We start from the raw sequence: 142,369 nt of genomic DNA on the forward strand, positions 1-142,369 counted from the left end.
CTTTACCTTCCAGCTCAGCTCCATCTTCACCACGACAGTCAGTTACAACGCCCGCATTACTGCTGACCCCGCACCAATCCACCTGCCGATCTCACACTCCATTTTACCCCCACTCGCGAGCAAGACCATGAGATATTGTCACATTTCACAGAAAGCCACCAACAGAACCACATCATCTGCGAAGAGTAAAGAAGCAAAACGGGCACTCTCCTCCCCCCAGCTGTGCCTTGAGATCCTGTCCATAAAATAACTGAATCTGTCACAAGGGACAACCCCAGTCAATAGGGGCCCTTAAGAGTTAATCCAGTCCTGCTAGGCTATTATACATTAAAATACACTACAGTTAAATCTTAGCCAATCACTTAGATCACTACACTTTTCTACAGACACGTCCTGACTGAAATATTTGAGTGATTTGCTCTCAGAGAAACCACTCACTTTCATCAGTAACATAGTAGCATTATAGTGAAGTAAGCTATTGGAAATAAATTGTATATTTTGACCACTCAGACATACAGGGTGCAACGCCTGACACTGTGGCTTTTAGCCCAAAGAAATACTGACCTTGACACACTTAAAATGAAAATGTCCTTGTTTGTCTCGGACATGTTAACTGGCAGGGGAAAAGCAGCAAGTGAGCCACACAAACATTTTAAATCTTGTCATCTGTGTTCTACTGTTAGTATTTCGATTCTGATATTTCCTCTGACTCACAGACGGTGAAACTAGTCATAATCTCCTCAGTACAGACGAGGAAGTCCCTGAACAGGTTAGAGTCAGTAAAGAGATTGATGTTGTTGTTGATGTTGGGCGCCTCCTGTTTGAGCAGCACAACTCGCTAGTTCCTTCATGCTGTTCACATGTGTCACTCCTCTGTTGATAAAACTTGATATGAACTGTTACTACTGTGTTAAATATTCTATTAATCATCAACGGATTACTTTAGAATTCTGGACAGGAAAAAGATTGAGAAGAAAAACACCACTGAGCAGTTACCTGTAAGAGCTGGCTCAGCTTGTTTGCTCACTTCACATATTTTCATACATAATCACCAGATTCTTAACTCTGCTGTAGCAAAATGGGGAAAAAGTGATTTAGATGTTCAGTGTATAATTGCAATAAGCAAGCATTTGCAATAAGGGAGAGGCAACTTATTGATTGTCACATACTGAGAGGATTTCATGCATACAGTAACTGTTATCACATCAGCAGCTTATCTCTATCTCTGCCAATGTCTCCAAGTTTATGTAAAACCTGTCTGAGCTGTGAGACTGCTCTGATTTTCAGGCAATCCTCATGAGAAGCTCCAGAAGTTCTCCTCAGCAGTGAGTCAGGTGAGTGTATACTGGTGTGAAATACATGATGCATGCACAAGAAAGCTGTCAAGTGACAGGCAGCTGGCTGGTCTGGTTTGAGGAGGAGAAAGGGGGGCAAAAGGCGACTGACACAGACAGGGAGAGCACAGAATAAGTCAGATGATAATACTTACACGTTTCCCCTGCGAGGAAGACTCAGTTCTTTCTAGAAAAGAAGAGATGGGAAATATTGAAATAAGAGGATTTTCTTAAAAATTTTATTTTTCAAGGTAGTGCTTTGAACTGCAGATATCAGCTATTGCTGCTTGAGCAGAGTTGGATATTTATTGTTTGGCGAGAAGGCTTCTTCACAAACCCCATATCTTTTCATTATCAGGGGACAGTTCTCATTTTGAATGTGTTTCTGCTGTCATGGAAACACGTTGACTCTTCAGAGCAAACGGTGAGGAATGTGAAGATTTGTAGCTGTCTTAACAGGCACTTACATTCATAACATGGTTTTAAAAAATAAGGCCACAGCTGTATTTAAGATGGATTTCCCGCTTCTCTGCCACTCCCATGTATCTTCCTTTCAGTGTACTGTAAATATCATTAGCTGCAGTGTGGCCTAGTTTCTTGCATGACAAGTGGGTCTGCAAGTTATTTACTGGCAAGGATGCGAATCCTCACTAGCCCATGGCAACTGTGTTTGAGCTCAGGCAACAGCAAAACTACCCTTGTCAATCAGGATTTAAAGGACAGGGGTGTGCGGCACTCTGTCAGACTGAGAGAGCCATTGCACAAAATTATTTTGAGGCAACCTGCACTGATTTCATCCTCTCTGGTTCTTTAAAGATAGTCCATCTCAGACAGTGACTTAAGATTAATGTCACAGTCACATTTAACAACAAGGTAGGTGAAACCCAAACAAGCAGAGAAAAAATATATATATACTTTAAGCTTCATTATCAATCAGAACATAGTACTAGTACAGTACTTAATGAAGAATAACATTATGTTTATCACAACATAATGGATTTAAACCTGAATAGTTTCATTTAATTATTAGTGTAATGATGGGGCTGCACTTCTAATCTAAAGTACAGATAAATGAAAAGTGGAAAAGACACCAATTACAATAACTGAATGGGAACACCCAGTTTGGACTGAGTCTTTCATCACAAACCCAACATCACCTCCTCCATAATAAACCCTGAGTAGAAACAATGCAGCTTCCACTACTTCACTTATGCAGAAAATATACACATGAATGAACACGGGGAAGGGAATAAATCACTTCATTATCCCCATTCTGGACACTCCTGAGTAATAAACATGGCACCCAGGAGAAGATTAAAAGGATGTTTCTGCCAATCACCCAGGAACCCTTGGGTCTTATGCTCCTATCTCCAAGGCAACCAGATTCACTAAAGCACCAATGGGGAGCTCCAAGATAAACACATAAGATCGGTTCTGCTGTACAGACCTACATTCATTAACTGCATTATGTTCACTAATTACAACAATTCATGGGCTCGTGATGGCGCCTGTTTTAATGAATGGGAGAAAGCATCACTGGCTACAGATAATACACAATTCTAAGCGATGTCACATAATTATCAGGAGCAACAAAGAACCGGTATCTTTGCGGATCAACAGCTAAACCCAAAGCAAATGCTGGAGAAATCCCTCGCATCGTCGCCAATGGCTGATCATCAACACCATCATATCACCCTGTTTGTCTGGAAAGGACCACATCCGAGTGCTGTCATGTCACTCTTACCTGTAGACCGCGGCGTCTCAGGATGTTCGGCTCGTCCATCATTGAAGACAATGAAAAAACCCCAAAGCGGATCTCCGGTCAGTCAGCCCATACTGCGCTCCGTCCTCTCCCCGGGAGCATGGATAGAGTCCTCCTCGCTGATGCTGCTGATGCTGCTGCTGCACCACCACCACCACCACCTCCTCCTCCTCCTCCTGCTCGTGGCGAGCCGCACGACCTGTCCCCGAAACGGTGGGCACTCCAGCCAGCTGATCACCTGATCGGGAGTGGAAGAAGGAGGTGGGCGTTGTGGGTGGTTAACCTAGACCTTAGTAATGAAGTGAGAAGGCGTGTTGACCCCACCCTCTTATTGATGTTCTGTGATCAGCTTTCAAATGCAAAAATACTGGTTTTGCTCAGTGCAATGAGTACTTTCAGGTCAATGAGTATCAGAAACACAAATACTCGAAATGTCCTGTCAAATCCCCGGGGATCCCTGGTCCCCATTTTAGCCTCCAGTCTCCATGATCTTCTTCACTAACCTGTGCTCACCATTATATCGCATTATTTAGCAATAACATGCAACTGTAGATGCAGAAACCTCAGAGACATCAATCCACTTGTTCCCATATGGTCCACAGTTCATCTACTATTCACCCATCGTGTAAAATAACACAGGGTCTGCCTGGTGGTGTTCGACCCAGAGAGGATGCGGAACAATTGAGCTTTGATGCCGGGCTGAATGGCAGTGGTTGATCTGTGCCTGTCACCCAGTGGCACCATGATGAGTTATTTCCATATACAACAATGGCGAGTCTCTTGTCCTGTGATGTCACATGTCCATTTATGTAAGCCGGGGGGACTTGAATCCGCCATTGTTCTCTTGTGAAGTTTGCTGTTTATTTGAAGCAGCTTAAAGTGAAAACTGAGAGTCTGCAGAGTTAAGTGCATCTAACCGAGCATCCCAGTTAGATACCCTCACGGTGGGGTGTCAAGGTTTGTTTCAAGTGACTGCTTTGTATGAAATGTGACTAGAAAACTATGGTGACATGGATTCTTTAATTCTTCACAAAGTAAAATGTATTCTGAATTTGAACAGTGTGTTTTAAAATTGCATTGTGTATTTTGAAAGATTGAAGCTGAATATTTTAATCACACATTGACATTTGGGTTTTTAAAAATGTAGTCTTGATAGCAATAAAGAAAAGTCAAACTTGCAAACAAGCGTGTGTTGTGTTGTGCAACGCATGTTTTGATTTCAAATCAAAACTTTCCATTCGTGGAAACAACCAGCCACTTAAAAATGGAAAGTGCTTTTTACACAAACATCAGTGTTTTTGTATCCAAATCCACAATAAGTTTGTCAGATCACTGTTAATGTGTATCTGTATTGTGTGTTATCACGTTGTATTTCCCTTGTCCTTTTATCTTATCTCTAAGGTTACAGCCCAAGACAAGAGTTATAATCAGCTTCTTACAAGGAAGTGTTCAGCCCATGTGACGAGGAACATGGTTGACTTCTACTGTAACTTACTCATTTTGCTTGTTTTAGATGAACATGATGACAAATGGAGAGACAATTCTTTGAATGAAATGTCCACGTGTACAAGTATCTAGATTGTATTCTTCACCAGGCTGATGGCGGAGTTTGGAGCCACAAAAGGACAGACTGTGAGAAGACTGTATGTGTCCTTTCTCGCTCTCCATCTGATCCAGGGCAGGTCATCTTCAAATAGTCCCTGCTCATTAGTGGAACCGGTCAGGCATGAAAGTCGGCTCTTCCTTTTTTACTGCCCTCATTTGTGTTCCTCACTTACCTGTTTCATTCCATTGCAAAGCTGAAAGGTAAAAGAAAGAGTCTACTCCTAGTTCTCTGACAGTCCAGCCACTCCGGGGATTTTTTATTCTGTGAACTGGAAATAAAGAATACAATGATACAAATACAATGTAACATAAATGAAACAAATTCTGGTGACTAATATCTCAAGGTTACAAGTGTTTACCTTTAAAACTATTCATGATCTACGATGGTTTGGCACAGACTGTTTCTTAGGTGAGGGGTTACATCACAAACTGCTTGAACGAGATGGGAATCATCAACCAACCAGAAGCAAAATTGAGTTTCTGGAAAACAATACATTGCCGCTTATCTACCACCAGGAGACTTTCTCATCTCAGCTCCATATGAGGTTCATATTGATATTAAGTGTTCTATGATCCTTGTAACACAAATTAAGCTGCACTTCACTAATCAATGTGTGTATTGTAGCTTTAGGACCACCAGAGGGCGCTATGGAGCTATATGTCTATTTATGTCAACCCCGTAGATGACAAGTTATTCCCTCCTCTGCCAAGTGCATTCTGGGAATGGTTCAGTCCCTTGCCACTCTGAATGCAGTATGACTAAATCTAAAGGTAAGAGAAAATGGTGAAAAAATAAGTAATTGAGTGGATGACTAAATCAAAGAATGAATGAATGAACGGAAGTGAAACGTAAAGCTCACTTTCTCCATCTGTTTATATGTTTATTTTCCATGAACACATTCATCTATATTGGCAAAAGTCAAAGCAGAAGCAATATAAGTAATGCTGCAAGTGATATGAACTTTTATTTTTACTTGTGACCATTTAATACAAAAATGAGTTTTCAATTCTTAGATTGTTTCATTTTCATTGTTTCAAGTAGATAAACAAGATTTGACGTGACAATTTTTTTTGTCATCGGGTGACCACTTAGATTCATCTTGCGACCCCTTGTAGGGGTCCTGACCCCCAGCTGGGACACCACTGTACTATGCCATGTGAATAGTGCAGTGTGCTGTCATTTTCCTCTTTATCTCATTTGAAGTTGATATCAGCCACCATCTCTGTCTGTTACCAGTGTATATGATGAAATTCACTCCCATTATGCAGAAATCTCTCTTTCTCATGATGACGCATAAGTCTCACGCAACAAACTACATGAAAAAGAGAAGGAGAACTAGCCAGAAAAGAGAGTGAGTTCTTACATGACAGTTAAAACAACAGTGCCTGTTTGCATGAATCACTTTACACCTTTCACACACTTTCAACTTAGCAAAGTAGGCTCACCTAGCACAGCACATGATTGTTTCATCACCTCAGTGACTCACTGCTCAGAAATCCACACACTCCACACTCGAAGAAGCTACATCTCTGGCACTTTCTGATATTTGGACAGTAACTTCTTCACATGATCAAATATATTTTGTAATTCTTTACAGCCTCGCAATGGCTACTTCCAACCCCTCATCACATGCATGTGTCTAAGAGCCGTGAGAAGTTCAACTAGACAGTGATGTTCCCTTCTCACTTTGTTTCTCTTTCATAGTTATTTTTCACAAAGAGGAAGTCTTCAGCATTTAACATATAGATAGTGAAAATGTGAGAAAAGTCAGTGAAAATAACCATAATTTTGTGCAGCAGAGATGCTTTTTGCTTCTTTCCTTTTTTTGTTAGTCGTCTCGCAAATCCTCACATTTATATTATCCTTCACAATTTATTGCACAGGCGTTGAGGCGTTGTGACATTTAATGTGACTAGCCATTCAAATGTAATTATCATTCACATTAATTATATGGTCAAATGGCACTCATTTTTATTTTTTTATTAGCTTATTATATTGACATGACATTGAGTGTGACATCAGCATTTCATATAATTTTTACGAAACCTCTCATGACTTAACATTTAAAATCTGGTTGCTGAAAAGGTAATGTTATACTTCCAAGCTCACGGTTTGGCCATAAATGCACTTTTATGGACATTTTCCATAAAGCAAATCTTTATCAGTCAGTAATGGCTGCAGTCGGGAATGCCCTCAGGTGGAAAGAATAGGGTCAATGACACAGACGGCCACGTAATAGGGTGGGGAAACTACTTTATAATCAAGCAGTGCACTGACCCTACACTTACTGATAGAAGTGGGTATTTTCACATAATATGCTGGCAACTGCTCGGCAACACTTCACAGTACAGATGCAGTTGTACTCCTGCGTTTAACCCTTTAGTGTGTCCCCACAATTACTGCTGAAAGAGCAGGAATGCTGCTCTTCTATCCAACTGTAGAGTACAGTTGAGGCCGAGATCAGATATGTTTTCAGTCTATTTTAATCATCATAACAATAGAGCACTGCTCTGTTTGATCTTTGACGAGCTCCTTACATCAGATATGTGATGATCTGATTACTGTAATAATAGACAGATAATTGTCACAAGACAGTCCCTCTTTCAACAGACAGGTGAAATAACTTCTTTGTTTGTTTAGCTGTTTTTTTTTCTAACCTTGAGCAATTTCCTCTTTGAGCTGGTTTAAGGAGGGAGGGGTGACATACAGATAATTAACACTCTCCGCCCTTTTCTGTCTTTGTTGACTGTATATTGTCACTAAAAAGAATAGAAAATATTCTATACAGACATAGCGAGGCTGGACTGTACATATTGTGGCTCGCAGTCTTTGGCAGGAAGGTAGTCCTATAGCTTTTGGAGATGGGGCTTCCCAGGTTTTAGCATCTTGTAAGCGAGTGAACAAGACTCTAAGCCCTTCTTTGGTCTGTATCTGACGCTGACCTCTGACCATACATGGCAGAGTTGCAAGGGAACAGAGAGACACAGTGTTATAGGGATCAATAAACTATCACATTATCATTATTAACCCTGGAGAAGATAATGTAATTGCCCATTGTAACCCTCCTTAGAACTGGTCACTGTAAGACATATGGTCATTTATTTGATTAAGTGACGCATAACTGGACAATTCTGGTGACGTAGCATGCTGAGGTGAACACCATGTACTCATGACGTAACCAAATCTCATCCAGAAATACCTTTATTTTATGTCTCTCCCATCTCTGCGTCCACGTCCCACTGTGTGCTAATAAAACTGAGGGGGGGGGAAAACTGTTCAAATAAATATCACAGATTTCTAATTTCATAGGTCACATGTTGTTAACACCTAACACAATGCTGCAAAATGTTGCCACATAGTGACATATGGCCCAAGCTGAGCCCATCACAGGCTCACCTGACTAACCAGGGGTGTGGCAACACAGACGCTCTATAAATAAAAGCATGTCAAGAATTTCATTCATGACATGGACAAACCCCATCCACTGAGCTGCTCTCAAACCAAACCTACCTGGCAGGCTCACCATGCTCAGATCACTCGCACTCCGCCGACTCATCTCCTGCACGCTGCTGCTCCTCGTCTCCTTCTCCAGCTCGGGTGAGAGCCGACCTCACGTGGCCCAAGAAGGCGCACCTGATATTGACAGAACGGACAGCCAGAGGGTCCAGCTTCTGGAGGCTATGAAGATGGGGATCCTCAGCTCGTTGGGTATGGACAGGGAGCCCCGGCCAACGCAAAAGGCCTCGGAGGAAGAGCTGAGGAAGATGCATCAGCTCTACGGGGAAAAACTGACAGAGATGAGAAGCAATTCCAGCCAAGTGATGAGGGAAATGTCTACTGTGCTCTTTCCAGCTACAGGTGAGATATTTGTTAGACAGGAAGACCCTTGGGCCTAATTCAGCCATTGTCACACTTAAATGATTGAGGTGAAAGTTGGAAAGTGTGAGTGGCAGTAGGAAAGAAATCTTGCAGTGTGAGTTTACCTCTGCAGACAAAAGCTATTGTGTCGGTGTGGTTGTGAGTACTATAAATAACTTCTGTCCCTATAGTTCAAGCTCCAGGTAAAAAAGTCTCTGGAATTCGTCTGTGCAGAGTTTAAACATGTCCGAATGGTTTAAAATAGAATCTTTAGCCTTCAAACAGTCGCTGTAAACAAAGCAAACACATTCCTACAAGCTTTTAGAAATCATGAGCGCGACAGCCACACCTTGAACATGACATTACACTTTGAACACCTGTTTTTGTCATCAAAATAAGTCAACCAATTTCTTTGTTTTTGTGTTTTCCTTTAGTGAAGCCAGTGAAAGTGCTTGGGAGGGGAGAACACCTTCAGTCAGGTCAACGCATGCAGTGGTATAGAGCTGTTTTCCAGAAGAACCCCAACATCCAGACTGAACTGACGCTAGCTCGGGCTGAGCTGAAGATTTCCAGGAGGGTTTTAAACAAACCCACTTCAGTTCAGCCTGAGGTTAACCAAGAGGTTGAAGTTAAAGTCGACCGAATGAAGCCGATGAACTCTGCTGCGTGGACACACATAGACTCACCAGTCCACGCCAATGTGTCAAGCACTCAAGATTTGATGCTGGACATCAGCCCTGAGGTGGACAAGTGGATGAGGACTGATGGTGGCCAGGCACTGGTCGTGGATGTAGGGGTAGTTGTGGGTGGAAAAGACGCCCTCAAGGCAAATCCATCCATTTCTCTTGAATTAGACCTCACAAAGCCCAAAGCAGCCCGCAGAACGAGGCAGCCTCGCTCCAACAAGGAAGACGAGTGCGATGAACGAGGATGGTGCTGCCGGAAGTCCCTCACCGTGTCCTTCAAAGACATCGGCTGGACGGACTGGGTGGTGGCCCCAACCGAGTACACCATGCATTTCTGTGATGGCACCTGCCCCCACAACTACAAGCCCGCGAGCATGCACACGCAGGTGAAGTCTCGGATGCACCAGATTACCAAAGGAGGGACGCCTCGCCCCTGCTGCGTGCCGGCCACCTACGAGCCCATGGTCCTCATGCACTATGACAGTAGGGGAAAGTTGAAGCTGACTCCTTTCAACGACTTGATTGTCAGTAAATGTCACTGTGCCTGAGGAAAAAAAGGACTTTTTACTTTAAACCCTTCGGGAGAGCATTGCCACTAGAAAAATATGTTACATGGTGAAAAATAAACCTGATGTGTTCTAAAATTTACATTTTATCACTATTTATAGTGTTTTTCACTGGTTAACTAAATTGAAATTGCAATTATCCACTATTACTTTACTTTGAAGAAGAAAAAACATGTTACTGCTGCACAGATCCACTGTTTTGTTTTACATTGTGGTTCAAGCAGTAGATCTGTCCATTCATAACTACCATTGACAATTATTTATTTTAAGCTCTATTTATGGTTCTAAACTTATATTTGTGTTGTGTTATTGTTTTGTGTTACAGCATCTTTTAGTTCTACTTACTATTTAATTTGATCGCCATTTATTATTTAAAGTGTTGTATTGTTTTACGAGGCACGTGGTTTAGATGTTTTGTTTGTTGTCTTATACATTTCAATAATTACACCAAAGACCAAAATAAATGTTCTGATTTGTTCACACTGAACTGTTGCACTTAAGTGTATCAACATGTACATTTCCCAATAAACCCATGAGCATGATATTTTTTCATATTTGTCATTTATCCACAGAAATACTATCAACCACTGTAGATTACGAAGGTCAGGGTGTGCCAGAGAAATCAGCATGTCAAGATATGATAACTTCTATCTCCCATTAATGACCTTGAAGCTGTGCTCGCTGCGGCCTTGACCAGCCAGTTAAAGAACAAAACTAACAGAATCGTTCCTTTCACTGGATAGGCAAAATGGGAGTTTGCAAAAAGGAAAAAAAAGCTGCTTACTGTGTAAACTCCAGACTGTTCAGATTACATATCTATATGACGATACTCTAAATGCATTTTCATTACAGATTATCACGACTTGTTGTTGTAATGTTTGCTTTTAAGTGCTGTTGAGATAAGTTATTAGAAAAAGAACAAATAATAACGTTAGATATCCTACGATAAGTGTGATCGCCAAGACAAGAAAACATAATTCACAGTAGAAAAGGAGCTCATAAGATGCCTAAGTGCAGCTCGAGGGTTTTGGAGTTTAACAGTAATAAACAGAGCACCGTAATGAGAGTGATATTTAGTGAGCAAACTGAAGTGAACTGAAGTTGGCAGCAAGCTCTTCTGAAATGTTTATAATTGAATTATTCCAAGAAGTGACACCACCACCCCTAATGAGAATTTAATTGTTTTTATCTTTGAATGGGTAAAGGTCACTTAAATATGAGCATGTGTTGTTTTACAATTAATAAAGTCTATGTATTAAAGGGTGGGGCATATTGAGTGACCCTGGTGGCCTGAATAAATAGGCAGGTGAATGAAGAAGTGATTAATCTGAGCTGCAGACACAAATGCTAACCATAATTACACTTTTCCATTGGTAGATTTACGCCTGTGCCCAGTAATTGCTCATTCATTTCTTTGCTTTTTATCCTGTTACTCTTTGTTTTAGAGGATGACATCCTCAGTTATTACACAACTGTGGATGTGGACGGTGGATGGAAAGGTCTTCAATCTTAGATTCTGAAAGGTCCCCAGTTGCAGTACCACCCAAAGTATACAAGTATGAAAGAATTAGGGACAGTATTTATCAAGCCCTTCTGTGTGCAATCTAAGATAGACAGCGTGAACTCATTAGCCTCTGGTATTTGGCTTTCTCCTGGTTTTAATCCTCACGCAGCCTTCCTGGAAAACAATTACTGAAATGAATTCCAGGACGACAGGAAACAAAATCTAAAATAAAAGCATCATCTCTTTGTCGTTACCTGTCCAGAGAAGCACAAATCACACCTCTGTAACCTTTGGACGAAGCTTTATCTTTTTCTCTCTCTCCAACTAAGGTCTTTTAAGTAAATCTGGATTTCAGCTATGCTACATGGTCAGAAAGATTTTCACATCCTCTTTGTGCGTCTCTTCTGAAAAATTGATGGACCACAAAACATATAAAGTGGTGTTGACCTTTGCATGTCTGGCAAGTCTTGATGGTGTATTTTTTATTAATGTTTTCATGTGCAAGTAGCATGTTTTGCAGTGTTTTTTGGCCCATACAATACATATATATATAAAAAATGTGACTTTTTGTCTGCATTTAAAGTATCTTATGGATAGTGCGCAAGTAATGTATTTTTTTCAAAAACCTAATAAGACACACAGAACAGCTGGTTATTGGCTAAAGAGTTTAAAAGGAACAACATTGTTTAGATTAAAATGCAACTGCAAAATGTTCTGCTCAGTTGTTGTTCAGTTGTTCTTACTTAATATTGTGTTCTTTGCGTTTCATCTTCAACTTATATGTACATTTTCTGTCATTTTAACAAATTTACGTTTTATAAGTTGTGGCTGGTAATAACAATTTATAGATTTATAAAAATGTATGGTGACCATAGAGAGCAGGATTAGTTTGAATGTTCAGTTTGTTGAATGTGCATATTTTCATACTCACAAACCCCTTGGTTTTTCAATGTAGTCAAAAAAATGTCATTTGTATTTGTAAATTTATTTCAAAACTGTTAACTATATGAAGAAAATAACAACACCTAATTATTCTTTCCTCTGCTGCTGAAATGTTTCTAAATCTAATGGAGGGCCAAACGCAAAATTGCTGATACAAAAAAGGACAGCAGAATAGATGCATGACTTAACCAAGTGTGAACCACTCGCTCTCACTTCTCTTCTAAAGGTCAAAATAAAAGGTGATTCATGGCTAATTCCAGACGCAAGTGAACTGTGCCAAAAAGCAAAATATAACAACATACACAAGAATTTATACATGTAATTCCATCCCTAACTTTACAGATGATGTACAATAATGAAATATATCTATGAAATAAACTGAATATCCACACATGAAAGACACTGTATTGTACTGTACTGTATCAAAAAGCAGCAGCATATCGTTGCCTTGTTAAAATGTACATTTCTACCATGGTCAATATAGGAAATTGAGTAAATATGTGAAAACAAGAATAGAGATGTGTTCTATTATGAATCTGGCATAATATACACGTCCTCTTCCTGGGAGTCTGGGAGGATGGAGAGGTTGCACGCCGGATCGTTGCTGTATATTGCATCATCTGGTAAATCACACTGCAAGTACAAACCCTCTTCAGGTTGAGCGGACGACCTGCGGAGAAACAATGAGTGTGTAGCGGATAATGTTCCTATTAGAAAGCACTTCTCTGATGTAAAACCATTGTGACACAAAACAAATATTTTGTAAACTGTGTGGATTTCCTTCTCCCAGTTTCTATTCTTGCTCAGGGAAAAAAACTCCAGCACTGAGTCATCAGCTGGCATGTTTGATTAATAGACTTTAAATCGTAGGAAACAAAAGAGGAAGAGATCGCCTCCAGATGCCTGCCAAATTGTGTGCATATAATAAAACAGGATTGTGCAAAATGGGGAAATTCACACCGCTCACACAGTGTTGCTTCATCTGTTTCCGTTCTGATCTCTTTTTGGACTGCTCCACCTTCATAAATGGTATTTCGGCCTCAACATTTTCAAGTGGCCTAAAAAAGGTGAAACTGGTCCTGTCAGTTAAGAAACTTTGACTAAAAACTGAAAGTATGAAAATACTTCAAGTATAGCTTACCTGCTCTGTTTGACTGAGCGCCTGTTGTATCCAGCAGTTTGAGTTGTCAGGTTTTCATAAATAGGGATCTGTCCAATTGACTGTTCTCTTATCCTACTAATATACTCGTGGGAATCAGCCTGTGCTGTCTCTGTAAAGTCCTCTTTCTTCTGCCTTCTTCTCTGTCCAAACTGCAACATACTCCGGATTTTACTGTGGTATTTGTATATGATCACGCCAGCTACCATCACAAGCAGGAGGACGAAGAGCGTCAGCCCCCAGGCCAGGCCTGCAGAGGAGCAGGGGCTCAAACATGTGTCATTTCCCGGGACAGAAGTGTTGTTGATGTACATGATCTGCAAGTATGAAAGTTACACAGTTAAACTGAGTGACTGGATGAAATTGCTCAAACTACTGTACAGAGTTATTTGCAACAATTTACATTCCTTGATTATTTATTAAAAATATGTCACTTATTATTGCTTAATCTTATTCAAACCGTCTCTGCATAAATAACATACCCTGTTCACTTCATGATGACGGCCATCAATGTGTCGTAAAGTCTTACAAGAAAAGATTTTTTTTGAATAACTCAATAAAAATGATTAAAATTCACAACACAATCCAGGATCTGCTGTATGACAAAGCATGTAAGCCAAGTCAAACAGTTTTCTGTCAAAGTGTAGGTCAATAAAAACAGTGATCATACCAAACAAGGCTCCAACGTTGTGGGTCAAGGTCTGAGTCGTGAGTGAAGTCATGTAGTTCGTCTTTAACACCTCATACTTGCAACGGTGAAGTTCCCTTTTTACTGAAATCATGGAACTGTGCAATGAAAGGGCTGAAACCAGAAGATTTCCTGTAAAAGTTCTCTCTGAAAATAGACAGCTGCTGACAGGAGCTCAATTACTGATATATTAAACTTCATGACTCACTGGACACGTTTCCAATCTGAGCACTTGATTGGGCATTGTTTATAATTCAACAATTGACTGTTAAGAGTCGAAAAACTTGAAAATTGAAAAGTCTCAAATTTGCCCAAACGAGAATGAATTGTTTTAAGGGTTGTGTTAGTTATACTCATCCTCATGTGTGTCAAAGTGTGTTGCTGAAAGAGTGAAAGTGTGTTTAGAGGAGGAGATCAGAGGCTGATAACACACACACAGATAAAAACAAGCTCAAGTTCATCCAAAGTTAACATAGTGTTATCTCTCATGTCCCTAAAGCTACATTAATAAATGATATGAGATACTATCGTGACAAACTGTGAAAACTGTGCCACCAACACAGACCTGAACAGGAGCAGAAATAGACTTGCTGGTGATCTAGTTCACCAGGGCCTTTACCTCCCCCTGCTGCTAGTTTCACTCCCCACATGCAGAATACACCAAACCACATTGTTGCATTACCTTTGGACTATAATTCCCACCATAAATATTCTGCAGAGTTTGAGGAACAGCGCTTGACTTCACTTACTGGTATTAATGTAGCGTGATAGACATGATACATGACTTGAGAGGCGTCCTGTGGTGGGTCTATCTGTCACCTTAACTCCTCACTGACCCTTCACATCATGCTACGTCATGCTCTACATACAGAACCTATTGCATGCCTGCCAGTCGCAGAAGAGAGATCTCTATTGCTTCTGCTGAGGTTTTCCACATGTATTTACTTTTTTGATTTCATCATTATTTTTTGTGGGGGTTTTCCTTGTGAAGCCCTCTGAGACAAATGTTTGATTTTGGAAAATATAAATAAACTTAACTGGATCCTTGGGTGTGCAAATGCCTGTTGATTAAATTATTTAATCAGAACGTAATTAATGCGTGTAATATGTGTTATTAGTGGACTCAACTCGGTTAACATCTTGATTTGGGAGAGAGATCAAGGTCAGCTGTTGTTGGTGACACAAATATGCTGCTATGTTCAGGAGAAAACCATGCACCTTTGTTTTCTGAACCAAGAAAATGTGTAAAATACCGTTGTCCGTTAAAATGGAAATGGTAACATTATGGGCTCATACTGATCAGAAAACAGTCTGCATGTCAAAGGCCTCAACAATTAACTTTCTACATTTGGCCTTTGGCGTTCGCATGCTTTCACTCTATACCACATACATCCAGTTTTTGTTCCAACAACCTTCTGTGCACCACAAATAATATTTTGGAAAACCAAAGTGGTTGAAACTTGTGGTTTAGCGGTGCAAAAAGAAAATAAAGAACCAAAAGGGGGGGTTCCAGACTTTCAGGTTTAACTGATAAAGTGAAGTGAAACGTTCCCTCTCTGCTGCTTGCTACCTCAAACCTCTGAGATGTTGCTGCTCGCTGTGCTGCTGATGTTAGTGCAGTGTGTTTGCATATAAGATAAACATTAACAATATCTGGCGGAGCACAGCTGGACTCAAGAATCCTCAACTTCAAGGCTTTCCCCCCTCTGTTAGCTTATTCAGCACTAACAGAATAATCCTGTGCACAGACTCCTTCCCTCCACCTGCCCTGGAGTCGCTTCCTTTTCTATGTTACCATGGTTACTTTACAACCAAATTACACTCTCCTAAATGGCAGGTGAAACAGCTCCACTGTGCCTTCAGTGCCTGTGCAAACAAAAAAAGAAACAATTATTGTAGGTGTTTGGACTCTCAGCAAAACACATGCTTGCAATGTTTTATGTCTATATGTTCTTATGAATTTGAATTTGCATGTGGTGTTTTTACTGAGCCTGATATTTTATCAAGAGGCTCACAGGCCTCTTGGTGTTGCACATGCAGCTGTTTTCGTGACGGTCTGCTGCTGCAGTAACCGTGAAAGTGAAACTCCCACTGCAGTCAAGAAACAAGAATGGACACGCAAAGGCCTTTTTCTCCTGACTGATGCTTTAATAATTTAATTCACTGGGGGAAAGGTTTAACAAATATGTGACAGAAATACCACCTCTTTCTCTCTCACCTAAGAGCTCATTTGTCTCCACATGAGTAACATCTCTAACAGGGGTGTGCCGTCCATTCACCTTTTGAATCTACTCAGCTGGAAAGCAGGGAGAGACACTGTTGTGACAGTATTTGTCCTCAGTCAGCAGGGGAGCAAATACAACTCCAGAGGAGGCACACACTGCCACTTCACTGGCCCAAGATTTCATGTCATAAACCTTTAGACCAACGCAGACAAGGAAGCTAAACCCTTTCCACAAATAAAAAGGCAAGTATGCTGAATTTAGATTCACACTCAAACACACCCCTGATTTCCTCACAACCCCCCATTTAGGTGTAAAAAAACTCGACACAATCCACCACCTGCTGCCACAAACAATCCTGTCATTGTCACACTGAGAGCTTCACCTCAGTGTCTAAACATGCCTTGTATTGAAATACTACTACTTATACTTCTACAACTACTATACGACTAATAATAATTATAGTGATAGGCTACTAATAACCATAATCATAATAATATTCTGCCGTGGTGTGTGAAATCATTTCTTATATAAAAGAGACACGCACAAACTGTATTTTCTTAAAAATTTGAATTTGCGGTTGTTCCGCAGTCCAGATGTGCGGTGCGCCTCCACTACACCCCCGCGCAGCGACGTGAGCACGCAAAACCTCAACCGCTGCGTCAAGTCGGCCGGAGACAACCGTGCAGATACCGGAAACCAGGCGATTTTGGCTTCAAAATAAAATGATGCCTTGCCGCAACAAAAGCAAAGCAAATCAAAAGACAGCTGAACCAAAAGAAAGAAAATTACATCTAAAGACATTTACACAATGAGCAAGCTAAAGATACTGATACATGTGTCAGGAGTTGGTGAAGACCAAAACAGAGCTAAAAGGTGTTCATAAACCCAGCAGGATGGGGATCTATCTGCTGAGTGCATGAGTGGGATAGGAAACGTTAATTTAACGTTTGCTAACATGTTAGCAACTGGTGTATCAGGGCAGATTATGTGAGCCTTTTGTTTTGTCCCCTGGTGGTCAAAAACCCCTATAAAATAGAACTTTAAATTGCACTTATCCTGTGGTGTTTTACGTATTTCAACCTCTCTAACCGGAAGTTGCGTGTCTTCATTCCGTGTCGCTTGACACTGGCCATTGAAGGAAAACGGAGCAGAAGAGCGAAACATGGCGACTTCGAACAATCCGCGGAAATTCAGCGAGAAAATCGCTTTACATAACCAGAAGCAGGCAGAGGAGACAGCGGCGTTTGAAGAAGTGATGAAGGACCTCAGCATTACCCGGGCAGCGAGGGTAACGACACCGCTTCTTGTTTCCCCCCCACCTCTTCCCCGTTTGTTTTCAGCGAGCTGTCAAATATGCATTTGTAGCGCGGCGGCTGCACGCAGCCAGGCAGAATAGGTAAACAATAACAAACGACGTTTCCTGTCAGCTCGAGGCGTTTTTCTCCCACGTCTGACAACGAGCAGAGCTGGCAGCAGGTAACAGTCCTGTAATGTAGGTATGGACGACAGGGACCCTCGTCCGAAAAAGTTATTACAATTTTTGTCCCACGCAAGTGGAAAGCAAAGGGGCGTGCATGCGTATTTGACAGCGCGCGTCCAACTGCAGCGACGATTTATCTCCTCTCGTGCTCTCAGAGAAGAGGCGATTAGACAAAACGATGAAACCCACCACAATAGAAATATACATATATTTTCTAATATTAAATAATTGTATGTAGTATGAATGGGAGTAATATATGGTGAGGTGTGTTTGCACGGTGGCTTTGTAAACTTGTCTGACAGGTCTTCAGGCCTGTGTGCACTGCAACATGAATGACATTTACACCAAAGATGAATGCTAGCAGATTATGTGGAATTTAAGCCACATACAACACAGGCCTCCAAAATAAATCCTATGGAGGCAGGGCTTCAGTAGTGACTGCTGCTGACTGACATGGGGCTACTGCAATGCTTGTGTGCTTTACCTGTCAATACAGAGAAGATGTGCATGTGGATAAAATATCAGAATACATCACTGTTGTCCTCCTATGATGTCGAGCTGCTGCTGGATCATTTTCACTTCAGCTATCTAAGCTATTTTTAAAATGCATATTTGGTCTGACCAAGAGGCGAACAACTCTTCCAATAGGCCTTTTCCACAGAAGACATTTTGACATGTCACGGCAGGAAAAAGCACAGGTGTAAATAAGAAAATAAGGATGGCTGAATTCCATTTAGCTGCTTCAGTTTCAGGGTCCTCTTATTGTGCATGCTGACTCACTGTCATGACTTACTGGGACACTTGAACACCACGGAGGCATCCTTAATGTTATTAGCAACACCTGTGCATTTCCTACTATGTCAAGTCAAAATGTCTGCTGTGAAACGGGCCTGTTTCTGAAGCTTTTGCAGATGTTTGCCTCATAAACAAATACAATGACTAAACAATCACAACAATTTTTACTCATTTGTTTATTTTTCTAGAAACTAATAGGTGAATCAGTTGTGTATATTAAAGTAGATTTTATTTTCATTAGTGTATAATAGGCAAATGGTAGGAAGCTCTTGTCTGAGCCAAAGTTAGACGTATGGGAAGTAGGCCTCAGGTTTAGAGTTTCAACCTTTTCACCCTGTCCCCTCCCTCTCCCCTTCAGCCTCTCTCTGTCTCTCTTCTCTCCGTCTTACTGTGGTTGAAAAGCTTTGGATTGGCCTCTTCCTGATCTGGAGATGTTACAATACGTAATCCTTTGTCAACAGAGTAGGTATAAATGTAGTTAAAGGAATAAACTCTGAGCTTGGAGGCTTATCAAAATACACCAGTGATGCAGGCATACTAGTAATTGTTATTATTAGATTTTCCGCTCTGCCAACACACAACACTGAGCAGTGGGCTCGCATGAAAAAATGTAATTGACCGGTTATGGGTTCTCTAATGGGAAATGGAACTGGAGGTTGTTTTGAAATAAACACTGTTGTAAGGCTTTAGGGAGTTTGCCTTTCTGAAAGTCAACCGTGTGCAAGTTCAGCCGATGTTGAATTCTCTCTGAGGTGCTTTACTTGACTCACTCTTGTGTTGATCTCAGCTACGTACATGTAGCATCCCTCTCATTTTGTTGAAGTTTAGTTAAGAGTCTTAATTTTGGCTCCTTAAACAGGTGATTAATAAAGAAAACATCAATAAGCATGGTGCTGTCAGTGTCACCGTTTATATATCACAATACTTGTAGTACTTACTTACATGAGATTAAGGTTGGATTACTATAAAGATGTATAAATGTCACCTTTGCAGTATTTTTTGTCCCTGCAGGAAATGACATTAAGCTGATGTTATTAATAATATTATTGATTACATGTTGTTGTTCTAGGCCTGTGGTGTGTTTATAGCCAATTTACAGTTTGCTGTCACCAGAGCATGAACTTGCTATGACCACCAAAACAGCCATATTTATTTATTTTGTAAAGAACGAAATGATTACCTCTTGTCTTACCTGGTGTTGTTTTGCTTCCAGTTACAGTTGCAGAAGACGCAGTATTTGCAGCTGGGACCAAACCGCGGGCAGTACTATGGAGGATCTTTGCCAAACGTCAATCAGATTGGAAACAGCACTGTCGATGTGTCTTTTCAGGTGAGGGGTTATTTACTGTATAGATGAAGAGTGAATGTTGGCAAATGGACATTTCATTTGTACCAGAATTTGTTTTACAGCAATTGTCCACTGCTTTTCATATAAACAAATATCCATTGTGCCCATCTCTGCAGCTGAGTAATAACCTGCAATATTGATTCAACCTGTGGCCGCTCTATAAAAATGTTTACATTTGCTTTTTCAAACACCATGAGATCTGTGTTTCCTGGGATAAATACTCTGCTACACAGGACGTGACATACCTTATGTTTACGTAAGCAACAAGAGCACTTTGTTTAGAATAAAGGCAGAGTCAATATACCAACCCACAGTCTACATTAGGTGTCTGTCTTACTATAGTATTGTGGAACACACTCTCCTCCACAGAGCGCTATGTCCCAAAATAACACATTTCTAAAAACTGTGTCCAAAGACAATTCAACCATACCTTTGAACTTTATATATTGCTGACATAACATATCAACATGCATGATGCTGGTGTGAATATTTACTGTATTAGACAAAGCATTGATGAGTAGTATTACACCAAAAGTAAATAGGCACATTTTCTGTGGACGGATCCACAGTTTTGTGTTTGTGTTCATTGTCTGTAAAACATATTCGATGAACAAACATGGGAGTGACGTTAACAGAAACACAATGTTTTTGCTTTGAATTATGTTCAGTAGTAGTAGAGAGAAGGAACTGTTAACAAAATCCTTTTTTATTAACACTTTATAATGTAATGTCCAAACCCAAATTGTGGAAAAAGTGGCAGTGCTCCCTTTCTAACAAAATAAGAGATGATTTTGCAGGGTTTCCGATGCTGGCAACCATACCAATTAACTTTTATTTTTCACTGTTTTTATTGTTCTGCTGAGTGATGGCAATGCTGTCAACTATGTCAGTCTGTATATATTTTTACCTTTTTTTTTTACCCAAAATGCACTGGGAACAATCTCTTGCTCTTGGCACCCAGATGTATTCAAGCTCAACTAGGATTTTCTGAAACTTTGCTTCTAGCAGAAATGTTCATCTATCTATACAGCGCACTAGGGTAGAAAACTTCTCTCCTATATGTCTTTGTTTCCATTTCCATCCTTAAAAAAAACAAATGTACACAGTATATTGTCATGACATGACCCTCCCATTGACAACCATGCGAAACTCAAGTGGGGGAAGTACTTATCTGGATTTGGAGGATTGTGGGAGTTAGTACTATTGTTTCCCCGTCGAGGCTCAGTTCCCCCGTGAATCAGCTGATGAACGATGGCCCCAGCAAATATTACTCAAGACAACTTAATGGGAACTTTGCAGTTCCTCATTTTTATCATTTATATGATTCTTGCCCTCTGCTCCATTAACTTTCATCCCTACTCTGCATGCAGCACATGCATCTCATTTAATGCAACACAGGTTTATTCTCTGTGGGCCAAGGGCAGTGTAACTGGGGCTAGTGCTAGAGCTAGTCCAATGCTTTCTTCATTAGTGACTTCAACGTTCAAAAAAAGGATTTAGTTTTGTTTACGGACTGATTAGCGAAACCCCCACCCAAAAAAAAATCTTCACAATTTGCTAATAGTTCATTCTAATGTTTTCTGTCTTCGTTTGTCAGAATTCAGGGCTGGACACGAACAGATCGACGCGACACCACGGCTTGGTGGACAGAGTCTACCGGGACCGGAACCGCATCACATCACCCCACCAAAAACCACTGTCTATTGACAAACATGGACGCCAGATATCCTTTAATATGCTACTTCTGTAAATACTGAGGTTAGATACAGTATTTTAGGAGACCAGGTGCCGTTTCATCTCTCATATGTGGCTATTTTCTAGGTCTGAATCTTGTATAAAAACATAGCACAAGACATGGCTTTGTGGAAGGTCTGTTTTATACCCACACCATTTGTTTATGGTAATATTGTGATAGTAATTACATTAGTGTATTCCTGTTCTTAAAGGCTGCATTGTAGTTAAGTGACACAGGTTTTTGAAATTGCCTGTTCTTTCTGAATGAAATGGACAAAGAATTCCTCAATTTGCCTGATTTGCCCACCTCAATGCTTCTGAAAGCGCCACTGTAGTTTGTGGCGCCATTGAATTGTATATCCTTAAATTGAAATATTTCACACACAGTCTTAACAAAAACTACAAATCTTAAGTCTTAAACAAGTCACATTTATTACATGCAATTGTATTGTATTGCATTATGTTTAGCTTGGTCTACCTAATGGTGTGGCAACTCAGTGTAGTTGCATTACATTGAAAAACACTGATATAGAGGTAATATTTAGATTTTGTCAGTAACACTATGTCAGTGTTATGACAGATTTGTCAGATTATGTGACATTTAATTAAGTTGATCAGCTGGAATTTTGCACCCAAACAGCTCCTTGTTGCTGCATAGGATCACTCGGCACTCACTTAATTTATACAGAAATCACAAAACTTTAGAAGCAGGTGTTTTAGTAGATTTCTTTACAGTGGTTGCCTAAATGTAGCTCATGGTTGTTACAGATGTTTCTTATGGCTGCAGAATCACTTCACTTGTTTTTTGCTGGCTTGTAAATGACTCCACCCTGTAATTAATTCAAGACAAATTATGATTGTGTTTGGTAGGAATGTCTGTAATAAGCAACATGTACAATGAGTCAGTAAGTATTGCAGATTAAGCCTTGACAAATATCAGACCGTGATGTGAAGCTCGCTGTTCATTACTCCTTACTTTTATCACATGCTGGTTTATTTGAGATACCAACCGGCACTGTGCTTTTTATCATGTACCTTGTTGTATTTAAAGAATTCACAGGAATTAATGCGTTTGAATCTGCCAAGACTTTCAGTCTCCAGCTGTATTTTCTTAACCTGCAATCTCACATTGACAGCTGTCCATATGGCTCAGTATATCTGTCACCACCACCTGATACCAGCTGGAGAAGGTAAGACAGCCTCTGAGGAAGAAACACACTTTCTGCATGATTGTGTATCTTAGTGTTTACTCTTTTTATAATGATCATAATAAAGCCTTCACGCCCTTAATCACTCTGACGTGTACCACACTGCTTTGCATTATGTTCTGTTCACGAAGAGGCAGACTTTTAAAACCCTAACTGATGATGAAAACATATCACATAATCACACATTTAGTGACTTACTTTCACAGATTACCGTCATGGACAAAATGCTGCACTTTCATCATAAGCCGTTATTAAAATACAGGATCACATTCAGATTAATCCAAACATGTTTGATAAAGTTGTGACTGCTGCACATTACAGTGTGATATCCTGTTTTTGTAGACCAGTGCAGGCTCCAAAAATCAGTCAGCATGTCTAAATATTGTGGTTCATGCCCAAATTAAAGTTTGAATTTGTACAAAATATAATTGTTTTTATGTGCTTTTAAACAAACAGTATTTGTTTGTTAGATTCTTCTATACAATGCACTGTGTGACTTTTTTAACATTCTTGTGCTGCAGGACAAACTCTGACTCAGCACTGCACCAGAGCACATTAACTCCTGCCCAGCAGGCCTCTTTCACTGGAGGATCACAGGAGCTCCAGCCAAAACGAGGTACGCATTATCTCTCAAGAGTTTTCATTGTAATATTGGTGATGTTGAGACTTTATTTTCATTAAGTCAGGATACATAAGAACATGCCCAGGAACATGACATTCATTAAATATTGCCCAGTAGGTTGAGATAAGTGTAAAACTGTATTACAATAAGCTCATGTAGTATTGTATGAACTGAGCTGTTAATCAGGTTTGCTTCTAATGAGTCAGGCTGTTCAGGTGTTTTTCCTCTTGTTATCTGCACTAGGTGGTGATGGTTGGGACTGTTTTTGTTGTAAGCCTGTTTATTTTTTGTGGTATTTCACTGCCTTCTCTTGGCGGTTCAGTGGAGGGCCCTCCAGTGTACGATGAAAGGGTTTTGAATGTGGCTTTGAAGGCAGAGGAGGAAAGTGACTGCTGAGAAGACGGGGTGCATCCGAGTGTCCAACAAATTTTTACTACTAATAGCCTTGTGAGGCGGATTATTTTAATTTCAGGAGCACTTGGATTGAATTAGTATAAATCTCCTTGGAGACATTTTTTGGTTTTGCCATTACTGTCATTCAGTATTTAAGTTTTTTATCGTTTCGCTCTCTTAATGTCACTCTTCTTGTCTCCTTTCTTTTTTTCTTCCTTCCTTTCTCCTTCTTCTTGATCATATTAAACGAGGACATGTGGGCTGTGATTATTATAAACTCAAACAGGCAGGACATCTGTAGACCCAAGAGACTGAGGAGATTTTTATTTATTTATTTTCTTTGCTATTTCTCCGTCTCTCCAGTTCTCCTGCTCACTGTACCGGGGGCTGAAGCAATTAAACAAGAGGCTGATGAAGACGGACAAAACCAGAACTGGGAGTGCAAAAAGGTGAAACTTCTACAATCACATAAATGTTTTATTTTCTATCAGCTTTTCTCTGTGGTCTTCACAACACTATAGCTATAAATAATTTTCTTCCCCTTTAGAACATTTCAAGGTCCAAGCCCTGCAAAGTTCCAGGGATCCAGTGAGTATTTTACTGGTTTTCCTTTGAACTGGTCAGAGAAAATGTTTTGAATTAATGAATTAACTGTGCCTGCGCTGTTATAATCCTGGATGTTGAAGTGAAAATGGTATTTAAGTGCACACAGGCAGTTTTAAATTAAGTGCGTATTTATGCACATTAGATGAACAAGCATGAATAAAACAACTTTAAATTGAAGCCACCCGACTGTAATTAAACATCATTTTCATTTAGTCACTCAACTGCCAAAGTAATAAGAGTGTGGAGTCAAAGCTTTTGCAAAAGTATCTCTGGCCAAATGCATGAAGTCCAAATCTCTCTGGAGTTGTTTGTATTGGAAAACAAGTGTTGCTCAGTAATTTGCATAAAGACATCCAGTGTTTATGTTCTCTTCATTTCACCATTGACATCAGCCAGCCGATCTCACGTTTCAGAGCGAGTTAAGCTTGTCAACCCTGTCGAGTTCACTGCATCCGTTTGTGTTCTGTAGCATATTCCCGTCTCCCGACCAGCAGTTGACCACTTCACTGAAACCAGCAGCCCACAACACTGGCGGTTCTCTTCCTGACCTGACCAACATCCAGTTTCCTCCTCCGCTGCCCACCCCGCTCGACTCAGATGATGCCGCCTCATTCAGCTCCTCCAACAGCATACAGACCCTGGCTAACACGCAAGGTAACGTGGCCGACAGTGGTCTGCTCACATTTAGCATGAAACATTTCATCATGTTCAGGATAATGACTTTTCATTTCAACATTTAGCACTCTCTGCTGCCAATTTCTCTAGTGTGCTTTTAAAAGACTCTTTCCTTAAGGCCGTTTTTGTGTGCTGGGTAGGAGTGAACACATCTCAGCCCACAGTAACCATGGAAATACAGCCCGGGCAGGACAACATGGTTCCTCTCATCCTGAACGCAGGAGACTCCCACCAGCACCAGAACCTGCAGCTCTCCCCGACGTCTCCACCTCTCAGTCTCTCTCAGGTGCAGCCCCGCTCTCTGCTCTGACCTCAGCTATTCCAAGAAAATCAATCACGCAAGCTCAGTTTATTATTGAATGTTTGATTTCATTCATTCAATTCCCAGTGGTTCAGATTGACCTTTTGTTGTGTTAAGGTTGAGGTTATGTTTGTGGAGTGAACAATTTTTCATTAGGTAGGTATACAATAATCCATTTTAATGATTGTTTTATAGGTTATAAAGGGGAAATGAGCAGGCTATAAATATTGGAACAAATGCATTTCCCATAAAACATCACAACCTTGTGTCTTATCTGTTGCTGTGCCCCCCCCCAGGCGGCCATCAACGCTATGAACCTTGAGCAGCAGCTGTCCCAGTATGCCTTCTTCAACCAGCAGCCGTCGCCCCAGAACCACCAGAGCCAGCAAGTGAGTTTCTCCTCCAGCTCCACAAAACCTTCAACAGCTGACTTACATTCATACAGTTTTCTTTTTGTGGACTGATTTTATTTTAGTGAGAGGAGAACAAAATTTAATCTGCAGCATGTAATTAGGACTTACACACCAAGTCAGTGAAGTCTGAAGCACAGGTTAGGGTTAGTACATTAAAACACATCAAACTGCACTGAAAGTATTAACAGGATTAGTTACTTCTTTTCCTTTACAGATTTGTTGCTTCATTGTCAAGTTCGTTTTTCAGCTTTTGCAGCAGGAGTTCAAAGGTCTGCTTTCCTATATATATCAGTCCATCACTTCCTTAATTCTTGCAATACTGCGATCACAGTTATTAATGCAAGTTCAACTCGTCCGTGAATTACATGCAGGAATTTTTTTATTTGTCCAGTCATTGCAATATTTATTTAAAAACTAAATGGTTGAATTGGAAGAACCACTGTCTTAAGTCCATGTCATGTCAAAAATCGGCTTCTTTGCAAATAAATTCATTCCTTTTTTGAACTCCAATGTAAGCAGAAATTATTCCAAGACTGTACATTGCATATTTTCAGTAAAGCTGCTTCATTTCAGTCATTATGGTTAAGATCTCAGTCAAATCTGAACGTCTGTCTACAGCCAGCAAGTTCTTTTCAAGAGTTAGAGCGACAACATCCAGATGTGATGATGGCAGATTATGAATAAATGAGTGAAATAAACTGTCTGAGATAAAAACCAGACTCCCTGCTGTTAATGAAGATGATGTGTCCCGACCTGTTGGAATCAGTCTTCTAAATGTCTGTTGTTTAAATAAATTGACAGAACTAATTTAGTCTCAAATTACCAGCAGGGACAGGACAGACCTCTGTCATTTGACTTGTTGAGGCGTTTATTGTTGAGCTGTGGTTGAACCTGAGCAGACTTTACGACTCCCTTGTAGATGATACTACCCGCAGGGTTACCACCAGAGAATGGAAAATTCTTTTTTTTTGTAAAAATCAAAGGTAAATCTGCTTATTTAGATGTAGCACTCGAATCCATCATTGTGCCTCAGCACTGTGGAGACTCTCCTCTGTACTTGGACCAACTCTTCAAAGAAAACCCCTTTGATGGAGATTTGCTCTGATGTACAGCAGCAGCAGCTCATAAATGAAAGATTCAAACTTAATTTGTTGACTTGGTTATGAGTAAAAAATGAGGCCTCTATGATGTCTTATCCTGATTAATGTTATGTTTTCTTAATAGTTATCGATATTTGAACATAAAAAAAAGTCTAATAATTTGATATTTATTTTGACATAAACATATAATGTAAACAAAATATGTAGACAGGATTCATCAAATCTAGTTATTAAAGAAGCAAATGTGTACAAGATCTGTAGCATATTTGACAGTTTAGCGATAAACATTATTGTCAACAATGACGAGAATAAATATAAGATAACAGTAAAGTTTTAACTGTAAACCACTGGAAATTAAATTACTATTAATAATATACATAATAATGCAGCTTGTAGCCGTTAACGTACTGCTAATTCTTTTTACATATCTGCTGATACACTATAAAAGCAGATACTGATATACTTTTATCTGTGATGAGCCAATGTTAGAACTATAAAGTGTTACCTTATGACGACATGCTGTCTGTATCTATTTATGACTCCACTCTTGATTTTCCAGCAGACAGGTCTGGTCCAGCTGTCGTCCTCCGTGAACTCCTGCTCCACGTCAGACAACCAGACGTCCTCACAAACCAACATGACCGTGGACATGAACACGGTGAGCAGTGGACACATCTGTCTGCGTCACATCAGTGTATCACAGTCATGGCTGGTTCTTCCCTGCCTGGTTCTCGTTTCTTTCCTAAAAATGTGTTTTCAGACGGCATCGATATGGTGGTCTCGAGGATAAACGCTGCCATGTCAAAGGATTCAGACGCCTTGACATTGTGCACTTTGTGACATGAAGTTTTTCTAGGGTATTTTTATTGTGGAAATAGTATAGTGATCACTAAAGTGTGTGTGACAGTGCAGTTGTGCTCTCTCTTTATTTATTATCTCTATTTATATTTCAACACAGATCTTTACAGTTTTGTTTGCTTTACTCTGCATTTTCTGAACAGAACTAAGACAAAAAAAACAAATCAATGCATGAAATAAAAGCACAACAAAATGTGCAAAACATCAAGGAATCTAAATGCTTTTGCAAGGCACTGCGGGTCCTTCAGATCTTGGCTCTCACTGCTCTACTTCTGTTGCAGTGGGAATGTGTTTGGATAACTGCAGAAGTGAAGTGGCCTACATTCTCTTGGTCTCAGTTATAGACTTTGCATTGCGGGGTCAAGTCAAACACTGTGAGGAAACACAGCAAGACCACAGCTAACTTTCTGTTTATTTAATCTATATGTTATCTACAGTTCTCTAGCATATAGTATGTACTACTTTGTCTTCAGAGATGGTTTTAGATGTCAGATGTTAGGTCTGAAGCAAATACATCTGCAGTACGTTAATGGAAAATACTATCTTCTTTCAGTTCCTTGAGAGTTCAAACAGGTCTACTTCAGAATTTATCATTGCACTAGTTTATATATCTGTACCTAGTTACCTTGAACTGCTTTATCACTTCTCTATCTCATGCTACCAATATTTTGATAGCTTATCTATCAACAGATTAGGGATGTGGAGGTTTGAACTCCTGTTGACTTGTGAGTGATAAGAGATTATCAGTCTCATTTGATCCGCTTCTGAATCTGAATTACTTGATAGTTCATCTGTTATTTACTATGATAGTAACTTATTTTTCTCCCCACCGTTACAGTCGTGTATTGCTTAAGTTAAATTGATTTTGTGATCAGAATAGAACAGAATTGTTTTTTAGTCTGTGCAAAACATCTCTTGATTTTGTTGGACGAATACATTGAAAAGAGCAGATATGACAGAAGAGAACAAAAGAGAGCAGATTTGGTTCCCTCTGATCCTCCAGTTTTACAGTATTCAGTCGTTTAGCTCAGATTCCTGGCAACATTTTTCCTCTCTTAATTAATCCCCTGTAGTTTTCTCTGTTTCTCCCAGATCTTTTTCAGTATTATTAATGCATTGATGTGACATGTAGCACATGGTGTTCCCTACTGTAATTATTTTAATTATATTTCAACATTAGATACTAGTATGCTGGGCTACAACCATTAAAAACAGTGAATCAATATTTTAGTGAGTCCTCAGTGAGGATTCCTGCTGAACTGATGTCTTCGAAAGTGGATAACCTACAGTAAGACGAGCAGCAGAGATGCATATGATGCATATGATGCATATAATGCATATAGCAAAGCTCCATATCCACTATGAGCACATTTACACACACAGACGCCAATAAAGGACATCCTCCAATGTGAATAACTCAAACGTATCCTCTTGTATCAGGCCTCCTCCCTCCAACAGTACCGCAGTAGGGTCGGATCCTCTGCCAATCAGTCTCCAACCTCCCCCGTCTCCAATCAAGGCTTCTCACCTGGAGGCTCGCCTCAAGTAAGGGCGTGTGAACCAGTGAGCTCTGGCTCGCTCTGTATAAACGTCACCGTCCCCTGCATCGTAGTACTGTGGTTATTGTTGCCGAGTAGGACTCTGTGGCTGCCCCCCTACGGCTGCTTGTATTGTGTTGACGCTAGCAGATCTGGGCAAAAAAAAGAAAGCAAAGTATGTCTGTTTATTTAAAGCACTCGAGCAAGACAAATCAGGCTGTTTTATTCCTTAAAGTTATTTAAATAAATAAGTTATGTAATTACTTTGCTTCTTTAAATATGTAAGGGGGGAAAAGGAGAGAGATCATGGTAATAATCGATATGTGATACAGTAGACCTTTTTCACAGCCGACATTTTAACGTGTCATAACAGGAAATTCACAGGTGTTTTCTTCCAGTGGAAGTTTCCCAACATACACAACACCATAATTAATGTTGTTAATTACAACTGTGGTTTTCATGCTGTGACACGATAAAAGGAAGTCAAAACCGAACATTGTCAAGTATTTCAGGGGACAAACTTTGTAATACTTAGCATGTTAATTCACACCATTTACAATTTTAAAAACCCAATAATATGATTACAGTGATAGGTGATAACTGTTTTGCCCAGATCTGACCACCAGTCTCTGGAAACACTCTGTGTCATTGATGTGTTGTTATGTAGCTGTGTCCCTGACCTTCCTTCTCTGCTGCTTTTGTGGTATTTGCGTTGCATCTCCCCAGTCTTGCTATATAAGACTCTGTACTGGAGTTAGTTTTTTTTATGTTCATCAGATCTTTGTGTTTATTGTGGTTTTGCGACAGCATGGGGATTTGAGGTAGCATGGACGGGGAGATGGTAATCCCCCCCCGTGGAAGCATTTTTGAGGAGACGCTGCTGATCATTCCCATGGTTGAATCTCAACAAACTGAACCTTGCTTGCAGGGTGGTGCTTTAAGATAAACTAAACACACCCAAGGTAAACATGGATCAGGGTTGTTAATCTATGTCAGACTCAGTATAAGCATTTGAGATTTGAAACCCTGGTGAGGAAGTGGTTCTGTAAATTGTTTAACCTCCCTAAATAAAACCTTAAATAGCATGTTTAAATGTATATTGATATTAGATTCAGTACTGAAAATATATGAAGCCTTTACTCAACCAAAGAGGTAGCATTTTCAGAGGTAGCGAGTGTGACTTTGTGTGTTCGAGATGCAGAGAAAGAGCAATGCGGCAGGTGACAGTGTATGCATTTCTACATGTTTGCTCACCCAACTCCGTCCTCTCCCGAGCTGAAGTGGCTCACTCGTAGTCCCGAGGTTATCCACTGGCTAAACCGCAACTGACAAGCCGTGTGCTCTATTATCCTGCTCTGCCCTGTGGGGACATCTGCAGCACACACAGATAATTTGGTTTTGAACGAGGAGGAGGAGCACGGGCTGAGAATATGATCCAATTACTTATACATTAAGAGGCCACGATGAAACAGGAGAATCTCTGTTGCTGGTTCAACGAGGACTTTAAAATGAGAAACTTCAAGAGAATTAGCTTGCGCTGGATGAGTCAGCGGAGGAGGAATAAAGTCACAAAGGGGATTATATTTTCAATGATTCCCTTTATTTCGTGTGAATTTCATTCCATTTGGTTTGTGTTAATTAAAAACACCAAGGCCAGAAGGCAGCAGAGGGGGCTCATATGGATGGAGCTGCCTTTTGAAAGCAAGGTGTCCCCGTCCTTGTCTTTAGCTGACAGAGTTTTGACATTTGGTGGGTTTCCATCAATCAGTATTTAGTTGTATACTGACCTTTGGGATAATGTAATGGATTATGAAATGGTTCTTATTCATGCATTTAATCAAGTCCCTTATTTATTTATTTGTTTGCTCATTCGTTCATTTAGTCAGTCAGTTTATTTAGTCACTTATTACGCACCAAAAAATCTTTTCAATAATTTCCATGAACTTCCATGAAGTGTTCTGGAGAATTTTGGAGAAATATTCATAATTTCTTGTGATATTGGATATACAGTATCCATGTTACATCTGTACATTGCAACAAATACTCTAAATAATGCAGATTTTGTAAATATTGCAGGGTTTCATTTACATTTATTATTGAAACAGCGGGCCACAAATTCCCTGGTGTACTGTCACATGTTTTGTGTCTGTGTCTTGCTTTAAACATCCATTGAGAATAAAGAAGTTGCTTCTGAATTATGTGTTTATTACACGATTGTTTACTGCTTCTTCTGTGTGTGTGCCATCCCCTTTGAACTGCACTTTTAAGCTGTGTTAATGTTTGCATTAGAGAATCATTAATGAGTACACAGCAATCTTTCTCCCCTCTGCAATATACGCAAAAATATTGTGTCATACACAAACAGAACGCTTCATGCATTAGCATACACAAACTGGCTGAATTAGCAAACTACATTTCCAGATGTTGAGAGGGGATATGAAGCACTTTGATGTTCCAGTGTTATTGCTGCTTTGTGTCCTTTTCATACTCTGCATTTTATGTTAAATGTATAACTTCTACAGCCTGGATGAAGAATATTCATAGTTGATGGTCCGCACTACAAGTTTTTTTTACCAGAGTCTAAATACTCAGATTTGGCGTGTTTGTTGTTGCAGCATAACTCCATACTGGGCAGCGTGTTTGCAGACTTCTATGACCAGCAGCTGCCGTCCATTCAGGCCAGTGCTCTGTCACAACAGGTCAGACAAAAGCCCACATGTCCACATTTAGTTCTGCTCTCCGCCAGCTCTCGCTTTAGAGCGATTATATGTTGGATGCAGCAGCAACAGTTGTGATGTCTCTCTCTGTTGTGTTGTCGCCAGTTGGAGCAGTTCAACATGATTGAAACCCCCATCAGCTCCGACAGCCTGTATAACCAGACCTCCACCCTCAACTACTCCCAGGCACTCATGATGGGTTTGACTGGTGGCCATTGCAACCTTCAGGACTCACAGCAGCTGGGCTACAGTAGCCATGGCAACATCCCCAACATCATTCTCACAGGTGCTGCTTTCGACATATCACTTATGTCTTATAGCAAGGGGCTTGGAGAGAACTGTGGCAGGCTGCTGCTGCTTGTGTTTAAAACCTTTTGCAGGGCTTTCCAAAATCCCAAACCAGAGTAAAGCTTGAGCTTCATATTTGCTTGTATGTCTTGATATAGAATATACAATACAAAAACTGAACACTATACGCCTCACAAAGATATGATTCATTGCAGGGCTGCTATGATGCATTCGATTGTACCAGTAAATTGCCTGCCATTGTTGTTAATCTGCCACTCATGCAAAGGGCGAATAACATATTTGAAGGCAATCTCTAAATGACTGTGATAGTGTGAGCTCTGAGTGACTAGAAAGCGGCGACATATCCCACACTTGAGAGTTGGCTGCAAAACAGCGCCGCATTCATGAGCTTTCCTCCAAGTCGGAAAGTTATTCTCCAAATCTATAGAACCACACGTGCACCATCCTGACCGAGCTTTCAGTCCATTTCAAATGACTAACCCAAGAAGACTGAAAAGAAGAAATCTAGTAAAGAAATTTTGGCGGGGAACATCTGTATGGGTGGAACTGTCAAATGTATCATGAGTGACAGTTACAGCAACAAAAAATGCTGCTCAACTTAACTTAAATCTAACTTAAACCCTTCCATATCTAGCGATAAACCTATTGAAATTTTATTTAAGGGGATTTTTCATCCCAACTGGGTTTTCCCTTCAGTTGTCTGTTGTTAACTGCCTCTTTACTGAAATGTGTAATTAAGATGTCAAGATGTCAAGCCTCTTAGAGCAACTTATTATCAAATCATAGCTCTTCTTCTTGCTGCCATTGATTTCTTTTCTAAGTTTAACAAGGGAGCGTTCGCTCTCCCCCTTAAAAACCTCACAGAGATGAATATCTGCCTACTAATGCCTTTAACTGCTAATCCTCATTTTTTATTTGCTGTCTTGCTTCTGCTCAGTGAGCGGAGAGTCTCCCCCCAGCCTGCCCAAGGAGCTGACTGGCTCGCTGTCCACAGATGTCAGCTTCGATATCGACTCCCAGTTCCCACTGGATGACCTGAAAATCGACCCACTGACGCTTGATGGCCTGCACATGCTCAATGACCCGGACATGGTCCTTGCTGACCCCGCCACAGAGGACGCGTTTCGCCTCGACCGGCTCTAACCACCGGCCGTGCACAGGTGTGTGAATGCTGCTGCCCCTGGTGAGGTGGAGTGGGGGGGTTCAGATCTGAGAGGATAACACCATGAGGAGCAGATTTCAGGAGTGTGCAGGTGGAGACCTCGTCCGGGCAGAGCATTGATTCCGACCCAATCAAAATCCCACAAGAGAGCTTTTAAAAGAAATTGCAGGAAGATGCATTGAAATGTTTTTGAAGACTGCTGCCAGCCTCCCTTCTCTTCAGAACCGGAAAGATGGCTTACGACTGATGACATTCAAGTGATGGTATGAATGATATTCATGGTTCTGTCACTACTTTTTGCAAATGACACATCCAATTTTGACTTATTTTAGATGCGTAGTTTTCATTTGAGGGAGCTTGATCATGAGGGCAGAAGGAGCCTGGTCTCTTATTCTCCGTCAATGACTGACTAAACCATGTCAGCAGAGCAAATCTACAGTATACCTATTGATTTGTTAACATAGAGTAGCTTGATGACTCAGAGGAAACACCTTTAAACTCCCTCTGTGCCAAGCTGGTGGTTCTCAGTAGTACATTCAGTTTGGATATTAATGTAGTGCTAATCCCTGTGTAGTTTGTCATAGAAGCCAAAGTCAGGCCTGGTTTGATTTTTTTTCCCCCAAATTTCCTGGCAAAGTTACTTTCAGGAAATGCTGAATTTTGATTTTACCATAGTAAATAGCAGTCATCAGTTATGCATGAAATCACAGATCACTGTGCATACTTGTTTTGCCTTAATAGCTTGATATTTTGGTTTTCATGCAAAGATGACTATTATGTAAATGAGAAGAAAAAACATTTTTAATTGTCAAGTAATTTGTACTGTTTTACAGGTGGTTTGGCCTACATGATTCACAGTTGCATTACTGTCGCATTTCTGAGGTGTGCTGATCTTTATCCGTTACGTCATCCATTGTCACTACCATGTCATTTCTCACATTCATTTATCAGTCAAATCTAAATGGATAAATGAGTTTGCTGTTATGAAATAGATGTTTACAGGTTTTGTTTTATATTTTACATGTACAGAATGTGATTAGATTTTGCGTAATGGTATCTATGCAAAACTACAGCGATCGATTTAGGACTGTACATTGAAACGGATAAAATGAACCCTTATAAAAGGAAGCCAACGTGCAAGATTCTTATAGAATGCACAGCAACGGTGCCATGTTATATTTCTTTTGATATGTTTGAAACTCTTTACATTTTTCTTTCAGACTAGTGTGGTGTAGAGTTAAAAAACAAAGGCTCAGTGTGGCACACAGTAGAAACTCTCCTGGATTAACTCCCAAAGATGTGACCTCAGCGTAGTTGAAATATATATATTTTTCCAGACAATTGAACTGCCTCTATACTAGAACAGCATTGTTGATGCAATGAGAATGTATTTAGGTCACATCTGTACAGTTGTGTTGTTGCCATCTTGTCATCCTCATTGCCTCTCATGTCTAGCCTTTACGTATTGTAGGACCAAATATATTTCACCTGCTCATTTTTCTCCCTGCAAAGGAGACGTGGCATACCGTTTTTATATATATATATATACCGTTTATATATATGACGTTTTTGTTTCCTTGGCACTACAGTGACACTGCATATCCGTGTCCTCGTCATGCTCGTCTGGTCAGTTTGTTCCATGTCTCTTCAATCTTTGGTTCTGCATTTATACAGCTTCATGCATTTGCTCTTAAAAACAATCCTCTGTGAAGTCAGTGTGTTTCTCAGTGAGTGGATCCTTTGGATAACTGTGTCCCTTATCTCATAGTGCACTTTATGCATTTATTTAAACACTGATTTATGAGAGTTTATATACCAAACCCCCCCTGTGACTGTTATGTGCACTGGACCTGTTGCCCTGTCTTTGATTAAACTTGCCTTCTTGTAAAAAAAAAAAAAAAAAAATACGACAAAAAGCTAAATTGAATTATAGTTATTTTTGAAAAGTCATATAACGATAGTCTATTTAAAAGAGCTGTTTTTACTTAATCAGTGAGTATTCTGTTCGCTGTCTACTGTTACACCGTTTTGTTCCTAAATTTTGGAAAACATTTGAATTTTGGGACAGTGGTGATCAGAGTTGTGTCGGCCATCAGGTTTGAGAAAAAATAAATAAATAAAATGGACTTTATATTGTAATTCAGTCCCAGGTATAATTACTATTAAAATGCTCATAAAATGAATATAAGTTCATTTCTAAGACACTATATAGCCGTTTCCCATCAATATTCCACACTATGAAAAAAGGCTTTTCTGTAGCTGCAACATTATGTCTGTCTATGTGTGTCAAGGTCCTCCTGTGCCAGCGTATTTCATTAAATTATTCTCACATAATGTAAATCAAAAATGTTCCGTTAAAAAATGTTATCGAATCAGTTGAAATGAAGTTATTGATTTTTTTCCCCCATTTTATAAAAATACTAATGTTTTGGATGCATCATGATTCTGAATTTTTGATGCAGTTTTTGTTTTTGCAAATTTTTTTTCTATTTTAATAATGTTGTGACTGCATGAATCTCTGGACTTGTTTTCCCGTTTGTGGCTTGGGTTTTTATTTCCTTTTGAAGGCTGGGGGTCAGCTTTGTTTGTCTTAAGTGTTTTGTTTTTCTTGTTTGGTAATATTGTCCTTTGTCTCTCTTTAATTCAGCGTCATGTGTAGGCTACGTATCTGCTAAGTGAAGCCCAAAAGCATCAGAAATATGGTAATCAGCCTTTTATGCACACGTAGAAGCTGTCGTTTGGTACTCTGTTTTACACTGCAATATACAGTATGTGCTTATTTTCTGTGCAACCCCCACACAGGTTAATTATGTCGCGGTAAATCTAGACTAGCTTTGTATATTGCTGTATGGTAGGATCAATGTTTTTTGTGCTTTGTGTGATATGATGTCAAAGTGAGAAAATGCACTGAGAAATACTGTGCTGCAATATGTCATTGTGGCTCTATATTTTCTGCTGGACCTCAGACTTTATGGTGAGCCTGACATCTTTGTAGGTCCATTTTCTGTTTTTGGTATTTCTTTGGACTTTTTTTGTGCTCATGTAGATAGCTCTGACTGACGTGCCGCCTGTTACTGCCACCTTTTTATGCATCAACGTTCAGGTATCCATTGGTATTACACCAGTGTTTACAGAGACAAGAGTTTACAGCGGAGCAATGTTTGTTTTTCTCTCCTTAAAAATGTTTCAGCTTTGTTAAATACTGTATCTGGAATAACAGACTGCATATGAACCACTTGGGGTGTAGAATACCAAAATTATTTTCAGTGAATCAGTAATGTAATTTGAATTGTATGACAATAATTTCAACATTATGACCATAATGATCTATTTCGTTAGGTTATATGAACTAATTATATTTCCTTTGGATTTCACTCGAATGCATTTCGAGGCCCTGAAAGCACTTTTTATTTAATTTACAGACTTTTATTCTGCAGAAATTCCCTTCCCTATGTACTTGCTACGAGCAGCTACATGCCATCAGAAGTTTATTTTGACAGAATAGGTACTATTTAGATTTTATTGACTTTAGTTTTATAGTAAACCGTCATCAGCATTGTATCTTCCTCTCTTTCTTTTAGTGTTAAATCAACAGTTGAACCAAAAAGCCAAAGCTTCAAAACAGCCATAAATGAGAGAATACTTCTAACTGTTGAAACACATCCTCTCCCTTTGTTTTTCAAAATATTTTATTGGGGTACAAATTACTTCATATATAAACTATGAACTTATCAATGCATTGTTTACATTGAACATGATTACTGAAATTCTTGCAGCAAAGAGATGTGACTCCTATATTTATCTCTTTTTCCGCATGATGCTGAATTTCAAAATGTCTCAGAAAATACCTTGACATATTGTATTTTGCTTTAAATTAAGTATTTGGTTTTCCTCTGTTTTATAGATCTGCTGTCAAACACTATTTTGTAGTGAATATTACTATATACATCTTGTCTGAGAAATAACATAGACATACAGTAAGAAATAACATAAGAAATAGCAGATACAAATACTGTACAGTCAGGCTATATATATAGAGAGAGATATATATATATATGTAGATTGACTTTATGACGCAACATGTTAAAAACACAAACTGAATCAGGAAGATGATACGGAGTCAAAGTCGTGTATAGTCACTCAGTGGGTTACCCACATCTATGAATCCTTTGTGTGCATTTTGAGGACAGCCCACTGCTGGTTCAAGCCTCATACAATGGCAGCTAAATTGTTATATAATGTATTTTGTTTCTGAGTACAGTGATACTACAAACACTGCACGTGCATTTTACTGCCGTGAAGGGGTGCGCTATGCTCCTATAGTACACTCACAGCAACAGGAAACATGCTCATAGAATATGCAAAATCTAGCATTCTGCAGCACAGCTTGGCAAGTTGGTACTTTTTTGAGCTAACCCTTTAAAAATTACTGGTTCAAACCGTGTTCTTCAAATTGTGTTTTCTATTCTAACTGTCAAATCGGACCAAAATAATCCAAGTTGGCTGTAAATGTGTGCTATATTAAAGATGAAATACGCTTTTGTTTGAACTGTACCTGATGTATTTTTCTTGTGTGAAGGCTTCTGTCTTTGTATCTTTGCATTATTATTTGTAAATGAAATGAAAATAAATATATCTGAATAACCAAAGACATTTCTTTAATCTCTTGTCATTAGGTGGACTACAAAAAGCACCAGAAAACAATGATCTAAAACAGTAGCTACATGATGATCACAGCCCCCATAACTGGCATAACTTGGACAGACTTTCTCACCCACTCCACAGCTTCACGCCCAGCATTTGCCCTGCTCTGCTCCCACTCTGTCCACGCTGACAATTTTAATGAGTTGACAGTGGACATTTTGCATATAGGATGGGTATGACAAAAGTAGACGGCTCGTGGTAAGATTTCTGTCTATTCTATATGAGGTAATGGTCCTGATTATGTTGGGAGGGTTATTATTTATTATAAAAAATATGAAAAATGTATTTCTCTTTAGATATTTAGCCAAACTCCCATCAGTTTGGTGGCTCAAATTTAAAGTCTGAGTTCCTGAGCCACACCATCACTGACGTCCTCAAATGGCTCAAGAGTGTCTGCTTCAGTGATGCTGCATCCTGACTTGCTCAGTGTTTGACCTCCTGGCTCTGCTCTTTTAGAAACAGCAGGACTCCATCTGCTGGTGAAATGCTGCAATATAAAGTCATCAATAGTAAGAATTTATAATAACTTCCATATTGCTGTACACACATCCATATCGAACATTTATTTGAATGTCTCCCTCACAAGTGACCACTGTTAATTTTGTAAATGTAATAGGGATGTGTGATTGTTGAGAGATTCTGCAGGCTACGTGTTGGAGTGTGTGTAAATTTGGTCTAAGAACTGACAATAACATATTTTGATATGATTCTCTCCTCAAGGGAGCTGGAAAGATGTTTTGTCTTGAGTTTGGCATGTGGCTTAAGTGTTTTCTATTCCTTTTGATGGTGGTTCAATTGAAACCATTAGTCAATTAATCGATTAGTTGATCAACAGAAAATTAATCAACAACAATTTATTGTTTATTATTGAATAATTGTTTAAGTCGTGTATCAAGCAAAATCAAGCAAAGAATTTGCTGCTTTTCTCAGCTTTATGTCACTGTAAATTGATTACCTTTGGGTTTTGGACTCTTTTGGTCAGACAAAACAAATAATTAGAAAATATCACCTTGGGCCCTAGGAGACTATGATGGACCTTTTCCATCACATATTACATTTTATAGAATAAATAATGATTGGGTTATTTAAAAACAAAACAAAAACGATGAATGAATTGGTAATGACAATAATTGTTAGTTGCAGCCAGTGCTCATTTCACAGCCTCGGTTACATACCACTCATTTACTGTATATAATAACAGAGCAGGAGGAAAAAGAAGCAGTGGGGTACACCCTTAATACATCCATGGGTATACCCAGGAGTGTAGGCGGACGGCAGGGATGTTTACTTGGCTACGTGCAGACGTCAAAGCGCACACATCGTATCCCAGCATGCAGCAGGAGGCCGTTGAGAGATCCAGCAGCTGGTAGTGAGTTGCTAGAGCGCCGAGCAGGCAGCAGCCAACGGTCAACACAGCACACACATTTCCTACTCCATGTGAGAAAAACTGAGCCGTCTACCTTACGGGCGACAGAAAAATATGCTGTTCGGACGCCTGACGTGTTACCGCAGCGGCTTTTGAGTCATCATTGTCACCCGGTTTTCATTTTGGAGGATTCCTCCCTCCATCCTCCGGATCGCACCGAACAGGCAATGACAACGGTCTCAGCAACCCCGCAGCAGATGAGGGACCGGCTGCTGCAGGCCATCGACAGTCAGAGCAATGTGAGTAAAGCTAGCAGGCTAGGTAGCTAACGTTAGCTTGTTTACCTGCACTCACGCAAACTCGACAAGGCAGTTCACCCAACAGCTGTCAATTAACTATTGTATTGTTTTTTAAAATGCGTGATTTCCGATCTGGGTTGGCACCGATGTGTCGAATGACTGCGAAAGATGAAGAGACGCCGAGTTCTTGGTTTGACAGCTTGCAAGCTAACTTAGCAGAAACGTTACCTTGGTTAGACACCAGTCTGGCGTTAGCTGGTTTATGTAGCATGCTAGCCGCTAGCCTAGCCGTAACACCAAAGCGGGTTTTGAGTATTGAACGACATGAAGGAAAATAATGCATACATGTGCCCTCGAAATAAGTAGTTTACTATGACGTTATCTGTATGTTCTACTAATTGGCAAGAATTTCGTTGTTGACCGTTTCACGCTAATAATTCCTTGTTGGCGAAGTGTGGGAGGTAGCTAGCTAACTCTTAGCTTAATAGCTACGTTTTAGGAAATAGTCGGACCCTTCCTTCTCAAGTTAGTTAAATGCTAGCGGTAGCCAAATCAGCTAACACAGGTAAGTCTGCCGACACTGGTTGACTTTCTCGACAGGATAAGACACTCGCTCAAATTAAAGTTGGTCAGTTTTTGCCTCTAGTTTTTGCGTAACTGCTACACTTTAGTTTAAACGTTTGCAATGGTGGAGTTTTTTTGAGTTGACACTTTGCCATCTTTACTTTTCAACGTCGTTCTGTCGATCAGAAGCAGACAGACAAGCTAATGTTTCCTAAGCTAACTTGTAAGCTAACTTACCCCCATACTCGCACACGTTGCAGGCACGATTCAGTAGCTTTGAGTTTTTCTAAATGCTGGTGTGTTTCTATCCATCACATTAGTAAAGGTTAGGAGACTTGGTTAATCATGTGAGTATCAGTCATTTGCATTGTCATCTAATATACCAGGACTTTGGTTAAAGTCATAATTTAACAGTGACTTCCACTGTCAATTTCTCTGTAAGTGGTGATTTTAGACAAATACTAAATATTTGCCTTGTGCTAGCAACAGTGCAGGTGAAGTAATACAAAATGTTTGTTTGTCCTCCCTGCAGATATGCAATATGGTGGCTGTATTGGAGGTAATTTCCGGTCTTGAAAAATATCCTATAACCAAAGAAGCACTTGAGGTAAGACGGTTGACTATGCGTGAATTACTAATTCATGTAGAAATTGTGTTGTTTAATTTGTTTCTAACTTTCACCCACATTCATTATGTAGGAAACTCGCCTAGGAAAATTGATCAATGATGTGAGGAAGAAGACCAAGGATGAAGATCTTGCCAAGCGTGCTAAGAAACTCTTACGGAACTGGCAAAAGCTGATTGAACCTGGGCAAGTTGTGGCTGCGAGTGCCCCTGGGTCTACAAATGGCAGTTCTCATCCCTGCAGGACGGATGCCTCTCCTCCTGATATTTCTGTGTCAGGGAAGGGTGTCCCTGAAGTCAAAATCAGAAACGATGTCCACAACACATACTCACCAAAAGCTGAGAAATCAAGCAGCCGCAAACGCAGAGCAGAGCAGAGAGACAGTGGAGTGCACTTACCAGAAAAGATCTCTAAGATGTCTTCGTATGACAACTCTGTTTCACCACCACCCACCAATGGCATTGCAGCCAGTCCTGATGCCCCGCCTGACCAGCAAGTTGTGCCATCTCCTGACAGATCTCGGATAGAGCACCTTGATAATGATAAAATCAACAGAATTCCGGTTAATGCTGTCAAGCCTCGTCCCAGCTCCCCTGGAGTAGCCAAACTACCGAGCACTTCCTCTATGATCAAGGTTGCGGTGATGCAGCAACAGGCCAGATTGGATGAAGGAGGAGGGGGGTATTATCAAGCCAAAAGTCCCCGTGCCCTCACTACCAGTCCAAGGAGCATGAAGCAAGACACAGTGACCAAGCGCTCTTCAGCATATGCACCGAAAGGAACACCTATCCCAAGTCCTTCCTCCAGGGACTCTCCCTTGTCTTTGTCCCAGCCTGTGTCCTCCCCAGCCCAAGCATCCTACGCTGACAAGCTGCCACATTCTTCTCATAGGTCTTCAATGCACTGGGTCAGTTCGTCAGAAGTCCCCTCTCATTGCCCACCACAAGACATCTCTGCAACACTGGAATCCCCATTAGTCCCCCCCTCACCCTCTCACCCCCAACACAACTCAGAACTACACAGACCGACATCTGAGGGAGCCATGTCTGTGTCTGATGACACAGACGGTTCAACGGTCCCCAACTCGGAGCATAAAAGGAGGAAGTACAGGTCAAGGGACTACTCTGTCAACTTAGATGGCCAGAAAATAGAGGACACGACGAAGCCTGTACGGTTAAAAGAACGCAGACTAACATTTGACCCTGTCACGGGTCAGATCAAATCTCTGGTACATAAAGAACCTTCTCAAACAGAGGAAGCCGCCACTCCTGACCCTGCTGAGTCTAGGCAGAGAACTGAAAGCACTGTACAACAGCCCGCTGCACCTGCCCCGACCCCTGCCCCGACCCCTGCCCCGACTCCTGCCCCGGCCCTGGCCCTGGCCCTGGCCCCGGCCCATGCCCTGGCCCCGGCCCCAGTCCCAGCCCCAGCCCCAGCCCCAGCCCCAGCCCCAGCCCCAGGTCCTAGTCCCAACCCTTTCCATCAAACAAACTGGAAGGAGCTGTCCAGAAATGAAATCATCCAGTCGTACTTGAACCTTCAGAGCAATGTGCTCACCTCCTCAGGGGTCCAGGCCCCTAGCGCACACTTTTTCATGTCAGAGTATCTGAAAAGGGAAGAACAGGAGATCAAGGAGTCACGGAAGATACATGTTCTGCAGACGGACAGCTCAGTAGGGGCTTTATCGGGCGTGAGCCGGGAGGTGACGGACGAGGACTTGGACAGGGTACACACACAGCACTGGCCGGGGGTGAACGGTTGTTATGACACCAAGGGCACCTGGTATGATTGGACAGAGTGCATATCATTGGACCCTCATGGGGATGAAAGCAAATTGAACATCCTGCCATATGTCTGCCTAGACTGAGGGGTTTGGGAAGGTTGCTGTCCTTTTCCACTCATTTCTTTGTCTCCCCACAGAGACGAGATACTTTGTGATTTTGTTTGTTCACTGTGAGTTCGGCAAAAGCCAGGTCCGCTAAACTCCCCGCCACCCCCCTTGCCTCTTCCTCTTTCTGTGATAATCTATTGAGATTTTGATATAAAAAGAGTAAATATTAAAAGGATAGTTGAGTTTGTAATACCAAGGGCTGTTTCTGTTTTATTTTTCAAACTGAAAGCCACAGGAATGATGAGGCCCTAGTTGCAGAGTGCTGCTACTAACACTAAAGGCAAGAAAAAGAGGACAGAATTATCCCACACAACTGGAAATGGTGTTACGATGTGATTTTTTGATGTTCTCAATCCTACCTCTATTTCAAGCTCACTGGGATGATACTGCTTTCTTTTTTAACCTTCTAGTTTCTAATGAGGAATTACTATCTCGGGTTAAATTTGAGGGAAGGCTGGGGTTTAGCCGTCCTGTCCAGACCGCCATGTTGGTGCCCAGGAAGGTGTCGATAGAGTTCATCTAGCACAGGTAGAGCTGAACATGTCCAGAGTATGAAATACTGGAGCATATTTGGCAGTTACAAGAAGCTTTATGTGAGATATAAAGAGTAAATTATAAATTTCTTATCATGTATACATCTATTTATTTTGACCATTTCATTTATGGGACGTTCATCCAAGCAGACGTTCAGAAACCTATAGATCTGTTTATCTTTTTCTTCCACTGTTTGCATCACAATGTTGTCAGCCTAATCTTCAATGTCAAAGGGGCATACCGATGTTTTTGCATGGTCTCTCTTTAAGATTGGCCAGTGCTTTTGGTCTTAAACATTCCACCCTTCACCCACTTTCGCTCTCTGTCTCATCACACAGCTCCTGTATGTCTCTCGCTCTCAAGAGATTTATTCTGAAAAATCACTCTGTTCCAAATGGTTTCATTAAAATTGTGTGGTGCTAATTTAAAATGAATTCAGCTTAAGTGAAAAACTCTCGCCACGCGTAATTCTCTCCCAAGTCTAAAATATTAAAGAATGTCACATTTGGATGGTGCTGATCAATAATTGCATTTTAGAGATAAAGACAAGAAAACGTTAAAAGCTGGGACTCACTTTGTTTCCATTCCTTTAGTTATCGTTTGCCTTCTGGATTTCCTTCACAATGTTCTTCTCAGTTAAACAGCCTTAGTGAATGTACAAGATTGAGGCCTCTTATGCACTTGCACAGAAGTTGTGACAACTTGTTGGTCATTTCATCACTGACTTAATTCAAGTGTGAATAGTGACTGATGCTCCCACAATTAGTGCGCCCGTAGTTTAGGAAACATTTAGGATGCCGTTTAAGGTAGCATTTCTTTTGCTTCCATGTTTCTTTACAGGGAATGTAGAAGGGAGAGAGACAGAAAGCTGTGTGCATCAGATGTTCTTGGCACTCTCCATGTGACAAGTAATACTTCATTTTGATTTCCCTCATCAGTCACTACCACTTGTTTCTCACATGACTTAAATTAAGATTGGCTTCTGTGCAGCCTCTCTGTCCATACATTCTTTCAGTCATTCATCCCTACCAATGTGCCTTGGTAAATGGTAAATCTGGATTTGCTTCTGCACAAAACGCGCCTGTCCGTGGAGCCGGGTTTACGTGCGAGAATTCCAAATCCCATCGCTGGTATATGCACCATTTCTGTTACTTTTTTGTACACACTGATCTAGCGAGGGTGGAGCTGCAGACAATGAGAAACTGCACAACAACACAGCTGGCAATAAAGGAAAAGTGCTACAACTGGTTGATAAAGAATTTGTTTTCTGGAGTTTTGACTGGGGCATCTTTATTTGTTCAGTGTTTAACATCTCTCAATTGTTTGAAAAATAAAATGATCTAAATCTTCAGCGCAGTCGACTGACTCGTGGGTCTTTTACAGTGCCATTGTGTTCAGCAATAGCCATCATCCTTGAATAGTTTGCCCTGTTGAAACTGAGCTCTGTGTACTTCTGCCTTTTGTTTTGAGCTTTGCTGTAAAAGATGCATTATGCTGTAATTTGTTGTACTTACCCAGTTCATCCATGCGGGGGTGCACATTGTCCATTTGTCCTTTGTCTGCATCAGTATGTGATGTAAGGGTGGGATGATACCAGTAATTTCAGTTCAGTGGGAAATAATTGATCAGACTTGTCATTTTTCTAGCCCCACAAAGAATGTATGACCCTCTATTTTTAAATAAAAGAATCATACTTAAGATTTAGATCCTCGTCCCTCAGTGGAAGCCTGGGATTGTCGGCACACCCAGTAAAGAAGTGGCCATTTTTATTAGCTTCAACATATGGGTCCCTACATGTTTCATGGATTCTGGTATCATAACTTCGTCACTCCCTGTCATGACTCCGTGAGCTGACGTAATCTCATTACAGATATCAGGATGAGTAACCCCCCCCCCCTTCCCCGGGTGTATGACTCTGAATCAGTCCTCTACACACCTGTATGATGTAATCACCTGCTACATGTAGCCTCAGAAACACAGCTGTATTCAGAGACTGAGGTGAGACACCTGGCCTCATTTCGTCATTAGTTTCCAGGATTTTACATCTCCTCATGTCTCGTTAGAGTCTGTTGAGTAGGATAGACAAACATGTAGCATAGAGGGTTGTAACTCAGCCATAACACAGGCTGAAGTTGTGCAATTCACTGACATCTGCTGATGTTGTGATTGGTTGATATTATGGCTTATTTTCATTGTCGATAAATCTGCTTATGATTTTCTTGATAAATCGATTCATTGTTTTGTCAGAAAATAGCTCTACATGATGTCTTCAGCTTGCTGTTTTTTCATCCGACCAACAATACACAACACAAAGATGTTCAGTTTACTGTCATATGACAAAGAAAATCAACATCTCACGTTTGAGAAGCTAGTACCAGGCTGAAGGGATTGAGTATCCAAATAGTTGCTTATTCATTTTTTTGTCAATCAACTAATAAATCTATCGACTGCTATTTCAGCTTTAGTAATATGAAACAGCACACTTCTTGTTCTTGTTGACAGATGGTTGAAAACCCTTTCAGTGTTTAATTCTAGGTTTATTTCCAGCATGAAACCTCTCAATCAGAAGCTCCCAAACCTCAAACATGAAAAAAACTCAAAAATCTTTATTTCCAGCACAAATCACTTTAACTTTAAAGTGATTAAATGCACCGTGGAGCCAGACTAGCTGAAGCAAATGTCGGAAGCTGCATCTTTGTCCAATTACCTATAGTCAATAGCTCTATATTTACCAATAGCCCTATTGTCCATAACTAGATTATAGCTGGTCTGGAAAACAACTGCTGTATCACAGTGAGTAGGCTGCCTTTTAGAGAATATGTGTTGGTGTGGCTGTAAGGGCACCCTTTCTTTATTATCTGATGATTTCTATGTTAATCAGTAATGTTACAATGTCTGAATAATGGTGGTGTAACTGGCAACATTTTAACACTGAAGTTACTTTTTTACAGATGTTTCCCTGGCCCCCATTTAAGTTTAAAAGCCTGTTATTTTAAGAGAAATACATTTTTCAAGTGCTGTTGTATTTGAAAATGATCGCTTTTCATTCCCCGAAGACGCAACATGGTGTATAGATCAGACTTTTCTGAGTTTCTGTGTGGAGCTGACTTGACTGAAATAAGAGAAAGAAAAAGCCCCTGTGACCCGAAAACAAATCCCCTGGCCTTCCCAAAGCACGGTCAGGTTAAATTACACACAGAGTCATTAATATGTAACTGTCCTGCCGAGAAAACTGTTGTGAATTGTGTGAGATGTGTCTGGAGCAGATGTACAAATCCCGGCATGTGAAGGGCAGTCGTATCTGTTATCTAAAAGCCCATAGCACTGACATTACGTCACCTCAGTAGCTCTCTCTACTTTAGTTTAGTTCCTCAAAACTTTTTTTTTTCCGGCAGTTAGTGACTCAAAAAAGTGCGACAACATGTCTGGTCCACTGCACGTCTGGTATGCAGGGTGGGACCGGTGGATCACTCCCACCATTCAGGAATTTGGGAAGTTTCCTTCCATATAAGGACTTTTTGATTTCAATCGCGACCTAAGGAAGAGAAGGGGAAAGGTGGAGCCTAGGATCGATTAACGAAGCGTACGACCAAAGAGTATACAGGGGAAATAAGAGGACTCCTGTCTGCGCACTTCCGCAATTGCTGAAACTTTTCGGCACACTTTTAAACTGGGATGAATAGGTAGTTTTACCTAAATTGTTTTGCGTGTAGGCTTATAGAGCCTGTAATATATGCTTGCACTTTTTTTTAATAATTTGATTTACTTTATGTATAGGGTCAATTATAGTCTCTACGAATTTAATTTCCCAGCATGTAGGTCTAAATACTGTACATAATCATTTTCTAACTACACTGCCAGGAATAAAATTATGACAGGAGAAATGCTGAAGACTTTTTCTGATATTATCTTATATTTCTTGGGCAGAAAAAAAGCCCACTGTAAACATATTGTGTCTAAAATACTGAAAATACCTATCACGTGTATGTTTTTAATTGTAGAAGGTTGCTAAAATCCCCAAATTGACACGGAACCAAATAGATAAGAACACTGTTGTTGCTCATATTGAAATCATGAGCCAACATGTTGATGTCTCGTGCTGAATATTAATTGAGCATATTGATTTTTTCCCCCCACACAAAGACCTACTATAAAAGCTGCATTTTCAAGCTCTCGCGCCACTGTACTGCTCCGGTGAACTATCAGCAGGGAACTATCTTGACTCTTGAATCGACGCTTTTTGGTAGAAACCGTGGGAGCGCTCTAATTGGCGGCGGCAAAAGAGAAAGGAAGTATTTAGTTCACTCTGTTTTCATTGGAAGAGAAAGTCGAAGATAATTTAGCGCAGATTGCTTCTTCAAGTCGGTATCTTGTTTTACCCAAACAGAAAAATCACAACTCTTTTGACAATGGCATTTGTCAAGGGTCCTTCCTACGGACTATCAGCGGAAGTCAGAAACAAGGTAGGTGTACATATTTTTATATATCACATAAAGTAAATTGTATTCAACTTTTCTTCCCACGTCTACTCATTGTGCTTTTCTCGGAGCGCGAGTGAGAGAGTCACCTGGCCTCCATTTTGATATGCGTGCCCAGGTTAAAAGGTAGGCAGAGCTGGATGGAGGAAAAAAAAAACGCAGATTTAAAAGCGTTTTTTTTTTTAACGGTTAAACTGACTTCTTAATTTTCATTAGACCTCATTTGAGTGTGAATACTTTTCAAAGTATATATTCATCTTTGAGTTTTACACCTTGAAAAGCAGAATATTGATTTTCCCACGCGGGAGACAAACTTAAAAACAGACTATGGGCGTTGTCCCTCTTGGCAAAGAAGTGTGTCGTTGTGGCAAAATTGTTTTCCCCGTTTCCAGCATTTTCTATTCCCTGTGCAGCTTGTTGCCCGGCATTGTGACCCTCATTAGCAGATAATGCAATTCATCTATCAGTCACCGCAGTACATGCCACCCATCCTCGTTATTGCCCTTCACGGTGTTTTTAAAAAAAAAAAAATGTATTTTGTTTTTTTTTTGTTCTTTTTTTAATGGCAAGAATAGTTTCCTACTTCCCCTCTATGTGGTAAAGTGTCGTACTGCTTCTCTCCATTAAACTTTTCTTCGCTCAAATCATGTCGGATCAGTGCAGGAAAGTTTTCACTCCGCAAAATAAGTCTTTGTTTGGACTGAAGTCAAAACAAACCAGCAGTCTCCAAAGTGAACCCACTCTTTGGTAATGTGTAACTTTTTGAGTGCGGCCTTGATGAGGAAAGCACCTTGTTTATTTGGACCTGCCTGCGCAGATCTCTGCACACCCGGATCCACTTAAAATACCAGAGCTGATGCTGGTGATTACTTCTCTGACCACGTTACTGTGTTTCACACAGAGCTGCATAACCATATGACATTAATGTGCTGTTACTGTGTAACACTGTTCCTTCCTGTTACTACTAGTAAGGCTTTTAATCGTGGCCTTCATTGTATTGCCTGCTTTCGTAGTTGCAGCTAATCTGCCATAGAGATCTAGGTTTTGCTTACTCTGCTCTCTGACACATACCTACCAGTCTTACTTTAACTCATCTTAAGCTGTTCTCTTTTCATCTGCATTCCTTGGCTGTGCCCTTGTGTAGAAGAGAAAGGGTCTTGTCCCTTCCCCAAATCTCTACAGAACATCATGTGCCGGACGTAAAGAAAACATGTAGATTTCCTCTGTCTCTTACTTAGTGATGTCCTTGACGGTTGGGGGGTGGTGGGGGTGCTGACTTGAGTGGTATTTCCTGCCATCAGTGACGTAGCCTCCTCCGTGAAATGTGAGGCATTTTAAGGATTTCTCCTCCTTGTCTCCTTTTTTTTTTTTAATTTTTTTTTACTTCTGCTTAAAACTCAGATGTAGAAAGTTTAGACAGTGAGCTCAAAGTTAATCAGCTGCAATGAGCAGCATTTGTGAGTGTCATCACGGTCTGCATTCATTCATTGGATCAACACACAGTTCTGCTCCCTCGCTGCCTCATTCAGCTCTTTTATCCGAGCACTGTGGGGTAAATTCCTTGCGTTCAGCTTGTCTCTGTAAATTACATCTGTCGAATTCTTTTGTGGGCAATTAAAATGGCCAGTGTTGTTTTTTAATCTGGGGATAACTGAATGAAGGAAATGTAATTAGAAGACAGACATTCCTTAAGAGTACAACCAGCTGCGAGTGCGGCCAACTTCTATGTATATGGTAGGTTAAACTCTGCGGTTCAGCTCCTCGTTGTTGAGAGAGATTGTTAGCTGGTGGTGAGTTTGCACTGGAGCTCAGTCAACACCGTATCTTTTACTGGATGAGAACAAATCTATACCTGTTTCAGCCAATGACTTTTTTTTTTTATTTTCTTTTTCCATTTCTGCTTTCCAGTTTGTCACACAACAGACGTAACTGTTATTTACGTGACCATAATGCTCTTCCTGAATGGCCTCTTTCAGAGCCAGCTAGCATGTTTCTTACACTTCTGTCGTCAATCAAAAGAAAGCTTGTAAATCAAAGTAACACCTCGAGAGTGACACCCTCACTAGAAAGTCAATCTTTGTGCCATGTTAAGCCCCTTTAAAACCCTCCCCCTTTTCAGCGACTACCTTCCTGTGTTTGAGGGAGAATTTAGCAGTTTAACAAACAGGATATCCTTGTGTGGGGGGTCATGTCAGTGTCGCCTTTCTTTATGAAGGCTAAAAAAGACAAAACCCCCTCTGTAGACATAGCACACTACACTGAGGCAAATTGAAATTCAGGGGTGACCATGAAACACGATTACATGCAGTCATAATAAACTTTTATGTGATGTTTGGTCACTATTATAGATGCAGCTCAGTTAAATGGCATGATTGGGAGGTCACTGGGGACAGGAAGATAATTGTTCAAACAAAAAAAAGAAGTCTGTGACAAACTCCATGAATGCATTTGCTGTTTAACAAATGGCCTACTGGTCTGTCATTGCTGCTCGTGGAACACGTGTGACCTTTTGACCCCTCTGCCCGACCAGATCGCACAGAAGTACGACGCTCAGAAAGAAGAGGAGCTGAGGATCTGGATCGAGGACATCACCGGCGCTTCCATCGGCCCTGACTTCCAGAAAGGCCTGAAGAATGGAGTCATTCTGTGCGAGTAAGCAGAGATCACAGATTGTCTGTTGCAGTGCACCACGAGGCCCTCATAATCCGGTTTTATTATGTGTGGTTTTGGAAAACTTAAATGTTTTCCTCTTTTCTCTCCTTTTTTTTTTTTCTTCTTCTCCTTACAGACTTATCAACAAACTTGCCCCAAACTCTGTGAAAAAGATCAACCACTCAGCGCTGAACTGGCATCAGGTGAGTTAGTTGATGAAACCAATTAAGGGTGCGGCAAAGTGAGTGTCTTTTTGTAGCACAGGTTCATTGACACTAGTGTTGATGTTACATGCGGTTAGCTACTTGAATCTGCACATAGTTAACAAATAGTTCCTGTGCTGTTGTGTTGTATTGTTGTACTGTCGGTGCACTGAATCGTGCTAGGTCACGGCAGTGTTGTGCGCTTTTTGCTCCTTTACAGACGCTGCTTTTGAAACTGGTTTCTTTACTGAGGTGTAACTGTCACAGCAAACCTACTCCCTCATTTGCGACTGGCTGAATGTTGCAAAGACAAACTGTTTTTACAGCTATAGGACGGCATCTTATTGATAAGAAAATTTAAGATGGTGTGCAAACAGCGAAATGATTCCACCACTGTCATTGGAAATCCTGCACACGCATTGTTAATCTTGTTTTCAATTTGTGTGGTTTTAGCTGGAGAACCTGACAAACTTCACCAAGGCCACCACAATGTATGGCCTGAAGCCTCATGATATCTTCGAAGCCAACGACCTGTTTGAGAACGGCAACATGACGCAGGTCCAGACGACGCTGCTCGCACTCGCTAGCATGGTGAGTGTAAAAATCTGACACTGGTGCTGGGAGTGATGTTTTCCTATCACCTTTGTCTTAGACGGTTTAATTAGCAGTATGGTGTATGATTGGATTTTAGTATATCCACCATGACAACCATCTATTTTTTTTCCCTCTCAGGCCAAGACCAAGGGCTGCCAGTCACGGGTGGACATCGGGGTGAAGTACGCCGACAAGCAGGAGAGGATGTTTGATGAGGAGAAGATGAAGGCAGGACAGTGCGTCATTGGCCTACAGGTATGGTTTTAATTTGGAAACTCCTGGGTGAAGACAGTCGGCAGCCGTTTAGTTTTAGATCTGAAACTCTGTAATCAGACCAGCAAAATGTGAACGCTGTGTACAATTAATCTCTCCACACCTCACATTCCTTCATTTGAACCACTTCTCATTCATTTGTAATTTCAAATTAGACAATTGCCCTTTAATTTACAGTCATAATATCACATACCTGAAGGTTGTGTTGGTACAGGTCTGACAGTGATACTGAAGGCTGTGGTGGACAAAATAATCAAATGGGACAGAATTTATCAGGAAAGGAAAAAACACACTTACTCTTATAGCTTATTGAGTCTGTATTTGTGATCGGATCTGACGGAGGTGAGGCGCTTCACATGCTTGGAGGGCTGAGCTCGATACTGCGTGTGGCGAAACCAGACTGTCATGATCTCATGTCGAGCGTAGCATACTTCAGTAGAAGAGCTGCTCATTGTTCTCACTGCCTCTGAAGCCTCACTGCTTTGTTATTGTTTCCGCCACTAAGAAGTATGTCAAGTAGATATGAGGGCTACCTAAACAGTGAGGAAAACGTACAATACGACTCACTGTTTACAACGTAGTCATAGTTGACCACGGACTGAAACTTTAAAGTATATGTTTGCCTGGTGTCATGATTATATGAACATCACTCACATTCTTGTTCAAATATGACCAATGCAGTGGCGTTATGCAACATTTTACCACTGTCAGTTATTGTATGAGTGCAGCAAGTGGGTTTAAATGATTTATTGATGTTTCTGTATTTTTAGATGGGGACCAACAAGTGTGCCAGTCAGGCAGGTATGAATGCATATGGCACCAGGAGGCACTTATATGACCCCAAAGTTCAAATCCAGCCCCCCATGGACAACACAACCATCAGTCTGCAAATGGGAACCAACAAGGGGGCGAGTCAGGTACTGCAACACCTTCTTAACTTCTCATAAATCCAATATTATAGGGCTCCAGTGGAAATAAGCCTCAGGGCATCACCTATTCCCGGTTCTTCCACAGCAGTAAATTAGTGTCATGTTTAGTCTTGTAGAAAGCGGTACAACTCCTGGATTGTCTCCACCAAAGGAAAACTGACACTTCATCTGTTTGACCAATCATCAGCTCAGTGAAATCAGCACTTTGTTTAGAACTTTTATTGCCTAAACAGGAATAATAACTGTTGCAGAAATGTTACAGCATCATAAAATGCTCTGGGGGAAAAAAAGTACATTCAATGTGATTCTTATTTTCCTTTCCCTCTCTCTCTACTACAGGCTGGGATGACGGCTCCAGGGACAAGGCGTGCCATCTACGACCAGAAGCTGGGCACAGACAAGTGTGACAACAGCACCATGTCCCTACAGATGGGCTTCAGCCAGGGAGCCAACCAGAGCGGCCAGAACTTCGGCCTGGGGCGGCAGATCTATGACGCCAAGTACTGTCCTAAAGCTGGGGAGGTTCCAGACGAACAAAACGGGGCAGGCGTCGCCCGCGAATTCATCCCAGATTACCAAGATGAGGGTTACCAAGGTTACCAGGAGGAAGAGCAGGTGTACCAAGAAGATGGGACAGATTACTAGAAGGAAGGGAAAGGGAGGTTGTATAAAGGAGACTTCTTCTGCAAGAAAACCTCGAGGCAGGCGCTCTGTTTTGTATCCGTAGGATGTTGCACCTTGTTTTTTGGTCAAATCCTTTTTTAGTGTTTTATGAAATTGTTTTCTTACCCCTATTTGTGCAAATCTAATGTTACACATATCATGAACTGTATTCCTGTCATTCAGTGACCACAAAAGCCAATCTTTTTGGCTTAGCTAGTTTTCTATCGCAGGGATTTTTTTTTTTTATGTGCCAAAGCCCAACTATTCTATTTTTTTTTTTTTTTTTTTTTTGCTGACTCATTAGTTGCATTAGGGGAGATCCCTAGGTTTTTGTAAGGGCAACGTGAAACCAAAAGTGAAACTTTAGGGAGTTTTTATAAAAAAACGTTTTTAAAATAGTGCATGTTTTGAACAAAACACCCATGCTTGTGTTTATCTGTAATAGCTGTGTAAACAACATTCCTGTGAGTGAGAATGTTTTTGTTACTACTTCAGTATCTTCGTTCATTCAGTATTGGTCATTGATGTATACAGTAGTAAACCGTTTTGGTTGTTCAGGCAGTTGAGGAAACAAAATGGATTTTGTTTTTTAGAACAAACTAGTCATACACTTTTTTTTTATATTCTGTCTTTTCTGTTGTCTTTTCTCATTTCAGGTGTTTTTTTTTTTGTTTTTTTTAATGGAGGAAATATTTCCCTTGTTTGCATAACCAGTCCAACTGGAGTTAAGCTTGTTTTCTTAGGATTAAAGACGGTGGGGGAGCATAAAATAATACTCAAGTGAAGTTTTGAACATTCCAAGCAAGAATACTGGATTCTTTTATGTTGGTGAGAAAATGTTTAAGTAATCATTCTTAAATATTGGTTGATATGCAAACCAATCATACAATCATATTTGATCCTTATTATTTATGCATATTTGTGATTGGAATAGGGGTTATTTTATACCTTGACTCTGAATAATGTTTTGTATTGGACTATACTTTTTTTTCCTCTGGGATAATCTTTATGCCAATGGAAAAAGAAATGTTTGAATTGAGAAGTTTTTGTGAATACGGTGTAATAAAGATGTGTATTCATTATTTTGTGTTTCGTTTTGTAAATGGCACACAAAGGACGGGTGGTGATTTATTTACTTAATCTTCAGCAGTGTAGCATTGTTTAGGTGTCAACTAATGAAGGTACAAACATCAGTTAGTAGGTGCATGGAAGCACATTTATCAGATTTAAAAAAAAAAAAAAAAAAACAACAAACAAACAGGAAGTGTTATGAAACACAAGCTCTTAGTGAAGTCCACAAATTGCAGTATTATACAGTAGTTTGCACTAATATAACAGTGCAAGCCTTCCTTACAAAACAGACATGGTGTGCTTGTAAAGGGTTGGTTAAAACATTTTCTCACTTACCCTCTGGTGGTAAGTTGATTGTCCAGGTTTTGAGATATGTATCTCAGAGAAAAACAAACTGATTTCAATACTGGATAAATTCAAGCTTTATTTTAGGGTGGGGGCAGGTAGGACATCTCAAAACCTAGGTGAATAAATCAAAACAATTTGAATGGCCAGATACCGATAAAGGGAGTAAGAACATACAGTTTGTGTTTCTGTGATTGGGTGAACCATCCCTTTAAGTTCCTATAGGACCCAACAGGTGGAAAAGATGTTCTGCTTTATTCTGGTTCATATACCAAGCTCAAGGTTCAGAGGATCAATACTTTAAAGCAGAGGGTAAAATATCAAAAGCCTTTAGTTAAGTAATGGTAGCATTAATGGAAAAATACTTCATAACAAATAAAAGTCCAACTTTCAAATGTTAACCACATGTTCCAAATGACCTAGATATCCCAAAATGTTCTTGAATTAAATGAGGATCAAACAGAGGTCCTTAACAGCGTTCGTAAAGAATCTGGGACCTTTGACCCTAACGCCCGAATTCAAGTATCACATTTATTCCTGTTTCCTGTTTCATTATTATAATCAACTCGACCAAGGATCAGTACCAGTACATGTGTTTTAAGAGCTTTAAAGTCAAAAAGTAATCTGCACTGCAAGTATTGAAATGGGTATTAGATAAATGTGTTAAAAGTACAATGCTTATCTGAAATGTGGCGGTGTGTCTCAAAGGAAATATTCAAGTAACATCCCACTACTTCAGTAAATGTATATTTAGTTACAGTGGTGGAAGAAGTATTTACACCAACACAACAATGTACAATTACTCCATTACAAGTAAATGTACTGCATTTAAAAGAAAATTAGTATTATCTGCAAAATGTAATTAAAGTAATGTCATGCGCAGTGTAAGTCGCAGTTTACTGTTGTAGCTGAACAAAGTGGAGCTAGTTTTATCTACTCTATATACAGGTATATAGAGTACTCTATATCTACTCTATATACCTGTATATAGAGTAGTTTGTTTAGTTTACTAGTTTAATGTAAGGCCCCCACGAGATAATTCTTGGGGTTCATGAGGCGACTGATGGGGTGGGGAAAGCTAAGTTCTACAACACAAATCTTTATTATTTGTTTTTATATTCTTTATGTCTCTTTAGTGGAATAGCTAACGAGAACTGTCTTTTTATTCCACCTGGTATGTAGAACTCACACTGTGGTACATTAAGATTCATCGAAACGATAATAAAAAAGGGACACGTTGGTAAGAAACTTGACACTGTACAGAAAATGGAGTTATTGTACAACAGCACCACCTGCTGTTCACGGTGGGGACTACTACCGGAAAACACCACCGGATGTTTGTCTTAAATCGCGCGATATCGGGTAGAACGAGACTTTTGGCCGTTCTTTTCCTCCGGAACATCAGGCAAGATGGTAGGTGTCCAACCGACTGTGAAGCTTGTCAAAATGTAATCTGTATGCATCTGCCCTCTATAATAACTGATTAGGATGGCTGACTATATCATCCGACAGTTACACACGTTCGCTGACCACTCAGTAGAAAATTGTTGCTCACAATGCCAGATAAATGTATGTTTATAGGCTATATATTAGCCTGAGCTATGGCCGCCTTTGGCTAAGCTAACCCGGTGGTTCAACGTAGTCTGTAGCAAAAACTAAATATGAACTGCCTATTTAATGTTATTGTTGGTCCGAGCGAGGGATCATACGCGGTTGTGTAAATATTTACTAGTGACATTGAAATACGTTATTGTTAAAACATTTGCGCTACAATGTACATGCTAGCTGCACAAGCTACATACTGACGAGATGATGCCTCTCATTCAGGCGGATACCGAGATCAAGAAGAAGCGTACCTTCAGGAAGTTCACCTACAGAGGTGTGGACCTGGACCAGCTTCTGGACATGTCCTAGTAAGTGAAACACTACTGAGGTTGAGGAGCTGATGTTGCATGGTGGTCAGCTGGAGCTACCGTACAACATTTTCTTAGTTTCATTGGCTTGCATGCTGACATCTTGCTTACCAAATATGATTTAAATTTTAGCTGTCCATCCAACGATATCCCCCTTACAGGAAGTTCTGTTGTGGCTGTAATATGGGTATTAAATATTAATATACAAATGTTATTTACAAACAGTCCATTATATTGGCTGATGTGCGAATTTGGAGGTCAAAGTTTAACAAAGGTAGAGCTGACTGGGTATTGCACTAAAACAGGAAACATATCCTTGACTGTCAGTTCACTTCAATATGAGCCTATATGGTTCATTGAAGTGAATGTGAGATGACGGTCATTCCCAGTGTGACTGCGCTGTACTGTTCTGCATTTTACCAAAAGTGTAACTTATTTTAAAGATGACATGGGGCTTTTTTGACATTGCTGTCTCTTTCCCTGTGTAGTGAGCAGCTGATGCAGCTGTACTGCGCCCGCCAGAGGAGGAGGCTCAACCGTGGCCTGCGCCGCAAGCAGCAGTCCCTCCTGAAGCGCCTGCGCAAGGCAAAGAAAGAGGCTCCCCCCATGGAGAAACCAGAGGTGGTGAAGACCCATCTGAGAGACATGGTCATCCTGCCTGAGATGGTTGGGTCTATGGTTGGAGTGTACAACGGCAAGACTTTCAACCAGGTTGAAATCAAGGTGAGTTGCTATAGCTCAGGTGGAAGTGGAAGCGTGTGTGTGAAGCTCCAGCTTTCTTGGACCTCATTTCAGTTATTTCGGTCCCATTTCTGAGTGTATGGGAGTTGCAATGCACAATCATTTTTTTTTGTTTTTGTTGTTGCTTAAACTAAAAAGCCAGTTGGTCTCATTTTGAAGCAGTTTGTCATGAGTCTGTGCCCTGTCAAAAAAGCCATTATCTCCCATTAATTAATGTCAGGGCAGTAAACACAAAGCTGTGGAAATCTTATCTTGATGTTCAAGACTGCTGGACTGAGCAGCAGAATGATGAAGGTGGAGACTTGAGACATTTGGTAGGCCAAATAACATTTCATGATAGTTCCATTGTACATAGAGAACCATAGTTTGAGTTGCTGCAAATGACAGCTTGTAAAAATAAACCAACGTATTGGAAAATTGATGTATAGCACCATCGATGTGCAACTACAAATTCCAAGTTACTCCTATGTGCTCCTATGCTTCTAGCAAACCTGTGTATGACTCATTGTTCTGCATTTATACCCACTAAAATATCCAAGTGTTAGAAAATGTGAAACTCTGTGTACAAGATGGCCTGAAAAAGACTTGCAGTATGCAAAATGTATAGGGCCTTTTTTAAAATACACCCGTGGCAACATGGAATTTATTAAGAAGGCAGGATGTTACAGAATAATGGTGCTAACAAAAGCTTCTCCTGCAGGACTGACTATCTAATGGCATGGTAGTGTTGGAAACTGACACTACTACCAGAGTACACTGACCCCTAGCTCTTCTGTCACAAGCACTAATTAAAGCTTCTAGCTCTAGATATTCACCATTTAAGGGCTGCCTTAAGTGTACAGTTTGCAGTGAATCTTGTTCAGGATGATTAGCAGCTACTACATTACTGTATATGCAGCTCTAAGTGTTGCCTTACTGACATGTTCTCCTCTCCACAGCCTGAGATGTGCGGTCACTACTTGGGCGAGTTCTCCATCACCTACAAGCCAGTCAAGCACGGTCGCCCTGGTATTGGAGCCACACATTCTTCTCGTTTCATCCCTCTGAAGTAGAATGGCTGTGTTCTTTGTATAAATAAAAAAAACTGGTTGCTCCACAGAACTTGTCTGCTTTGATTTTTTTGTTTTGTTTTTAGCATAATGTTGCAAAATGAAGATGAATTGCACATGTACATAATCTTCAAGCTTGAGCTTTTTAGGTGTCTTGATAAACAGTTTGGGTGGCTTTGAGATAACTGAAAATACACAATTAATTTTACTGTTATGTTAGAGTTGTGAAGAACCTGAATCATGTTCAGTAAATGTTTTTGTTTCATCTTAGTATGAGACATCAGCAGAGACTCAGAAAACGAATGTTCTCCGTATGTATGAATGTAAAAAGTGAGGCGTGGTACAGATGCACGCCAGTAGACTGAACACTGGTTTGATTTGATTGAAAAATACTGTCAATCTGTAGTGACTGGCTGAGCTATTGGTACCCTACGAGTGACTCAAGTCAAACATATTTGCCAGGAGACGGCACAAGTTGATGTGTATAATGCATGGAAAATGATTAAAATAAATGGGTGAAGAACAGGAGTCAATCTCCGGATAATAAGCCGTTCTGCTGCACGCTGCGCATCACTGACAGTACTGACGCCTCCTCTGAGCGGCAGTGCGGCCCTGTAAAAGTACCGATGTGTACTCCACCAGAGCTAAGGTTCCTCCTCTTTCCGATCTGAAAGCCAGCTACATTTTGTGTGTGGCCACTCTCGGCCATGGATACAACGATTAGCAGTTGCACAATCTGTTTATTGACACTAAGCTAATAAAGTCTATAACTTGGTTAAAGAAACAGTGGCCAGATTGGTAAGTATTCCATTTAATTTCAGCGAGTTTCTTAGGGACGGTGGTCTAAGCGTCTGTTTTTACAGAAATACCAGCAGCCGCTAGCTAAAGGCTAGCTTCCTTCTAGCTAGGTAGCTAGCTACCGTTAGTTAGCTTCAGAGCGAAAATGACAGTAGAGAGCTGTCATGTCAAAATGTAGCAAAGCAAGATTTTATAAACATAGACACGGTTTGGTAACAGTCATTTCCCAACAGTTTGGAGTTTCGTCATTCACTGCCAAAGGTAACTAACGCTAGTGCCGTTTAAAATGTTAACACAAATTAATTTGCCGGTGTTTTCCCCAGTGTGACTGAGTAGTTGAAATCCGAGAACAAAGATCTATTGTAGGCTAGCTAACTGTTAACGTTAACGGTACCGGTATTTTGCTATTTCACCCGACTTGTTCGCCACTCTTAAAATTAACTTCCATTAAGTAACCCGCTGAGCCAAATAGGGCCTTTTCATGTATGTTATAACGTTACAAGTTGCAGTGGAAATCTTTCCATTTTAACATGTTTTACATAATAATACCGAGGCTCCGTTAAGTTAAAGTTTACGGTTCAGGGGAGGTTTTTAGGAGAATAGTTACCAGTAGTGTAGACGCACTTCCTCTTGTACAGGCACATAAATAGTCAGATCTACATTTTGGTCAATATCCTCTCTTAAATACACTTCAATCAGTCCACTCCTAATACAGATCTCCCCAGTAGATACCAGGTGACCGTGTTGAATTTACTCTTTAGGGCAGTAGTGACTCAAGCTGAAATATTATGGTGGTTGGTGTATTTGTTGTGGGCTCAGTGTTTATACAGATTTAAAAAGTGCCTCACCACAGTATCAGACCAGCCTGCCTCAACTTCCTAACAGTAATATAAGAAAGGCACTTAAGTATAGGATTTTTTTTCCCACTGCTGTCATAATAATCTCTAACCCAACACAGAAGGATAAAGGAAGGAATGTGGGGTATTCACTATACCCTGTACTTGACCTTCAGCAGAGACTTATCAGTTGTTTTTATCCTGCCTAAGATTGACACATGTGAGACTGAACAGGAATTATTGTCACTCTGGTCTGTAGCTTTAAAATATATGGCTCCATTTTTCTGAGTCAATATACTTAAATGTCTTCACGAATGATGTATATTTTTCCTCTTCTCCACATTTCAATCATTGTGTTGTAGTCTGAGGACTGATACAAGACAAATGCTGTAAAACTATCCCGAGTCATGAATGTCTTATCAGTCAAGAAAGGAGACTGGTGCAGACAAAAGTATGTTCATACCTAGCTGTCATAATGAGGCATTGCTGTCCCCCTAGTGTCACCACGGTTAACTATTTGTTATTTTCTATTTAGATATTTTAAATGATCTTCGCCCTGTACATTGTTCATAGGTTACAGAATCGGAGTGTGGCGTGTTGACCGGTGAATGCATAGAGTCAAGAAGGTAAAACTTTGTGACAATAAAGAAGGTATCTGGAAAAGGTACAGTACAATGTTCATGTTATATCTCCTTTAACTGCTATAATGCTCAGGAAAAGGGTTGAATAAATGTTTCAACCAGTTCCATTATAGGAATGCACAAGTGCAGGTGTGTCTAGGTTTCTGCACCTCTTATCAGTTCTTTCTATTGTCAACATCCAGCTGTGTGACAGTGAGCATGACGGCTGTGGACGGCCTTTCGGACAGCACAGAGGTGGTGGAGATGGAGGATGTCCCATCTCAGTTCTTTGTGGACAAACACTCTTGGGAGGGCCTCCGTGACATTATCCACTGTAGCAGGAAGTACTCGGGCATGATTGCCAACAAGGCTCCCCATGACTTCCAGTTTGTGCAGAAGAAGGATGAGAATGGACCCCACTCCCACCGGTTGTACTACCTCGGTAAGTGGATTGATGCTTGATGATGGCACACAAAATCCCCTGCATCAGCCTATGATGTGTATTTTCTGTATGCTACTCCTTTTCTCCTTTCACTAGACCTCAGTCATGTTTTCCTGCTCTAGGCAGCAGAATATGATTGCCTCATGATATTAAAACAATCACTGTGTTGAATTTCTCCTTTCCCAGTTACCCCAACCCTTTTTATTTGTTGTTGTTCTTGAAGTTGCCTTTGTTTCTTTTCTATGTGCTTACCAGGAATGCCTTATGGAAGCAGAGAGAACTCATTACTCTACTCTGAAATCCCTAAGAAGATCCGGAAAGAGGCCCTCTTAGTGTTGTCATGGAAACAGATGCTGGATCACTTCCAGGTGAATTCCCCCTCTCTTCCTGTTCGTGCAGTGCCTATATACCAAACAGCACAGGCTGATGTGTCTCACTATAGTAATAATAAATAATAATATATCTAATAATATAGCTCACATATCTTGTTATTGAGCGGCCCCATTTAATAATTTGACTGTAGCCTTCTCTTTAGTTTTACTTAAAGCTAGTTTCACTTTGACATAGACAGTCCCTAAATGTTTGGCAGTGTCACTGTTGCAACTTGACACCTGTTCTGAAACTCGAAAGATTAAGCAGCCTTGGTTTACTATAACTATGAGAGGAATGCTTGTACTTTTCAACCATTATACAATTATTTGATCTGGGTGGGGGGGTGTCAGTTGAATGTGGTTGTATATTTCACAGTCATAATATTGTATATATCGGCACAACATACATATCCTAGTTAATTTGTATATAAAAAATCTCTTCCATTTATTCTAATGGTGTAAATCTGATTTCCTGTTTGTTCTCTAAGGCTACACCGCACCAGGGGGCCTACTCCCGAGAGGAGGAGTTGCTGAGAGAGCGTAAACGTCTCGGAGCATTTGGTATCACCTCCTATGACTACCATGCCCAGACGGGCCTGTTCCTCTTCCAGGCTAGCAATAGCCTCTTCTACTGTCAGGATGGAGGCAACAACGGCTTCATTGTGAGTGCACTGCTGTTTTTTCTTCTTCTTCAATTTGGAATTCTTAGTTGAGTTTTTTTTAGTTAGGGTCTAGAGTTAATCTAAATGTTTTGGTATTAAGTGTATTTCAAATCTACCAGTGGCACCATGCTCACCATCTAACGCAACAGATGTTACTGGAGGAAAGACAATCAGAAGACCATAATACTTCTTTCTATTGGCCAGGGCTTCAGATTTTGTGCTTTTTACATCAAGTTGTTGGTCTTTGTGCATTGGCCTTGGATACAGATGACAGCTCTGCTATAAATCCTGGCTCTAAGAAACACAGGATGTAGTGTCTTACAGATTACGTTTTGTTGGAATCCTTGGCGCATAGTCTGTGTACCAAGTATTTCGTTAGGTCGTTATAGTAGTGGCCCACTGTTAGTAGTTGGTTTGAGTCTGGGATATTGATCGATAGATTGTTGCCTTTACTGTTGTGACTTTACAAATATGACCCCTTATTTGTACCGTCCTGTTTGTGCCTTTAGTAACTTTGATACGCTCTTTTGAATTTGTTTATGTCCTGTCTGGTGTTACTCTGATTTTGTCCACCTTTTTGTAAATTCGATCTCCTGTAGGAAGGGTGAGTTCTAATGTGCCATCCCTATACATTGTGCTGTATTTGATTCAGCCTCATCCTCTTGATGGCTTCAGCAAGATACAGTTTGAGTGAACAAATTGGGCAAAGAAAAAATTGCTTTTACAAACTTATCTTGTTGTTACATATCTTGGACACATTTGTGTGAATGACATTCATTTACACATAAGTTGGGCTGGAGAAAAGAGACGGGAGGAGTTGAGTATCAGAAAAAGCAGATTTTCTTCATCAAGAACATTGTTAATCTTGTCTATTCTTTGAAAAATGTCCATGTGTCTGTCATTTCCACAAACACAACTATTATTTCAAAACATGAGGAGCCAGCTCTTGGTAACCTCAATCAGTTTGCAGAAATCTGTAAGAATGATGGAACAAGGTACACCTCACTGTGCTCATTGTACCTTTTCATGTCTGCGAAACTGTCTTCATTTAAGATGATGCTAGCATCAAACAGGTCTCTCCTATATCTTTGCATCCAAAAGTCACTCTTGTGTTTGCCTTTGACTAAGACTGTGTATGTTGGTTTTAGCAGTCTGCCCCTGTAAAGCCAGTGGAGATCAAGACCCAGTGCTCAGGGACCCGCATGGACCCCAAGATCTGCCCCGGAGACCCTGACTTCATAGCCTTCATTAACAATAACGACCTGTGGATTGCCCACATTAAGACTGGCGAGGAAAGGAGGCTCACTTACTGCCACAAAGGTCTGACGGCTCTGGGTTTCATTTGAGTTTGTTTGAGTTGGCAATAAAATGTCATGCAATACGTAGCTTCACATGCTTAACTATCCTTTTTTCCCCAGGTGTGGATAGTGTTAAGGAGGACCCCAAGTCTGCAGGTGTAGCAACATTTGTCATCCAAGAAGAGTTTGACCGTTTCACTGGCTACTGGTGGAGTCCTTCAGCAGTGGAAGGTCAGCAATTGGTAGCTTAAATACTCAAGTCATTTACATACTTGAGGGACACATCAATGTTTTTAGGTATCTGTTTCAGCTTAAAAAATGTTTTATCATTTAAAACATTTTGTAAACATGCTGATTTTTTTTATTTATATAATTTTACCTCCATCTGTAAGTTGTTTTAGAGTTGCCTCAATTTAATGATTTTTCTCCTCCCGTCAGACCCTAATGGAGGTAAAACAGTGTACCTGCTGTATGAAGAGGTGGATGAGACGGAAGTAGAGATTATTCATGTTCCATCTCCGGCACTGGAAGAGCGGAAAGCAGATGCGTACAGATATCCCCGTACAGGTTAGTGTAGCCCTGTATTGTAGCCTCAGTGAATTGTTTCATGGGCCATTTCTACCATTTGACATTTTCCTTATTTCTTTATTTACAGGTAGCAAAAATCCCCAGGCTACCCTTAAACTGGCAGAGATCAAGACAGACCATCAAGGAAGAGTGAGCCTTTCACTATTTTTCCTTGTCTTTTTTTTCTTCTCCAAAATGATAATTCAGCATTCCTAATGTATGTATGTATGGTTGTACTTAACAGATTGTGAGCACGCAAGATAAAGAACTGGCTGTCCCCTTCACCTCCTTGTTTCCTGGGACAGAATACATCGCCCGAGTAGGATGGACGAGTGACGGCAAATAGTGAGTGTTATAGAATGAATATACTGGTATTGGAACTTGTAATATAAATAGCGTTTAAAAAATGATGTTAATGTTCATAATTTCTTTGTTTCTAATGGAGCAGTTGTTTCCTTAATCAATTAGTCTTGCCGTACAAAGCAATCTTTTGAGTTTTGTCTGCTCTGTGTCCCCCTAGTGGCTGGGCAGTGCTTCTGGACCGCAGTCAGAGAAAACTACAGCTGGTCCTGCTGCCTCCAGCCCTCTTCATCCCCGTCACAGATGACCCAGCTCAGAGGCAGGAGAGTCTGGAGGCGGTGCCCAGTAACACACAGCCATACATAATCTATGAAGAGACCACCGACGTCTGGATTAATGTAGGTCTTTTCACATGGGAAACTATTGTGTTACCTTTGAAAACTAATGTGTCCTGTTTCTAATAACAAATTGTTATGGTTATGAAAGGTTTTTCTGACTGACTGTTCTTCTCTTTCCACAGGTTCATGATATATTCTATCCATTTATTCAAACGACAGAAGATGAGTTTACTTTCATTTGGGTAAATGAGTCTAAAACAGGTTTCAGCCATCTGTATAAAATCACATCCCTGTTACAACCAGGCTGCTACCGTTGGACAGAGGACTACCAACACATAGAGGGTGAGAGACTTGGAAATGCTTCTGTATTTACATGAAATGAAGCCATCAAATAGTCATGTAATCACGATTTACGTCAGAGTGTTTGGTATGTCAAGGAGTATGTTGATTCTGTTATCTGTTTTCTGCAGGAGACTTCAAATGTGCAATCAAGGAGGAGGTTACATTGACCAGTGGAGAATGGGAAGTGCTGGCAAGACATGGTTCCAAGGTCAGACAAAGTTCGTCCGTGTTGAATGTATAAATTCACACCTATTAAGGATATACAGGTGTTACATATATGCTGTTGTGTTGACTCCAACTCAGTGACTTAAACGATGATTATGAGGCCCTGACTCTTAATTTGAGGGTGTTTACATCTACATCAGATGAAGGACTGAACCCTGGTGATGTGCTGCCAGGCCTGTACTGCAGTCACTTTCACTTCTTACTTGTTTCAACAGTTTTCTGCCTTCTGGTCCTCTGGATCATTGTGCTGCTGCAATGTCCTAAAATTGGGGGACTATGTGTGAAAAAAATCTTACATTGCTCACCCAGTATGGATATAAACCCCTTCAAATACTGTTAAAACTGAGAGACACTAAGTTGACCTAACCTGTAACTTTTAAAACTGGATTTGAATCCAATGTGCTGGACTACAGAGCCAAAACAAAAGAAAAATGCCAGTCTTAATACTTTATGACTGAACTGTTTATCTGAACTGCAGAATTTAGATAAGTGTTTTTTAAACATACAGAATTTAAGAAGTCCGTTGATATTAAGATGTTTCAGTGCCTCCAATGAAGTTACTCGTCATCTCTTCATAGTACATCATGGAGCATCATGCCTTGGCCTCACTGCTATAGTCTTTTCATTTTTTTTTTCATGTTTCTCTTTTTTTCTCCCTTGCTAGATCTGGGTGAATGAGTCATCGAAGTTGGTGTACTTCCAGGGCACCAGAGACACTCCTCTGGAGCACCACCTCTACGTGGCCAGCTATGACTCACCTGGAGATGTGGTTAGACTAACCAAGCCTGGCTTCTCTCATAGCTGCTCTGTTAGTCAGGTAAAACCATTTGTTTACCAACTCATCCAACTACATACACGGACATTTCATTAGTCCATTCATTTATTCTCTAATCCAGCATCCACTTTATCTATCTATATTCTAACAGCTCATCCAGCAAACAATGTTGCTTACAGATATTCCTTTCTTGACAAGCCTTTTTTAGTGTTTTTTTTTTTTTACAGTAATAGTCCAAAAAGTTAATGCTTTAGCGTTTAGTAATGGTAGAAATATTTTCCCGCAGCATAGTTCAAAAAGTGTAGCAGGTGTATATTTTCCCAGATCAGTGTTGCATTTTAATTTTCTAATGTGAATTTGAAAACTATATGGAAATATTATGCCCTAAAATAGAACTACGTCAAAGGGGTGACTTACAGCTGGCTGACTACTGGGTTATCACAAACAGAGCAGATTATGGTTTAGTGTGAGTGTAGCAAATAGAAGATTTAAGTTTTAGGCAGATCAGAGAGACCACTTTAACTGCTTAGGAACACTGAAAGTAAAAATCTTTAGAAACCTGAGCAAAGCTGTCAAAGCCAGGGATTGGTCTGCAGTATATGGGATAAATGTTCTCTGGCTGTCAGCAGTGTTTTACACCGACATGTTGGGCTTTGTAACACCGATTCTTGTAGTAGGTGGTGTAGCATTGCAATTGCATCTGGCCGTCTTTGTCCTTGTCTGTTTCTTATGTAATTTCTCCATATTTATATATTTTTTTCACCTCTCTCCCCCTCTATCATTCCGCAGAACTTTGACTTTTTCGTCAGCCACTACAGTAACGTGAGTACACCTCCATGTGTTCACGTCTACAAACTGACCAGCTCAGAAGGTGACCCACTACACGTGGTACCTGAGTTCTGGGCCAGCATGATGGAATCACCAGGTAAACAGGATGTGATGTGACCCACCGCCATACAGTTGTTTTCTGATTGATTCAACATGCAGAGTTTGTATTTACATAAGCTTTCCTTAGAGAGCAGTCTGGCCACGATGTGAAGGCTGTCCAACTATCTATTTTTAGAACAATCAATAGAGACGAGTCTGCAGGAGGAGGTTGAGGTCTGGCTTTGATTACATCAAGGACAGTCAGTTCGATCTACAACGGTGTCCTCTAGACAATCCTGACAGCAATCAGATAATGTGGTGTTAAACACTTACGTCATCGTGAACGCTTTGTGTTTGAGTTGATTATCGTGTATGATTCATTAAAAGTATCCGGAGTGAGAAGGCAACCCTGATACAAATAAATAAATACAATCCACTGTACAATATGCATGCTTTAGTGTGTAGTTTTGCAGACCCTTTGATTTGGTCAGGTCCCACTAGGAGCTGACCCACAATCCCTGAGAGTTTTGGAACATGCTAACGTAATGACCACATGTGTTAATATGTCTTCCAGGTTGCCCGGGAGATTACAATCCACCTGAGATTTTTGACTTTCCAGGGAGGTCGGGCTTCCAGCTTTATGGGATGGTATACAAGCCTCACAACCTGCAGCCTGGCAGGAAACACCCGACTGTTCTCTTTGTGTATGGAGGCCCACAGGTTTGTGGATATATTCAGTCTAATCTGGGTCTGTGATGTTATCATATCTCAATGTTTACAAATGTTCCTTTGAACCTATGTTACTGTGTAAATTAAAACATTTAGGACAATGTGTGTGTATGTGTATTCAGGTGCAGCTGGTGAACAACTCCTTTAAGGGCATGAAGTACCTCCGTCTGAACACGCTGGCCTCTCTGGGCTACGCTGTGGTCGTCATTGATGGGAGGGGTTCCTGTCAGAGGGGCCTTGAATTTGAAGGAGCACTGAAAAACAAAATGGTAAAGTGAGAGTCAGAAAATACATTCATTCAGTAGGAGTATTTAAACAAACTTTAAGGTAAATCGATTGCCATGAAAAAATGCCCAATGTTCAGTTTAAATAACACTCTTAATTTGCCTTTGTCTCTGCAGGGTCAGGTGGAGATCGAGGACCAGGTAGAGGGGCTGCAGTACGTGGCGGAGAAGTTTAACTTTGTGGACCTGAGCCGTGTCGCCATTCACGGCTGGTCCTATGGCGGTTTCCTCTCTCTCATGGGCCTCATCCAGCGACCCAACGTCTTCAAGGTTTGGAGGCTCACTTTCTTTCTTTTTTTTAAGATTATATTTTTGGGCATTTTTGCCTTTTATTGGACAGTTTTGAGAGTAAAGAAGCTGACAGGACTGTCTCAAGCAAGAAATAAGAAAGCATAGTTTGTATCTTGTATCACTATGTAATGCACTGTGAAGTATGAAGTCTCAAAACTGAACTTGTGATGTAGTTGCCACTTACTTCCACATGGTGTCTGTGTTGTACAATGTGTTAGCTAATAGCCTTCATTCAGTAAGGATATCTGCAGTTACATCCCTTAGCTAGAGAACTGAGCACTGAGAATAAACTGTAGAATTAGAAACTTAGAAACTAATTCAACATTTTCCAGCAACCTATACAGTAAAGCTAAACCACTACCTTCCTCCTGTACCATGTTTTTTGAGTTGCTCTGACTACATTATGCTTCCTGCCAGTTGGCTATTGCAGGCGCCCCGGTGACTGTGTGGATGGCCTACGACACAGGCTACACGGAACGTTACATGGATGTGCCTGAGAACAACCAGCAGGGCTATGAGGAAGGCTCTGTGGCACTGCACGTGGACAAGCTGCCCAGCGAGTCAGTACACACACTTCTACAAGCAGGCAATAGTGCCTGTTAGTGTGCAGTTTAGTGCAGATATTATTGTCTCTAATTTAGCCATACTGCATGTCCTGTGTAATTTAGATAGATGTTTGTACGTGTTTCATCATGACGGCAGGGTTCTTTTTCTATTTCCTGTCAAGTCATGCCTCATATTCGTTGCAAGTCAGACTGACATGTATGAACCAAAGACTCTTGGACATTCTGTTTTTTTACAAAATATTTGTGTGTCAGGGGTCATCCTTGACCTAAAATGTGACTTTTGAACTGAAAGCAGTGCTTTAAGAAAATGTGTCCATGTCTGTGTGGCTAGTATTTTTTTAATACACTTTCAGGTATGTACATGTTAGCCGTTTATCCTTCCATTGCAACTTGAAAATGAAAAACAATCACATCTCTTTACTGTTTTTAAACAGTTATTAAAATCTGCAACGGTGAAATTTAGATTTGAGGTGGCGCGCTAAGTCAAGCCTCTGTGTTTAGGGACTGAGGAAACCCTGGGGGCCTGACAAACGATATGTTGGAGCACTGCTTTTGGATGCTGAAGTCAAACTAGAAAGTCACTGAAGCCCTGCAGCTGCAGTATTTCATCTTTATAGACTTAAGATCTGTGAAGGCTTTTCCTTTTAACATCATGAAGGAATGAGGACTCTTTTACTGTTGGACAACATGGGTTATTTCAGGAATTGCACGTCTTACTATTGTATGGAAGCCTATCGTATTGTAACATATTGTATTGTAAGTATGTTATCCTTGTCATTCCAGGCCCAACCGTTTGCTGATTCTCCATGGATTTCTAGATGAGAATGTGCACTTTTTCCACACCAATTTCCTAGTGTCACAGATAATCCGTGCTGGGAAGCCCTACCAGCTTCAGGTTAGTATCACCAGCCTTATTCCACCTACTAACACACCTTTCTGAAGTTGCCATATCAAATCTCTGTGTGCATAACATTTCAGCGTGATTGTCTTGGTGATAGTATAGAGAGATATGTGTATATTTGCTGAGACCACTGTAATGTCTAACAAGATGAATAGATGAATCAATGTTATATATGAAGAATTACACTTTTTCCAAAGCAGATTATATTGGATGCATTTTTACACATCAGTGTGTAATTTGGTCGCTCTGTTTCCATGTTCCAGGTATACCCCAACGAGCGACACAGTATTCGCTGCCCTGAGTCTGGAGAGCACTACGAGATAATGCTGCTGCACTTTCTACAACAATACCTCTGAAATGAGACAACAGGGGAGAAGTGACGTCTAGTTTCCCCTCTGTCCTCCTTTACCCCTCCAGCTCACTGCCCATCTTTACTCTCCCTGACCTCCCCACCCCAACCCCCGTCTCCAACCATTCACCCATTCACAGAGAGACTATCAGACACTCTGCAGCCTCTAGCCACTCTCTCCTAAGAACTAGTCATGTAACTTCCCCATTATACTTCCCTCTTTCACTCTCTCTGTCTCTTGTTCTGTTACTCGCTTGCTTGCTCTGTCTCCTCCATGACCCCCCCCCCCTCCCCTCTCCCCCCTCCCTGTGTACAGTCTGGGGTATGGTTTACGAGCACAGAGATTTGGTGTCTCACCCTGAAAGCTGAACAAAGACAAGGACATACGGAGAAATATTTGCAGGCTGTGTCACATTGACTCATCGCTCACCCATGTTCTCATCTCTGCAACCATGATGGTTTTTGCCAAATGTTATCGTGTCGTTTGCCCCCTCGCTCCACCTGTTTTATTCACTTGAGTCAGTGGTAGGAACGGGGTTACAGTCCACAGATATGAAATGGAATCTATACACATATTCGCAGACATGAGCTCTTTCTCTCATACATACGCTCACAAGCACACTAAGCACACAGAGCTGCAATATCCATACATACTGTGAGTCTGTACCTTGCAGTTTGTGTAACGATGAAGAAAGGAAGAAAACAGACTCTTCCTCTGTCCACTTGTTTTAAGTGTGCTGTTTAAAATAAAGCATTTTATGGATTTTTATTCTTTTTTTTTTAATGAGTGCTGACAGAAGCCGCTCATTGATACTTTAGCGCCGTTTTCTCCCCTCACATTACATTGCTCGGGATGTCTGCTTGCCTTCTTAACACATAATTTATATTTGCCAAAGTACCTCTTGACTCTTGATCATGCTGGTATTTCCTTTTTTTACTGCAATAAAGACAACAGGAGGGTGAGCTCTGGAGTCTTACAACAGCTTTGTACCACCAGAATACAATTTGTACATGATAATGAATAAATGTATGAATCAATCACATACTCTCTGTTACTGCAGTTTTTTTATTCCAGCAGTTACAAGTTATGCACGCTATATTGTAGTTGCAGCATGTGTTGCCCTGATTCATGTTTTCTCACGTGTCTTCCCATGTTGATGTTCCCCTCTAACCCCTCATTACACCCACAACCTCATGTCCTATTCACATCAGAGCTGCACGTGACCAAAACTCACCACTGCTACGACAACGAGGACTTTCAAACACTCCAAACCTCGCACTGGTTCTGCCTCCTTCCTTTGTCGACAGCACGGTTGCCATAGTAACCTTTTTAATAATAGGGTACTCCTCGGAGGTGAGTGATGCCCAACCTTGATCTGCGCCACAGAGGTTAGATAATGGAGTCTGCTGCCCTCATTTAAAGTCACCACACGCACCAAGGCCTGCTGCTCAGCCTCATCATGAGCCACCACCAAGCAGGTGATGATGGCAGTGCTAGATATGAGTTGACATCTTGAAACTTAAACATAGTTCTATAGTTCCCTCCCTTGCAGAGAGTTAGATAAGAAGACTGATACCACTTTCATCTCTATAAAGTAAGATAGCTGTATAAGCTAAAGCCGGAAGTTAGCTTGGTTTAGCATAAGCTAATCTAACCATCCTGGCTCTGTCCAAAGGTAACATCTGCCTACCAGCACCTCTATTGCTCACTAATCAACTTGTTATATTTCGTTTATTTTATCCGTACAAAAACCGACGTGTAAAAACAACAATTTGGTAATGGGGGTTATGTACAGGACTATTTCTTGGCCGGAAGCACTGCCCGTGTTCTGACAGTTTGCTCTTCCCACTATCAGACTAGTCTGATGAACTAAGCCTCTCACTCGTAATGACCTACCCTATCAAAAAACATTGTTTAGTAGCTACTCATGTCAGATATGTGTAAGAAGCAGACATACAACCTCTATAAACAGGATCAAAAGTTGAGTAGCTCATTTTGTCTGTTAGGAAATATATATCTGAATGGACTACTACCTCTATAAATGTAGTTATAAGCAGCCTGACGCAGCCAGGCTAACTGTTTCCACACTTAATGCTAAGCTAAGCGACTGCTAGCTGTAGCCTCATATTTACTGCGCAGACATGAGAGTGGTATCAGTCGTCCCATTTAACTATTGCAAGAAAGCAAATGAGCGTATTTCCCAAAATGTCAAACTATTCCTTTAAGAGAACTTGTGTGGATCATATGTGATACTTGCTCTGTAATCATAAGAAAAGTAGCTTTTAAATGCAGATACTGCTGTTCATGTTTGTTTTATTATAGCCACATAGCAATTTTAACAAAAGGGCTGTTGACTAAGTCAGCTGCTCTGTTCTTCATTGCAGCTAATAAGCCTGTCCCCACAGATTTAAATCACCTAGGCATTGACTTTCACCGGCTATACTGATACCCTGAAGGGCGAGGTCAGCTCAGAGCACACCCTCATCAGATCAGCTGTTACAGAGGTTGATCCTGAACCAGTTGTCAGTGCTCGGAGGATCACTATGGATGAAGCACGAGTAAGCCCAACAAGGAAGTAGAAAGTGGTACAGTGAAAAATTCAAGCTGACACATTGAAGCTCCTGAAACTTGCTTCCAGGTAATGTGATTAAGCTGCTAAAATCTTTAAGATATAAGAGATCTGCCACGTGTGGCTCGATGAGATGGTTTAGGTTGGGTTTGGGCCTGCTGGTTTATTTCCAAAGAAAGTCTCTCTATCCAGACAGGTTTGGTCAGATTGGTAAACGTGACGTGTTCAGTTGAATTGACGTGATTATTATTATTATTATTATTATTATTATTATTATCTAAATACCCAATCAATCAATTTTGAATTGATGGAATTGATGAAAATCAAAGACAAACCTTGATTGTTTTACATGGAAAACAATCTGTGACCAATTAACAATTTGAAATGTCCTCTCAGTTGTACCACAAATTAAATCATTTTCGATGTAATGTACACTTTTTCCACCCGTAATGGCAAACAAATTGGGCTGCTGCAACATTTTTCAATTTCTTACAAATTAGCTTGAATTTGATATGAGGAAATGAATAATAAGAAAGCCGCTTGAGTATGGGCCTATCCATTTATCTTGACACTACTTGTGGCCATATATTCACAATACTATATATTGTATTAAATATAAATTATTCAATTATATTTTAGTTATGTTTTCAGTCGACAGTTTTATGCTTGGATACTACCTCAAGTTGTATTTGGTGCAAACTTGTGGATACTCTCTTTAAGTGGCACATAGTACACAGACAGAAGGCAATATTAGTTTAAATCAATTTTATTGGCTCATATGGCCATAAAATGGTTATTTTCTCTTAAAAAACAACTTTACATCTGGCAAACACAACAAAGACAATATAAATTACAAACAGGCAGCACCAGAAATATATATATATATATATTGATTCTTTACGGCATTTAAATAAGAAAAGGGAACATCTACAATAACAAACTTTCAAAGTCACGTGGACAACAGATAATGTTACAACAAATCAGTAACAGTTACATTTCTGAAAAGACAGATGACATTCCTTCATACACTATGTACAAAAACCATGTCTCTCATCGGAAAAGAAGTCAATATGACTTAACATTATCGAGATCTCCACACAGAAATTGAAGTCAGTGAAGAACATGCTTAATTTGATTCAAAATTGCAGGCAGAAAATATATTGTACAAAAGTGCCCCATGAACTACTTTCCAACAACATTCTTAACACAGTTTTCTGCATCGTAATCCTAGTTTACAGTGATTTATAACTTTACATAATGCTTGTGAACACTAATCTCATCATGTGGAAAATGACTCTTTGTTTTTTAATTAAGTCACCATTTGGTCCGCACTTTTGGGATTAAAACGCTTGCTTAATCGGCCTGCATTTCACTCTTACATGCAGCCTTTACAAAATAAGAGCAATTCTTAATCTGTTTTTGAGCTGACAGTGCTGTTTACCTGCTACAAGACCACATTCAAGCTCAACGAAAGCCTGCATGCACAGTTGACACCACATGTCAGGGGATGAGTCTCAACTTGTTGGAAATCCTTTGTGGCTTACAGCACAGTGGACGGGCCGGGGCTCGCCCTGTGACGCTCTCCTGACTGGGGGCCCCTGCTTCATGCCAACAGAAGGAATCAACTGCGATGGTACAACATGTGAAAAATTTGCCACTTCATGTTTTATTCTTTCGTTTTCCATCTGTGGCTGCGGTGCAGGGGAGGAATCTGCTCGTCTCTCAGGGCACAAAGCAGTGGAAACCTGAAACTCATTTAATGTGAGGTCTTTTTGCTTCGATTTCCTCGCAGGGAGACAACCAGGGAAAATGGAAACCTCTACCTCATCAACTAAGCACCAAGAAAAGAAAGAATAGTCCAATATCTACTTCTTTCTCCCCCCCATTTCTCTAAGTCTCGACTTTTTCTTTCTGTCCCTTTCTATTCTTTATGACTTGTTTTCGATCACAGCAGGGGCGATCATCACCACGCTGGACTTCAGAGGATAGTAGCGGCCCCTCCAGGTCTTCCAGAAGATGCCCTGCTTCCTCTGATGCCGCTGCTTGGGAGGAGGGCTCTGGAAGTATCTACCGTTTAGGTTGGAGCGTCCGCAGTTACTGAACCACCAGCCACCTAGGAAGACAAAGGACAATATCAGGTGAGGTGTTGCCTTTAAGCTCTCTATCCTAAATTGGAAACTGGCAAATAAACAAGTAGAGGCATTCATCATGGTGATTTGGTGACTAACCTGAGAGGTGCTTGGCGCAGTTGGTGTCGTTTTTCTGGTCGTTGTCTTGGTCGCGGGTGGAAAAAGGCAGGCCGGAGGTGGCGTCGGTCCCCAGGGAACTCTCCAAGGTGCTGAAAGCGCCAGCCTCCTGAATCTGGAGCGAGTACTTGGTTTCCTCACCGCCCAGACGGAAGGGGAGGCGGATAGATGCGACGTCATCGCCCCAGTCGGAGAGCTTGATGTTGAGGACGTAGCCACCATCTTTAGCAATGGAGTGGATCTTTTCTAGACCCAGCCAGAACTCTCCTAGAGAAGAAGAGAAAGTGAAGAAGAGGAATGGTGAGAAAACTGAGAAAGCTGAGAAAAAACTGAGGAGCTGAGAAACTCCTGTTGGCCTTTGATCTGTTTCAAGTTCATCAGTAATAAGATGCTTTCCGGGGCCAGCTCCTGCTCTCAGGTGCAGTGGTTGTAAAAGACAGTAATGCTGCGTGGACTAATCTGACCCTGGACAGGCCGGCTAGCACCTGCCCACTCCTGTTTTGCAGTTAGTGAGAGTGAGATCAAAGTCAAAGTATTTACCATTCAGGCTGCCAAAGCCTTTCTCGTAGGCCTGCCATAGCTGGTCAAAGTCCACTGAGCCATCTTGGCGCCTTTGGATCACTGTCCATCCACCATCTGGACCGAAAGACACAAAAAGGTTGATCAGAAAACAGCAGCTTCTTGTGCAGTTTGGAGACTTTGAACAATTTTTCTGTTTCAGTTGGTGACTGATTGTCTAAGTAGTTAGCCAGCCTGTGCTGAGCAGAACGCAAAGGAGAAACTGGTTAGAAGTTGTACTCCACTTACCAGCTGTCATCTCACAGAAGACTTTAAAGGGCTCTGCATTTATTGGCTGGATGGTGTAGACCCCGCTGGTGGTCTCTCCTCTCAAGAACAGCTCATGACAGTCTGATGCCATCTCTAGAAGAGGGGGAAAGAAAACACTGTTACACAGTGTTAAGACAAACAGCTCTGTACAGTATCACTGCTGTTTTACATGAAACATTCAACAGATATGTTTTGCTTCATCTATACTCCCCTGAACTTTGCGCTGTTTTTATGACGGACAGGTGAGAGAGTTGTTTGAGGGTGAGTTTGCTGGGTCGCAGCCAAAGTCATAGAATTATCTCTTTTAGTGTGCATGTTTCCCGTTTTGAAGCAATATTAGATATTATTCTGGTGTGCGTGTTATTTTACAGGAGGGGGGATTTGTGAATCTGAGCTTGTTTACTCTTCCCAGCATTGGAAGTCAGATCGTCATTCACAGTTAGGGAACCTCTCAGCGACAGGTTTCTCTGCACTGCAAGAGCCGAGTGTCTACAAACACGACTATCGTTCCGAGTGAGCTTATCAGCAAGTCTGGAGATAATAAATGTGTACCCGATAGAGCCTTTGACCTAGCCTTAACAAGAGGGAGAGGGTGAGAATTTCTTTCTCGGTTATAAATATGACCTTTCTCCCAGTTCCCAAGCAGGCTTCCCTCTCTACAGCTGCTTGGCCTTCCAGGCTATTCAGTTACACACTACTACCCTTTACATTCCTCCACCCTCTTTCCCCCCTGTCTCTGATCCCCCTCCTCTCTGGCTTGTCACACCTCCCTCACGTGCACAGCAGCCAGTCAGTGACGCAGGGGTCCATGGCTGGTGCATGCATAGGGAGTGATCAGAGGGTGGTGAGGGGGGATAGGGGCTGTTGCTGTAAAGGGACATCGGAGAAGGCAGTAACACAAAGGAAGGGACTCTGGAGCCAATTGGAGTTGTCATGTGCCTAATGAGGCACGAGACTAATAGCCCCCCTCCAGTAATCCTTTTTTAATGTGAATGACATCACGTGATGCTATTTCATATCTTTACAAATAGAAAAAATGACACTCAAATGTAATTTTGTAATTTTGTTAGTTTTTTGTTGGATATTCGCCTGCATATTGAAGCACAAACCCTCATTTGTGTGAAATGACCTTTCCTCAAGAGGCATGAACTCTTGCTGGCCAGTTGTGGCTGTAATCTGCCTCAGGGTCAGGGGTTCTCCTGAACTTTGGCACACTTCTTGTTCATTACAATGGGAGAGATGGAGGTAGGGGGTTTGTGTGTAGGGATGGGGGAGGAGAGGAGAGGATGACTGAAGAGGAGGAGGAGGAGGTGGAGGGATGTCTGACTCCCTGACAGATCTAGGGGAAAGGTTGCTCATTCTTGAGGGATGTACAAATGTTTGTTTTACACAAAAAGGTGGGACGTCTTAAAAGGGAGGGAAGGAGACGAGTGTCTTCAAAACAGTGGAGGATATCTGTACAAAGTTCACAGATAAATATAGACCGCCTTTTCCCATTTCCCCCTGGTTTTCCCTACATTTTTTTTTCTTGGCTCAGGCACAAGGGCGGTAATCTGAGGAACATTGCATGCTAGATTTGTACAAAGGCTCCCCTCGTCTACCCCCTCCAACAACAGAAACGACCAGTGTGAGTAATCCTGTTGAGCTGTGTGACCCTGACTGAATGCTCTCAGAGACCAGCGAACTTTCCCCCAGTTGAAACCTCGCCAGAGAAACGTGTCTCTTTTTTTCCTCATTCCTCAAATCCTGCTGATGTCAGAGCTCTGAGGTGGTATTGTGATTTGTACTCAACTGTTGCCTCAGCCACGTTCACCTTTCACCCACTTCTCATCTATGGCCGTCAGAAACAGAGCTTTGACTTTCAATTGACTTCGATTCCAATTTATTCCAATTTTATCTGTAATCTGTAATTATTAATATCTACTATTTCAATATGTGTACATTTTTGTTTTATTCAGTATTTCCTCCCATCAGTCTTCTCGCCCCCTTGAAGGCTAAACAGACCTTCAGTGAGACAAAATGTGGTGGCTGAGAAAGCTGAAAGTGTGTCTCAATTCTTATCCAGTCCAGTCTGGATGAAAGCGTTCATTATGACTCCAGTCACAGTTCAGTTCAGATGGGAGCAGCAGCTGCTCAGCGGGCTGCTCACTGAGGGCATCAGTTACTGCCTTTTACATTTACTGTAAGCCACAGCATGAGGGGCATTGACTAAACTGAGTCTCATTCTGACAATGTCAAGAATGATATATATTTTAGTTTATAGTTCTGAAAAGCAGGAGGCCTAATATATATATATTTTTAAACTTTTTTTACTCATTCAACTGTGTTAATGTTATTAGGATTTCACAGGCTGAAAGGCCCAGCACCCACCAGTTGATATTTATGGCGTCACGCTGAGCAGAGAAGCTTGTCCCAAATTGATTAGATTCCTTGATTTTAATTGCTAGTGATCTAAGCGTCTTTATGGGCTGACTAAACAGATGGCCTGCCACATTTGGCGTCAGATTTTGTCTAGTCGACTTAAGACAAAGTGCCAAGAGGGGATTTTGGATGCTTTCTGGCTTTACTTACCGACTGGTGAGTCGCGTTGCTCCGCGACGCCGCTTTGCACAGAGCCGTCAGTGTTGCTGCTCCGCAGGGATGGTCTCTGTCGTGACTGTTGGATCTGAAACATTTAAGAATCAGTGATGAGATGAGAATTGAACAATTACTCTGCTCTGGTATGCAGAAATGTTTTGCTTGCAGGCTGTATGCATGATTGTAACGCTTCCTCACCTGACTTTGCAGCGTCCTGATGCGCACATTCTGCTTGTCAAGCTTCTCCTGCTGGAGTCTGATCCGCTCCACCAGATCATCAATGCGTCTGTTCTGAGCCTCCAGCATCAGCTGACAGAAAAGTAACACACAGGTACCACATGTCAGCATTTCATCAACTTTTATCACTGTGCCTGTGTGTAAAATGTGCCTGTGGCGCTTTAGATCTTTAAAAGACAAAACCCAAAGAAACACCAGAATTAACACAAGATAAAGGCCATCTGCAGGGCCTCATTGAAAAGCCTGAGACATAGACCTCAGGACACATTTCCACGCCTCAATGACAAGCATTTGTCCTTTCCAACCGACTATGGTGTGGTTATGTAACTCCCTCATAGCGCAGGATTTTCCATCCCACTATAAAGCCTTTCAGGCTCACATACTGCTCAGTAAACGGAAACCAGCAAAGAAAGCTCAACTGTCACTCTCCACGTTGTAAAATATCCCAGCTGTGAAAAATTATTCACACATTCCTGCAACTGATGCGTGCAGATCCCTTTGTCTGGCAGCCTTTAGTGTTTCCCTGCACGTACTTCACGCTCTTCCTCCTTGTGCAGGCTTGTTAAACAACCCCCCTCCACTCCCCTACACCCACCACCCACTGCTTGCCCTCTGTGCATTTTGATTTAGTGCCTTTGAGCGGAGGGAAAAAGTCCCACCATAAAAGCCAACTGTCCATGCATACTGTACACCCACTAAAAGTCCCTGTAACCATCTGAAACAGTATAAAAACAACATTTTGTACTTTATGCTAATCTCTTCAAGTAATGCATATAGGAATAATGTTTTGCATACAGTGGAAAGCCTCATTTTCCTCCCAAACTAACCGTCACTCCCCTTATTTTAACATGCTCCTGCCTTCACAAACAAATTACAATCATCACAAAGTCTTGAGTTCTCACCTGGATGCTGCGAGCATCACTGTTGTTCTTGGCTCCAGCGTACGTGTCTGGCAGCACCGCGTCCCCCTGCAGCATGCTGTCCACCCTCTCCTCCAGGCGGCTCATCCTCTCGCTCATCGTCCTCCTCTCTTGCTGCGTCTCCTCCGCCTTCTCCCTCAGCTCGGCGGTGACATTCAGCAGCTGCCCCTCTCTGTCCTCCAGTCCCTGGGCCCGAGCCTTCAGGGCGTCCCCCTCCACTCTCAGCTTCTGGCTTTCCTTCCCCAGCTCGGTCACAGTGCGATTGAAGACCTTCAGCTTGCTGGAGATGTCCCTCATCTGGACTTTGGTTTTGTCCACATGTTCCTTCAGCCCCTGGCCCAGCTGCAGCAGGCCATGGGCAATGACATTTACGTCATCCCACGCCGCATACTGCACACGCTTCTCCTTGGCAGCGCTGCCGGAGGGTGAGCCCCCTTTTCTCTCGAAAGGGAAACCTGTGGCCATGAGCACCACCAGGCAGAGAGTCAGAGTTGCCAGTGTTGTCTTCATTGCTGCTGTTGTTTTAAACTGTTGAGATTTCGCTTTAAATAGTGTGTTTTCCTGTTGCAGAAGTTTGCAGTGTCCTGTCTTCTTGAGTCGGATTTGAGAGCTCAGGCTCCTGGCTGAACAGTCACAGCACCGCTGTTATATAGTTTCACAGCCCTCAAGTCTAAGCTGTAAGCTGCCTGCCATTGGCCAGCCGAGGAGAGGGAGGGGTGCAGTTACTCTCAGGTTTCTGTCCCTCCTCCACCTCTCTGTTAACTATTCATGTCAGAGGCGGAGGAGGGACATGATATAACAAAAAGATTGCCTTTCATCTCTGCTCTGTGGGAGACAGGGACTACATTATCTACGGGGGGAAACTAAACAGTTGATATCCCCAGCAGTGAAACAAAATGCGTTCCTTTATTGTGAAGTATTCGATGATTATTGTAATATGTATAGTATTTCAAAGAAGAGAGCTAATCCATTCATCAGCACAGGAACACCCTGAAATTGGTTGATAATGACAACAAGCCCCAGATTAAGCTCATAAAATAGAGAGTGTGCCTGTTTGGAGACTTCATTCAATATTCATAGTCAGTCCAAAACACGTCACAATAGATTTGCAGAAATCTTGCAACCTTGTTAAACAGGCCGTGTTTAAATATCAGGAAGCATCATTTACAGTAAACAGGCCTGGTTTTATTTTAAGTGTAAAAATAAATGTAGCAAGCTGAATAATGAAAGTGGCAAATGCCTTTATGGGCTTCACTGTGAGCGGACCACACACACTGATGCCAATGAAAGATGAAGCCCAGACCTTTAGAGAGCAGACTCATCACCATCTGAGGGGAGAAACTGAGCCTCTTCTTCATGTCATTGATTCACACAGTCATGAAGGGAATACGTCCATGTATTTTATGTCCTGTAACCTTGTTCATTCAGTCTATAGATCTTGCTATTACTCTGTTTTCTCTCTCCCACTCGTCTCCATACATACTGCCTTTGCCTTTTAGCATGACATGCTGTCTTGTGCAGTACACCTTACTGAAATTATTTTGATGAATAACAAGAGAAGGCAGAAAAGTATTAGGGAAAGTAGTAATTTGTACATTATTGTGTGATTCAAATCTGCGTTGTCTAGGAAACTGCACATTCAAATATCAAATATTTTCCTCTCAAGACTGAGAAAGAATTCAGGCATAATAAGACGACATGAATTGATCTGCACAACAAAATAGAAATACAACGTATAAAATGACAACCTAAAATTATACAGCTTCAAAACAGTTACTCTGGCTTCCTGTCAAGGAAGAGGATACTTTCCTTAATACTTCAATTCTCTTATTAGTTATAATTCTTATTAATTTGATTGGCCTGATTGCAATCATAATCCACAACAATCAGTAACCTTAAAATGTAAATTGTACTCCGCTGAATAAAGCAACTGTTATCATGTTATTTGGCTGATATGAATGATATGAAAAAAAAACTTTTCTAACAGTTATTGCAGAAGCAGCAGGATTCAGCCAGGATTTCAGGATTTCTCAATCGTCTTTCTGGGGATAACATGAGGAATGAATGAAGTCAGTGATGGCGTCGAGCGCGTCAGGAGAGGAAAATGCTTACGATGTGGCCTGATGTCCTCAGCAAAGATCTACTGCTGGGAGGCCGCGAGCACTGTGAGAATTAGGGGAAAGTTCACAGCACAGAGAATGCCCAAATTACGGCCGTAGGTTTTTTTTTTTAACAGCCTCCGCCGGGGAGCTCGCAGGCCATACGTGATCCGGGGCCAGACCACAAAGGAGGAGCTGGTTTAACCCTCTCCTGTCTGCAGCCCAGACTAAGTAGGTGAAAGGTAACCGGCAGACTGCTGACGTTGCTGAGAGGGGAAACTCAGTGCAGAGGAATTACAGGGCCCTCACTTATGCGCCTGGAATGTAACAAACATGCATTATTTTCCTCAAATCCTTGGCAGAGAGAGGGTTTCCACTAGGACGCACAAAGACTGCTGCGTACCAGTTTATAATAAGTGTTTCAAAATCACTTTTGAGTAATCTTTTCCTTTTAATAGGAGGTCAATGCAGACAGATTTTCTTTTGTTGGTTCAAACTGACAGATCTGTGTTTAAGCTGCAGTGATGATTCATATCCTTTCACTTACAGTACAGCAGACAAAGGAAAGGCTAAGTGGTTGAAACGTATCTGTCAGCAGCAGGTACAAGCAGGAACATGGCATCTCGAAAAGACACCCAACAGTAATTGTTGAACTAGATGACCGTCTGGTACATGAGCGTCATGATTGTACATGTAAAGAACGTGCGTGCTGTGGTGCATTCTTCTGGGACATTACAGAACTTGGCAGCTATGTGAGCGGGGTGTACAGTGAGGGTATGAAAGAAGAACTGCAGGCCTTCATTTCTGGCTTTGTGCGCTGATGTCTGCGTCATATCAGGCAAACGGAGAATTCATCTTTTTCTTTAAAGGAACGTTAAAGATCCCTCTGATGTTCAGATGTGTCTGAATGTGGTGGCTGCGATGAATTACAGCCGTGTGTCAGTCATGAGGAGCTGGTTGTTTAGGGGCTCGATGAAATACAATGTACTGTATCTGTGGGTATATAAAATGGCCCAAAGTTGATCTGGAAAACTGTGATAGATCCTGATTTTCTGGTGCGAGGTTAGAGTTGGCATGATTGTCAGGGAGGAATCCAGTTTTGCTTGATCTTGTAATTATGCTGTCATTGGAGGATGACACATGCTTGTCTCCATGGCCTTAAAAACAGCGTCAAAAACTGCGTCATAATTTAACAAGATATTGTCCTTGTGACTTCATCAGTGGTGGAAGAAGACTTCAGATCTGTCATACCTCATTACAAGTAATAGTCCTGCATTCAAAATGTTACAATAAGTACAAAAAGTGTCAAAACAAGGCTATTCATTATGCAGAATAGTCACTTTCAGAGGGTCAATTCATGTATTATATTGGATAATTACTACTGATGCGTTCACATGTAAGCAGCATTGTTATGTTGTACATGACCATGGTGGAGCAAAGTTTGATTATTATGAACATAGTGTTACAGCTTAATCTGTAACAGTTCAACATGTAGTAAAAAGTACAATATTTTCTTTCAAAAGGTGGTGGAGGTGAAGTATGAAGTAGCATCAAATGGAAATACTCAAGTCGTAACTCAAAATAGTACTTCCGTATAGTATTTGAGTAAATGTAGTTTGCTTTCCATCACTGGATTTAATCCAGAGAGGAATAAAACCAGCTCAAACAAGAAGAATTAACAGGCTACACATTGTCAGTAGACAGCGTATTTACTTGAGGACAGACTAAACAAGTGGATTAAATAAACATCAGTTGGATTTGTATAATGTCTTCAATAACGTACGAGGCTCGTAGGAATCTGTTTCCTCTGTATCGTCTCTGTCAAACTCACAAGCCATACGGCCGTATGTTCCTGATCATCCAGCATCACTGGATCCACACCTCGACACATCTGCTTATTCAATTTCCCAAAATGGCCGCTCCCATCTCTTGCCGGCATGGTGACCTCTTACCCAGATTCCAAACACAGAACATCTGTAAATCCCAGTGCAGCCCCCTGACTTAGTCATGTACGAGGGGATGGAAAGAGGGAGGAAGAAAAAAAGAAAAAGAAAAAAAACAGGTGCCAGAACCTCTGGTTCCCATGGACAGACTGTGATCTGTGATCTTTTCCATTTAGGGACTATTTTATGAGGATTTGGGGTTTTATAATCACAGATTTTTTCCACTTGTGTTTGCCAGAAATACATATCTAAATATATTCCAATTAGATAAAGATTTAGACCAATTTTGAGAGGAAAACTGAAGCAAATATTGATGGAAAAAACTACAAATTTTACCTTGCATGCTCCTGTTCACTGAAATTCCTTTTAAGACTTAATATTACAACTCATCCATCATCTAATAGGGCACCCAATTTAACAGCCATAAACCATGTCTCAGGATGTGTCACCTGCCCACCTCACCTCTGTTGGAATCAGTTAGAGTAACCAGATGTCACCTGCCCTATGTTCCTCATTTCTGATATATCATGAGATATTCATGAGTTCCCAGACATGCAGTGACCTTTTGAGCTGACTGCACGATCACTGAGGTTCAGGGTTGGTGAACGGAGCTCATGACTGTCTTGTGATTGAGTAGAAAAGTCAGTCAGGACGCACTAGAGAGGTAAATCTAGAAGGGCTGCAGCGAGGGATCTCATTAAACACAAGAAGATGGGTGCTGCTTTGTAGGCATGTCATAAGCATAAATGATGGGGAAATAGTCAATAAAAAATATAGCTGGTGCGAGATTTATGTTTTTTTGGGTGGGGTAGTGGTAGGGGTAGGGTAGACCCTGAAACTGGTACATAATTAATTATTAGTTACACCAGTACTTCTCCTGCTGATATATAAAAATGCCCCTGATTAATCAACTTCCCTCATCTCTCATTTAAAGGGAATCACATTGTATTTAGAAACAAGTGACCTCATGAATTTTAATTTAACCACACAATACTACAGAGAAGTTTATAATTGAGAAACATAATAAGACTGCAATATCTCTTTTACGTTTACTTTAAAAATGAATCAAATCAGTGATGACAGACAAACCAGCTGACAGGTAACACACGTCCTGATTCACATGCACTCACGCACCATACAGGAAAACGTTTGCCTTCAAACAGTTTTCCGACAATCCGTTGAGAACAGCAGACAGCTTTGTAAAACACACTACTGCCTCCCAGAGGTGCAAAGCGAGAGCATATCGTTTATATTTGTTCAGCCTTGACCCCTGTCTATTTTCTCCCGTGGGGCCCCCTTTTTAGTGACTGTTGTACTAGTGTTGCACCAGGAACTGCATACTGAATGTGACATGGCACCGGAGCAAATGAAAACCTGCAGTTTTTCTTTTAGCATCCAGCAGTCCTGAGAGACGAGCTGTGATTCGTTTCACCTCTGGTTTGGTTCAGCACAAACAGGGCCAGGCTGAGAGGATATGACAGATTTCCTGTGAGGACTCCGACATGCTGTCCCTGGACAAGGGTGTTGGCATGCGAGGATGTATTTAGAGACTCCTTCAGCTCCCACACAAATGTTTGACTTTGGCCTTTTTATAAGGCCAAAACTTTAAATATCTACATATGCTTAGCTTTTGTCAACATCTTTTGTAAAGTTAGCATGATGTGACATTTTTTGTAAGACAAAAGAATATATGCTACAGTGACCAGTGACCACAGACTTTAATCAACACATATACACACACTTCATTCATGCATGCGTCTTTCTTCCATGCTTGGATGCACACACTTACACGGCAGTGGCGCCATCAAGGGGGAGTTAACAGTGTTATGAGTCGGTGTTTAATTCGGCGTGTATCTGATCCGCCAACCGGCACTTAATTTTTGAAATGGTTCACCTCTCATTCCCACGGTCGTCTCCCGCTCAAATAGCGCAGCGAGTTTAGGCGACAAAATCCAAAATGTAGAGTTTATACAGAAATACAGACACAGACAGATTATCTTTATGGATTATTGGGTTATTGGGCGACATATGACATTCTTTGAGTTATGTGTTTTTACGGACACATAAGGAACTGTTAATATATTTCTTAAAGGGAGTTTGGTGTAATAGTTTCCCTGGAGAGTGCAGTGAGATTTAGTTTAATTCAAACTGCTAATATGTATATTTTTTAAGGTTTTGTCGCCACTACAGAAACACTAGGTGACTGCTGGTATGATAAGGTTGTCTGATGTTGACTGCTGTTAGTGATTAATGGTTTAATCATGTGTGTATTGATTACTGACGGTGGCTGATCAGGCTGATTATCAGCTAATTGCAGTATGTAGTAAATGGTTGCCCTTTGTGTGCGTGTGTTTAAACTACTTTCCTAATTAAACATGATGTGCCTGATGGTGTGAATGTTTTTTTGTGGATTGGAAAGTGAAGCGTACATGAAATGGAATCAGGTCATAAACACACAAAAACATTGCTTTTGATTCAAAATATGCTCAGATGAGTTATGTATCTTTGCAATTAATCTTGACTATGACTACTACTATATGCATTATGTGGGCTACACTCTGAGGCGGCATTTTATCTGTCTTTTATCACTCACTACTAAAAGTACAGAACACAGAATATATAATAATATAAACTGAGCTTTACAGTGAAAGAGCAGCTTTATTGGTCATAATTGAAGGCTCTACATTGCAGGAAATGGCACTGTCAGGTATTAATGAAATGACTCCCCTTGCCTGTCACTAATCTTGCACCCACACTTTTAACTATAACTAGATGTTATGGCTTTTCGTTTTGGTGTGCCACCCCAAGATTTTCAGTGGCCCCATCTGGCCACCCCTATGAAACATTTCTGGGGGCGCCACTGATAAACAGTCATCTCCTTTTACATTCCTTGTATCTCATGCTCTGCTTACACATGCAGACATATGTTACGTGATACAAATGAATTTATGAAATGAGTTTTTGTTATTGATTCTGCTTGACTGGTTCGGTATTTGTTATTTGAGATACTTTCACTTCTCAGACTGGTCGTAAGGAACAAGCTCCTGCTTGACCCATATTCATCTTCTCTTCCTCAGACGCTTAATACTTTTCCCTCAGTTCTTTCCCTGCTCATGGACCAAATAAGCGTCCCAGCTGGCAGGAAACAGAAAAGTACAGAATGTACAGATATCCCAATTTGGAAAATGTAAGTACGTATAGACTGTGGTTGACCTCAGCAACTGTATATGCTGTCAGTTCTTTATGGTGCAGGAAATCTACGCTGATTTCCAGTATTTTGGGGTTAGGCCTACCCCTGTACACCGAGCAAACAAATGCTGCCCATTTACAATTGAAAACAGTATCAGTCTTGATCCTCAAGCTAAATGTAACTGTAAGACAACACTCAACATTCTTTTGAGTAAGTACACAGACATTTAATATCAGGGCAGTTAGATGACAGACTGCACCCGAATATGAGTCATTTCTGCCTTCTAGCCTTCATCTTTCTTCTACACAAGAAATCCAGAGTTACACAACTGCTGTAAAAGAAAGTACCAACTTGACTTGTAGAGTCTGTTTCTCATGTACTTTTCTGAAGAACTGATGTTTAGAGTAATGGTTCCACATTTTGGGAAGTACATTTATTCACGTTCTTGAGTTGGACGAGAACATTGATTCCACTCTCATATTCGTTCATTAAATGTGCAGCTACAACCAGGAGATGGTTAGCTTAGCATAAAGACTGGAAACGGGGAAACAGCTAGCATGGCGGTTTTACAGTTTGGATTTTGTACAGATTTGACAAACAATATAATGTGTTAATTAGTTGGCAGATTTTTACCTTTCGACAGAGCCAGGCTAGCTGTCTCCTGTCCTTTATGCTAAGCTAACACTCTCCTGGCTGTAGCTTCATAGTTAACACACAGGTTCACACACACATGAGAGTGGTATCGATCATCTCATCTAACTCTTGGCAAGAAAGTGAATAAGCATATTTCTCAAAATATCAAAATATTCCTTTAATAGTGTGCCAATAATTATAAATACACTAAAATACTCATGGCAAAACAACATCAAAAGCATGTGTTTATGTACATTATGAGGAACCCTGCTGTATAATACTGTCATAACAGTGCCTTTGGAGACCAAAATAAGTTGCCAAGGTCAAGGATGAATTCCACGCTAAATGCAGTCGCTGTAAATAACTGAAACACATATTTATGTCGCCTGGGGATCCTGCTCAAATGGGGCAGCTGTGGGTGCTAAACGAGCTCTCCAGAACCCATCTTTTACATTTCATGGACCCAAAGCCTCAGATGTGATAGGCTGTAGCTATTTAGTCTCCCCAGAGTTTCAGAGGATGCATTTTCCCCCCAGTTTGTCCAAAAAAACAGCCCCTTGGTGATGTGTACCCCGGTTATCAAGCCTGATTCCCATGAACTAATTGGCCTCCTGTGAAACCTTCAATCACGCAGACTGTGCTTACCAGAGTAAGGAGCACTCAAGGCCACTGGTTGTATGTTACTGATCACAATGGTACTAATTCATTGCCCCATTCATTTTAATCAACAGGAATGGAGGTGGAAACAGGTCAGGTGGAGGAGACACTCGAGCTGAAGAGGGGTCTAACTGTGAATGGGGCCTATGTGGGTAACTGGCAGACAGCCTCTCACTGTCAAGTGCTAAGCAGCTGGTGGTTTGGAGAAGGAAAAGGAAAGAAAGCTTGAATTACAAAGTGTTCTTCCAGAACAGTGGGGGTTCTGACCTATAACTGTACCACAGCAGCTGTGCACTCTTTAGCACTGACATTTCTGCAGAAATTATATACTTGTGTGTCTGTAAAAGGACAATATACTGTAGGTTTGTTTGGAAACCACCCACCCCCTGGAAATCCTGCAGTGCAACATACAGTGTCCAAACGCTTTTGTATTGCAGAGGCTGGTTTAAGTCCTGCCTCTATTAGTTATTTAAAATAGAAACACTTCTACATTTTGGGAAATGTGCTCATTTGCTTTCGTGCTTAGAGTCAGATTAGAAGATCGATACCACTCTCACGTCTGTATGATAAATATGATGATATAATCAGCAGCCAGTTAGCTTAGCTTAGCAGACAGACTGGAAAAAGGGGGAAACAGCTATCCTGGCTCTGTCCAAAGGTAACGAAATCTGCCTACCAGCACCTCTGAAGTTCACTAATTAACACATTATTATTATAACCTCATGGTGTCATACACCTGTAAAACTACCCATAAAACCACAACTTGATGTTGTTGCACTTCGGATATAACACATTAATAAGTGAGATTTAAAGGTGCTTCTGGATTGATTGTTAAATTGTGTTACCTTCAGACAGAGCCAGGCAAACTGTTTCAAACTATCCTTTTTAGTGAAGGGTGTTGCAGTGTGTCTGGTTGCTGTGGTTCAGCCTGGAGACACAACAGGCCTCTTATTTTGTGAGACTTCTCAGTAGTTTTGGGACGGAATTACCAGAAGCTGTCTTGTGATTAGTTTACCTGTGGTATTTTGTGTTATTTCATTTGACTCCAGAGCCTTATTTTATATGATGCATTTTTTGTGCCCAGATGGAAAATACGAAATTGCAGCCTAGAGGAGCGTTGGTGGCACCCTCGTTTCCGAGCAGTCATGACAAAAATAATTTCCCCGTTTGTCCCTCTGACTCACTGAGTAGATATTTAAACTGGCATAAATGACGGGTCAAAGCAAGCCTTCATAGCCAGAAAGTCAGAGTAACCTGCCATGGAAAGATTTGGTAAATATGTTTGCCTAAAAACTTGGATTTCAACTTGTCAAATTCCATTAAAGTTTGTTCCTGTTAAATATTGACCCAGCAGTGTATCCTGCATGATCTCTCATTACACATCATGGTTTTACTGCTGTATGTTGATTTTGTATGTCAGTAAAAATGTGTCTTATTCTTCCAGGATCGTAATATAAAATCAACACCACTGAAACTTTACCCTGCAGTGAACTCTTGAAGATTTTGGCATGTGTTATTGACTGCTGTATCTCACATTGTGCTTGTTTTCAAATCGACACAATCTGTCCCTTTCTTTAGCTGAGAGAACAAACCTGAACACCGAGTAGACAAACCAAACAGACAGAACATCAACACAACCTTTAACCCAGAAAACATGTTTGAGTTGCTAAAGAAGAATGACTAACATGTTTTGTACATTAGATGACACTATAAGCAGAGTAATAATTATGCAATATTTCACAAGCAATCTTGAAGGGCCCGCTGAATATGTAATTAATGTTTCTTAACCACTATTCTGACTCACTGTCTTTACTACAAACTGTGTCAAATTTCTGTTGATGCATCATTATTATTAGATAATAATAGACATAACTGATGGACATGTTAACACCATGTTAAAGGAATACGCTTATTCACTTTCTTGCTGAGAGACAAGAGAGTTGTTTACGAGTAGAGTCCACATGAATGCCCCCCTCTTGTGGTATTCACAACCTAAGTGGAAATTTATTGAAAGCATGTTGGCGGAGGCCATGGAAGATAATTTTTCGGTGAATGGTAAGTTAGTATATTGTAATTGTAGTCTTATATTGTTTTTCTTTGTAATTTTGTAATATGTCTGAGGAAAATGTTGATATTCCCATGCTTTTGCATTATATTACCCGCTTGCTTACAAGGAGTCTTTGGGCGTCTGAATGCCAAGCATATAGTGGACATGACTTCCCATGTCGTAACCACGAGCTCCATTTGAAGGCAGCAAAAGGCCTGGAAGCCTTAAGCTTAGCATAAAGACTAAAGAGGTAACAAAATCCACATACTAGCACCTCTAAAGCTCACTGATCAACATGTTATATCTTCTTTGTTTCGTCCATACAAAAGTGTAAAAACGACAAGCCAGCTAATTTCCCCTAATTCCTGTCTTTGTGCTAAGCTAAGCTAACTGGCTGTAGCTTCATATTCAACAGACAGACATGAGAGTGTTATCGATCATCTCATCTAACTCTTGGCAAGAAAGTGAATAATTAAAATTAAAAAAGCCTAAAGGCATATTTCCCATGTCAAACTATTCCTTTGGGACTATGTTGTGGAGCAAATTGATCACACTGCTGGGAGGCTTTCAGTGGTGGCGGCTAACCACTCAGGTGAAGTTGAACCTGTAGCTGCCTTAAAATCACACGTCTCATGTGTCATGAAACAAGCCTGATCACGTCAGATTTGCCCTCAGTGCCACACAAACACTTCCACCTCTGGAACAATACCTGACTGTTGTTGCAGCCAGTGCACTGTGCCAGTTTCCATGTCAGTCCAGGGGACAGAGTCCACAAAGCTTTGTTTCTCCAGTGTTTACTTAAGGACGCGTGCCACAGAGCTTCAAAACAGCTCTTTTTGTAACCCGGCCTCCACGTCGACCATTTCTCCACAACAGGCCTCATTATTATCAACAGCCCAGCATCTGACCCTGTGTCTCAGCCTCTCACTTTTTTTTTTGGTCAGGCTGCGCACCTGCTGTTTGTGCTGCGACGTTGTGCAGGGAATTGTGGGAAAACATATTTTATAAGTCGCATGGCGGGGGATGGAACCTTCAAAAAATAAATGGCTTGTTTTTCTGACCTTCGCACGATGAAGTCTCCCTTTCGGTCACATAAAAGTAAATCAAGAATGTCCAAGCTGTGTCTTTGTTGTCATCGTTCTCTTCATTTTACTCTTACTGGTCTTGAATTTACTTTACTAGTTTCTGTACTACATTTCTCTTGCCCACAGGAATATACAAGGGTTTCCTTTTATGCCCCCATGCAAAGCTATTTGCTTTAAAAAGTACCTATGTTATTTGAGCATCTGGATCTGATATACTGTTATTTCCTGGACAGCAGTGAATTAAAGCCCTGTGCCTTTGCAAACAGGTAAACATAATTAGCATGTTTTGAGTGAGAGATTTTAGTCTTTAATCTTTCACTCCACTTTTTTTTCTTTCTAAAGCTCGACTCATTGCTGCGAGCTGTGACAACTTGGCTTGCACTCTTGGAGCCTAATTAGACCAACCTCACCTTCAGCAATTAATGGCAGGAAACAAGTATAATCTGTAGAGAGGCAGGGTGTACTAAAGTTCAGTGCTCACTCAGAGGGTTCGGAGGGGGACAGAGAGGGTAAAAAAGTGTGAGAGGCCTGGGGCAAAGAGACTGTGAGAAAGAGAGGGACAGAAACCAACAAGAGGCGAGAGAAAGAGAGAGGCAGGGAATGTCTCCGAGTTACCTCTGGGGTGATTGTCTTCTTGACATCCCCTCTGTGTCCTATGGGCCCCATTTGTAAATTTGAAGGCCGTGACCCAGGTCGTAGCTGGGTTCAGTGTGTGTAAATCAGAGGCCTCTCTCCCCCTGGACGCTCCACGACCTCCCCGCTGCACATCCTGTAACTCAGCATGGGAGAAACAAAGCCCACAGCCTCCTGCCAAGTTCCTTCAATTTCAACGAGCCCCCTCACACCAATGCGACAAGACGATCCCTGATTTTCACTTGTGTGGCTGCACAGTACTGTACTTAGGATTGAGTACAGTTTTGGATTATCTGTATTTGATTATTTCTATTTCATGCTACTTTATACTTCTCTACTCTATATTGAGTGTTGAGAATATTGTACTTTCTACAGGAGTTCTTTACCGATAAAAAAACCTACATTCAAAAGGTGATCTGTTTATAAAATACAATGCATTGTTACAGATTTAAGTACCAAGTAGTATATAAAGTGTTAGATGCTGCTCCACCTTCACCAGCTATAACATGAAAATGCTGTCAACACATTAAGGCATCAGTATTAACGATCCAATAATATACAAAATTATAATAACACACTTGAATGGGGTATTTTTCTGCATAATGAATACTTTTACTATGATAATTTAAGCACATTTTACTTATAATACTTTGTATTTTTACGCAAAACATTGTTGCTTTTTAACTTAATTGTTGTTTTGTTACTTTTACTTAAAAGATGCAGATGCAGACGCACACAAGCAGCAAGTTCATGAACAGCTGACCTGATAAAGGAATACACTGTCAGTCCTTTTCTTCTGATTCTATCTCAGCTTTCACTACTGATCATTGAGTGAAGGCACGTTAACTTAATGAAAGGTGCGACACTACACCGAAAACATTCCAAATTTGATTTACTTTTCAGTCTCTTTATAATCAGAACTATTTTGAGACCCGCTTTTCAGAAAGGATCATTGTTTTAAGGATTTAAATATGAGCCCTGATTAGTTGCTGTCTGAGCTGTTGCTCAGGTAAAATCATTCAGTTAAAAATGCAAAAATCCTAAATGAACTCTGGAGCTGCATGGTTGCATTATTTTTCCAGTATTATATGATTTAATGAAAAACAGGGACTAATTTTACGCACTAATGTCTCATTCCGAAAAGCAGCTACTACACTTCCACACCTCCAGGCACAACGTCCTTGTTCTTGTTGATGTTTGTGTGTCTGGCATAATGTTGCACATCCCAGATACTGCCTGCAGACAGACAGACAGTCAGACAGACATGTCCTCTGCTGGTGTTGTCTCCTGGCTCAGTTAGATCTTGGTGGCATGCAGACAAACAGGGAGTGGCCTTGGGATAGATGTGTTTCTAACCTGGTATGTTTCTGCCTCAGAGAGAGAGAGAGAGAGAGGAGGAGAGACGGGGGACATGGAGAGATGGTAAACACATGCCAGAGGCGCAGAGATGGAGAGGTGTGGAAAGGTGATGACATGGGGGGTGCAAGCACAGAGCTGTTGGACAACCTGCTGGATAACATACCTAAAATCTCCCTCTCCTCCTCTGATTCTGGCAGTCAAGTGCCGGCATGCTCTTCTTGGTTTTGCATGTCTTACTTTAACTTGATGAATAGCTGCCAAGAATTAATTTGTAGCTTGGTGTCAGTTTCCACACTTTGGTTTCACGTTACAGTGCTGTATGCGGTGGTACATGTAGATGTGCACTATGAGAACAAAACAGGTACACTTGTGTTGCTTTCGGCACTCAAATGCAAAAGTATGAACTATGAAAACCAAAACTGAATTCAGCTGCACTGTGTCCACAAGTTAACAGCCAATACATTTTTGATAACTAACTGAAGGTGAAACCTAAATGTCTATTTTAACTTTAGTTGTTGATTTGCTTTATAACACCTTTGATAGTATTTGCAAAAGTTTTTAATTTAACAGCTTATTAATGACTTCAAAATGCTGCTAAACAAATATATGAACTACCTAATCCAAGCACAGTTTATACAAATATAAATACAGTGTGCTATAGTACAGCTGTGTCTGTACTGATTGTATGTATGCACAGATTTCGCATCATATACAATATTGATTTTACAACGAAAACAAATCCCCTTGTCTCCACTAGCAGGTGAATACAAACAGCTCTGTGTAAAGTAGGTCAAAGTAAGATGGAAAATGTAAGGTCATTAAACCTACAGTATACATACAGCAGCCATAGAGCCTCATCGCAACACATAACTCAAACAGACCTACTTTCCTGTGCAAACAACTGGGTTCCTTCATGAACCTCAAGCTGGAATTCAGCCAAATACGATCATGTTGAAAAGCAACACGGTCAGCTGAAATGTTTAAATACACAGATGTAAAGAAGGCTCTAAGTAGTCCCTGTTTATTTACTTTTTATTTATTATACTACATTATATTATGGATGTTTTATTATTTAGTTGATACATTTATCCAGAGGCCAAAAGTGTAAAAGTAGAATGGGCTTAAAGTTCTTTGATTCTCTGCATTTAAATGAAGCAACACTAAGCCTGGATCATAAGCGGCCATGACCAGATTTGGCCTCGTTTACTGTGCTGTGTGCTGTATGTAGGAAAAGCAGATTTAGAAGACAGAGGAAAGGAAAACTGCAGTGGGAAAGAATTGGAAAACTCCCCATAAACACTCATCTGTACTTTTCAGGACTGCTGCCAACATCGACAACGTGTGTCTTATAAAACGTGCTTTGACAGAGTTTGGTTCTAATCAACACCCTGAAAATAACATTAATTCACATGCTAGTGCATGAGATTATGTCTTGTTTTTTCAGCATCACCATGGATTCAGTCACAACCTTCCTGAATTCATTCAGCCAAGAGAAAAGTGGTTTTAGACCAAGCTGCTGTCTCACCCTGTGAACAAGGGTGGAAAAATGCAGTTGTGATGTTCCTTTCATTTATTGGACCTTTATCATCAACGAGTGTGAAAACATGTCAGTGACTTTGTAATTAGTTGATTAGAAGCAGACAAAATATTTTGAATACATAAAATGCACTCAAGACAATATAAGAGTTCAAATGGCCTGAAAGGAGTGAAAAGCTCGATGTTTGTACTGGCTCACATGAATCACACAGCTGTCTGTATTATGTTATTAAGCAGGACTATAGAGTACAACATAGTGTTGTTTTGTATTTGAGAATACAAGAAAGAAAATGATTCTTCTCTAATTAAAAAGTTGAAGTTATGGGGAACGGGGCTGTGAAATGGTTCTTTAAGTGGTTAGTTAGACAAACAGCTCGTCTTGAAATAACTCATCACGTGATCCTGTCACTATTTGAGATCACTGGAGTGAATGTTAACTCCAAAATCAACTAAGAGTGATGCTACCCTCTGCTGGACAGAATGCAAACTGCACAACCTGAACCCGGCAAAGATGTCCTACGTTGAACCACGTTGAGATGTAAACTGCATGCGCGAAAATAACGCACTCACAACACAGCTGCAAAATTGCTTACTTTTGACTTGAACTTGTGACATTTGGCCTCTTAAAATAATAGCAGAGACGTTAGTGTTGACACTGAGATGCTTGTGTGAAAAGTAGCGAGTTCATGGTGAAATTAGCTGTTGATTTGATGTGTACGGAGTCCCGTAAGGGTCACGGCGAGAGTATTTTTGAGGAATAGCCTACTTTTGTGTTCCCCCGCATTAAGTTTGCATCCCCCCTGATGACAGCAACAGCTAGTGTGTTGGTCCAGTCCAGCTATAACACACTGCCAGTTGAGATATTTCAGAGATGATGTGACACGTTACATTCTGCAGAATTGCTCGTTACTCCTTTCAGAAAGCTGAGCTCAGCTGCGGATCTGGTTATTTTTCGGACTATAGCTGCATTTCTAGGTACATCTATGATGATGTGGATATGGCTATAGTTGCTGTATTGTGATTAGTCTTTACTACCATTAGCCAAGAAAGCTTCTTTAAGACAAACGGAATTTGAACTCTATCAGATATGACTGATGTGTTACCAATACAGTGGTTGTTCCACCCAAATAAACCAATGCGTCACAGCCATAATCGTAACAACCAGAGCAGCCATAAAGTTATTAGCTCTTATTACTTCATTTTGCAGGCATCTTAATGTTGTGGGATTGTGGCTACACTATGAAATATGTTACCACAGTGATGCATCTATTGAAATTAAATGGGATGATGTCACTTATGTACATTTAGCACTTTGCTTCAATCTGTGATTTGAGAATGATTATATTTAGTATCACTAATAGGTCCATAGCGCATTTACACATCTCTGTGCAATCATGTTGCCTCTATACCATGACCACAAAGTGACAAGATCAATCAATAACTTTGCTGAGCAAAATTCACCACTTGTCAGACAACATGTAATTATAATAGAGGGAACATCTACTATACAAAAAACACAGGACATCCACTCATTTTAATAACCAGATTTATTTCAAAACATCTGAACCAGTGAGACGCTGGCCACTCGCAAGTGAAACTGATGGTGTCTTCTGCTCCACGGAGTTAGACTCGCACCTCACAGCTTCAGCGGGCACTGTGAAGAGAAGAAATCAGTCACACGCCATCGAAAAATTAACCAGACTCAACATAACCAGCAAAAAGCAAATCTCTGTACTATACTGCTTCTGTATAAAAAACAGGATACTAAACAGAACTGCAATGAAATGTAAGGTTTTATTTTCCAGCCAACAGCAACACAAGTGAAAGCATGCAACAACAAGCATGTTCATCAAATGAGCCATCGACAGTTGATGCTTAAACGAGCTGTCAGCTGCAATGGTGTGTTAAACCCATTTAGATCAGTGGTGGGCGACCCTATGTCATCAGGGCCGAGAGTTGGAGTGGGTCAAAAATACACTAACAGAAATATGAACCACGTTACTGAACACAATGCGGTTCAAAAAGCTCAGCAATAATCCTACCTTTGATAAGTTTAATGTTCAGTTGTTTGTAAAAAAGGGTGTCAAAGAGCTCTAGATTCAATGCTATGGTCATTTGAGGCCAGACTGGTGTTTTTGTATTTAACCGTATTGACAGACATTTTATACAGTTCACCATCATTTCCATAAAGGACAGAATATTGGAAACACCTTTCAATACTCTTGACTTTAGTCTCAAATCTGATGAGTTTCATAGATAAAAGCACTGACTGCGTGGCTGCAATATTAAGCTGCTTTACATTGTGGTGGGGTTCAACTTCTGTATAGTCACTGATACACTGTCTTTTGATACACCATCGCCAGAAGAGATGCAGCTAATTATTTGTATTATCAATTAATCTGTTTTTATATGTTGTATATTCTATTAAACGCTACAATACAAGTGCCTACTATTCTACTGCAGACAGTTTGGGTCATGCAAACTGTACTCCATTATTAGTGAACAGGCTAGGTTTATACCCCCTCACCTATCGCAGCCTCCTGGCTTCTCTTTCAGACTCTAGAAGAGTCAGCACATCTCCTTCTCTGACTGGGCCCTTCACGTTCCTGATGATGGAGCGGTTGCTGTCGTCCATGAACTCAACACGGACCTGCAAGAAGAGCAGATGAGATGACATGATTAGAATAGAATACAAGTCAAGACTTAAATATGTTAACAGGTAAAATCTGACAAAGTTAGCGGTCACTAAATGCAACCATTAATAAGCACGCCGAATATTACAGCAATCATTTTAAGTGAATGACTACTTTGAAAAACTAAAAGCTTGAGCCACATTATATTTCCAAACATGAAATTTGTCTTGGGTCCAGGTGAAGAAAGATTGTCAGCGTCTCTACCATCATGAGGGACTACGTGGCCCTGCAGAGGGTCAGATGTTAACTTACAGACCTAAAGAGACATTTACACCAGGAGATGCAGGACTACGGCTGATGGAAAGACCTCAACCACCCCAACAGACCCCTCTCTCTGGTGCGGGCAGGGAGGTGCTACCACTGCCTGAAGGGCTTACAGAGAGGATGAAGGAGTTTGTTCCCTCAGACCCTTCAGCTCCTGAACCAGTATCTTACAGAGGCATTTAACGTTATTGTTCATTGGTTGCATTTTTTCATTTCTTGAAATCCATACTGATGATACCGTTTCACTGTCATGTTCTTTCATTAGAAGATTAAATTTCTCTTGTTTGGCTAATTTAATCTTATCTTTTGGTTAGACTTATTCTGACGCTGGGCACTGAAGAATTTCACTGTATGTGTTGTACTGTGTACAATTGTTTTACCACAAAACGTGAACAGAACGACATGATTTTAGAAGACACTAACGCATTAACCCACAAAGTAAGATATTTCAGTTTATTTCCGGATATATACCTCTTTTCATTTCGGAGATATTTGGTAAACTAACCAAAAATGGGATCAAACAGAACCCCATATTTTACAGTGTGAAATGCTAACTCTAAGACATCAGCTAACGTTACCATTATTAACACAACGTTACCTGTGTACATTGTCCCTGCGAACCAGTTCTTCCGAGCACCTTGGTGACCTGAAAACAACAACAACCATAAGTTAGATTGACGCCAGAGTCGAAGGTAAACGTCGCGTTTACTGGTGTGAACTTAAAGTCAGAAAAGTATACAACAGGCTAATCGTGGACTAGCGTAAAGACTATAGCATGGACGGACCGCCATGATGGACGCACGAGAGCCGAGAAGCCGTACGCTAAACACTGCATAAAAGTAAATTTAGCCTCAAAGTTTTGGCACCGCATAAGACATTAGTTGTTACTGTAGCAGTCTATCCGTCCAGATCTGATCATTTTCACCATATTATAGCATTTCTTACTCTTGCGAGCTTGATCGGCTGCACGCGGCTGGCCTCCATGTTGTCAGGTTAGACCGGAAAGGAAGTCACGTGGTGCACGGCCAGGATATATGGCAACTGTAATTCTTATTATTTTAGTTTAATCACAATTTTATTTTAACTGTTGTTAAATTACAAAAAAAGCCATTAAATAAATTAATACAAAATACCATATTCCATTTTTTAAATTGAAATTAAATTTTAGATTCCCACATCCTTTTCCGGCAAATGGCCGGTACCATTCACACAAAATGTCATGGGTAGAAACCAGGGACGTACCATTAGTCTTTGTGTTTTAATCCTTTTTGCCATACAAACCTACATTGTGGAATAATAGAGAAAATAAACTGTGTCAGTTTGTTTAACCCATATTTGTTTTTGTGGCATGTTCACATTATTACAATACATGTTTTGCCCTCATTTTAAAATATTGATTCACTAAACTGAATTATAATTTGGTCTATACATTCAGTATTATAGAATCAAAATCAGACTTCTTAAAACTTTGCTTTACAAGGCCTATATTTCAAAATGGACAAATGAATAATGTTCTTAATTTATTATACATTGCCAATGCCAAAAGGCATTTGATTATTAAGATAAAGGATAAGGACAACTTAATTCTATGTTTATAATATAGAGAAAAGCAGAGAAATATTCATAACCTACCAAATATTAAATTCTGGGGATTTAAATAGCAAATCTAAGCTTATTTTTACTGTTCAGGCCAAGTTCAGAAGGACTATAGCTGGAGCTAGACAGTGTAATCTACCTGTAGCATCAGCATGAACTTCCTGTTTGAAAGCTCTTCATAGCCTTGTTAGCAATGCAATACAGTCGTCACACCACTCTCTCCGCCTATCCTCCTCTCTCAGAACTCAAAGCCTTAAATCACAACACTAATCCCTGTGAACGGTATTTTTAACTTGCGTTTGGACAGAAAGAACAGCAATAGGATTATAGAATCAGTAAAGAGGCTGAATCCCTAACTCATGCAGTTGATCTTCTTGCACGCTGAGAGACGAGCACGATAGCTCTTTCTTTATCTTTATTTAAACCTGAAAGCATTTTCAGAGGACAATATTCAGTCTAAATGGAGACCTTGCGGAATACTGTTGTCATTGTTTTTCACTGAGTTGATCCGAGCTTAGCACAAAACTTTTTTGTTGGTTTGTCTTCTAAGGAGCTGTCACAATGGAGACTATGAAGCCCAGGTTGAAAGTGCTGAAAAAGCGTCGCTCCAGTCTTTTTGCGACCATAAAACGGGAGTTGAGTGTTTCACAAAGCCTTGAAGAACAGGAGTGTGAATTTCCCTTCTCACAGGACAGCTCTGTGAAAGCATGGACCTCTATGGACAACCTAGACGCTCCTGAAGAAAAAAAACCTGCTGCAAAAGATCAGCGCAAAGGCGCACCAAACCCTAGGAAATCAAACATAGTCAACCTCAACGTGGGTGGAAAGGTGTTTCACATCCCGAAGCATTTGGTCCTCCGACACCCAAAAACCAGGATTGGAGTCCTTGCCCTCTGTGATGATCCTGTGAAACGTCTGACGCTCTGTGACGATTACAATGTTCGGAACAACGAGTTCTTTTTTGACAGGGACCCCATGTTTTTCCACTACATCTTCCACTTTTATTGTAGTAATGTCCTGTGGGTGATGGATAGCCTCTGCCCTGTCAACTTTGAGGAGGAGATGTCGTTCTGGGGGTTGAAACTGAAGGACACTCCAAGGTGTGCTGTACATACCTAATACTCTCTAAATGTGTTGTGCAGCTTGGTCTGATGCTCTTTGTGTATTTTAAGCATGATTTTAAAAAGTAGCACTTGTAGAAATAGACAATAAATTACCTTCTTCTTCTTCTTCTTCTTCATCTTCTCAGGTGTTGCCGCATTCTGTTTGAGGAGAAACTGGATGACATCAGAGACCAATTGAAGGTCAACCAGGAGCTTATTGATGAGATTAAGCCTCACCAAGATGACGCGGGGTACAAGAACATGTTTCTTGGAGGCTTTCGGAAGATCCTCTGGGACTTGATGGAGAATCCGTACTCCTCACTGTCAGCCAAAGCCTTTGCTGTGTTTTCCAGTCTCTTTGTGCTTATCTCTATTGTTGCCATGACAATGAATACAGTAAAAGAACTCAGGCAGTACAAACTTGCTGGCAGAACCTACATGGAGTGGATAGAGATTAGCTCCATCCTTTTCTTCACCTTGGAGTACTTTCTACGGTTACTCACTACATCCAACATCAAGCATTTCGTGAAGAGTGCCCTCAACTTTGTTGATGTGGTGGCTGTTATGCCCTACTTCCTTCAGATCCTTTTTGAGGCATTTGTTATGGATTCAGAAGACTTCAGTGCAAAGGAAGATTTGAAGACCATGGCAAGGGTCAGTAAAGTCAGCAAGGTGCTCAAGGTCGTCAAGTTGATGCGCATCTTCCGTATCTTGAAGCTTGCCCGTCACTCCACGGGCATGAGGGCGTTTGGTTTCACCATCCGACAGTGCTCTGAGCAGGTACGGAGGAATATCAAACAAGATAACTAACAGAAACATTGGACATCTTTAGGGGACAAATAAAACAACGGAGCACATGTAATGTATGAACTAGAGTTAAGGCAGCCATAATCAGTATATTAACAATGGATCACATGACTAATTGTATATGAAAGCAGTCCCTCGTACATTTCAGCTCTTTGTTTTGGTAACTTTACTGTTTTGGATCAGATTCACTGCTCTCATCAGAGCTGTTTCCAGCTGCAGCAGGCAGCTGTTTTCAATGAGAAAGCTCCAATAAACCAACTGTACACTAGCTGCTCAACACCAAACTGCAGACAAACAAAGTTCGCTGCTAGCTGATGAACATAGTGGAGCAGTTAGCAGCTAAAGAGGCAGATATTTCCCTCAGGACTTGGCAGAGACCAAAACAGAGCTAAAAGCAGAAAGAATATTGGACTTACATTTGTCAGGCGGCCAAAAACACTCCCCTCCAAATTAACTAATGTTGCTCCTTAACTGCTGGATGCAAGTTCAACATTATAACTTTATAAGGTGATAAAATGCCAATGCTATGTTCCGAGTTTGTTTCCCCCCCCAAAAAATCAATTAATGCAAATTGAATGTTTAAACTGGCAATTTGCTAGCTTAGGGCCAAGAAGAAGATTTATGGAAACCTTCAACATAGTAGGAAGAAAAGCAATGTACATTTTGTGGTAATGCATATAATATGTATGTATTCTAGGTGGGTCATAATAAAGCTTGAAATTGTCATGTGACCTGATGGGTGATCCTAGATTCATAAATGCTTTCCAAATGTGAATGGGCATTGCTGTTGACATGTGCTCTTTTGTCATTTTTCAGGTGTGCTGTCTGTTTCTGTTCATTGCCATGGGCATCTTCACCTTCTCTGCTCTAATGCACTCAGTGGAGGTGGATCAGCCTGGGACACCATTCAGCAGCATACCAGACGCCTGGTGGTGGGCTGCGGTGAGTAGGATAAACTTCAACCACCAGTTCAGAACCATTTTTTTGTTTTTTTATTAGGCTGTTTTTTGTTTCTTTTTACTCTACAGTAGGCTGTGCCTTTTTGGTGACTTGATCTTCACATTACACATAATCACATTCATTTAGAAAATCAAACCAAAGTGCAAACAAAGCTTAACTTTATTTGCACAAGGCTACATATTCATATGATACCAGGTAACACTTGAATTGCCATTATTATTAATGGAACAAGGAATGGCGCACAGCATTTAGAGGATTCGGCCAGCTCTTGTGGCTGCCTCTTAGATTCTTCCGGATCAATTAACTCGGTTATGAACCTTACTAAGCTGTTTCTCTTGACTGCGCTGAAGAGACGGAGGAGCTCAGTAGGGGGGAGTGTGAGTATGATGAAGCAGTGTGGTGCATTTCGGTTGTCAAGGATTAGGCCTACCGGGATTTGCGCTGTCTGTCTACTCAGACCAAAACACAGTGCTAGGCAGAGTCATGCTCTGTGCTATTTTTGTGGCTCTAACAAGCAATGAACCCACGACGGGATTGTATTTACTTTTTGTGAATGAACGATTCATATAAATTTCTCAAGCAGGAAAAATGAGACACAACATTTTTTATTCTAACGATGGACATGTCCAAAATAGATGTATCAGTATGGGTCACGAGTGTTATGTTCATGGTCTCTAGAGATGTGAAGAACCGGCTGGTGAAGGCCACCAAACTGTCCTGTGGTTAAGCACCAACTAATGCTTTACTCTTTGACAAAAATCACTGAATTCTTATCTTCACTGGGCAGCAGATCTCTTACGACTAAAGAAACATGGTAACCAAATGTATTATCTCCTCCTAAGTTAATCATTTTAAGGATACCACACTGCGTGCTCTCTCTTGATAATTAGGCATCTTCTGCACAAGAATATCAGAGTTGGTTTCAGTGGATGCTACGCTAAGCTAACTGACTGCTGGCTCTGGGGTTATCTAGGGTTCATACTTAACAGACAGACATGAAAGTGGCAACAATCTTTTCAATAACTCTTGGCAAGAAAGGGAATAAGCATATTTCCCAAACTATTCCTTTAATCATTGGCAAAAGTTGTGACAGTAGTGGTTTTAATATGGAATCTATAGCCGAAAACACATTCAGCAGTTATCTTTTTTTATTCTAGATGATGGAATTGTGTCAGGCATGTTTTGCAATTGACCATGTAGTTATTGAACAATAGGGTGCAATATATAGTAGGCATTGTGCAGGAATACATTTTCAAAGGCTCCACCACGACTCTCTGTTTCTACTCATAGCTTAATTTTACATGGCAAACTGCAGTAAGAAATAAGATAAAGGTTTAATTTCCAGCATAATAGTAATAACATCCTCAAATTTTACTTGCTTCATTTTAATACACTAGTGTACTTCCATATCATCAGCCTGATTCTCTGTGTTTCTTGCACTCTCATTTAGGGACATTTGGTTTTTATTTGTCTGGTGGCAGCTGTTAACTTATATGTGTCTAATCCCCTCTAATACGGTGTAATGCGTCTCATTTGTGGCCAGACACAGTGATTGCATTCGAGAGATGGAAAGTGTTGCAGTGCATTCCTGGAGGTTTATTTGATCCTCTTCATTCTCAACTTGCAACACACCAACTGATCAGTACAAGAAAACATTTGAATAATTGGACTTTCAAGAAGTCATGGCCAAGGGGCTTTTGGGGCAGGGTGAAAGGCACCATGAGAATGAACAAAATAAGGGAAATCCCAAACATCTAGAAAACTGCACAGGAGTTTTCAGCATGGGGTGCCCTTTCCTTTCAGATCATTCACGTGCACAGGCTCACGTTACTCTTTTTCATCCTACAGGTGAGCATCTCTACTGTGGGCTATGGCGACGTCGTCCCTATCTCCTATCTTGGCCGCTGTGTGGCATTTGGCTGCATCTCTTTTGGAATCATCCTCAATGGCATGCCCATCTCCATTCTGTTCAACAAGTTTTCTGACTACTATGCGAAACTGAAGGAACAGGAATACAGTATTTCAAACACAGAGCGCACCTTCCAGCTCAGGAAACGTCTGAGGCGCAAGTTTGACAGCTGCTTCGAACCCCAGCCAGAGGAGTCGGACGATGAGGTTCACTATCGGCCCAGCGGAAGGCAAAGTATCCACGAGACCGAGGACTGAGCGAAGCTGGCAACTTGCGACCTCACTAACCCTAAATGGCCTTATCACCCATGGGTCTAGAAAGTGTAAGACCCCATCTGCCTCCAACTCTGAGCCTATGTGATTTAAGATAAACAATCTAAGGGGGAAATGGAGGCAGCAGCAAGCTGAGATAAGCTGTAAGCCTCAGCTTTTCTGTTTGCACGCTATGGGTGATGACTCCTCAGTCAAATGGACAAGGTGCTCCCACTGGACAGCTTGTCTGTTTCTAAGAATAGCACCCGGCTGCAACTAATTCTAATTAAACTGAAATATATGTTTGACACAAGGAGGTCAAGTAGTAACATTATTAATGACACAATATTACACTTTAATCACTTTAAAGGGATCATTATGCTTGTGAAGAACTCTTTTCATTGGAAGTGCTATTAATGAATCATTTTGGACAACTACATGGTCTCTTACATTCTTGATACTTCGCACCAAAGACAGTATAACTTTGATTTCAGTCTTATGAAAAACCTTTGGCCATCATGGTGAAGTGTAATCTTCCACTTTTCAAGGCCAAGGAAATACAAATGAAAAAAAGCACTGTCAACCTCTCAGATTTATGTGCACCTGAGAAAAACATAATTAGTACAAAGCTCTTCCAAGTGCCATGCTTGATGTGTCAGCAAAGTGGTACACTCCAGTCACTCAGCGAGGTCTTGAATGTACCTAAGTAGGAGGAGAGGCACAGCAGGGGTTGTGTCAGTAGCGATCAAGAGCATGAGTGTAATTTTGTTGTCAAGGATTACCAGGATTTGCTCTTGCGCCTCCTGCCTGGTCAGACAAGGGCAAAAGTCAATCATGTTCTGTGCTATTTTGGTGGCACAGAGAATCTAATCGGGTGGACACAATCAGGTCCTTTTAAGTTCTTACAAGCTACTTTCATGGATGATATTTGAACAATTTGTTCCTTTAAATCCCTCAAGTAGGAAATTTGAGATACACTATTTTTCATGCTCACTAGTTACACGTGGGAAATGGTGCTTATAATAGCCATCCAACATGTCAGAGCTCCATGGTCTTGGCCTGCAGATGTTAGGCTCAAGCATGGCCCAGTCCTGTAGTCAAACTGTTGCTGAGCAATTTCACAGCTGTTATGCATTAACGTGTGTAACTGTATGAATGTGATTGAAATCACATGGTAAAAAAGTGCTAACAAAAGGTGACAACAGAAGGACACTTTATGATATGTATTTCATTTCACAGGTATTTCTAGTTATTTCATTCCTTTTTCAGAAATGAAAGTCTATCTATTACTCAGTGGCTGTAAAAAATAAGTGTTGCTATGTGCAAATACTGTAAAATATGTTGTTTTTCTTTGTTGTGCATAAAATACAAATCAACAAAAACAAATCTATAAAACAAACATGGGCTGGAAATTGTGTAAATACATTAATTATGTTACATTATGTTGTCATAATCATTATCATAAACATCCACATTCATTTTGTTTGAATACAAGAAACTCGATGTCTAAGTCTATTAACAGACACTTGTCTCATTCGTCTGAGGGACGATGCTCTAATGGTATTACAGGATAAGGTAATGGGAGGGATGCCAGTGGTTTAATGTTGTCGTCAGGATCAATTAAAACTCAAGAGTACTGAGAGATTCTGGCTGTCTTGTGTGACTCAACCAGGACTGAATGGACAGCAGTAGATGCAGTCAAGAAGGACTTCAGGGAAAGGTCAGTTAGACAGAAAGACAGAAACACGCTTATAATGTTGGGGATAAAACAGATAAAACTCATCGACTAAAATGACTGCGTATAAAAACTAATATTTGATATCTAATCGTTCAGTCAGACCTACAGTATATGTACAGACTGTTGGGATGTCAGCACTGTTCACTAAAATGGTGCTGTAGGAGCAAGAGGATCAGAAATAGTGTAAATATCATATGTACCTGATACACCAATACACAAGCATATAACTTTGAATGACCTTTAAGCAGTGATAAGTGATGTTTGAGCAAACAGGTGGTGTTCAACAAGCAATCTGGGAATCCATTGGCTGCCGCCTGATGAAGATTTAGCCTCGGGGGGCAACGGACAATTTTTGGGGGCTTTCGGTGTAGCCAGCGGATATCCGGATAATGGATATTCAGACTTTCTCTTCCGTACGCTGGTCATTGTTTACAGTCTGATTAGCAATCCCAGAACCCATCAGCTATTGTCTGACGATGATTTGAATGCAGATACATTTTTAAAAAGTTAATAAAAAGCTAATGTCTAGGGTTCCGAGATTAATAAAAAACAAGATCATCGTCAGACGACAGCTGATGTGCTCCCAGATTGCATTTCGGCCAATGCATTCTGTCTCTTTTACTCTCCACATGGACTGTTTACCTCCATGCAACGCTTCTGACACCAAAATCTTGTCCCTTGCCTACTGATTCTGCGTCTGTATGCAGATATATGTTTATAAAGATGAATAGCCAGCAGACACACAGCGACATTAGCATTGAGTCAAATCTCAAGTCCAGTATTTTAGGTCTGTTTTGGTCTCTGCCAACTCCTGAGGGAAACATCTGACCCTTTAGCTGCTAAATGATCAACTATGTTCACCAGCTAGTTGCTAACTTTGTCTGTCTGCCAGTTAGTGCTGGGCAGGTATAGGGTACAATAATTTTATCAGAGCTGAAAACACCTGCCTGTTATTGTTGTAAACAAGGTCGATGAGAGCAGTGAGACTGAACCTAAACAGAAAGGAATGCTCTGTAGAGCTGAGGGGAACTGCAGAGTCGATTGATAATTCTCTGTGGGTTCATCACTATGAGTGACCCCTTCCATATTACACATAGTCATTTGATCCATTGTTTATATAGAAATATCAATTAGAGCAGCTTTAAACTGGGTGTAAACTGGGTGTTTACTTGATGTAAACTTGTGTTTACATCAAAAACTGGAACACAGACTAATGTAATGACTAATCTTGCATCTTTAATTCCAGTGGCCCTGAAGTGCCAAACAAAAACAACAGTTGGGAGAACAAATTAGCCAGAGCAAAAACACAATCACATATCAGAGAACATAACAACTAAACAGAAAGCACGGAGGCATAGACAGAGACTCTTGCGTCCATTATGAAGTCAGTGGTACAAAGGCCAGTATCACGATGAGCCAAATGAAATCTGGTTAGTTCAACTTCTGTAATATATTGCTGTACTAAACAGACAGGAAATGTAAATGAACAGCATCAACTTTAACAGAGTTGATGCTGTAACAGAGTCAGTGAGGCAAATTTTTTTTAATTAACTCAATATCCTACTCTGACACAACAGCTGAGGGTAATAAACCAATATCAGGATGTCGTCATTAGAGGTTAAAATGCCAAGCATAGCCAGAAGTACATTTAAGACGTTAAAGTGCCACCTTTCATATTTTTAATCAGTGCTGGAAATATGAAACAGTCATCTCTGGCATGTACTGCATCTACAGTACGGCCTGGGGTGACCGTGTGTGTGAATAGTTGCGTCAATATCCTTGACATCTTTTCGCCAGTCGCACTCTGTTCCAATTAGCTCCCATCCCTCAAGATGTGTCAAGATAAGGTGTTAAAGCAGCTCATATTCAAGGAAAATAGTTCACTGTTATAATTTCCAAACAAACATACGTAAATGCTGTGAGCAAAACAGAAGTTTAGGGACGTCAATGAAATAAAGAACCCTACAGCCACTTTCGGATCCGTTAGCACAGGGTTTATTAGCATCTGAGTTGCTTTAAATCCATCTCGGTTTTACTTTTTAACTAATACTTTTCTCAATGAAGGACCAATCTCGACATCTGTCGGGTTCCAAAGAGCTGTATGATGTTTTATGTGTCTCACAACTCAAAGCAAATTGCAAAATGTCTCGCTTATACCTCAAATGTGTTTAAGGCCGAGCCGTAGATCACTGTCAGACCAGGTATTTATCTCAATGAGAGTTTCAGCCTTGAGGAGACTTCCCATCTCTCTCCTGCCAAGCCCTAGATCAGGACATGCTTTTCCTTCACCAAGGCTGAATTCATCTTTTCGAGGAATCTGTGGCCTCAGCGTTTTTGGAACCACCTCTCCGGGTAACACACACTGACTATATAAACCCCCTCAAGTTCACCTCGTAAGTCATCTTGCATCTTTATCACCCTTCGTACGTACAACCTCACCTCTCATCTCTCCGTCCATTCGGTTCCTTTCTCCACTGACCAACCGAGGAGCAGTAACACATCATACAATGTCTGCTGCTAAGTGTTTGGTGTCTCTGATGGCGGTGCTGGTGGCTGCAGTGTGTGTGGTTCATGCCCAGGAGAGGATTAAGATGTGCGGGAGAGAGCTGATACGTCTGGCCGTCTCATCCTGTGGTAACTCCCGGCTAAGGAGAAGCACCCTGAACGTAGAACTGAGCCGACGTCAATACACTTCTCACTGTAAGTACTTTATGTTACATTTCCAACAAACAGGTGCATTGATTGAGAGCCATTTCTTACTCACACCTTCTGTATTGTGGATAGATATAAGAGATATTTACATGTATACACATTTTAAACATTCGGAGACAGATCTGAGAGGTAAATATTCTACATAACATCATCTCTCCTGCTGTAGGAACATTATTTTTCTCGCTGAACTTTGTGAATATTTGACCCCTGAGAAGTTAGATTTCTCAGTTGACATTCATGTTTCATGTTCAAGTCTAGTCTTATATATCCATGATGTGTTTGCCTTCATTGCTTTATTGCTTGTTAACTGAATACCCTTGTATCTTTGAGCTAACTCCAAAATGTCCTCCCTTTGACCACAAAGCTACACATTTCCAGACTTCTCTCTAAATCCCAGACGTGTTTCCACCTCCTCTGCTCAGGGGACCAGGACGCCTCCACAGAAGAGCACCAGGCTGCAGAGACGGTCCACACCACCGCTCCAGAGTCTGACGTGGAGAAGGGTGTCTTCTCCTTGGCTCCTCACTGGTACCCTCTGTCCTCTCGGATTAGACGAGCAGCTGGAAAAATATCTGACATTTGCTGTGAAAAAGGATGCAGTATGAAAGAGTTGATTCAGTTTTGCTAGATCTAGCTCCCTGCTTGTCATACGATAAAATATTGTCTTAAAATGTTTTGATCTATGCTGAAAGTTTGTTCAATGGGACCTTTACCTGATCCTTGAGAAGAATGATGTAGCATTCTGGCAAACACAACACATCCGTAATTATAGATACTTGATCATATTTAATAAATTATTTACTGCAGGACAAAAGGTAAAATCACAATGTACACAAATTTTATTTCATATTAATATAATTTATTCTCTCTGCATCATTGTAGAAGAAGTTTATTTGCAACCCTCAAACTACACTGTAATAAAGCTTTTGATCATTATTCATTGTTTATCTTCTATCTGGAATTCCTCTGCTTTTTTAAATCACACTATTGCAACTCAATTTCTTCAGGATAAATACATCAAAGGGCAACTTAGTATCGGACATCCACAAAGTTGGGAGGCTTGCAAGAGACATATATAAAACAGAAGGGTCAGAATCGAAGCAGCAGAAGTTGAGATAGATTCTGGTCTCTATGGGTCAAGCTCTAAAAATACTGGATCCTACACTTCCCATAATGCAACTCAATAGCATCTTTTATGACACTTTCTCTGGCTCACTCACATCTTTCAAAGTCCATGTTCCAGTGTGTAATGCAGCCTCTCTGTTAAAAACGTGTAGTGTTCAAACTCAAAGCAAGACTTTAGAAAGCTCCTCCACAGCCACAGAATAAATGATATATTATATATATATATATTTTCACAGGGTGAGTAGTACTCCCCATGACAAGTAAACTGAACTTCATGTTTAAAATTGGTGGAGTGCCCCTTTAATAATTTCCTTTTACTGTTCTGTAACTTGTGTCTTCAATCATAATAGGAAGTTTAAAATCACATTGTTAACTCAATGGTTGATGGTTAGAGATGAAGTCTGTTTTCCAAGAGATGCCTGGCCAAAAATGCAGCATATTTATGTTGTAAATAATGTAACTATAGATATTAACATTTTGCAGGTGTTTACTGTAATTAATTTGTAATTTAACAGTTAGTTGTAGATTAGATCAGTCAACACTGGTAAATCTTGTTTGAATAAACTAACCAACAGCACACCAATCAACACTTCCAAACAGCTATCTTAAATCAACACTAGTAACACACTGAGTTTTTCCAGTGCTAATTAAAATAATTAAACCTGCTGAGACATCAACCTTGAAATTGCAAATGGGTCAATTAAACCACATTACGTTTTCAAGCACATATGTGTGCACATGTACACACATAAGATACATAAGGCCCACACTCGAGTAATACGACCGTGTGAGTGCAGTTTACAACACTGGTGTTCTCTCTGATAGTGCTAAATCGGATTGAGGCCATTGGCCGAGCCATTCAGCTCCATAATAACAGAAATAATCTCTGTAACCCGGCCAGTTCCTCTCACTGAGGAGTGTATAATTCTCTCAATGGATAATCAAATGTGGTGCTGATTATCTGACACTCTATACTGCAGCCTTCACTAAATGACTCTTTCATAGCAAATGAAATCAGCCTACAGTGACTGATTGGTTAATTGGTTTTATTTGGGGAGGGATGGATTGTGTTGTAAGTACAATTGCTTTTTGTGTAACTGGTTTTATTTGCTGCATTATCAGACAAAACATCCGCAGATGAATTTCAAATTCAGATCAAGTTGTAATCAGATAATTTGGTTTGGAAGTTTTTAACTACAGGAGAGTACAACACTCTTGTGTCATTGAGGCTGTTGTAGTGATGCATTCTGTATAATGGCAATGAGTAAGAAAGGAAGTCAATGTATATTATGATATTTGAGCACATTCAAACTGAGATAAATTAAATAGAGCATTAAAAAAAAACCTTTAAATTAAACCTAAATTACACGTGAAAATATGGCAACACTATATTTTACAGGTCTGTAATTTTCTAATAATTCCCTAGAAAGTTTCCTGGAAAGAACAGTGTGATTTGTTACAAATTATAAGGAATAGAGAGACGGTGTTCACAGGGTACACGTCCACTTACCAGTGATTCATTGTTCATGTAACTTAATAATCTTTGAGTCAGCTGAACATGCAAAAAAGTGAGATTTATCTATAGGCAAGCATATAATTCAACATACATGGAGAATAAAGATTTCAACAACAAAATAATCATTAATAAATATTTACTTGCTTTTAAAATTTAGCAGTTATTTTGAGGAAATTCTTCTGGAAATCTACAAGTCTGTATAAACTTGAAACATTTCCCCCATAATTATACCAAATTAAATAATTACAATTATTAGAAAATTATGGACTTGTAAAATAATATATAAATCTCAAATACATACACATATAACACATGCATGCAGGAGGGAGCAGGAAGCGATTTAGTAGAGAGGTTTCATGCAGTGCCTCATGTTAACCAGCAGAGAGTGACAGATATCTGATTTCAAACGATGTCCTTTCTGCTCTGCTTTTCCTCATCTGACGGTGGCACCTACCTATCACAGTTGACACTGGCGAAGAACCGCTTCATCCTGCCAACTCGGGGATGTCACTGTTGAATCTCAATGTTACTGTGTCAAGTTCAGTCATTACAGTTGTATTTCAGCCACATTTCCCCTCCCCTCACGATCCGTCTCTCAAAGCTCATTATTGTAAAATGCCCAATCACCTCAAGAGATCCTTTATCTCCTTGTGACAAGAGGAGAAATCTGATCAGAGGACACTTCTAGGCACCAGCCCATCATTACTCAGTGCCAACGTGAGATGACAAACACCAGACTGCATGGGGCCTCTTTGATGGGCTCCTCTTCGCGCCTGTTTTGTCAACTGAAAAGCTGCTAAACCGGATGTGCAAACTAAAATCAGAGCCTCTATCTCTCTCTTTCTGTCTTTCTGTCTCTTTGTGTCTAGTTTTAGTGAGCAGGAAAAGCAGCAGGACAGAATAGCACCTTCACTGAGTGCCAGCAGAGCAGCTACACGGCTCACACACATGCACATGCACAAACGCACACGCGCATGGCCAGGCAGGAGAGTGTGTGTGGTGGACTGGTGGGTGTCAATTTGCATGTAAATGAAATGGCTCTCAGTGCTCTTGTTTCCAGCAGTAAACGTGTCAAGGCTGAAGATGCATATTTGGTGTATGTGTATGGTTCATGTTTAATGTGCATACTTACATACAGTCTGGAGTCCATGTCTATACTCCTCTATAAGAGCACATTTTTGTGTTTGTGTTTTATTTTGTAACCAGTGAGCACATGTGGGTGTGGGAGCAGAAGTAAAGACGTTGACTGACATTTCCATTTTTTTTGGTTGTGTTTATTATTATTAGTGCTCCAGGCATGCTTCTACGTAACACAAACTGTCAGATGTTGTGTCAAACAAATCCTCAGTAACAGAGTCTTTGTCTTGTCTTGCATGCAGTGTTTCAATCTCGGCTGAGACTTCAAACTCCAGAGTGAGATTTACACGGTGAGCTAGTTATATTCAACCTATATAATAAACAGCAGATCTGATCTACTTTGCTTATGTGAGAAATAAATGTAGCGAGAGCAATTACATCAAATCTGAAATAAAATCAGATTTTATTTTGTCGGGTCAGCGTGGGCATACATATAAATTCCAGTCCCCCAAAACCTTTGACAGGTTTGTACATGAAGTATCTGCTACATCTACAGCTATTGTATTTGTCTGTATGTCAAACATGACATCTCAGCTGCCAAAGCTTGAATTTACATTAAAATTTTATGACCTCTTCTGATATTTACAACAAATGAGCGTTCATGTCATCGGGCAACTCAAAACGAGCGTTTGATTGCGGAGTTATGAGTCATGTGAGGGTTAAAAATAATGTGAATGGACAATATAACACTATATGTGTTAAATGTGGGTTTAATTACCTTGAACAATGGATTTTGGTTGAAAGTGAGGTGTTGATGTTTTTTTGTTTTTCAGGTTTTTATATTACAAGGCACAGGTAGGATTCATTGGAGCAGGAAGACCTTGTCCAATGTACTGTTTGACCTCTTACCTTCTGGGAAACAGCTGCAAAGGAAGGTGCCAGGGCATGTTATTGTCTAAATACCTTTTATTTTACAGCAGACATTTTTGATTTGACCTATAACTCCAACAACAATGGCTCCATTCCATTTAAGTCTCCCAAACCAGTGAGCTTGCATGCACAAAACCAGAGCCCTGAAACTGACACACCTAATTTGAATGAAGACATAATTAATGTTATTAGTTACACCTGTACTTTTCATGCTACATGTCAAAGTGTCTGCCATGAAAAGGGCAAGTACAGTATGTAAAGTGCAGAGAAAATTGCTCCTCCTCTTCCTCGTTCCCTGAAACATACAATTTAGAAACGTAGAGTAACATATATTCTACTCATCAGCCCACTATGATCTGTGCTTCTTTGGTGATGACACATTTACCTTTGTTCACATACAGGAAGCCTTCACATCAAATCCAGGGCTTCACATTAATTATGAGGTCATTTGGACTCCACAAACCGATGGACACACCATCAACTGAGTGTATGTGTTCCTGCTCCTGAACCTGAAAGCTCTAAAAAAAGAACAAGAAAAGAACATCTGTAATATATCGCGCATCTTTCCATCTGCACTATCCACCGTGTCCTACTGTGATGTGACGGGTCTGTCTTCTTCTCTGCTTGACAACAGTAAGACGTCCTGACCAGCATTGAAAGCTTCAGGAGCATCGTGTGATTAGACGCTGCTCCCAGGGGGACGAGGGAGAGGAAGACAGAGCCACCGGAAGAGCTTTCTTCTTGTTGTCTCTTCATGTGCTCTGATCTCCTCTCATCTACTCAGCTGCATGACTGAGGATAATGCTTTACTATCTTTAGCATTGTTACTATTAGATACTGCAAAGAAACCAGGGGAAACAGTAGTAAGGTAGTACATTAATGTGGTTTTATTACTTGATGAGATTCAGCTTCATATCTTTCCACATTCAACTCATATTTAGCCATATTCATAATCATAAACACACAGTATATTATCTAATAAATTACAGGCTGCCAGGAAAACCTTCGTTTTAAGTAGACTTATTAAATTATTATTATCAGGATAAAGCTCCATTCGAGCCGTGTTATAAACTCTGCACTAGTCTGTGTGTTTTGGAGTTTATAAAAATGACTTACAATGAGTGATGCAGTGATTCAGAAGAGAGATGATGTCTGGAGGGCATCAGTGGTCTTGTCACTTTCTCAGACTTCATCCTCCTCTTTGCTTGTCCTTTTGGCATTTCTTTCTACATCCAATGCCATGACATTTTTTGTCTGTATATTTGTCTGTATAATGTATTTTTCTATGTTTGCCTTCTCTACTCTACAGTCCTTTTCTTTTTTCTTTTTTTTTTTTAGCACGCTATCATTTCATAGATAGTTCAAAGCTAGTAGTTAAGGACGCATGACCAGTAAAATTGTTCATTATATTTTGTAAACTGTGTCCTAATAGGCCATGAGTATAGAGTGTCAGTTTTCTGTCTTATTCGTCCACAACTAACATGTCCCTAGATTTCCATAGCCGGTGGCCTCTGAACCAAAGCCAATTATAACCTCAACATCCTTAATTACTTCCTCGCCCTATATGGTCTTCCATATGCATGTCATTATATCCGCTTAATCTGTCCAGTGAAAGAATAGAAGCACATGCAGCAACACACACACACATACAGAGACATTAACTAGCACTTTGTCACAACCTTGGGGCCACTGGGAGGTGGTGAAGCTGAACTAATAGAGCTGAGCTGGTAGAGGGCAGTGTGGCAGCAGCAGCCGCTAAACCGACTGCAGGCGGGTTTTCTGCAGCTGCAGAGCTGAATGCCACAGCGCGGCACAGATAATGTGCTGCTCTGCTGCTGCTGCTTACAGACACATTTGATGGCACTGCATGCTGTATCATTGAGAATTTATTGTTTGTTTTGCATTTGAGATACTTAAACCCAGAACCATAGCAACACATTTAAACCTCTTTTTATAGTGTTATAATACCAGGCGTCAGTCATCTTGTTTAGTCAGGTTTTCATTCTCTTTGCTGACATATTAGAAAGACAATTGTAGACAAATTGCCAAAATCCAGCATTAAACAGAGTGAGGTTATATATTTTAGACCTGTATGCATTTGGCTAAAATTCGATAACTTACAGTAAACAAGCACATCCCATAATTAGTGTTAAAAAGGACATGTCCTCATACATCATCCTTTCTTAAACATCCCCTAAGTACCATTTAGGAGTCCCACCTTTACCCACAGCATATGTTTTGTGTGTGAGTTGGTACTTTTTGTCTCAAAGACAGATGCCGTTAAATGTTAAATATTAAAGTCAACAGTTTGACTCTTCCAGAGTTGCGGACGCTTCGACTGATGTTGTTTCTTCTGCTCCTGCTGTTGTACGTCTGAAAACGTACTGCAAATGATGTATTTCCTGAAAAAAACAAACCTTTTATGCTCCCAGAATCTACTGGTAACTTCCCTCGAGGAACCCTAGAACTGTCCTGGCCGTAACTGTGACGTGGTGCCACCTCACCTGGCAGTCTTAACGTGATGCTATTACTGCACGTTAACCCATGCAGCTCGGCTCGTACTCTGATGCTGGAAGTCATGGGTGTCTTGTGAAGTTGAGGCTGATTGGAGTGAGCACCGAGACTCGGCTGGTTTTGTGCATCTCTAATGTGTTTGTACATGTTTGTGCAGAAAGAGGAACAGCCTCGTCCAATTGCAGCAGACAGTGAGACTCGTCGCACAAAACTAGAATTAGACTTCAGTGCATTGAGGAAAGAGAGAATTGATAAAGATGGAAAATGTGTGTGTGAGTGACTGAGTGAGTAAGAAATGGGTGAGAGGAGAAAAACGAGACAGGGAGAGAGAGACGGAGACGGCGGTGGGCAGGCCCAGGAAAGCGATTACTCCAGCTGCTCTTTCATAGCTGCTCCCAATTGCTCCATTGCACCTCTTTCCCTCCGTCCATCACTCCCTCCATCTCATCCCTCCATACGCTCACGCGTGACTGGGCTGTTTGTAGCTGATGTAATGTTGACAAAATACTCCTGAGTGCTGAGTACTTAGCTGGTGTGGCACGCTGTTAAAAGACGCTGCCGTGGAAGACGATTATACTTGATGTGATGGTAAAACATTGTTAGGGAGTTAAATAATGTAGTGGAGGAATCACTGCTTTTATGGCTGTCTATCACTTGTTGTTATGTGTATTGCATTATTAAAATATGTATTCATTACATTTGACACATAAACAAATATTTTATATATCCACCGCTCTATAAAGTAAAATAAAATACATTAATGCCTTGCTGAAGTGGTGTACATTGACATACACACTGCATCCTTGCTGGCCTGCCTCCTTCGATATTCCTGTCACTGTAATCAGCCGGGTCCATCTCAGGGGGAGGCTGCTGTTAAAACATGAGCAGTCCATTCAATACTCTTCACCTAATCAAAGTTAAGCTGCTTGTGTAACTTCCAGTTCTCCACCCCATCAGGGTGTGTGATGGGGACAGAATGAGAGTACATGGGTTTCCTGGCAAGCTGAGGTGTGTGTGTGTGCATGCATGTGTGTTTGAGTCTATGTGTGCATGTTTTGAGTGTTTTTGTGGAGCACACTTTGGGCTTTGTTTGCCTCCCTCTCTCTCTCTCTCTCTCTCTCTCTCTCTCTGTATGTGTGTGTGTGACTCAGCGGGATACCTAAGCCCAGAGGAGTAGAGCAACAGCAGGTACAGTATCTTAATACAGTGAGGCAGCTTTTTAAGAAATTGAAACACCGCCTCTCTGTCACCTCCAGTAAGTGGACCCATTAATGAAGACAGAGGCTTAATGGTTCAGGGTTGGGCCCCCTCTGTGGTAAATGCGCCACTAAAGAGGGTTCACCTGAGCCCGAAAGAAAGAAAGGGCAGGAGCATAAATGTTGATGCCACATGATTATTGATATAAATTGATCTCTATTTGTTTTAGCAAAACAATAAAGACTAGTTTTAAAAATAACACTTTATGACTCCTTGAACCCATTTATTTTTTTGTTTTGACTAAATGATTGTCTTGCCATGATTATTTGCCTCCATTTTACATGTTTGCGATACTTAAATCTGTGCTTTTATGCTATATGTCTTGATAGATATCACTGTATTAATGTGAGGATGGCTGTCAGCGTGACTGCAGATATAATACTGAATAAAGAAGCTTTTTTTTTTGTTTTCTCATCGTGTCCTTCCTTGATCAGACTGGATTGACTGTTAACGCAGAATCACCTGCAGCTCGGTCAACACAATGGGCTCTCTTGTGTATTTCACCACCTACAACCACCCTTAAGCATGGTAGAAACACCCCCTCAGCTACTCATTTTTATCTCCTTTGCCCTTCCTACTCCCCCTCCTCTCCACCTGCCCCCCACCCCCATCCCTCTCTGTGTAGGTGGGTCCTCTCCTCTTCCTCTTCCCCTCTCCATCCATCTCTCTTCCTCTCTTTTGCTCCAGCTGCCCTGCCATGCATAATTAAGTTTCAAGTGGAAGTGCACCCTCCCTCCCTGTTCCTCTGTTTTCTCATCTCCATTTCTCTCCACATCGTTCTGTCTTCCTCTCTCGCTCTCTTGTGAATAAGAAAGGTGAGGCTGGCCTGGGAGCACTGGACACGTCCTTTTCTCTTCCTCTCCCTCCCTTCCCTCCTGCTCTTCTCTGGTGCCAGGCCTGTCTTGTTAAGTGATAATGTTAAAATGCTAAATCACACCACCACAGCCACCACTGTCGCCGCCTCCCTCCCCGCCTCATTCTGCGAAGGGGTCTCTGGTTTCACTTTGCGCTGTCATCCTATCCAGTCGCACTCATCAATACGCAATGCAGGAGCTCCATCAGCCTGTGTATTTCTCTTCCACTATTAGACAAGGTGATGTTTGGGGCCTGACCAACGCCATGTTAATGTGCATGTTAATGAGTTTGAAGTATCAGACTTCCTTCTTTCTTTCAGTTTCATGTCTTTCTCATTTATTCACCAAGTAAAAACATTGGGTCAACTTCAGGGTCTCTCAGTTTCACTCCCACATTAAGTCTCCACAGCAGAATGTAAGTAAGTAAGATCATCTATTCATGTGTTATAAAGTCAGTTTCTGTGAATATGAACCACTCTAACTCAACGCAAAAAAATCTTGAGCTGCTGAAACACTTGAATTTTGGGTAACTTCCACCTCATAATGTTTTAATGCAAATATCCTTAATTTACTACATTCATTTAACAGCATTTATACTGAAGGTAGAGGCTTTTGCCAGCCAAATATGATATATCATGGACAGTAGCTCATTACTTAGTAACCCATTACTGTAATGTGATTACTTTTTCAGTGACAAGTAGTGTAAGTGATTACACTCTGAAATTCAATAATTACATTACAATTCGCTGATGGTGGTCAGTAAATGCCTCCAAACTGTCTGCGGCCTGTTTTCTATTTCTACATGTTAAATACAGAAGTTGTGATGTGTTGCCGGGACTACTTTTGTTACTCAGCACAGCTCGGTCAAAAGCGACTTTAAACAACTTCAAAGTAACAAGTAATGTAACTAATTACCTTTGCTGTTGAATAATTAGTAATGTAATTATATGAAATGTGACGGCATTGTGAACACATAAATATGAGGATGCCATGCAGAATATGTTCTGCTATGTTCAGAATATGCAGACAATTGTTTCAGTTTCTTCATCTCAGCAGTGAATCTGCTTAAATTTTATCACGATGCTTGTTAGCCTATACTGTTTTAGTACTACTACACAAGGTAGTCCATCTTATCAGCTAATGCATTTTCCAGCAGCTACTGTACCACTGACCCACTGGTGGCCCTGTCACCAGCTTTAAGGCTTTACAGGATTTAGACTGGTAATGTACCTGGCTGGCTGCTCAGCCATAGCCGACGTTAGGGTAGGATATCGGTGATTCATTACATAGGCATTAAGTAATTCAAAATGTCTTGATTGTATCAAAATGTATAGAATATTTGGCAAATACTTGACCAAAACCCACTCTGAGGCGCTGCATACAAAGTAACTCGGTCTTGAATTCTTTTTTTGTAACTGAATACAAACCTTCTAAAAGTTAACTATTAGCTTGCCTCTGCTGGAGTGTGTCCAAAGAAAACCCTTCCTGGAGATCAGGTAAGTGCTTATTCATGATTATAACGTGTATCTAGTGGCCATGAGCACACAGAGAGGCAGTTCCTGTGTCAGACATTTCCATTGCACTAACTTGAGCCAAGCCTTGAATATAATCCAAGGCCATCTGTTGGGTAGATCCTTCGATATGCTAATTAGGTTGTGCCAATCTTTTCTATTTACAATTGAGGCCTGACAGTGTCTTTGAATAGGAGGCGATCTACTATGTCACAGATGGATTTGAATGTGAATTTAGTTTAAAATTAACCTGTGGTAAACAACGTCCTTCAGAGGCAACGTTACAGATGTGTTGAAATACAAGATCTTTACCTATGAAGGACAGGGGAACTTCGATCAGGAAGTCGAGTAAATGAACAAACACATTTATAAATCTTTAAGCTGAGGACTGACTACTGGTCACCAGTGTCACTGACTGAATCAGCACATTTTTTGGGTAATGCCTTGGAATACAGCCTGTAACATGCAGTGTAATTCTTCTATATATACAGTGTTTTGTACTAATGGTGTGGCAGTACAGAACGCATCGAAGATGTGAAGTTAGGGAATAATGGGGTAACAATCTGGAAACTTAAAAATAATTTATACTGTATGTATTTTTGTAATATTACCATTACAATATTACAGGGTAGAGAATGACCATTACTGAGCAACTAAGCTGGAAGTTTGGAGGGAGATGGGGTAATGAGTTCTGTAGTACTAAGTACTGTAAATCTGACCATATGCTATGACTTACCAACACCGGAGGGTTACAGACGATAATGAAAAGAGGATAGGGACACTGCACAGTTCACTTTTTTAGTTTTGGGGTACTTACTAATTAGCTGCGGGGTATATTGTTGTATTATTTTAGAACACACAGAGGTCCAGGGAGAATACTGTCAGGAACATGCTGTTATAGGCCTACTTATGGGATACAACATTGTACTTGGAGGGGACTAAAGAAGCCTGAGGTGGTTCAGGTTTGTGTGGATTCAGTCCAGTTTATTATCCAATGCCTGTACATTGGCTAGCAGGATGCTGGTCTGTGTGGCTGGGATCTCAGCCGGTGTTTAAGCCCTCCACATACGTTGGGATCACAGCTGGTGATTATCCCCTCTGCTTTTTGCTTGATGTTTTAAAAAAGTTAGCAATAGTTGCTTACTTACCCATCCAGTGGATATGGATCATCATTCATGCATTTGGAGTCAGTGCTTCTGGCGACGTGGTGAAGGTAAATCCAATATTCCCTCTCTTTTAGCTCTGTTTTTTGTCTTCACTTACACCTGCGAGAAATATCGGGCTCTTTAGTTCTTTAGCATGTTCTCCAACTTCCTCTGTCTGCCTATTGGTGATGTGCTGATAGCGTACAGTGATGATTTATAGTGTTTTTGCATCTGTGGGCGGCCAAAAGACGATGATCACGCTAGCATGATGTTGTTAGCTTTGGTTGTTAGCTGTTTAGTTTTAGGAATTTGAAAACATCATCGACCTTCTGTGCCAGCTACCGTGTGAAAATCCATGAAGCCACTGAGCTGTTTGCATGTTGCTGTGCTGTACTTGTTGGATGCGCAGTGTTTATGTGAGTTCTCCACTAAAATCATGTTGCTATCAATAGCTTTCACTCAGAAAATGTACCATATATCATAGTGAAAAGACCCTGTTTTATGAAAGGAAATTAAAGATTTATAACAAAAAATGGGAAATAAAAGGAGGCTCAGCAAACCAGAAAGTCATCTAAGCCAATAAAAGAGGAACATTGTTGAATCTGATGAAAAATGTGTTTTACTTTGAATATAGGAACAAAGTGAAGTCTCGCGGTTTTACCAAGTGTGCTACAGCTCCCAGTAGGCAGGAAACAAGAGGGGTAAGCAGACACAGAACACACAGTGGAACCACCAGGGTCGTCCTCTGGCAATGTGTGGAGCCGTTTGAATAAAGATCACTCCATGATGTCAAACTTTACAGTCTTGCCTCTGACAGTAAGGTTAGGTAGAAACCTTCTCCTGTACTTGTGACTATGCCAGTGTTGGTACTCTTATATAGTTCTTCAGCTTTGAGTGTCTACTTGAGTGTTTCCCGTACAATTGAAAGTGATATTAGTGGGCAGGGTTAGTTTCAGTGGGACTTTACAACACACTATGGTTTGCATTAACAGTTAAATTAGTAAAACTGAGTTCATATTGATGACATGCACGTCCAATTTCTATACGGCTGAGCTAAGGCAACAGTAGCGGCATGCTAAAGGTGTTGCTTACCTTTTTTTTTCCTTCTATCCCAGAATGACGACAGGTGTGTGAAACTAGAGTTCTCCTAAACTGCTGCACACACCTGTCATCTAGAGCTCGTCATCGAACAAGCTCATTGTGGCTTTTTGCAATATTTAATTAATTCACTGACAAAAACGTCGCCAAAAAGTGTCCATATTTTAATGTTTTCATTCATTACCTTTTAGTTAGCATGTTTGCTAACCTTGGTGATTACGCCTGCTTTTCCTGTAGCTGCTTCATGTTAAAAACATTCCAGTGGTTTATTGATGAAAGGCTTCTCATCTGAAGCATGTGGGTGGACATTTTAGGTTGCCATTAAAAGAACAGTCTGACTTTCTTTCTTGCTGATTTAGATGACAGGATTGAGAAGTGAATAATTGTATTTCCCAAAATGTCAAACTATTAACAGGACTTAATTACAACTCAGATAGATGGTGTCCAAGTCATGTTGCCTGGTTGTTCAGGTGGATTGGATTGGACCCACTACTCTCTGAAACACTAGTGTGTTCATGTGTGTGGTACATCTTGCATTATGCCTGAATGTAGCTAACATGGGGGTTGTATCGTACTTTGCTACGCAGAGCATGCCAGTCATATACAATGAAACAGTCTTGTAATGCGTCAGCATCAATCACTCAAGTCCAATTACTTCTGATCTGGATGTAAATTAAAGCAAAGATGTAAACAAATCAAAATTTAACTACACCGTGTTAAATAAATAATGTGTGGATTCTGTTTCAATCCATGTTTTCTCTCAGTTACCACTCTGCTTATTCAAATCTCCAGCAAGAGCTTTAGTCAGTTTCTAAAAAAAGGACTGACTTGACGTAATGGGAACATTGTCAAAACAACCTCAATCTTCAACTCTTCCCTTAAAGGCCCAATCAGTATTTTCTTTTTGACTACATACATTTTGGAATTTCCACATACATTATTGAAGTGTATGAGTTACAGATGATGAGTCTGAATTCAAAATATGGGCTTGTTTAACACAAGTTTTACCAATATTTCTTTTGTAAGCAAACCTTTTATAGTGTCTGAAAATGTGAATGAATTAGATTTAGTTTTGTTCTAGAGTTAGACCTTGAATGAAAATACATGTCAATCACTTTAAGATTGATAGGTGGTTTCCCATCTTTTCTTTCGGTTTGTGGTGGTGGGGTTACCCATTTGTTTACATTCGGATCACAGATTCTGGCTTTAAGAAACCCGAGAAAGAAGCTTTAAGCTGTCCTGTGACAAATATATGCTGAGTAATTCTGTGTTAAATTATTCATCCTCATATGCACAACTGCATGTGTGCCCATACAGACAGCCCATCACATGCATGGATTGTATTTCAAAGCCACACATACATATGTATATACAAAATCTCTGATGCACGGCTTTTCTCTCTCCTTGTCATTCTCACACATAACTAAAAAAAATGTAAGCCCTGAAATCCTCCTCTTACAGCCGGGGCTTTGGAATACAATCCATCGCAGTTCATGATGAAGAGGCAACTGCTGTAAAATCCAATTGGAGGTTTATGGAGATAGATGGAGATGAATACCTCTCTTCGTCATCCCACTCTCTTTCTCTCTGCCACACAAATACGCAAATATGGACTCACACATGGACACACTTCCTCTCACTCTCAGAGTTACATGAAATCCACCCACAATTATACAGCATCCTGCTCACAACTGCAAGGGAATCTTTCAGCAGCCTGGGTTTGGTCTCAGTGGGCAGCGCTTCACTGCTGAGTGTGCAGCCTCTTTTGCCTTGGAGGGGGGAGGCCTCCTCTGTCGAGGTATTATCCGCTCCCATCTAATATTCATCAGCTACTGGGAGATTCGTGACGACAAGTCAGTTTGATAGGCTAACAATGCGCCGAGGTGGTCGGTGTTGTTGTGTGCACATGCAGAGTATGTGAGGCCACATTAACAAGGTATAAACAGCACACACATGGGAGGGCATGTGCAAGGCTGGGTTGTGCCACCAGAGTAAATACAGACTTTTTGATTAGTTTGATATAATAAATTCATTAATTTATACATTTATACAAAACTTTTTAAAAATCATTTTACAAAGAATTTCATGAAAAAGTACAAGTGAATAATTTTCCATCACACAAGAATATTATAATTATTTTGCTCACTTAATTACAAATTTCTTTCAATTGGGTTTAAATGAAAATGAAGTTAACTAATTCATATTGTATTTTATTTATAAAACAATAATTTACTAACAATTTACCACAATTTGAAAAACTGTCTATCAATACCAGTGATGATGGGTCATGTAACAGCACATGTGTGTTTTGAGTGGCCTCATATATGGCACACAATTGGCTGTTAACCCAGAAAACATCACCACTTCCCAGTCTTTGCACAGAGGCACCTGCAATCTGGCATATTGCATTTGTTTTTATCTTTTTGATCTTATTAATAGACATAGTAAGAAGTATGATAAGGACAACATGTGACAAAGATCAAGAGATTAACTTAAATATATCATACTGACACATGGTGGACACTCACTAGTTACAAATGCATGCATACACCATGAAGTAAATAATACAGAATTGACAGTACTGTATGGGATAATACCTTTTTATATTAATCTTAATAAACAGTAACTGTTTTCAGAGATAAAGCAGATGAGTGCAAGATGGCCCTGCATACACAGCAACACTTTTCTATATATGTTTTTGTGTCTTTGTGCATATGAATAAGTGGCAAAAACAAGACATTCCCACAGCGTGTCTATATACACACACACACACACACACACACACACACACACACACACACACACACACACACACACACATCTGATCCTCCCCCTCCCCTCTCTCCTCTTCCCCTTTCCCTCTCTTTCTTTTTGGCATCCATCACTGTCCGCGGCAATGGACTGCGAAACAAATTTCTATCACTATACATTACAGGTTAAGAAAGGGAGCTGGGAATGTGTTATATATGCCGGGTTCGATTTTTATGTAGCATCTACGGGCTCGTCCATCATTGCTCTGCTAGGCACCTTTGTGCACTGGGCCCCTGACGAGATGTTGTCTTGGCACCGCTATCAATCACCCTACGCTTGCCCGAGCCCCGTGCCCGATGTGCGGGAGGGGGCATGTGTTGTAGCTGCGGGACTCCCTCCCTCGCGCCCCCTCCGCCTCTCCCGCGCCTCCATGACGGTGACGCCAACCCTCGCAGTCATTCGTCATTTGAATGGTGCGTCTAGAGCATGTGTTTTGCATCTGGGGCCTTCATCCCTGCATGACCTCTGTGGGTCTTCCTTTCTGTCTCAATACAGCGGAGGACCCCGTGCTTTTAACGTCAGGAGATGATTGGGTGATAATTGTGCAGGCCAGAGGGAAAACAAGGTTAGTTTAGACCCACCTGGCGCCACTCACCCGTGCAATGATACTTGGGTCAGAGCCATTACGAAAACATGAGGTCACGCCTTCATATGAAATATATGTAAACCCCAGCTGTACAGCCAACATGGGGGGCATCATTATAAACCGACAGCAGGTTGCATCATAAGTGGTTGGATGGAGTGCAGTGCTTTTGATTTGTGGCTTCATCGCCTAATATAATTTCAGCCTACCAAAACCATGAAGGAATAAGCCTTTACCGCTCTGATGCCTTAACATGTCAGTTTACTCTATCTGTGTCTTTATATGACACATAGGGTTAAACAGACACAGGATGCTAAAGTGTGTGTCTTTGCATGGCTGCTCAGGCTACTGCTAGACTAATCCTTTTTCTCCCAAAGTCAGGCGGATTATGATTTGAGGAGTACTCCTTCGCCCTTCACACTCCACGGTGAAAGTCACCAACCTATCAAAGAGCGTGGGGGGTAGAGGGGTGTTGGAGGGCGGGGTGGGAGTGAAGGTGGAGGAGGGTGGGAGGGGGGAAGAAGGAAGGAGATGGGGAGAGGGCTTAATTAGGCCAGATCACCGCCACTCTTCACCACCACCACCGCCATCCCCAGTCCACACACTATTCCCTTAGATCCCATCCACTTAATGTTCTGTGAAATCATATTCTACTCCCCAGAGAAGAGAGACGAATCAGAACAATAAAATGACACATTTTAAAGAGAGGCAGCACCACGGGGAAGTAGACTGTCAGTGACACATGGAAGATGTTGTGGGCTGATGGATAGCAAGCACATCTGTCTGACCCATTACCAACAAACAGCATCAGGCCCAAAACACAGCAGTCTGGAAAAAGCTTCTGCACTTAAGTCAACTAAAAACAAGTTGAATGTTTTGCTTTATGACTTTTATGTCAAGTTATATTTCAGATATAGTTATGGTGTCTACAACAAGCATTTAATAAGGGAAATCTTAATTAACAATTATTTCAATTTTAATATGATAAGATGACTTTTTAGATCACATACCTGCATGTTCTGCCCTACAGAAGCAGTGAAGTTGAGAAAAAAGGCAGGCTGGCAAACTGCATATGAAATACAAAATTGCCTTATTATTATGCCTTTCTTAGGCTGATAATTTCACCCCCAAAAAGCATTGCCATAGAGCCAACATAACACCTAAAAATACTGCAATCTGAATTTGGGTGGTTATGAAAAGAAGTAAAAGAAAACTATTGATTATTACTGTCCTTAGCTTTTAGGGTAAGTATCTCTGTTTTGGTGTTTGTTTTTCCTTCTCCTGCTAATATTCATATCAAAATCAATATAAAATATGACTTTACAATTTAAATAACATATTTAAATGTGTTAGAGGTACATGAATTCCACCAGAGTGAAAACCTGTGATGGCAGCTACTGAAATCTGCTAAGCTAGTTACCCTTTAGCAGTTTTAGCTTTCTCCATTGTGACTGGATTGAGCCACGCTAATGCCCCATTTAGTTGTGTGGGACAACTAACTGAATTACCAAAATGTCAGTACAGCAAAAGTGATATTTTTCATTTACAGGTCAGGAAAAATCAATAATAAGTAAATTAAGTTTTACTCTAATGCTAGCCGAGGCTATCTCGCCAGCTAGCTTTCACTTGATATAGCCTAGCCTTCCTCCAGAGATTACCCAGCACCAGTGCAGTTTCTGTGGTTTGGTTTTTAGTTCCGTTTTGTAGCTACAGAAATTATACATGGCGTAATATTTTTAAAATGGTAAAACAGATCAAAAAGTCAGATTCACGTCTTAAATCTACCAAATATGTAGTTATTGTGTTTTGTGTTTGTTCGGCAGTTTGGCCTCTAATGTCCAGAAATCAACCACCTGACTAAACCTTATAGAAATAAGAACAAAACATATTCAACACATACAAACCCATAAAGTGAGCAGGTCTATCAAGAAGACGGTAATTTCATTATGTTGAGTTCAAAGATTTTCTTAATTTGGCTTGTATGCACATTTTGATATTGAGAACTGGGAAAAAGATAAGATCCTAGTACTGACAATCCCCCGAATCTCCAGGGCAGTTGTCTGCTAAAAATATTCTGCAGCCTTAAGGGCTTGGTGGAAAAAAATACAACACAGTAAAATTTAAAATGTCACTGTGTCCCTTGAAGGTTAAAACAATGCTGCTAAAAGCTGATAGTTGTTCCACCATACTTAAAGATTATGAAGATGACATCAGCTGTGAGTTAGAGCTGCATCCTGCAACAGCCAATTCCAGGTAAGGAGTCAAATTCTCTGATGAACAGACCTTGTTACAAATTAAACCTAAGCTGCTTTAATTCCTTAATTAGAACTGTGTCTGTGTCATTGTTCTGTGTTTCCCTCAGCTCCATTTTAAATTAGCCACCGTTACCCAAATGTGCACATGCAGAGCAGTTGAACTGTAAACTTGTAGTGTAAAGGCTGCATTGTGAATAACAAAGCAATGTTGCTTTTGGGTGGGGCTGAGTTTCTTTCTCTATACTTCTTTTTTTTTTTTTTTACTGGGGCAGAACAGAGGCAAAGAGGCAGTGAAGCAGACAGGCGGCCCGGCAGGCAGCGAGCAGCGGAGACGTCCAGCAAAATGGAGGTAGTCAAACAGAGAGAGCATGGAGACAGACATGAGGGGTGGGGGGGGGGGGGGGGGGGGGCTGTCAGGGAGGAAGACAGAGAGAAGCTGGACCAGCGCAGAGATACACATGGAATACAAATAATACACAGACTGGACAAACAGCTGGCCAGACAAAGACAGACAGGCGAGTTGACACGCACATGGAGACTGACGGGTAAGAAGACATGCAGGCGGGGTGGAGGGAATCCAGACATCCATGCAGAGTAGATGGAGGGCAGACAGACCAACAGGCAACGAGGACAGACCTGCTGCCTCTCCACACCTCGAGGACACTTTGGCAGCAAAGAGAAGCTAAAGCTAATCCCCCACTGTGTTTAGCCAGTTAGGGCCCTTCAAGAGCAGAGGAAGTGGCTTTACTCCCCACCAAGGAGAGAGAGGGGGAGGGAGAGAGAGGGAGAGAGAGAGAGAGAGAGAGAGAGAGAGAGAGAGAGAGAGAGAGAAGAGGTCCAGCATTTTCCAGAAGCCAGATAACATCTGGGTTTTTTCTTGAGGACACAAGGCAGCATAATCATCCAGAACATCTGAATTTACCCTCATCCAGTATATGCTCTTTCTATCGCTCCCCTCCAATCATTTCTAATGCACTCTGTCTCCCTCCCACTCAATCAGACAACCCTGTTTCCATCCTTTACTCCTCAGACTCCTCCATTTTTCTCTCTTCACTTTGTGTCTTTTGCTTTATTCCTCTCTTGCTCTTGTTCTTTGTCTTTATATCCCTATTGGGGGGGAAATAGGGAATTTAGGCCAACCCCAATGTTGGCCTAAATTCACTTTGGTGAGAACATGATAACCCCTTGCTCCTCGATGTTTCTCAGTCCCAGAAGTTAGGGCTAATTATTGAGCAGAAATAAAAGCAAGGTACCTTAACCATTTAAAGTTCAAAGAAATTAGCCTGAAGTTTTAAGTGATTGTGTAAATAAAAAAAATGTGAAAGCAGATACAATGTGTAGGCCTGTTTATTGTTTCTAACCGATGCACCCAAAAACAATAAAGCCAATCATGAATGTATAAAGTCTAATATGCCAGACAACAAGCAAGGAGAACAAACCTGCCTGCAGATGTTCAAGTTTGAATTATTAATATCATTAAGTATTGTAAGAAGTGTCCTTCTGCCTTATTATTGCATGTTTATTCAACATTATTAAAACAATACATAAAACATGTGGTTGCTCTATAATGACATTTAAATGGCCTATTGCATGGGGGGTTCTACTTTGCTCGGCGCAGTAATATCCTGTTTTCATTAACTGTTATGTGGTCACAGGTGTGCTTTTTGTTTGGTGGCCTGCGGCTTCAGTCGTGAACCAGCTTTAAGGACTATCTTCTTTCATAATTTTACTTGTCTTCATCACATGGACCACTATATATATATAAACGCCCCCTCTGCGGCAGTTTGGCAGCTCGTGTTTCTCTCAGTAATTATACGCCTCTGATTGAGTGCGTGAGTTAATAATGCAACCAGCTGGATTAGTCCTCTCTGATGCCTGCGTTTCCCCCCCCTCCTTTTTGCTTTTGCTCCGGTATGGTAGGCTATGCCCGGGTCTCCCCCCGCCGTGTGACCTGCGGGTGACGGGGAAACCTGCCATCCATGTGCCCGGAAACCCTCGACGCCAACACGGCATCATGAGCTAAAAATAGTCCGCTGGTGATAAATAATGAAACCTCTCCCCATATGCCAAGCCACTTTCCTCCTGACTCCAGTCTGTGCGGCTAATTGTATGACTTAATTTGAATGGGGCACAAGGTGTAAAGAAATGTAATTTATGGTGGACATTGGTTGGCCTTTGTGAACGAAAAATGCTCACAAATTGTTCAACACCAAGGAGACACTGATCAGTTCTGATACCTAAAAACTAAAATACATCTTGAGTCGTTTTTAAAATGGTAAACACAAACATTAGGTATTATTACAGACACGTGGGGAAACACCATCGTGTCTATAGCCTGTTCGGTTTTAAGGAGCAAAGACCTCCACAGACAAATAGATATATTACCTAAGATCTCTCTCGTTAAATGGGTTTGGACGTAACAGGTCTACAATCAGACATTTAAATGACAAAGAGCTGTGACATATAGGCCTGCATTAGTAATAATAGCAGCAGTGAAAACACCGTAGCCTAGCCTACATCATAAAACTAAATGCCATTACAGGTTTATTACTGAACACCCAGCATCCTCATATCCTCTTCATTTTCTACAATATAATTATACACCACTCTATAATTCTGCGTGATTTTTTTTTTCTCTGCCATTTTTTTTCAAAGACCTGTGTAATTTTAAGACTGGTGTAAAAATCCAGCTGAAGGAAAGAAAAGCAGTACCGTCCTGCGTGGAGAAAATGACACGGCGCTCCCCTTTTCTGTTTTTCCTGGCTGTCTGGTCACGATTCAAAGCCCTCACAGCGGGGAGCTTTGTGTTGATGCTGCTGCAGCTGAAGTCCGCATGGGAACCCCCCCCCCCCCCCCCCCCCCTTTCTCCTCTTCTCCTCTTCTCCTCCTCCCTCTCTTCTATCTCTCTCCCCCTCCTCATCCCCCTGCTGCTCCTCTTCCTCCTCCTCCTGCTTCTCTTCTCTTTCTCTCCTCCACCCACGCACGGCTCTCCACGACCGAGAGGCTAAAAATAGCATCAGGAATCCCCGCATCAGTTCGAGGCGGGGGGGGGGGGCGTCAGCGCACACAAGGTCATAAAACCCCCCTCCAGTGCCTTTCTTGATTTGTCACAGCTCCCATCAGCATTTTTATTTCACCGGGAGACCCACACCGTGTCAGATTTTATTTTATCGTGCTGAATTGATGAAAGTCCAAATTGTATCGATCTCCTGTAAATCACATTAAACGCCCCTCCTCTGATTAATTCCATGACACAGAGGTGGGAATAAGATTTCTCTGTGGACTTGAGGCAAAACAAATAAAAATAAAATAAATATAACACAATTTTTTTTTTTAAAAAAGGACTTTGCATGGCTGAAACCCTCAGAGCACAAACAGGTGGAGGAGAGGGTAAAAATACACGAGGAAGGAAGAGGGAGCAGCCAATAGCTGTAACAATAAGCCGAGCATGTACTTGCAAGAAATTCAGAGCGTGCATTCCCAGTTATTCCATGCCACAAGCAGTCACTGCAGACTGGAGCCTGCAATGACGGGGAGAGCCCCTATTCTTAGCAGGAGACTATTGATTTTCCTGCTGTCATTTATAATCATCGTTGATGTGTCTTCTGAAAGGAGAGAACCTGTGCAACCTCCATCAGATAGAAGGTATGTACTCTTTTCCTCATTGCCTTTCAGTCACTTTTCTATCAGTTATAGTTAAAAAAAGAGGGGTGTGAAAAGATTGCATGATGAAATTGCAATTGCAGGGTCTAATATCTGTAGCTAATAACCTTTTTATAGCCCACCTAATTTGCATTTTCACACCTGACAGCACTAGTGCAGGACTTTTTTTTTGTTGCAGGGATGAATTTTCTTATCTGATATAGCTGCACCTCGAGGAAGCAGAAATGGACCGTTTCTGTGTTACTGGTGTGCAGTGTGGAATATGAAGGGGTATCCCCGGTATCACATCAGTCTGATAATGCAAGGTTGTCTGTGTGTGCAGTATTTCAAATGTTTTGTCCTTGTGCAGATGGTGTAAGGTGATCAATATCAGTAGAAAAGACATTTCAGAGTGTGGTCTTCTTGAAGCGGCTTCTAAAGGTTGTTTCTTAAGACGTGCTTTTTATAGCGGAGTGTGCAGTCCATCTCTGCCTGCTGGTGGTGAATATGGAGGGGTCAGTTGGTCATCTCCTTTGTGTTTGTTTGTGGCTCTGATGATGAGACGGGGGGGCCGAGTCTTTGAACCTTTGCATTAGTGATGAGCTTTCTCCTCTCTTTATCTCTCATCACCATATTTTACAACTGGGCAAAACTGAGCCTCTCTTGTCAAATGCTGGTCCCATCCGCCCACACAGGTATGCACACGTGTTCACATGTGCACACTGATGCACACACACACACACACACACACACACACCCTCAGGCACATGTTTTTAACACACGCAAATAAGCATATTGTCATAACCATCTTTACACCTATATACTGGGGCTGTACACACTGTACCTCACACACACACACACACAAACACCAAACTGCATTATAAATGGACCATGCCCTGTTTTTCCCCCCTCTTTCTCTTTGTCCTCTTCACTTCCCCTCATCATCAACTGCTCCATTTAATGCAGTGACATCATTGTGCTGTGTGAACAGAGGTTGATGGTCCAATGCTCGTGCCAAGGCCACGCCGGGGAAAACGAGGCAGGTGTTTTGTTGTCGTGTGGCAAGAAGACATCACGTACAATCAGCAGCAGACAAAACCCAGAGACACTTCTGTTGTTGCTGCATTTAACGCTGCTGCACCTTGATCAGAGGTAGGACAGAGTATGACGTAGAATGTTTTAAAGGAAGTGAGATAACGTCTCAGATGGAGATAAACGAGTTAAATGAAAGTGCTGTCGAATGAAAAACAAATCTTTGAAGAAGCTTTAAATCTGTCCATATCTGTCTTTTTCATTGTCTTGTGAAGATTTAGAATTGTTTTTTTTCTGTACCACAGTTGTCATCTTGCTAAATATTTTTGTCAATCCTATTGAAAATAATTGCCACTGACAATAAGATTGTCCTATTATTGTCATTCATAATCTCATAATTAAAAACCAGAGCAAATCTAATATTACAGTAAATTAATAGAGCAGTGCTGTGATAGCCTCTTCCTCGTCGTGCTAAAGAGGAAACAACCATAACAAGGTGGTTTTATCTGTGTGTGTGTGTGTGTGTGTGTGTGTGTGTGGTGGGGGGTGTTTTGTGTGGACGAAGGTGACTAATTGCCCTCTTGTTCATCCTCTGAGATGGATGAGAACACTCACCCCTCTGCTCCTCTAAGCTCATGGCTGTGTGTCAGGATTACCCAGGATTCTCCTTGAGTATCCCCTCATTCCTTCAATGGGATCTCATCTCATCTCATCTCGGATGTTACCTGGCATGCCTGTGCGTTACAGCTGCTGCCGGCCCGGGCCACTTTATCATTCCCTGCACCTTGGCTTTGCTTGTGGCGGTAATAGAAAACACTTCATCACAGTTGTCCGCCTTGCGCAGGCTTTTTCCACTCATTTATGGGACTTTGGGATGCTAACATGTCAGCTGATATTTAACAATGACTCTCTCTGTACCTGCCTCTTTCTGAATGATGGCCAAGCTGCTTAGTCATTTGAGTAGCCGGAGCAAATCTATCTAATGATCTTAGCTGTCAGAGATGAATTCCACCATTGGGCGCACGGCCCTGCTGCTGCCACTGCTGCTGCTGTGGCTGGCAGCATGTATCTCCCAGACGCGTTGTCTCAAGCGCGCCGTCGGTATCTTCTCCCACTGGCCGCTCCGAGTATTCGATGATGCCGCAGCCCGGGGTGAGTCACGACTCGTCCCTTATCTCTAGGATCGCAGGTTGTTTATCATGTGTGGAGCATATCGGCGCTCACGCAGGGCCAGACGCATCAGTCCAGTTGAATATGTGTCACATTATTCACTGGTCATAACACTGGATCAAGGCCGGCTATCGCTCCCGCAGCACCACAACTCCGTATCCTTGATGCATCGCTCCAGTTAGTCATAGTTGAGTGAGATGACAGCCATTGCCATGACATGCAGCGAATTGACAGACTAATTCAAGATGGCTGCCTTAAACACAGCTATCACACATGACGCACTCGGGGCCAAGAGAGTGTTTTTGAAAACCTGTGCGGTGTCTCCCAACACTTTTTATGTTCTTTCCTCCTATTGTATGTTTCTGACCTCAGAACAGCTGTTCGTTGCACCGCTGCAGAGGTTCGGCAGTAAATATTAACTTGTATTTGTTATGTAGAATGCAGACAAAATCTCCCAAAGCCAAGAGCCAATTACACTGTAACGCCATTTTAAGATGTAAATAAGCAGATGTACAGCATCATAATGTTGCCATCCAGTGAAAAGCATGTATCTTCAAGTTTGGAGATTTTTAATTTTTCAGATAAACCAAAGAATTAAGTGTTTTTTTATGGGTTGAGGAAATTCTCCTTCATTTAAAAATGGATTATCTGAACAAAGCTGAAAACAGGGACGTTTGTCGTAGCTCATTAAAAGTTGATGTTTTGGAGATATGTGCTTTTCAAAGAACAGCGATGATACCCAAGTCAATTTTGTTTATAGAGCCAGAGATCACAGATTTGTCTCAGAGGACTTTAAAAACTGTACAATAGACACCCTCCATCCTCAGATCCTCGATTTGGATTAACAGCAGTACTTTAACTACAAACCTGGTGGACACATGACACAATATACAGTAAGACTGCCCTGAAATACCAACCAGAGGAATACAAATATCTGTGAGAACAGCCATTATAAACGCACATATGACTTATCTCTCAGCGTAGATGATTCTGTGTTAAGATAATAGGCTAATCTCTGTACCTGTGTGTAATTATTTTTGGTTCACTTCACAGTACAACACATTTTCTGTCTTCCTCTTCTTTTCAATTGAACTCTTTTGATCTATTCTGTGTTGGCGCACCTGCTCTTTTTAGATATCTCCCCCTCTCGGTCCAGTTTCTCTCTCTCACTGACACACTATCTGTTTCTCTCTCTCTCTCTCTCTCTCTCTCTCTCTCACGCACACACGAATACTTACACATCTCTCCGCTTCGCCCTGGTTGGATTTCTCTTTCTCTGTAATTACAGGCTTCTTATCTACTTCCTATGTTACGTGCTGCAGCCATTGGCCTCCTCCATGTTTCCTCCTCTACCATTTTAGTGTCACGGATCTTCCGCTGCTTCTCCCTCCAGGAGCCAACAAGGCAGAGACACACAATATGCTTTAACACGGCTGGACCGGCCAAGTTTGACGGCTGCATGGGACAAATCCAAGAGGCACTCAATTCTGGTGGCAGCTTTTGCTAGAAAGAGGCTGTTTGACTGAAATATTGTAGTGTTGTTATGGCCGTGGGTGTGCGTAAAGGAGGGGGAAGGGGGAGGGGGAGAGGGGGGGAGGGGAGGTAAAAAAGCAAGACATAGAGAAAATGTGGGCTTTGGCGTTCATAGCCAGTTGGTGAATGAGTGTTTGTGTGTGTCCAGGAGTTGTAAAGTTTGATTTAATTATTCATGTGGAAGCAGTAACATTGCTTCCCAAACCAGCAAATGAAACTCCATCTTGCCAAGGAACTCACACAGGTCACAGCGACCAATTACTTAATGAAAATGATCAGGTTTCTAATGCGGCCCTGGCCAGAGCTCCTCTCCAAATTCCTGCAGTACTTCATGTAGCTATAAAACAGAGTGTACTTTAGCTTTCCTTCCAGTGGTTAGGCAAAGTGTGCCACCGCTGCAGTCTTTTAGACCCATCAAAACTCCAAATGGCTGAACCAGCTTTAAGGAAAGGATTATTACTTATTAAGAATGGCTAATGTATGATGTAAAAGTTGGCTCCCTCTGCATCTCTACCCCCTCCTGTCTCTTTGGCTCACCCTCAACTTCTCTCTCTTGCACTAAAATGGTGTGTTTGTGTTGTTTATGCTTATATTTTCAAACTATTCTTATAAAGCGTGAAAGGAACAAGGATGTAAAAACATTCAGGTTATCTTGATACAATACTCGTATATTTACATTATAAGCGTTGTTGGTTGTAATTGTTCCTCCTCTTCATACTGGCTGTGAAGTGACCCCTTACACAACTCCACTGTAAGAGATGGGGGACAAAATCTGCAGTCCTTGCAAAGATGTGTTCTAAAGGCATGTGCATGTAACGTGTACAAGTAACATGTATAAAAATAAAAATATAAGAAAATGTAAAAACACAGAAAAAAAAACCCTCCCCTGATAAACCTGACATCCACTCCACATACATACACATACAGTAGTCAATCATAAACCTGAGGCAGGTTTTCAGTTTGATTTTGAATATGGGCGTAGATGTTGATCTCCTTATTCTGCACCAAGACCCCTAACGCAATCAAATGTTGTTGCGCAGTCCAAGCTCAACACCATGAAACAAACTCCCCCTCAGTAGATCAGCTGAGTCTGTTCCATATTTTAAAAAGCTGCACCTCCCTGTATACAGGCTGGCATCTTCTTTTATAACTTAGTGCTCCAGTGGTTTTATGTTGTTCTTTTCATTTCTCTTTGACAGTTCTCTGTGCTTCTTGTTGGTATGTTTTATGTGTCCCTGTGAAGAACCTTGTAACTCTGGATTTTAAAGCTGATATAGACATAAAGTTCACTTACTTAGAAAACCAGCACATGATGACCTGAGAGGTCTGAAGCAACAGAATTTAAGGCTTCAGCAGTCTGAGTTTACTGAATCGAGGTCTTTTTTAGCACAGATTTCCCTCTTTGTATTACTATCCCTCCAGCAAGGAAAAACTGTCCGGTGAAACACAGAGGGAGGGAGTGGATTTTGCTCCCCATCTGTTAGTGAAGTTGTGCTAAGAGGGAATGAATACATGTGGAAATCATAACAGCCACCAGTAACTTTTTTACTTTAAAAAAAATCTGAATTTATCCTTTAATCCAAGTTTTGTGTCATCAAATTAATAATATTCACATCTGAAAGAAATTCCTGCCCGACACGTGATGGACAGTTGTGCATCCTCTGGCTACTTGACGCCACCACAGAGGCTATTTTAGTGATGCGCGCCCTGACTCCTTCAGCACCGCGGACAGCGCAGTCTGCGCCCAGCCCCTCTCTGTCTCCATCTAGCCGCTTTCCTGACTGCTGTGACAGTAAAGCCTTTACCATGTTATACTGAGAGCATGCAACAGCAGCGAGCAGCACACACACACACACACACACACACACACACACACAGGCTGCGAGCCGACTGCAGGCTCTGCATGCAGCTCCCATTCTAAATATTTCTGCCTGGTAATACAAAACCAGGCATATTCTGCTAAATTATTAAATACCAGACTGCAAGGCTCAGGCTGTATGGCATGAGGTAATCGTTGCAACCCGGTGTGTTGTATGTTTTTCTATGGGCCAACATGTGGACATGTGTTGAGGAAATAGACCTCAACAGTGTGTTTATTGCTCCTCTCATGCTTTTTAAATCTCGAGTCCACTTTATAGACATCAAACTAGGAGGGAAGGTAATCATTTAGAGTTGATCATAAACTACAGTGACGTTTAGGACATGTCTGGGCAGAGCATCATGTTTGACAGGCCTATGGATCGGTTTGGGTGACGTAGCAGTAAAAGTGATTTCTGATGCAGGGTGGTTATGGCAACATTGACAAAGTCGATTTATTGGGTCCACTGTGGATTAAGGTGATCAACCATGTGAGCAGGGATTGAACACCTTTCTACACCTCGATTATCCCATTCTTGTAATATCCTAACAGCCTTAAGGAGTGATCGATCCGCTGCAACCTGTGCGCATAGCAGGCAATGGACCGATATTCAGTCGAAGGCGGTGTTTTGGCTGTACAGTGACGTTTTAAGGCAGGTCCTGGTCAAACCTACCAATGATACAAGTCGGTCCTATTCTGCTGGGACTGATCGCAATGAACGGGTGTCGGAGCTCTGCACGGCAAAGGAGCAACCACAGCGAGACGAGGCGATCAAGGGGATGCGGCATCGGTACGCGGGAGCTGTCCATCAGCACCAAAACCCCGACGAAAAGCAAGGAAGCAGCAAGCAGAGCCCAGACCCAGTCGCTCCTGTTTTCAGCCTGCCGCCCCCGCCCTCTTCTCACCACCGAGACCGCACTTCAACCACCGCCGCTCACCGCCAGAGCCTCCAGGAGCTCCCCTGTCTGAGCCAGCCCTCTCGGAGACCTGTGCACAGCGGCGACCCTCTACCTCTGGCGAGCTACGACACCGCCCAGCGACCTTCACACCGAGGCGGTGAACCCAGCACCGGGCAGCCGGCGCACCTGCAGCAGGATCCCTGGGCCCCGGCCGGCTCTCAGCAGCAGCCGCCGCCGCCACCGCAATCGGGGAAGCAGCCTGTTTTTCCGAGCTGCCACTGCAGTTTTTCCGAGCAGGAGGCGAGCCTTTCTCAAAATCACCACCATCCTGTCGTTCCTCTCCCACCGCAGCCCTCCCCACCTTTTCCGCCGCCTATACCACCGCCACCAACGTCGTCCTCCTCCTCTCTGCTGTTTTCCCGGGAATCTAAGAGGGGGGATCGTCTACGAAGGAGTGCCAATAATTACCAACAGGCAAGCATCGTGGAACGCTGCAGGGGAGGAGGAGGAGCAGGAGGGCACCGAGACCACAGGCAGTTGTTGCAGCAACAGCAACAGCAGCAGCATCAACAGCACAGTCATTTAAGACTCCAACAGAGGGACCCCTCCCCTGAAGGAATCCGTGCAAACTCGCAGAAAGGGCGCTCTTTAAATGTATGTGAGTCAACCGAAGCTAACAGGAGAGCATTCGAGTCTCAGACTCAGGACCTGCAGCAGCAGCAACAGATCCCACAATTACGAGCGCAGCAACAGCTACTGGTGGGGAGCAGCTTGCCTATCAACTACTGCGCCAGCGGCTCAGGAGAGCTATGTAGGACTCACCAGGCTCCACTGCTGCAACAGCAAGAGCAGCAGCAACAGCAGCGGCAGCAGCAGCAGCAGCAGCAGCAGCAAGGCGCACTGGGGCTCTGTCCCCAGCGTCCGCAGCACTGTGAACAAGACCGCAATAAGTCTGGGAGGATCTCCGCGCAAGGCGACCAGGCGCAGCCACACAGCCGCGACTCTCGCGTAACCCCCCCGGTAACACAACAGGCATACGCGGGGAACTCGTCTGCGACTGTCAGCAACAGCAGCAAAGACAGCCCCAACTACGGCTCGAGCTATCACCTGTGGCCAGAGAGCCCGCATAAAGGAGAGGAGAGGATACGCATCGACCTCCATAAGGTAGATTTTTCACATTTTCTCCTGCGATATCGGATCTAATTAGATTCTAATGACAAAAACAAACTGGCCTTAACGTTTTCACTCAATGACCACGCCTGTCATATGATTTTGATAGAGCACATTCGCCTATGTGTATGGTGTGCACGCGCCGTGGTATGTGTGTATGTATGAAAAAAGGGGGGGGGGGTTTGAATCGTCATTCAATGTTTGCCAGCTTTTCCAAAAGCACCGTTGCAACTACCGCACATGTAACCCAGCGCGTGATATTCCTTATCTAACGTGCTATTTGCTTCATTTGGTCGCACGCGCACGCGCGCCAAACGCGATTGCGAAACCCACACTCACGCGCACACACACCTGTTCCATGTTGCAGTGTTGTTTTGGGTAACCCACGGAAAATATTCAAATGACGCTCCCTGGCAGCCGAATTAGAGACAAAGCGTTTGTTGTTTCCACAGAGCAGAGGGGCATCTGAGCGGGGGAATTTTGATATTTCGGCTTCCAGACACCGCTGTGACACAATGGCTGGCTTTATATGGTTAGGCCTCTACCTGTCAGTGAGAGCAGCTCCTGGCAGGGTGTTCAACATACTTCCAAACTCACTTTATACAGTAGTGTGGTGCTGTATGTTGCTGCTGGGAGAGCCGTCTGCCACTCAACAGTCCAACACTATGTCCTGCAGTGTAACATGTGTAACATGTATGATATGAATAATAAAAAGAGAAGTAAAGACATCAACCTCATAGGATTTATTAGATCTGGCCAAACAAATGACGGCCAGAAAGGCAGGCGTGTTGATTTGATAAAAGATTCAAAGTGAAAACATGGATGAAAACATATTGAGGAAATAATGTCAGGCAAAATAATTTAAAGTACGGTGGCGGTGACAAGTGGGAAGGTGTATGTGTGTGTGTGTGTGTGTGTCAGCATGTAGGTGTTAAAAAAGAAAAAAAGAAAGCAGTTTGATTCAAATGATGTTAATCCATTTCTGATTATTAAAAGATGTAGATTAACTGCCGGAATAAATGTTTCTATGCACTCATCCTCAGTGGGGCTTACGGAAAACTCACAACAATTGATCTGGGAAAGTGGTTGTCGTGTACGTTTGTTGAATATTTTGTTGATAAATGAGTGAGTTGAATGTTCTTTCTCTAGTTTTGGTACAGTTTGTAGAGAAAGCTCATAGAGACACCAGAAAAAATGCTAAATCAAACTGCAAGATGCTACAGTACATTGTTGTTGAAACACCTCACGAGAGGAAAATAACCCTGTGGTAACTGTGGTTGACGAAACATGGCCATCATACCAATGGACATATGAACATTCGGTTGTGAAAGTTATGATTTTTATTTTCAAATGAGCAGCAGTTTAATCCCCATCATTGTTTTTGCTTTGCTTTTTTTTATATCACAGAATAGGGAAGAGAAAAGAAACGGAGGCACTAATGAGGGTGCAGCATCTAAATAAGAGCACCAGACTCCTCTTTAAAATGCTGCAGCTGTTTTCAGGGGTTGAGCTGGCACCAGTTGCAAAAGGTGGTACATCGAACCACCTTGACATGACTGTTCTGAACTTGGCTAAATTTCGGAGCATCAGCAGAACACCGAAATTACCAAATGACTGAAGGGAAAGTAAACTTTTCTTCTTCTTCTCAAAGTTGCCACCATCCTGTTTCAAGTTAAAATCACAGGGTGTTTTGCTGAGAGAGAAGCTAAACCCAAAGTAAATGAAAGAATAGTGGAACTTCAGACAGACATACATCCCCAGAATACAGAGTCTGCCACTTGGTGTCCAGATACTGAAAGGTAATGTTATAACGTGATATGAGAAGGGCTCATTTCCTTCTAATCTGCTGCATTTTAGAGGCATCATGTTAACTGTGTCAGACATTGTGCACCAGTTATCACTAAAGTTGTTTGGAGCTTAATGTGAATCACCAACATGACCAAAAATGAAAAAATACATGATATCCATCTGTTATGATTATATAAGGATGTTGTGACACCATATTACTATATACGAGAGAATGAAAGGCCATCTTGTACAAATTATAGTGTAAAACGTCATTGCAAAGTGAATCCTCGTAACTGTTTAAAGCAGCTGTGATTTTAACAAGCTGTAGGGCTGTTATGTCTTTTGATTATGATACCGGAAGATTTTTTTTTCATACATTTTTATATCAGTCATGACCACAGAATCCATCACTGATGAAGTCGCAAGTAGCAATATGAAGAAACCATTGACAATAAAGATCTCCAAGACAACTTTTTGCAGCAAAATGGCAACATGACTTCAGTATCACAATGATCTCCTTTGTTTTGCAGCTTTACATCACGTTATTTGCACTGTAAACAAGACATTTATTTATCACGCAGCTATCACGTAATCCACTTTCAATCATGCAACTGGAAATCTGAAAGGAAAAAATCTTTGAAGTACTCCCATGACAGACTCTGCCTAAGTATCAAACCTTTTCCACTCAGATCCGACCCTGCCAAGTATTCTGATACGGCTAGACTCGCTTATCTATTCACGGATATTCGTGGGATCGCGTTTACATCTTATTGACTCACCCTCAATGAGACAGCCCCCACCCTCGCTCCCCATTTGAAATCCCTTAAACAAAACACTTGTGACAGAACAAGCCTGATAAAGTGTATACGATTACAGTATCCCACAGCACCCCCTGAAACCCAATAGCTAGCCTACTGAACGGATGGCAGGTAGTACGATATTGTGTCCTGCCTCAATAACATTGTGCTTTGAAAGGTGCATTGCTGCTTCTATTGTGATAGGCTGTGTAAGTACTCTAATGCCTGCCACTTACTGCTATGGTGATAGCTCCTGCAGGGAGTAGAACATAAACACTGGTGGATTTGCTCCCGTTTAACAAGGCAGATTTTTTTAAGGATACGCAGACGTCGTGTTTAGCAGAAACCTGTGATTAATCACGGTACAGTTTGTCAGATTTGGTGCCATCCATGGGCAGAAATCAACAGGGGTTTTCTGAACTCCTGAAAATGGCAGCAAAGTTTAGAATGAGAATGCAAGAAATCCACCAACACAAGGAAGTGCACTTCCTTTTTTAAAAAAAAATTATTTTTATGATATTCATGTGACTTCTGTCTCTTGCTGGGACAGTAGGGGTGATTTGCACTGCAGCTAACAACTCTTCATTATCAATTCATTTGCTGATTATTTGTACAAATCAAGGTATTGTTGGACATTTTGGGAAATATACTTACTTGCGTTCTTGCCGAGGGTTAGATGAGACTGACATGTCAAAATATACTATTAATCGATTAATGTCGACGATTTTATTGATTGTCAAATGAACAGAAAATAGTGTAAAATCCTCATTACCATTTCCCAGAACCCAAGGTGATGTCTTCAGATTGTTTATTTTGTAAAACCAACAGTTCAGATTTTGTTTGGTTAGTTAGCAAATCCTCATATTTGAACCACAGAGTGTTTGATGTTTTTCTTTGATAAATGACTTAAATGATTAATTTATTATCCGAATTGTTGACAATAAATGTAGCCAATCGACCAATCGTTTCAGCATTACAAATTTGATCAGAAACCATTGGCAGGCATGAAATAATAGAAAAGGTCTGATTGTTACTCAGCTCAGGCTGCAGCTAACAATTATTTTCATTATCAGTTGATCAGTCGATTATTTTCTCTACTAATGGATTAATGGTTTGGTTTGTAAAATTGTGAATAATGTTGGTTTCCCTAAGCCTGAGCTGATATAG

The 142,369-nt window shown here is 41.1% G+C and overlaps 10 protein-coding genes across 18 annotated transcripts; 8 read left to right on the forward strand and 2 right to left on the reverse strand.

The window, feature by feature from the left end:
* The first annotated feature begins 8,226 nt into the window (after positions 1–8,226).
* gdf15 (Growth differentiation factor-15) lies at positions 8,227–9,794 on the forward strand. Its single transcript, XM_070919662.1, has 2 exons — positions 8,227–8,560; positions 8,995–9,794. Exons 1-2 carry the CDS (start codon positions 8,227–8,229, stop codon positions 9,792–9,794), a joined length of 1,134 nt encoding a protein of 377 aa, XP_070775763.1.
* Positions 9,795–17,491: 7,697 nt separating this feature from the next.
* On the forward strand, positions 17,492–33,570 carry crtc1a (CREB regulated transcription coactivator 1a). The gene is made up of 15 exons (XM_070919183.1): positions 17,492–17,618; positions 19,819–19,935; positions 21,551–21,676; positions 22,816–22,877; positions 23,417–23,511; positions 24,274–24,359; positions 24,458–24,498; positions 24,986–25,170; positions 25,332–25,477; positions 25,789–25,881; positions 27,565–27,663; positions 29,304–29,408; positions 32,017–32,100; positions 32,224–32,404; positions 33,365–33,570. Exons 1-15 carry the CDS (start codon positions 17,493–17,495, stop codon positions 33,568–33,570), a joined length of 1,752 nt encoding a protein of 583 aa, XP_070775284.1. The 5' UTR covers position 17,492.
* Positions 33,571–39,882: 6,312 nt separating this feature from the next.
* crsp7 (cofactor required for Sp1 transcriptional activation, subunit 7) lies at positions 39,883–43,278 on the forward strand. The gene is made up of 4 exons (XM_070919527.1): positions 39,883–39,958; positions 41,055–41,129; positions 41,221–42,482; positions 42,567–43,278. The coding sequence occupies exons 1-4, from the start codon at positions 39,887–39,889 to the stop codon at positions 43,012–43,014; spliced, it is 1,857 nt and encodes a 618-aa protein (XP_070775628.1). The 5' UTR covers positions 39,883–39,886; the 3' UTR covers positions 43,015–43,278.
* Positions 43,279–47,893: 4,615 nt separating this feature from the next.
* cnn2 (calponin 2) lies at positions 47,894–54,446 on the forward strand. Its single transcript, XM_070919168.1, has 7 exons — positions 47,894–48,035; positions 50,581–50,702; positions 50,839–50,905; positions 51,359–51,496; positions 51,638–51,754; positions 52,543–52,689; positions 53,041–54,446. Exons 1-7 carry the CDS (start codon positions 47,982–47,984, stop codon positions 53,344–53,346), a joined length of 951 nt encoding a protein of 316 aa, XP_070775269.1. The 5' UTR covers positions 47,894–47,981; the 3' UTR covers positions 53,347–54,446.
* A 1,706-nt stretch (positions 54,447–56,152) lies between these two features.
* rps15 (ribosomal protein S15) lies at positions 56,153–58,535 on the forward strand. The gene is made up of 4 exons (XM_070918650.1): positions 56,153–56,193; positions 56,608–56,693; positions 57,182–57,416; positions 58,373–58,535. The coding sequence occupies exons 1-4, from the start codon at positions 56,191–56,193 to the stop codon at positions 58,484–58,486; spliced, it is 438 nt and encodes a 145-aa protein (XP_070774751.1). The 5' UTR covers positions 56,153–56,190; the 3' UTR covers positions 58,487–58,535.
* Positions 58,536–59,191: 656 nt separating this feature from the next.
* LOC139296131 (dipeptidyl peptidase 9) lies at positions 59,192–71,087 on the forward strand. Of its 9 annotated transcripts, XM_070918442.1 has the most exons (21): positions 59,192–59,281; positions 60,691–60,781; positions 60,941–61,179; positions 61,435–61,547; positions 62,039–62,212; positions 63,361–63,532; positions 63,631–63,741; positions 63,949–64,077; positions 64,166–64,227; positions 64,322–64,422; positions 64,598–64,775; positions 64,898–65,057; positions 65,186–65,265; positions 65,947–66,099; positions 66,847–66,982; positions 67,499–67,644; positions 67,776–67,922; positions 68,055–68,207; positions 68,646–68,788; positions 69,578–69,689; positions 69,959–71,087. In XM_070918442.1, exons 2-21 carry the CDS (start codon positions 60,726–60,728, stop codon positions 70,049–70,051), a joined length of 2,658 nt encoding a protein of 885 aa, XP_070774543.1. In that variant the 5' UTR covers positions 59,192–59,281; positions 60,691–60,725; the 3' UTR covers positions 70,052–71,087. The 9 variants fall into 9 exon arrangements, with proteins under 9 accessions (XP_070774543.1, XP_070774544.1, XP_070774545.1 ...); XM_070918443.1 differs by lacking the exons at positions 59,192–59,281; positions 60,691–60,781 and having other exon boundaries at positions 60,957–61,179; positions 63,364–63,532; positions 65,186–65,283; XM_070918444.1 differs by lacking the exons at positions 59,192–59,281; positions 60,691–60,781 and having other exon boundaries at positions 60,961–61,179; positions 63,364–63,532.
* A 2,277-nt stretch (positions 71,088–73,364) lies between these two features.
* angptl4 (angiopoietin-like 4) lies at positions 73,365–80,027 on the reverse strand. Its single transcript, XM_070918835.1, has 7 exons — positions 79,405–80,027; positions 78,464–78,574; positions 78,260–78,353; positions 75,668–75,781; positions 75,401–75,496; positions 74,843–75,127; positions 73,365–74,727 (listed from the first exon to the last, which is right to left on the reverse strand). The coding sequence occupies exons 1-7, from the start codon at positions 79,930–79,932 to the stop codon at positions 74,543–74,545; spliced, it is 1,413 nt and encodes a 470-aa protein (XP_070774936.1). The 5' UTR covers positions 79,933–80,027; the 3' UTR covers positions 73,365–74,542.
* Positions 80,028–96,133: 16,106 nt separating this feature from the next.
* On the reverse strand, positions 96,134–98,577 carry rps28 (ribosomal protein S28). Its single transcript, XM_070919266.1, has 4 exons — positions 98,507–98,577; positions 98,160–98,207; positions 97,132–97,254; positions 96,134–96,258 (listed from the first exon to the last, which is right to left on the reverse strand). Exons 1-3 carry the CDS (start codon positions 98,543–98,545, stop codon positions 97,132–97,134), a joined length of 210 nt encoding a protein of 69 aa, XP_070775367.1. The 5' UTR covers positions 98,546–98,577; the 3' UTR covers positions 96,134–96,258.
* Positions 98,578–99,718: 1,141 nt separating this feature from the next.
* LOC139296923 (potassium voltage-gated channel subfamily V member 2) lies at positions 99,719–104,193 on the forward strand. Its single transcript, XM_070919492.1, has 4 exons — positions 99,719–100,257; positions 100,407–101,040; positions 101,884–102,009; positions 103,876–104,193. Exons 1-4 carry the CDS (start codon positions 99,719–99,721, stop codon positions 104,191–104,193), a joined length of 1,617 nt encoding a protein of 538 aa, XP_070775593.1.
* Positions 104,194–108,432: 4,239 nt separating this feature from the next.
* Positions 108,433–109,265, forward strand: insl3 (insulin-like 3 (Leydig cell)). The gene is made up of 2 exons (XM_070918823.1): positions 108,433–108,625; positions 109,060–109,265. Exons 1-2 carry the CDS (start codon positions 108,433–108,435, stop codon positions 109,263–109,265), a joined length of 399 nt encoding a protein of 132 aa, XP_070774924.1.
* The last annotated feature ends 33,104 nt before the right edge of the window (positions 109,266–142,369 follow it).

Source organism: Enoplosus armatus, chromosome 14 (assembly GCF_043641665.1).
Source record: "Enoplosus armatus isolate fEnoArm2 chromosome 14, fEnoArm2.hap1, whole genome shotgun sequence".
NCBI lineage: Eukaryota > Metazoa > Chordata > Actinopteri > Centrarchiformes > Enoplosidae > Enoplosus > Enoplosus armatus.

What these genes read in the sequence shown, in the direction of transcription:
- gdf15 (XM_070919662.1), top strand. Translation starts at nt 8,227, where the DNA reads ATGCTCAGATCACTCGCACTCCGCCGACTCATCTCCTGCACGCTGCTG. An exon ending in TGTGCTCTTTCCAGCTACAG is followed by an intron (nt 8,561 to 8,994) that starts GTGAGATATTTG and finishes GTTTTCCTTTAG; the next exon opens with TGAAGCCAGTGAAAGTGCTT.
- crtc1a (XM_070919183.1), top strand. Translation starts at nt 17,493, where the DNA reads ATGGCGACTTCGAACAATCCGCGGAAATTCAGCGAGAAAATCGCTTTA. An exon ending in CCTGATACCAGCTGGAGAAG is followed by an intron (nt 22,878 to 23,416) that starts GTAAGACAGCCT and finishes CTTGTGCTGCAG; the next exon opens with GACAAACTCTGACTCAGCAC. An exon ending in CCAGTGCTCTGTCACAACAG is followed by an intron (nt 32,101 to 32,223) that starts GTCAGACAAAAG and finishes TGTTGTCGCCAG; the next exon opens with TTGGAGCAGTTCAACATGAT.
- crsp7 (XM_070919527.1), top strand. Translation starts at nt 39,887, where the DNA reads ATGACAACGGTCTCAGCAACCCCGCAGCAGATGAGGGACCGGCTGCTG. An exon ending in CCATCGACAGTCAGAGCAAT is followed by an intron (nt 39,959 to 41,054) that starts GTGAGTAAAGCT and finishes TCCTCCCTGCAG; the next exon opens with ATATGCAATATGGTGGCTGT. An exon ending in TAACCAAAGAAGCACTTGAG is followed by an intron (nt 41,130 to 41,220) that starts GTAAGACGGTTG and finishes TTCATTATGTAG; the next exon opens with GAAACTCGCCTAGGAAAATT.
- cnn2 (XM_070919168.1), top strand. Translation starts at nt 47,982, where the DNA reads ATGGCATTTGTCAAGGGTCCTTCCTACGGACTATCAGCGGAAGTCAGA. An exon ending in AATGGAGTCATTCTGTGCGA is followed by an intron (nt 50,703 to 50,838) that starts GTAAGCAGAGAT and finishes TTCTCCTTACAG; the next exon opens with ACTTATCAACAAACTTGCCC. An exon ending in CCAACAAGGGGGCGAGTCAG is followed by an intron (nt 52,690 to 53,040) that starts GTACTGCAACAC and finishes TCTCTACTACAG; the next exon opens with GCTGGGATGACGGCTCCAGG.
- rps15 (XM_070918650.1), top strand. An exon ending in CAGCTTCTGGACATGTCCTA is followed by an intron (nt 56,694 to 57,181) that starts GTAAGTGAAACA and finishes TTCCCTGTGTAG; the next exon opens with TGAGCAGCTGATGCAGCTGT. An exon ending in TCAACCAGGTTGAAATCAAG is followed by an intron (nt 57,417 to 58,372) that starts GTGAGTTGCTAT and finishes TCCTCTCCACAG; the next exon opens with CCTGAGATGTGCGGTCACTA.
- LOC139296131 (XM_070918442.1), top strand. Translation starts at nt 60,726, where the DNA reads ATGCATAGAGTCAAGAAGGTAAAACTTTGTGACAATAAAGAAGGTATC. An exon ending in ATAGCTGCTCTGTTAGTCAG is followed by an intron (nt 66,100 to 66,846) that starts GTAAAACCATTT and finishes ATCATTCCGCAG; the next exon opens with AACTTTGACTTTTTCGTCAG. An exon ending in TTGTGTATGGAGGCCCACAG is followed by an intron (nt 67,645 to 67,775) that starts GTTTGTGGATAT and finishes ATGTGTATTCAG; the next exon opens with GTGCAGCTGGTGAACAACTC.
- angptl4 (XM_070918835.1), bottom strand. Translation starts at nt 79,932, where the DNA reads ATGAAGACAACACTGGCAACTCTGACTCTCTGCCTGGTGGTGCTCATG. An exon ending in GTGATGCTCGCAGCATCCAG is followed by an intron (nt 78,575 to 79,404) that starts GTGAGAACTCAA and finishes CTTTTCTGTCAG; the next exon opens with CTGATGCTGGAGGCTCAGAA. An exon ending in AGGCTTTGGCAGCCTGAATG is followed by an intron (nt 75,128 to 75,400) that starts GTAAATACTTTG and finishes CTTCTTCTCTAG; the next exon opens with GAGAGTTCTGGCTGGGTCTA.
- rps28 (XM_070919266.1), bottom strand. Translation starts at nt 98,545, where the DNA reads ATGGAGGCCAGCCGCGTGCAGCCGATCAAGCTCGCAAGA. An exon ending in AGCCGATCAAGCTCGCAAGA is followed by an intron (nt 98,208 to 98,506) that starts GTAAGAAATGCT and finishes TGTTGTTTTCAG; the next exon opens with GTCACCAAGGTGCTCGGAAG. An exon ending in CGCAGGGACAATGTACACAG is followed by an intron (nt 97,255 to 98,159) that starts GTAACGTTGTGT and finishes CTCTTCTTGCAG; the next exon opens with GTCCGTGTTGAGTTCATGGA.
- LOC139296923 (XM_070919492.1), top strand. Translation starts at nt 99,719, where the DNA reads ATGGAGACTATGAAGCCCAGGTTGAAAGTGCTGAAAAAGCGTCGCTCC. An exon ending in AAACTGAAGGACACTCCAAG is followed by an intron (nt 100,258 to 100,406) that starts GTGTGCTGTACA and finishes TCATCTTCTCAG; the next exon opens with GTGTTGCCGCATTCTGTTTG. An exon ending in ACGCCTGGTGGTGGGCTGCG is followed by an intron (nt 102,010 to 103,875) that starts GTGAGTAGGATA and finishes TTCATCCTACAG; the next exon opens with GTGAGCATCTCTACTGTGGG.
- insl3 (XM_070918823.1), top strand. Translation starts at nt 108,433, where the DNA reads ATGTCTGCTGCTAAGTGTTTGGTGTCTCTGATGGCGGTGCTGGTGGCT. An exon ending in ACGTCAATACACTTCTCACT is followed by an intron (nt 108,626 to 109,059) that starts GTAAGTACTTTA and finishes TCCTCTGCTCAG; the next exon opens with GGGACCAGGACGCCTCCACA.